This window comes from Zootermopsis nevadensis, unplaced genomic scaffold (assembly GCF_977971745.1).
Source record: "Zootermopsis nevadensis isolate Lab colony 2312 unplaced genomic scaffold, Znev_1.0 Znev_ptg000010l, whole genome shotgun sequence".
Taxonomy (NCBI): domain Eukaryota; kingdom Metazoa; phylum Arthropoda; class Insecta; order Blattodea; family Termopsidae; genus Zootermopsis; species Zootermopsis nevadensis.
Window position 1 is genome coordinate 8,376,603 of NW_028259142.1, and position 144,179 is coordinate 8,520,781.

The following is a 144,179-nucleotide window of genomic DNA, read 5'->3' on the forward strand; positions in this document are numbered from 1 at the left end:
TTGCCAGGCGATGGGATAATTTAAAGTTGTTATTTGTAGTGAGTGAATTACCCTTTCTGATTGTCACTTCAGAGCTGATTTTAAGTAATGAAATTTCTGAATGTCTGATAAAGATTAGTTATTATGAATCAAATATGTGAATATGTCCTTGAATGGCAACCGTTCATCGTAGCCCCAACTGAAGGATAGCAATTCAATCTTCGGCAGTTTAACTTCTGAACACCGATTTTGATTTATCGATGAATATTTAATGGCGTCTGTGACCTCGTTTGTTTGAATCAATGACTATGCTTCCGCCATAGCTTCAAAACATACTTCCTCAAATTGTTCTCTTTCATTCTCATGTACTTTGCTATCATCATACATTTCTATTTCTGTTTGAATTACATCATACTCTGTGTAACACTCCTCAGACTTGGAATGCCGTAACTTGAGTTGCTGGACTCCAATCTCAGCACTGAATGTGCTTAAGAATTTAGGACACATAGTCAATCGTGCCTTGACTAAGCCCCGTTTCTTTGTTAATGTTGCTAATTTGATTCCTGAGACATGATTTACCTCTTAGATGTTGGTGCTTCTTGTGAGATACCCTTCGATGTCTGCAACCCAAAATGCTGCTTCATGTATGTAGTACCTGAACCCTTGTGTGATGTCGCTGCTGTAGCGAATTTGAGCGTAGTAGATTAGTACCTCAAACTGTTGTGAGATGTCGTTGTTGTGTCGCAAGCGCCGCCCGTTAATCACGTGTCATCGTGCTTGGAATGCAACCTCCAATATTGGTTACTTGTAATTTGTTGAATATGCTTATTGAAACAGAAATTTACATGTTATGTCAGGCCCGGAGGACCAAAATCTTCCTTGATTGGTAGTATGTCTCAATACAGTGGACTATCACTTTATTAACCAAATTCGAACGTCGTACATAAATTGCAGCGACCTCTCTTGACGAAAACACAAAGCGGATGGAAGCCAAGATTACACCGAACAGTTACTAAGAAAAAAATTGTCTCAAATGGCAAAGTTCTTTAAAAAATTTACACTTTAAGGAATGACTTCCCTCATCCTTCACAACATAAATGACGACCTGGATTTTCAAACTTCGTATAATCAGCACATGAAGGGATCACAACTGGCGACGTTTTTCCGGGTCGTAACACCGTGTACACTCGTGTGTAGGTAGGTACCAACCATTCGAGAAAACAACACGCTGTCTCATCTACAGGGCTAGAGATGGATACAGCATGTTTCTCCGAAACGTCGGTAACCATCTACAAGTCTACACGGCATCACACGGCAGAAGAACGTCGTCCTCACAGCCGCCAGAACCTCAAATGCCACACAGGAACATTTATTAAAATCAGAGTCTTAAAGGAGCATAACGGTAAACATTGACATGGAACTTGATCATTTAGAAGTCAGTGGTGTCTGTGAATACCATCACTGTCGTTATGTTTGTATCGCTGCATATTGCTCTCAGAGCAAATTTTCGGGTTTCATTCAAACCTCCGAACAAAATGCCTACAACTGTAATGAGAAGATCTTTTTAGGCAAAACCAGCATTTCTAAACGCCGTTTAGCGATTCCTCTTCGTATTGGAGACGCGCAGTTTCCTTTCAAATAGATTTAAAAATTGTATTCAGACCAACTTTGGATCCACGCGTGAAAGACCTTAAGCCCAAGCGCGAGGCGTGAAACGACATAAACCGACGGCCGTACCAGCAAAAGCAAAATAATTCTTTATTTCTTGAAAATGGCTGCCGTGGGCCTCAGAATTGGAGCAGCTCTCCTCAGTCTTTTGGTCTATAATTACGAAACTGCACAATGTCATGTCTTCAACACGCACCTAATCGACGAAGTGGCCAAAAAATACAAAAGGGAATTTTAAAGCTACTGACGCGTAATACACGAGCAGAGCATGCGATAGAAACCGTGCCCATGCATTAAATCCTACAAGAATATACAACATTTTCTTGGAACAGAAATGGCTCCATTGAGACAGCGAACATCTTCTTTATCAATAAAATACGCACAATGCTGCATGAGTTACACGCTGCAATCTTTTCGCTTAAGATCAAATGAATTACTACAAGCAAGCTGTGAGGCGTACAATGACTTCAGGCAGCCTGCTCTAGAAGAACAAACACGCTGAAGACATTATCTGTTATGGAAAATCAGCAGCACCCTTGAAATAATTCGGACAAGTCAAAAACTAACATCTGAAAGTGTCGCTACGGACAGACATAATACTGAGGGGGCACAACATTCAGCCCCCCCTCTCTGAAATGTCTGCACCGTGAAAATACGGAGCCACCAGGAAAGAAAGATCTGGGAATGAGGGGTTGAATACTCGTCAAAAGTATAGCCGATATGCTAACGTACAAAGTAAAACTTACTTTGAATGCCCTTTTAAAGATACCCCTAAAACTTATATCCTAAAACGCCTCAAATACTCGTTTTTATAATGGTCAGTACACAAGAGCCAGCGAACCATAAACAGAGCAACAAACGAACAACGCAATGCGCCGAATTACGTAAACCAGGCCAGAATTTGAAGCACTTCACGGTGGTCGCAATGCAACACATTTTATCATCACGTCGTTCCCGAATCTCTACGCGACGTACTAGAAACTAACTCCATGGGGGCAGCCGCTCAGCTAGTCAAGAAATGTCACGCCTTTTATGGAGCCCGAATATTCACTACTACCGTGTTCACAAGAGTCCACCACTGGTCCCTATCATAAACAAGATGAATTCAGTCCGGCATTGCTCATCTACCCACGTGTACTACACGGCCGCCTTCATATGATGAGCAAGGTAATACACGGTGAGCAGCATAAATCATGCAGCTCCTCGTTAAGCAACTTCATCGCTCCCTGGTACAAATATTGTGATAAGCACCCTGTTCTCAAACACCCTCAATCTGTGTTCTTTTCTTTACGCGCACGCATGCAGGGCAACAAAACAAACAGCCTCTCATTCGGAAGGTCCAACCGCTGAATCACATGTGCAGCGGCACTGCGTTCAACGCCGCACCACACTTACTGCCCTGAGATTAGAGTAAGCAGCACTGTAACACTAAGAACCCACCCCCCCCCCCACACACACACACACAACTCTAACGCTGAGACTGCACACATTCATGGGACCCTTACAGGGAAGGACAGGTAAGAGCCCTAAATCGGGTGCAGAAGAGAGCGGCTAAATTTGCAAATTTCACGAACGAATCTGGTTGGGAAACATTGGCACAGCGTAGATTGATAGCCCGAATGTGCGCCCTTTTCAAAGCATACACGGGGGGCCGGGCTTGGAAAATGATAGAGGATAGATTATTAAAGCCATGCTACCTGGGCAGGGACGATCATACTCGGAAAATTAGGACTAGGAAACAAAGAACGGATGTAGGCAAATATTCCTTTGTAAATAGGACCATAAGAAGCTGGAACCAATTACCTCCAGGCGTGCTAGAGTCTTTCTCCTGTAAATTAGGCACCTTTAGAAAGAGGGTCAGAAAAGTAGTTACAAGCTAAGGGTTATTAAGTTGGGAATAAATGGTGATAAGGGAAGTGAAGTGTCTTATTCTTCAAGTGATGAAGGGCTGCAGTTCTTTGGGATAAAATTTTCATGTACTGAGAGCGGACTTTATATTCCACTCTAAGTATTGTGATTAATTAGTGGATGTGTTTTTTTTTTATTGTGTGTCAGATGTTTTATTTTGAGTGTGGTATGTTGTATTGTTGTGTGAGTGCATCAGTTCATGACGTTTGTAATACATTACAGTTGTTGTCTTATGTCTAGGTGGTATTAAGTTCTTTTTTTTAAGTTAAGTACTTGAGGTTGGATGGTTTTGTAATTTATGAGTTGGTTGATTTTGAGTGGGATGTGTTGTTTTTGTTGTGTCCTTTTTTTATTGTTTTGTTCTGTCTCTGTGTTGATGTATCTCATTGTTGTGTCTTATTGTTTTTGTTGTGTCCTTTTGTTTATTGTTTTGTTCTGTCTTATTGTGTTGATGTATCTCATTGGTTGTGTGCCATATTGTTTTTGTTGTGTCCTTTTTTATTGTTTTGTTCTGTCTCTGTGTTGATGTATCTCATTGTTTATTGTGTCTTATTGTTTTTGTTGTGTCCTTTTGTTTATTGTTTTGTTCTGTCTCATTGTGTTGATGTATCTCATTGTTTGTGTGTCATATTGTTTTTGTTGTGCCCTTTTTTTAGTGTTTTGTTCTGTCTCTGTGTTGATGTATCTCATTGTTGTGTCTTATTGTTTTTGTTGTGTCCTTTTGTTTATTGTTTTGTTCTGTCTTATTGTGTTGATGTATCTCATTGGTTGTGTGTCATATTGTTTTTGTTGTGTCATTTTTTTATTGTTTTGTTCTGTCTATGTGTTGATGTATTTCATTGTTTATTGTGTCTTATTGTTATTGTTGTGTCATTTTGTTTATTGTTTTGTTCTGTCTCATTGTGTTGATGTATCTCATTGTTCTGTTCTGTCTCATTGTTTTGTATGTTATTGTAGGACACTGCCACCGGGTATAAACCCATTTGCAGTCAATAATAAATAATAATAATAATAATAATTCAGGTTACATTGAAAGCGCGGTTAAGCTGCGACGAACATTTGGGATGGCCTTAAAATTATGAGAGGAGGATGAAAGCGCGCGCTTTACAGTTGGGTCAGCGTGCTTTATTTAGTTGTTTGTTTAACAACACCGTGCCAACTGCTCAGGTTACAAATCACTTCACGGAAGGACTGAAGGAAACGAGAAAACATCGGTCAGGACAGGCCGTGTCCCGGTCCGGATTCGAACTCGGGACTTCCTGATTTGGAAAGACTCAGCAGTGGTAGCTGGTGCACTGGGATGTTCAGTGTACACGCGGAGACTAATTATGTACTGGCATGTTAGCGTTATAGGGCGGTCAGAAACGTGGTCATAGCCTGTGAGACGAGGTTAGTAAAACAAATTTGAATGTGGCAGGTTCCTGCGACGGAGGTGAAAATGGTGACATTTATCCGAAACGTCGATATCTCTACCTAGGGGTCTGCACGGCGTCACAACCCAGAAGACGCGTTTACAGTATCTAAACTGGTGTAATAATGTGGGGACAAATCAGCAAATGGACAAAGAGGCGGAGCGACGACAATAAATAGAGCGTCTTTCGTTAGCAATTGCACTTATCCGTAGATCAAACTTTCGTGGACAACAGCGAATAATAAAATGAACCAAAAAATTGACAGACCTTCATTTATGCAGAAACAAAGCGATTTCCGATTTGTAAATTCAGTTAATGTTGTGAAAATAGATCACTTACGACACATTCGGTTCCGGTGACCGGGGGCGTGGGGGCGTGGGGGAGAGGACACTCCATTCGTCCGAAAACACATTTTATATATGCCAGAGGAACAACTATGGAAATATGCAGTCATGGGAGGGGGGAAAGAACCTCGCCTCGCTGTGCAAACACAGAAATTGGCAAATCTTCATTTCAGTTAGTACTGGGGAAATGTATGGAGATCGGGGAACTGTTTCATATTTGTCAGATTCATAACCCGCGGACTATAATAAAGCTCACGCGTTCCAGAAACGTACTAAGGACAATATGAAACTTGAAAACGATTATCGATATGTGCATCTCATTTGTTTGTGTCGGGATGCGGAACGTTAAATGGATCAAAAAACAATAATCGTACAAACAGCACGAGCTTTCTGGTGGGGCATCGGGCAACCAGCAGAACCAATTCAGGCTGTGAAATGTATCAATTAGTGCAAATGTTTTATAAACCACAAGTCATGAATGTATGACAGTATTTTATTTCTCCTAGCACAATATATTTATTCATTTCACACTTTACAAACGCACACCACATTAATATGCTAAAAATTACACCGCCCGATTACCTACTGTACTTTGTGAATCGTACACAACTGGTTATGTCAAATGACTTTTTTTACGGAGTGGACAAGAGCGGGAGCGAGGGTGCAGTGACGAGGGACGGGCAGAAGACTCGAGGATTGTAAAAGTTATGGTTAACGGGAAAATAAAATAAATCAAATTAAATCCATCTCTCCGCTCGTTAAATTAAATGCCCGGAGCCTAGAGTAAGCAATGCACGATTCCTAAAACGTTCGCCCACTTACAGTCGCGATTTTACAGTTCGAATCTAAACGAGCGCGGCTCTTTATGGCAGCTTCCGGGGGAGGGGGGTGTCTTCTAGCGACGTAACTACGACGTGGCGGTGCGGATTACAACCAATATAGAACAAGCCGCACGCTAAGTGGGCCAGAATTTACAAGTGGTTTTTAAACCCTAGTCAAAATATATTACATTAATTACTGAAAAGATTTCTCAAAATGAAACTTTTGAATTCTGTCGAAAATGAGCGCCTGCTATTTATCTTCGCCTTCTTTCATCGTGCACCGACCTACCCATATGCGCTCCCTTAGTTAAATGTATGGGGAAACCACCGTGGTACTTTCGCAAGAGAACCCCGAAAAGGGGTCACGACGGTCAAGCTTGACCATAGACGATATTAAAATAAATAAAAGTATCTGATTTTACGTCCGATTGGCCACTCCGTAAGTTTACACAGTGGCCTAACTTAATATGTTGCCATTGGATACAGCATTTAAATGTTAAGGTAAACAGAGCGAGGCCCTACACGGTGGACATGAAACAATTTCCGACACACACAAAATTCTTACAAAAGAAATGACAACCAATTTACACATGCATCCTCTACGTTTTAAGTTTATGTGCGAACAGAATTTGAAAGAACACGGCAAAATCTGACGAAACCTTTATAAAATTACAAGCTCATACAATCTTCTTCGTCCGTCGGCAGCAGAATTTTTTATACGTGTTTTGCTTTGCTTGGACGAGCTTTACATGCAATACAACAGGTGATTAAAAACATTGATAGGCAGTGTCGGACACTGAAGACAGTTATTTTCGTAAAAACGTCAATAGTGTATAGTATATTGAAATTAAACAAAATTTTTGTTTTGAAACGTTTGAATGTTTTTAAGCAGTTGTCGGCCCCGGTACAAGTCCAATTTTGGGCCCCCGTCGCCATATTGGGTGTGCCAAGTGGGTCCGATGGGTCTGGGTCGACCTCCATTGCACTCTACATCTCATCAGCAACGAAATCCACATCCATACCTGACCCAGGCTCGTCAGATGCCGCCCGAGTTGTCAAAGCGCACTTACGTTTCCTACATTCGCGGCAGTACTGCGCGTTAGTTTTGTGTACGGGCCCGGCGTTTTCGGTGTCATTCTCTTTGGAATTTTGTGCTCTACGCATTCGTGCCAGATTTTTGTAATTCTAGTTGTACTTTGCCCTCATATATCGCGACATTTTAAGAAAACCGGGAAATTTTCAAACTCTTTCAAATTCACAGCCTGGTATCTTTTGAGTTTTTGAGATACACACTTGGAGGCCAGGATGAGTGTCGAATCCGGAAAGTCGAAAATCGTGGGTTCATTTTGCGCGTGCGCAGTTCGCGACGTCCGGCCGCCACGAATGTCGGACCGGAATTGGCACAAACTTTCATCCTTCCTCTTTAAAACGAGACTAAGTTGGCGGCGCTATGTCTATTTTTAGCCGAGTTATTAAAGTTTGAAATTACTTCGACAGAAACTGTCGCTTATTTGGGCGCGATTGCCTTCCCACACCCGGCATCGATTTTAAAGACGTTTTCATTTCAAAAATAAATTAATTAATTATTTAATAAAAATCACTCTCTGCTCTCCGTAATACAAGAAAGGGCAATACAAAAGCCCAGTTCCCTTGTTGAAGGTAATTTTTAATTTGTAAAACTGAAAACAGTCATCGATGGGCCATATCTTCTACGTAAGGAGTCCATTCGATTAACACTCCTAAAAAATTTTCCCGCAATTAAACAAAATTTAAGACATGTGAAAATCTGTATATCTCATAGCGGACACTGAATGTTTAAACCGACGTGCAGCTTTCGAGTAACTCGTGACACGGATGTATATTGTTTACCATCACAGGTGTTTAGAAAGAGATAAATTATATTTTTTGTAACGTTAGTCGAGTCTTCTTAAAAAAATCCATACTTCGTCAGACCCTCATCGTTGCAGCTAAAGCAGTGCAGCCAACATCATAACATCACCTTCTTGAACAAACACGCCAAGTGCTAAACATGCCCGTTGGTAATTAATATTAAATATTTAGACTTTGACCGTAATAACATTTGAGCTGGAAAGAAATGAAATTATATTAAACTTACGCGTTGAGGTTCTAGCGTTCCATCATGCCAGAATTTTTGGTAAGCTAATAGTCAGGTATTATTACAAAGACGCTCATGTTTGAATGAGACATTCCGAACTTGGGAAGAGACGGGTGGGATGTTGTAGGTTAAAAAGGCAGATGCATTGGCAAGGCATTTTAGCAACATAACAACGCAGTAACGAGACAAATTTGTAAAAAGAAATACACAATAGCAAAATTTGAAGTATGGATTTACAACGACCAACGGCGAAAGCAAATAGCACGGTATTTTTAATTAACTTTGATTAAACGGGTTTTTTTTCAAATTACAGCAATACTGTTTGCCACCGGACGGACAGCCCTACGCAGGGGGAGACACTGTACTCAGGGGCATGGAACATTACCCTGTGCCTCTCTCTTTTCTGCAGCAACTGCCATTCACCTGCTGCTGGAAACCAGGAAAATGAAGCTCGTGACAGCATACCTCTCACCCTCACAACCCTGGATCGAGTCGGACCTTACCAAGTGCCTGAGCGATGGTATCCCGGTCCTATTGACCGTTGACCTCAACTCGAAGCACATGGAATGCAATTCTAGGCTGATCTCTGCGAGGGTTTCGCTCCTGCGGGATTTTGCTAACAGTAACTCCTGCTTCATCTACGGGCCGGATTCCACAGCTCCTTACCACAACGAAACCTTCTATTTCCTTGACATGCACTTGTCAAGGACGTCGTCCTACCGGTGTACCTGACTATCTTCCCCGCGCTCAGCTCAGATCACCTGAAAGTCCAAATCGACACCACTTGCCGATCATCCTTTCAGAAACTACCAAACCTCCCGGACTTCGCGGGAATTTGCCTGTGGTGCATACCAGACTTACCTCGAAAGCAGACTCTCTGGGAATCCCGTGGGAAAAGATGTGGAGGCAATCGAAAATTGCGTTTAGGAGCTGACCAGCGCCATCCTCCAGTCCACAAAGGCGTCTGCTCCCAAGCCGCAATGCCCGGTAGTATTCAGCATGAAATAACCTAATCAACGGCCGAAGAGGGGTGCTAGGTCACCAGGGACACTGCTCTGAAAGCTCAGGTTAAAGGACTCCAGAGTTCGTGTACCTATCGGCTTAACGAGTGAAGGAACGAACAGTGGGGCGATACGCTGGAATCCTTAGACTGTAAGGAGCAGTCGATTTGAAACATGAAAAAGCGGATTTTGCGAGTCCCCACTACGTCGCCTTCATTGCTAGTGCCGGGAGGAGTAGCTCCCTCCGACTATGAGAAGGCGAAAGCCCTGGCCGACAAACTTGATTACCAGTTTCAGCCGGTGAGAAACCCGTCGACGCGGCTGTTATTGAAGTGGATAACGAGGCAATGATAACATTCGAATGTGCACACGGAAGTGAACCGAAATTAACCAGTCACACCGACGTCCTTCAGGCCATCAACGGACTGAAGGTTGGCAAGTCTCCGGGCCCCAACGGTATACCGAACAGGGTCCCGAGACATTTTCCGGGCGTGCGATAACCCTTCTCACGAAAGTGTTCAACGCGGTCCTCCGTATACACCACTTCACCTCGGTATGTTCAAGATATTGTTAGCTCTTAGGAGCACTGTAAAATATTCTTGAGGTTCTATAAGAGGCAGACAATTTCCTGACTAGCTCAGGAACTATCATCTTCTGAAATTCAGCAGGAAACAAATGCAAACAAAACTCATGAGTCACTACATATTTTGTTGAGAAAATTTTCTTATTTGTTTCAGCTGACTGCATCAAGAAATGTTCCCTGAAGGACCCAGAATTCAATGCGTGCGCCTTGAAGAGTGCCAGAGCTGCAATTCCACACCTCATTAACGGTAAGTACGCTATAATAACTCCAGGAAAGATGGGATGTGTCCGTCTGTCTTTTACTTCAAAAGCTACTCTAATTTTAGAGAGTTATGAACAAGTTCCAATTTCTGAAGTCCCTCAGGTCCAATTATAGTTATGATACAGAAATTTAAATTACTAAAGCCACAAGCAGGTAAGCAGATAACAGGGGTCCCCTTTTGGAGGTTTGTTGATCTATTTAGACATTTGGTAGGACAAGTGACCAGCCTATCGCAAGGCCTCCAACTGTACACAGGATAGCACAACATAGAAAGACGCGGACAAATATCCACGGCTTGAGTGGGATTCGAACCCATGGTCCCAGCGACTAAGCGGCACAAGGCCCACGCCTCAGACCGCGCGGCCACTGGACACCCCGACTGAGGACATTAATTAACACTTCAAGTATAAAAACTGGCTTTCTGATTCATAATCACTGCAGCGCCATAGTGGCCAAACTGGACTATCAAGGTGATTCGGCGTACTGAGTTCAAGGACATTCGAGACATTCGAGACATCCCATTTATATTTTTGCAAAGCATCTTTTTGTTAAATTCTCCATGGTTCATTCCCTCTTAGTACATGTTAAATCCACTGCAATTACCACTAATTCACACGAGCTATTTGACAGCGTAATCGCCTTATGAAAACTAGTTTGAGTAAAAACTTTCAATCATTAGTCGGGGGCAATTATCTGTCAATCTATTGCAAAATTCGTGAGGTCTCATGTTCACGTATGAGCCCCTCGAGACAATTTCCAGGACAGTTCCTTAAAAGTAGGCCACAAACGCCTTCCTCCAAGCCCTTTCCAAGTAATCTTACATTGATAGTCTTGTCATCCATCGCTAAACAGCTAACAGAGTTTCCCAAACACTTTCTTTGACGCTATCACTGAAGCACAAATGATATTATAACACCATAACTATTTTACATTTAATTGATTATCTTGGATTAAACATAATGACAAACACTTCTGTATTTTCACAGTCATAAAGGTTTTATGTATCATCTCCATGAAGAATCCAAAGAACATTTCAGAAAGTTAAAAAAGATTTAAATATAAATTTTGAATAGATTATTTTTGTGTGTTGAGTTTGTCGAATAGAAAGTATTGAATGCAGTTTCACGACCTTTTAAGTATTTACATTTGCTCTTATTGATAACATTTCTTTAAAACAATTTGGTGTGCTTGAAATTATTTATATTTTATAATTATTATTTGCGTTAGAATTAGCGTTATTTACTACATTCAGTTTATGAAATAAAGCTAATATATAGGCTTTTGGTAGTTTAGTTTAAGAAGTATCTGGCTATTATAAATGTATGGCGTTTGCAGGAGGCATTCACACTGAAAATCACTAAAGTCTGTCCAGGAAGACCACAGTTTTTTTAAAAGAAAATAAGGAAATTGGTCTGACCTTGGTGGCAGTTTGTGAACACACAGTATGCGACAAATGTGAAAAAAAGGTTTACATTACTGAAGGCAAGGCAGTTCTCTCTCCATACAGAAACAAGTTTTGGGTTCTTCGTACTTATCGAAGGTTCAGATAAGCAGGTCAAATGCGGTCAAGTTAACGGTAATTAGGGCATTCCTCCCAAAAGTCCTGAAGTGGTTGGATGTACGAAGAGAAACCGATCATTACCAAATGAACAAGACAATTTTTATAAAAAGAGCTGTTCATATAGTTCTCTATGAACCCACGTAATTGTTATACCAACTCAACTGGACGTTTAAGAACTTTACCTTTTGATAATTATATTACAACCAAACACAACAGAGGTAAATCGTGGTGTGCTTGTATTTCCTCGCACAATAAACTAGATTTAAAGGGCGAGCTTTTACAGAGTTCACGATCTTTACGGCCTGTTTCAGCACTAATTATTTATGTAGAACATCACGTAATATTATTTTCTCTATGAAAGATGCAGGCGAGAATATTACATTTACTTCATCGTATCCAAAATAAAAACTGCTTTAAGTGCAAAGTCCCAGGTTTCACTGCTTTCAATGATTCTCGACGTTCTGTAAGAAACCACATTGTTAACAGTTAAGCCCGTAAAATATAATGAATTCTTTACTGGCTACCAGCTGCGTCAGGTGGTTGAACCAACGTTTCGAGAACCATCTTCGTCCTCGTCCCTGAGGATGAGGACGAAGATGGTTCTCCGAACACCGTGAAAGATTCAGATCAAAGCCCGTAAATGCTTGTTACCATTCGGTTCATAATCTTCCCGCTTAAAATTTAAGAAAATAACTCCACTGATCTGAGTTCTTCAGACGTCAAAAGTACCTCATCTTGTAGTAAATTTTAGGTCCATTACACTGTTCACAAGAGCAAGTCAGTGCGTCCTATCCTAAGTACACCCAGTCCACATTATAGTACCCTATTCCTCTAAATTGAATCTTTAAGTTATGCTCTAATTCACGACACAAATTAATCTGTTAAAACATCATTCAGCAATGTCAGATACAACTTTACATAAATATGAACACATGTAACATTAATATTAAAATATATAAAACTATAAATATAACCACTGAATTTTATGACTACTGTGACTGCAGGATGTGATAACTTAGACCGAGAAAAATAAAAATCATTTACTTTTAGTGCCTGGCCAGATAGCGTGGCGTGGTGGCCGAACTGGAAAAACAAGATGATTCCGCGTTCTGTATTTAAAGACGTACGGGGCACTTCTCATTTCAGTTTTAGCGGGACAGTGGAACGTGATTTACAGTCGCCATGAATACGTCCCTCTTGCTTCTCGTACTTGCCAGCGCCGCGGCTCTCAAATTACGTAAGTACTTCATACACACTCCTCTACCAAAAAGGCAATGATTCTGAACTCGTATAACAACCGGCAGATAATCCTCCATCTTGACAGTTGAGCGAGGACTACTAAATCCCCTAAAAATATTTAGAAATTTTACGCAAACAGTAATGAATTCTTTGCTCGTTCATGGGTTATTTAACGATTCTGTTTCAAACGTAGATGACATAAAGTGATAAAATTATTAACTTAGGTATTAAATAAGAAAGTAACATTTGGTAAGAATTACTAATGGCCATGGCAATGGCTGCGGGTTCTTAGTGCTGATCACATGTCACTCTATATCTAGTTGGATTTTCGTTCACCTCTGCTTAGGCATGTGAACATGAGGCCAGCAGCCAGCTACTTGGCTTTGACACTCAGAGGGATGTTACGCCACGGAATACAATTTTATCACTTCACATAGTGATTTAGAATCCTTTCCTTTTTTAAGGAAGAGCAGAGGCTTGTGATACCACCTTACTCTTGTTGTGTGTATCGTCTTTTCATGTCCTTATCCGTTCGATAGATCATATTTAAACCTGGTAAAACGTCCGCTTTTAAGATGAACAAACCTTATACTTCGTTGTTACAATCGTTAATGACCAAACGGCGGATGTATAAAATTTTTAGCGCCATGATCATAAAAGAACGAAATAAAAGTTCTTCATAAAAATTTAACTTTTAAGGTAACTCGGGATTACTAAATTTCTAGATTTTGTCCATTGTCTGGTATTCAACGGAGTAAAATAATTCGGAAACTGGATCTATTTACGTTCTCAGGTGAATACGAAAGGGGCCCTGCTCAGTTGGGCCCTTTAGAAAGAGTTAACCTCGGTCTATGACCCAAGAATTTAGTAATCTCGAGTTAAAAACTCCATAGTCTGAACCCTTAAAATTTACTTTTAAGTTAACTCTTTCGTAGGAAGTAAAATAGTAAAGTGGTGGTCGTGCCTATTCCTGATTTACCTATCAGTCTGACAGCGATAGTGCATGAAGCATTGAAGATATGTATACAATAACTCATTTTGATTAATTAAAAAGTAAATGAAAAATATTTGCCCATTTGTGTATTTATTGTTTTTCTTTCAGTTTGATACTTTGCGTATCTATGTTTAGCCTCCCGAAGGCAATCTGCCGGGTGAAAAGGCTTGCGTGCTCAAATGACCTTTAGGGCTATGTCGGCCGGAGCTTCGGCTCATGGTACGGTCACCCAAGCCAAGGCAATGCGCTAGATTAAAAGTGATACGCTGGACCTCAAGGTTGGGGATTGGGCGTAAAAAATCATTGTTACGAAAAAATCAACCAAGCCTCCGATCAGGATGGACTCTTTGGCACGACCACGGCAATTGAAAAGGGATATGAGATTTGGTACTTGGAACATTAGGAGCATCAATAGGGCTGGGGCACTGAAATCAGTGAGTAGGGAACTAGAGAATTATAAGTTAGACTTAGTGGCAGTGCAGGAAGTGCGATGGGAGGGGGAGGGCACGATCCCAGTGGATAATTTCACATTTTTCTATGGAAAGGAGAATGACAATCATCAGTTAGGGACGGGGTTTCTTTGTTCATAGCAGAATTAGGGCAGTAGTTAAGAGAGTAAAATTGTTAGTGACCGGTTATCCTACGTAAATTTGGAACGACGTTGGAGCGACATCATTTTCCTTAATGTTCAAGCCCTAACTGAGGACAAAATCGATGATATCAAGGATAGCTTTTATGAAGAATTGGAATCAGTATTGATACATTTGGCAAGTATCACATGAAAAGTCTGCTAGGAGATTTCAATGCTAAAATTGGGAGGGAGGATATCTTCAAACCCACAAAAGGTAGGGAGAGTCCCCATGCACTTAGTAAAGATAACGGTGTTAGAGCAGTAACTTTCGCTACGTTCAAAGATTTAATTGTAAAAAGTGCAAAATTTCCGCACCGTCATATTCATAAATACACTTGGACTTCCCCAGATGCTAACACACACAATCAAATAGATCATGTTTTAGAAGACAATAGAAGGCAGACAAATGTAATTGATGTGAGGTTTTTCAGAGGAGCAGATTGTGACATTGATCATTATCTGGTGGTAGCAAAAGTGATGGAGAGGCGAAGGAAAAATATCAAGTTGAAATTTCGAATAGGATTCAAATTTTAGAGACAAATGAAGATAATGAATGTGTGGACATCAACAGGGAGTGGGAGAATGTCAGAAACTGCATCAAAACTTCAGCCAAAGACAAACTAGGATACTACGGGAGAAAGCAAAATAAACCGTGGTTTGATGAAGAATGTTCAAAATTAATAGATCAAAGGAAGCAAACAAAATTTCAATGGTTGCAGGACCCAAACAAAACAAATGCGTATAATCTATGTAACGTGAGACGTGAAGCTAGTAGAAATTTTAGGAATAAAAAAGGGAATATCTGAAGGGAAGAATTGTTGTACTTGTGACAAATAATAAGGAGAAAAATATCAGAGACCCGTACAGAGGCATTAATAACTTTAAGAAAGGATATCAACCCCAGACTAATTTGGTAAAGGACGATAATGTAAATTTGCTTGCTGATCCAATAAAAATTGTGAATAGCTGAAAAAATATCTTTAGCCAGCTCTTAAATGTTCATAAAGAATGATGATGTTAGACAGAATGAAATACATACGGCTGAACTGTTAGTGCCAGAACCTAGATCATTTGAAGTTGAACTAGACATTGTGAAGTGTAGAAGTTATAAATCTCCATGTATTGATCACGTTCCATTTGAATTAATTAAAGCGGGTGGCAAAGGGTTGCATATGAGAATCCTTAAGCTTATTCAGTTAATTAGGGATAAGGAAGAGTTGCCACAACAATGGAAGGATTCCATAATTATTTCTATTCATAAGAAGGGGGACAAGACTGAGTGTGGTAATTACCGAGGAATTTCGCTGCTATCAACCTCATACAAAATTCTATCAAACATTATTTTGGCAAGATTAACTCCATATGCGAAGGAAATTATTGGGAATCATCAGTGTGGGTACAGACGAAACAGATCAAAAATTGATCAAATCCTTTGTATTCGTCAGATAATATAGAAAAAATGGGAGTTCAGTGGGACCGTAAATAAATTATATATAGATTTCAAAAAAGCTTATGACTCTGCGAAAAGAAAAGTGCTATATGATATTCTAATTGAATTTGTTATATCAAAAAATCTAGTGAGTCTAATAAAAATATGCTTAAATGAAACCTGTAGCAAAATTCGAGTATTTAAATATGTATGAGTTTGCAAATAAATGGGACAAATCAACTATTGCCATATGTTGATGTTAATTTATAGGTGGACGGTATGAATACAATAAAGAGGAACGCAGAAGTTTTGCTAGAGGCCAGTATACAGGTGGTGCTAGAAGTAAATTCAGAACAATCTAAGTACATATATTAGTATCTCGTCAGTAGCCAGGCAGGCAGAATTATCTTAAGGTGGCTAATATATCCTTTGAAAGGGTTACAAAGTTCAAATATTTGGGACAACAATAACAAATCAAAATGATATTCATGAGGAAGTTAGGAGGATACAAAATTCCGGAAAAGCTTGTTACTTCCCAGTAAAAAATATTTTGTCTTCCCGTCTGATTTAAGAACCTGTAAATTAAAGTATACAAAACAATAGTCTTGCCTGTTGTTTTTTATTGGGGCGAAACATGGTCTCTCACTCAGAGGGAGGAACACAGATTACAGGTGTTTGAGAATAGGGTGTTGAGAGGAATATTTGAGCCTAGGAGAGAATAGGACGGGGTATGGAGAAAACTGCATAATGATGACCTTAAAAATCTGTGCTCCTCCCCCAGTATTGTCAGAGTGATTAAGTCGAGAAGAATGAGATGGGCTAGACATGTAGCGCGCATGAATGGGACAAGAGTTGTGCACCGGGTACTGGTTGGGAAACCTGAAGGGAAGAGACCGCTGGGGAGACCTAGACGTAGATGGGAGGATAATGTCAAGTGGGATCTATGTGAGATAGGAGTTGAAGGAGAGTGGATATTGTTGGTCTAGGACAGGGTCCGGTGGAGGACTTTGGTTAATTCGGTGATAAACCTTTGGGTTCAGTACGCTATATAGTTAGTTAGTTATCTATGATTGAACTTGAAATTTTTTTAATATTAAAACGCATTATTTCTGTCATTGACGACATATGGATATTTTATTCTTTAGTACACCATTATGGTTGGGTGTTCTTTGTATTCGTGAGCACATCCGGAAAACCGCACACTTCTTTACCTCCTGCTCCTGTTGGGAACTTCATTACTGCAAATAACATGTTTTAACAAAACATTTTCTCCTTGAGGGCACTTTCTCTATACAAGGAAAAGTCTAGACTGATAATTAATATGTAATTAGTAACCACTTAGTAGTTCTAGGAGTAGATAGAATTGCTATTAAAGTGTATCGTAAAGGAGTAATGTTTGAACTGGATTGAAGTTGTTAATGATGTACAGGGTGATTCAAAAACGACTTTATATCTTTGAAAGTGTATAGAAATTAATTCAGAAGGCTTACAGAATCGGTTGAGGTGTCATTTTGTAACAACATAAGTCACGTTTTACCTCAAAAATTCATTTTGATTTGATGTGATTGCTATTGGTGATACTGCAGACATTCCACCTGAAAACAATTCCTTGTCAAACACGATCCAGCATATCCGGTGTCACTTCTGCAACTGCGGCGGTGATTCTAGCTTTGAGCTCAGTGAGATTGGCAGGTAAGGGTGGAACATACACACGATCTTTAATGAAACCCCATAAGAGAAAGTCGAGAGGGGTCAAATCTGGAGAACGAGGTGACCATGCCATGGGCCCTGTTCGACCAATCCACCGACCTGGGAAACTCTTATTGAGGAAATCCCGGACTTCTGTGAGGTGGTGCGCCGTCTTGCTGGAACGAATGCGTCCTTCTTGGTCACCTTCGTCTAACTGTGGTATGAAAAAATTTTCGTTCATATCCAGATACACGATACCGTTGATGGTTCTCTCATGGAAAAAGAACGGGCCGTACACTTTAACTTTGCTAAGGGCACAAAATACATTCACCTCGGGGCTGTCACGAACGTGTTCCACAACAGCACTAGAAACACGCGGGCGACCTGTAGATTTGTCATGGCGAACAGAACAACCAGTCTCAACAAAATTCTTGTGCCAAGAGTAAATTGTAGGTCTACTGGGAGGATCCTTACCATACTGGGTGCGAAAATGACTTTGAACCATTGTCGCAGATTTCGTTTCTTCAAACCACAGCACACAGCGAGCGCGCTCCGCACCTGTGAAAGTAGCCATTTTTAAATGCACTGCCGCTTGCGCTCGCGGTGACGGAATTCAGTACTACATACTACGTGTGTCAAACTTGATTTGGTTTGCTACAAAATGACACCTCAACCGATTCTCTAAACTTTCTCATTAAATTTCTATACACTTTCAAAGTTCTTTTTGAATCACCTGCTATATCAATGACGGGTTCTTACAAATACTTCAATAAAACTTTGTTTTCCAGAAATGGTTTAGGATTGACTAGCTAGTCTAATACCAGTTTATCAATATGTTTTCTTTCCAATAACTTCACGCTTTCATTAACAACTTTCCTAATTCTGCAGGGTTCCAGTTTTAATTTTAATTTGTTTAACTTTGTTTTGAATGGATGAAGTCACCAGTGTAAGTACAGATATTATTGACTCATTTCAGCTAAGTACGTAAAGAAATGCTCCATTAAGGACCAGAATTTCAACACGTGTGCCCTGGAGAGCGCCAAAGATGCTTTGCCACGTCTCATTAAAGGTTGGTGTTTCCAAGTTCCAGCAGTGTTCTCACATTAATTTCTGAAACTAGTATCAAAAATAAATGCAAGTTTCTTTTAATTACTTACATACCTGAATGCATGTCTTTAAAATAAATTATCTGATTTCGGAATGTAATTTTGTTTCACTTGCGATAATTTTAAGTTACCAAAACACATCAGACTTATTCTCACGCTTCAGTATAGAACTGGTAGTTGTGTCTGGACCAAGATTCTGAAACCGGTGTGTTGCCAGAAGGCTTCAGGTGTATCACGAAGTTCTTATAAGAAATCATATATTCGCATGTTATACTCGCAAGAAGGCAATATCTTTCGAATTGGTTTTGTTTTGGGGAAAGTTTGGCTATATAACCTGCAAATGGCATATTTTGTTTTTATCTGTATCTAAAGGACATCTAACAAATATTGATATAAAATTCAGTTACACTATATAAAATTACAAAAAATTCTTTGAAATGCAGCCCTAAACAATTTAATACATTAGTGTTTATGTGCATTAATGACACATTAAACTATGTTCTAAAAGTGATATTCACGTTGTTTCATTTGTTCACCTGATATTAAAGTTGCACCTGATATCACGTAAGACCACGAAGGTCGAAGTTCGTACTCGTTTCCCGGGTTCAAATCTGGGCCCGGAAACCATCTATCCCGGTTTTCCGTGGATTCCCTTGGTCCCTGTAGGTAATGCCATGTTAGTAGGTTAAATTAGGCCAAGAATTCTTCATTTCTATCCTATCCTATACTTTTCATCTCATGCAGTTTTAGCTACTGAAAAGTAACCTATAAATAAGCACGCTTCTCCGAGCAGTTTGGCGACTACCTGTCACACTAAACACAATGTGGTTGAAGTTTGTGATCTAAAGCTGTTGATTTCTGTTGAAAATCTGTGGAAATATGAATATATTAGCGAACCGGCCATATATCATGCATTAGCCATATTCCTTAAAAGTGTCTTATTTAGCACTTAATTGTAAACCTTTCATCCACAATTTCTGTAGCAAATTTACGAGTATTTGTTTTCAGCGGAAAAGTGGCATAATTATTTTTTTCAGAACAAAATACTTAGTAAATTATTTAGAAATAAATTAATATTATATAAGTTATATAATTATGAAAATGTATTAGACAATAATACCTATGTGGTTTGTAAAGTTCAACAACGATTGATATTACCTCATGGATCAGGGAAAGTAGCTAAGATGTGTGAAATAGATAACGCACAAGGAAATTCTGTTTACGGAACACTCTTACAACGCGGATTCGATTATAAACGTATTTGTATTAGCAGTTTATTTAACCTTACATTCAGTAGAACAGACTACATGTTTACCATCGAGTGAGAGGATGACAGTTTATAATGAATTGCAATGGGTGTGAAAGAAAGTGGTGGTGTCCTAATTTAAGTTACTGTCCTGGAATTTACCTGGAGGGAATGGTGATAATCACAGAATACCTCAGTCAAGATGGTTGGTCTCGGGACCGAGACTTGAACCTGGCATCTAAGAACGAAATAGTAGTGAATAAATTCGAACTATAATTTGCTGACCGCAAAATTATTAACTACACGCAAATAATTGTTGTAACGTCAAGACACCTGATGAGAGAAAAAGATTCTAGATACGTTGCGCTGTGGTAAGAGCAGAGCAACAGTTGACTAAACATTTCCTTAATACTTTCCTTATAGATATGAGTCGGGATAGCCCAGTCAGTATAGTGACTGGGTACGGGCTGGACGACCGGGGTTCGATCCCCGACGGGGGCAGAGGATTTTTCCTCTAGGCTCTGCGTCCAGACCGGCTCTGGGGCCCACCCAGCCTCCTATCCAATGGGTACCGGAGTCCTTTCCCGGGGGTAAAGCCGGCCGGGGCGTGTTGCTGACCACTCACCCCCATCTAGTGCCGAGGTCAAGGAAGAGAGGAGCTATACCTCCACTCACCCCAAACGCCTACATGGCGCATATTGGGACAAACTTTACTTTACTTACTGTATGATATAGTATAGCTGCATCATATTGTGATATTAATTAAAATAATTATTATATTTATTTACAGTCAAATCACAATAAAATAGTAAGTTAAGATAATTAAAATGATTAAAATATCATCTTCTGTTCCATATCGAGCATTCGATTTACATCGGAACATTCACAACATGTTTCGGTTTAACAAACCGTCATCAGGTGTAATTTATAAACTTTTTAAACTCAAATTATAATTATTTATAGTTTTTAAAATTTCATAATTTTATCATCTTTCTCGTTATATTTTATGGAAGTTGTGTCTAGATATTATTAATATAACATTATTGTTTAGGTGGTGTTATTGATGTTTATATCAATCTGTGAAGAAAAAAATTCGAAAACATTAATGGAATATGATTGGATATAGAAAACAAAATGAACTAAAATAATAGATAATAAATAATAGTAAATAAACATACCATTTATGAAATAGCAATCGGTTCCAATGTGTTCAGAGGAGAGATCCAGAAGTGTTACCATCTTGGAACAAGGTTCGTTATTGACTGCGGTGTAAGTGGGTGAAAGGCGGCTTGTTGGGGTTGGGGTCAAGGTAGTGGTGTGCATTAAAGTGGGGTTATTAAGAAAAATGTTATTGTCGTTTAGGCAGATGTTTTGTTTAATAGTTTGTTGTATGTGATATTTTTCTATTGTATTTCTGTGTCTTTTGTTTTTTACAATTTTTATAATGTCCATTGTTTCATTTATTGTATTATATGCGTGTCCTGTATTTAAAATATATTTTGCGTATGCGGAATTGTCTTTATTGTGTTTTATGGCTGCAATGTGTTCTTTGTATCTATGTGTGAAAGTGCGGCCAGTATATAATATAACTCACCGGGTATATACAAATTAAGATATAAAGATTGTCCATTAACATATATAGGTCAAACTGGCTGCACTTTCACACATAGATATAATAATATCTAGACACAACTTCCATAAAGTATAACGAGAAAGATGATAAAATTATGAAATTGTAAAAACTATAAATAATTGTAATTTGAGTGTAAAAAGTTTATAAATTACACCTGATGACGGTTTGTTAAACCGAAACATGTTGTGAATGTTCCGATGTAAATCGAATGCTCGATATGGAACATAAGATGATATTTTAATCATTTTAATTATCTTAACTTACTATTTTATTGTGATTTTACTGTAACAAATATAATAATTATTTTAATCGTTACTGTATTTTTTAATTTGACCTCCCACGGCCGCGTTACCATGTCCTCATTAATTCCATACTTTATTGAGTTCGTCCTACGCGGAATGATGGCATGCGTAGCTTTAGAGATACGTATCCACCTCGGTGCTCGAAGGTCTGCTTTACATACACGATTGAGGACACGGAACATAATATTAACGTAGTCTGATAACGGAGATTGTTCAGTGTGTCCACAAAGTCCCTTCGGGGTTTTGAAAAATTGTGGCGCGCAAACAAATTGAGCGAGCCACATGCGGTTTGCGGCAGATTACAGTGAACTCTGGAAGTTTTTTACTGACCTCAGTAGAACATCCAGATGATATTCGAGCTCTTGCCATGTTCTGTGGAACATGTCCGCTGGAATAGCCGAGATAGCATTCCTGATACGGGTCTTCAGGTCATCAAGTCCGTTAACTGGTGTTCGGAACACATTGCTCTTGACATAATCCCACAGGAACTAATCCAGTGGTGTTATGTCTGGTGAACGTGGACGCCAAGGCATTGGACCGCCTCTGCCGATCCATCTTCCTGGATATGTCCTGTCTAGGTACGCGCGTACCTGCAGACCCCAAAGAGGTGGGGCACCATCTTGTTGCAGAATGATGTGTGGCTGTAAGTGCTCAATTTGCGGTACTGCGTACAGTTCCAGCATGTCCAGGAAGGTGTTCATGTTGATCGTCTTATCTTGAAAAAAAAAGGGTCCAATAACCTGGTCATGCATTACACCACACGTTCACTTTCGGACTATCGCGAATGTGCTCCCAAACAACATGTGGGTTTTCAGTGACCCATATGCGAACATTATGCCTGTGAACTTTAGCCGAGACAAGAAATGTTGCCTCGTCTGTGAACATGATTTTTTTCAAGAAATCCATATCAAGGTCAGTGCGGTCGAGCATTTCTTCTGCGAAGTGTTGACGTGCTATGCCATCACCAGGTTTCAACTATTGCACTAACTGAACCTTGTATGCATATAACCTCAACCTCTTATGTAGCACTTTGTGTACCGTTGAACGTGGGAGTAACAATTCACGCTAAGCTCGCCGTGTGGATCTTGTACGGCTTCGTACAAACGAATCACGGATTCTTTCCACACATTAATCGCTTACACCCGGTCTGCCACTTCTCTTGCGATCATGGAAGCTACCAGTTTCTAGGAAACGCCGTTGCCAGTTTCTTATTGCAGTGTCACTCGGAGGTTGCTCATTGAACTGTGTGCGGTAATTTCGTTGAGTCTGGGTGATTGATGTTGTCTCAAAAAGCCATCCCTCACAACGCGCGCGTTCCTGCTCAGTCGCCATTTCATAAACAACTGACTGAGAATCATAAATATTGCCGCTTATGCCATCTGTTGGCGGCAAAAAAGACTTCCAGAGTTTCACTGTAATCTGCCGCAAACCGCATGTGGCTAGCTCAATTTGTTTGGGCGCCACAATTTTTCAAATCCCCGAATGGGCTTTGTGGACACACTGTATATGAGGATGGGAGATGGGTGCTTCGCGTAGCATGACGCTTTTGTTATTAACAGTGTTGAATCTTCAGAGGTCACTATTGCAATATCAATTAATGAATCTAGATCAGGGTTCGGCAAACTACGGCCCGCCGCCTCTTTTTGTACGGCTCGCGAGCTAAGAACGGATTTTACAATCTAAATTCTTTGAAATTTCAAACTGCTTTGTGAATATCCTATGCTGTCAAAAATTAAAAGAAATGAAATCTCCATTTCCTCACCAATGTGCAGCGGATATATTTTCTGAACTCAAACTACAGTTCCAGCAGCGTTTTTCGGATCTGATGCAAGTGCAGAAGACATTTCCATATTTCAAATTCCATTTGACTGTACAATTGAGAAGCTTCCACCTAACCTTCAATTGGAAGTGATTACTCTGCAGTGTGATGACATGCTAAAAAGCAAATTTCAAGAGAAGAATCTAATAGAATTCTATAAATGTCTTCCAAGCGATGAATACGGTCAATTAAGATCATATGCTCGGGGATTTTTATCTGTATTTGGCAGCACCTACCTGTGTGAAAATACATTTTCAAAGATAAAATATGTAAAATCTCAATACAGGTCACCATTTACAGTCAATTTTGATGATAGGGAGTATTGAATTTAAACCTCAGTTTGGTGAAATGTTATCTCATAAACAGGCAATTCCATTCTTCTCATTAGTAGAGCTGTATTTCAAACAATTGATGTCTACTTAATATTATGTTACATTTTGTTCAATAAATTTGTTAAAACTTGTTTTTTCTTGTTACATAAGTAGGCTTACCTATTCAAATATCCTCGAGTTTGCCTCTTGGCCCGCAGAGCCTAAAATATCTACTATTTGGTCCTTTAGAAAAATGTTTGCCGACCCCTGATCGAGATCGTGTACACAGAATGTTGATATTGAATGGAAGCGAGTGTTTCTGCTGCTGTGAAACATAGAATACAGAGTATCTCAAAAGTATGTGTACACACAAGTTTAATAATATTTCGTATTATAACGCATATACATCTTATTAGGACATTCTGTATATTGGCCTTCCGGATTATGTCACCTGGAAAGATGTGAAAGTAGTTTCTCCGGATGGCAGCAAAAAACAGTAAAAGTATCAATGCACTAGGATGAAACAAAAGGCGTCGCTCTCGCCAGAGGTCCTAATACTTTGGTATGCACTTGGAGGGTAAGGGGGACTTTTATAAAATACATTTGTTCCGTGTACACTCTCATATCGACTTACAGTTTGTTGTCTTTTATGCTGTGAATTTCAGGTGAAAGGAAATACAGCATCCCGCCACTGGAGCCACTTAAAATAAAACAAATAAGGATTGCCGATGGAAATTTGGATGTCTCAGTACGGGATGCATCTATACTTGGGGCAAGAAATACAAGTCTGACAAGCATAAGGTGACGTGCGATTTGTATAGGTATTCTCCGCATGGCCAGCAAGCCAACTGTTGGTGGTTTCATTTGGCGTTCTTTACCTTTTATCGAGCGAAAGGCACAGAATGGGACCTGAGAAGTGACGCCGCGTAGATGCGAAGGTAAATACCAACGATTCGAAAAAAGATACTGTCTCCATCTTCAAGGCTGAAGCTGGAGGCAGAATGTTTTTCCGAAACGATTAAATCTACCTACGAGTCTACATGACGTCACAACCAATAAGAATCGTCATAATTACCGCTGTGATAAATCCAAATCTGTCACAACATATGATCCATTCATAACTATCTGACGAGTCGGTTGGCTAGCCCCCATTGATTTCGCCCCCTGGGAACAATATAATCACCAGGGTGAACGAAGGAACAAAGCAATCCGACGAGCTTCCTCTCTAAAAATGTTAATGAATCCCCCCCAGATTTCGCAGCAGTGGGACACTTTTTCCTAGTCCTTTTCTCACTTCGTTTTCCACTACCCGGACTTGCCGCCGACTAAATACCAGTTGCTGTCTATATCTGTCGCGTCAGCCGAGGTCGTGTTGCAATCTGTCTGTGGTCAGAGTAACTAAAACTTTCTGCCATAACTTTACTCCAGAACAGACGAAAGGTTTCCGATAAACTTTGGAATGAAGCTCTGGTCATCAAAGGCTGGTCCAAATTCGTACCACAAAACGTCCTATAATAGATGATACAGACGTTATTGATGCTCAAATTCATGACATGGGAGGACGATGCTCAGCCACGACGCTGTTACCCATGCTCATTTAAAGTATACGTGCTACCATCTATAGATAGTCACATGAACTATTTGATATTAGTGTTTATGACATGCTCGTACTGGCATTTGATCACACTCACTCCACGGTGCAGCGTAGCCTTTGAAAAGTCGATTTTATACTCGCCCTTCAAAGAATAGCCCACGTTCTTTATGAGACGGAAAGTTTCAAAATCGCGTTCATAAAAGCCCTCCTTCTCTCTCTACCCTGAGCTAGCTGCATCTTTCTCTCCATGATATCTGTCTCCCTATAATCCATCTAACGTTAAACTTCCCAGCGGTCTCCTCCCAAATAATACCTTATAAACCACTCTCCCCTTACCCATGCATGCCGCATGTCCTGCCCATTTTATCCTCCTCGATTCTTTCACCGTATCACTATCAGGTGAGGAGTACAGGCCGTGAAGCTCATCGTTATGCACTTTTCCACGTGATCCGTCTGCCTCCATTTTGGGTCCAAATATCTTTCTCAACACTCCGTTCTCAAAGACTCTCAATCTATGTTCCTCTCTCAGAGATTTCACAACAACACAACACAAATGTCAAATTTTCAATTATGTGTATTTTGACATTTTTCATTATCATGTAAGACTTGAGTACAAATTATTTCTTACTGAATGATAGCATGCCTTTTCTGAAATTAATGTGCTTTTAATTTGGTCATGAATATTTTTCTGACTTTTGAGTGTCGTCTCCAAGTACTTAAATTTTGTCACACTTTCGAACAATTCATTAGCAATCCTCACACTCTGGTTCTGTCCCGAATTCTGATACCGAAATATAATTATATACTTGTCATTTCAGTCTCGCGCCGTAGCCGTGCTGTCTGAGGCATCATGCTCCGGACCGGTGATACGGAATGCGCGCTGGTTCGAGTCTCGGGGAAAGAAATTTCTCATGAGATTTTCGATTTGTGTATGGGACCGGTGCCAACCCAGCATTGTGAGGAAATTGGGGAGCTACAATAAGTAGCGTAATCCGGTCATGGAAACTAGCAATGGCTGGGGGTTCGTAGTGCTCACCACACGTCACCCTGTATCTGGTTGGATGATCGTTCACCTCTGATTAGGCGTGTGAACGTGAGGCCAGCAGTCAAGCTAGTCGGCTTTGGCCCTCTGGAGATGTTACGACACGGATTTAATTTAAACTTTTACTTGTCATTTCTGCATTTATTTCTAGACCAATTTTTCTACTAGACCTTAGGGATGTTTCATTGCTTGCTTTTATAGTATTTATATCATTGATCAGCAATTTAACATCATCAGCATAAACTAAATGCAATTCCAAACAGCCCTGATTTTCTAGGACTTCACTGATAACAAATTCTAGGGCAAAATTTAAAAGCAGTGACGAAAGAGCATCTCCCTATTTCAAGTCATTCTAAACAGGAAATTCATTGGACAATTTTTTACCTACACGAATTTTGCTGTATGTTTCACGTAAACACAATTAGCCAAAATGGGTTTTTAGGTACACTGAATTCAACAGAAATGTTGTAACAAGCTTCTCTTTTAACTGAGTCATTTACTTATTTGAAGTCTATAAAGAGATTTAAAACTTTTCAACTTCTTAAAAGAGTCTCCACTGCGATAAGGCTAGGTTCTGGTAATAATGGCTTAACCGTATGTGTATCTATGTGCGTCATAATGTGAACTACGTAAACCAGTGGTCCCAACGCGGTGCCCGCGGGCGCCATGGCCCCCGCCAAGGCTTCTTTTGGGTGCTCGCTTTGTTACGGAAAGAGGTTATACTGAATAATGAAGGCCGTTCAACCATGAACATTATAAAATCAAAGCACAGATCTCGACTTACTGACGCCCATCTTGACGATTGTTTGCGAGCAGCAACATCATCCTACACTCCCAAATTTGAAATTTTGCCGATGAAATGCAGCGCCAAAAATCACACTAACTTCCCACTTGAGTAATAATAATTGTACTTATAAAGTATAAGGTATTGTAGATGCGTCATATTGTGAATTAATAGTATTAAAATATTTAAATATTTAAAAATAACCGTCAATCACAATAAAATTAAAAGATTAAAAGATTAAAATATCATATTATGTTCCTTATCCTTATAAAAGTACGTATTTTTGATTGCGTGGTTTCTTGTATCATTAAACTTCGTGTTGTTTTGTGTATTATTTGGTGTCCATATCTCATTTGTCCAGAGAAAAGAGAATTTGGCTTTGTTAATTGGTTGGTGTCCGCCACGATCTCATAAACTCTCAAATGTGCCCGTAGGTACAAAAAGGTTGGGGACCACTGACGTAAACATTTAACACATGGTAAAAGAAATTTTTCCAACTACTCAAAAAATGTGGGAATCTGAGAGCTCATAACCGTTCTTTTATCTGATAATAATAACTCAAGTTTAAAAATATTTCTTAATTTAATTTATGCCTTTGTATAAATCTCTAATATTTTTGTTTCTCTAATTCGTTTCAAGTTCATTAAGTTTGTCTTTCAGGTATTCACATTTCTTCTCCCTAAATGTTCTACTTGTTTCAAGCCTTAAATTTTGCAGATTAGCTCCACTGATTTCGCATGATTTTGCAATAATTGTAATTTAGCCTGCTTCAGTTTGTCTATTAGTTTTGAACAATCGTAATCAAACCTTGGTTTGCTATGTTTTAGTTTGTAATATCCTAGATTTTCCTTGGCTAAGGTCTTGATATTGCCCCTAATAATCTCTCACGCGCCCTTATTATCCAAACTGTCATCTAAGTTCTCTATACCAGCAAACCTATTGGAGACTTCTATCTGGTACTTTCCCTTAACTTCTACATCACTGTGTTTCTTCACATCAAATCCTTAAAAATCAATTTTTGCCTTGTTTGTTTCCTTACTGCAAGTCATTTGCCACTATCAGGTAATGGTTGGTATCACAGTCAGCTCCTAGTAAGTGTGTGAAACCTAGTGCACTGGAGTATATTCTGTATATAGTATATGTGTGTAACACCATCACGAGAAGTCCAAGTAAGTTTATAAATATCACGGTGAGGGAATATTGTGCTTTGGACAGTTAAATTTTTTAAGTTGCAAAATTTACTACTCTGATCACATTATTATTGTAAACATCATGTAACTTTCCTTACGAATAATCGGTTTAGATTTGTTCTTCCACCCAAACTTTGCATTCAAGTTTCCGAGCAAAATTTTCGTATGATATCTAGGGAACAAGTCAAATTCATCTTCTATTTCTTCTGAAAAGTCATTCATTGTTTCATCGTATTTATCCTCAGTTGGGGCCTGCTGATTCAGCATAAAGATATCACACTAATGACTTTTTAGAATTACATACGACATCATGAACAACTCCTAATCCTTAAACTACTGAAACAATTCTATTATGTACGGAGAATCCTGATCCTAATTGGTGATTAATGTTCCCTTTTCCATAAACAAATTTATAATTTCTTGCTGTTTGATATCCCTCCTCTTCCCACCTAAATTCTTTTACTCGTACTAAATCTATCTAGTACTTCTCTACCTCACTTGCTGCTGGCTCGATTGAACATCATCTGTAGAGACTCCTAATATTCCACGTGCGAAATCGCATGTCTTTTTTACATTGCTTAGGTCGTGCCAAAGAATCAGTTCAGGCCCGTAGCTTTTAGACGTTTCGTAACAAAATAAGTTTTTAAGGTGAGGGGTTGTTAGTCCTACACCAAACATCCAAACTTTATTATCACCCATTGTCGGTTGCCCGAGACTGCATATTCAACACATTTGCAGCTGTCATCCATATATGAACGCCTTCTCCTCAATGCGCAATCTGAGGACGGGCTATACTATGATGACAAGGGACACACCTAACAAAAAATGGCATCCGATCAGGAGGCCTATTCTTTTAAGGAAGTGAATTGTTTAATTCTCTAAAATTAATTACTGCACTTGCATCGATGAACGTGTATAAGCTCATAAATGTACCACTTCTACAAATTAAGACGATATATTTTTTTAATATTTATTTCTTTGTAATTATGAGTTATATATTGGAGAAGACAATGTGTGGAGCAAAGAACACCTTTGGAAATTTGTTGTATTCCAAGGAAATCAACTTTTCGATCTCAAGCTGCCTGTCTCCTGGGTTGTAACGCCGTGTAGTCTCGTAGAAGTTTACCAGTGCGTCAGGGGTCCTTGTTGCTTCCACATCACACTGATGATGGAGGTAGCAAGGACCTCGAAAACGTTGGTAAACTTCTACGAGACTACACGGCGCTACAACCCAGGAGACAGCCATCTTCGGACTCACCGCCGTTAATATCTCAAATCCCACCTTTAAACCTTTTCGGTGGAATTTGGAATTAGCAGAATGTCTACTTGAAACCAATTAGCAGGAATGCTAATTAATAATTCATTACTTATGTACTGCATTGTGTTGAGATTAAACCCTCTTGTTGTCCGGGCATAACTACATTGTATTTAAATACGAGGGAAAAATATGAGCAGATTCAGTTCTATTCAAGATCCACAGTAATTGTTATTTTGTTTTCCCTCTGTCCACAGTTTTGATTTCAACAAGAAAGAAATCGTTATCGGAGCCCAAGTGCCAAATTTAACTTGGGTTGGCAGGTATAATGTGAGTGGTAAGCTGCTGTCACTCCCGATAAGCGGCGAGGGGCCTATGAAGATTTCTTTTTGTAAGTGGTCATTCCGTAACGTAGACAAGGCAAAAATAAGTATATTTATCATTATTATTATTCCATTTATTTACCACTTTATAGGGTATTTGTTTCTATGTACCGGAGACAAAGTTACGGTAGATACACTCGCACTGGTGATTTCAGTTGGTTATATATGTAGTACGCACAGGAAAGCTCAGAAGTGCAAAATGTTGGTTGTAAATCTTGAGGAGAAGAGTCAACTCGTGAGACCTAGAAGTGCTTGGAAAGATAGTATTAACATAGATCTTAAAGTGGCGGCATTCATGTTGTTACAAGGACCGGTGATGTATTTCTGTGGACACGGTAATATACATTCGGTTTCCATATAGGCAGGACACTTATTGACTAGCGGACTGAAGGTTCACATCTCAATGTCTCTGTACCTATTATTTAGAAGTAATGTTTAAATTTATAAGAACATTTTTTCTCATTAACTAGACGTAATGAAACACTTAGCCAAAAACACTTACTTCAACCATAAATCAAACTGGTTTTGTTCGAATTAATGCTTTCAGAACCATGTAGTAAATTTATCATACATGCATCAGTTCATCAGTGCAGCCACCTATTGCATAAGAACTTCAATTCGGTTGTCAGACCTCGTACATAATAAACAAGTTTGAAACAAAAGAATTTTAAAAATATTTGTACCTCAGAGATAAAAGTTAAGGAAGGTTTTCTTTCTCACTTAGAATTATTGTCAGTTTGTTGTGGCATAACGGCGTAAACATAGTCTTTAACAAACGCCGATATCAGAAGAAAATCTCATGGATACCCGAATGAATTTTAGAGATATTTGGTTACGATCTTCAGAGGTAAACATAAGAATCCAGGATAAATTTCAATGGAGCGAATTTATTCTTCATTCATTCATTTCCACTCGAAGGATTGGATCATTGGCCCATTCCAGGACAGTTGCTCAAGGCAACTTGTCCTATTAGTCTTGAAGTGCATTTTGAGTAGTGATTAAAAAGCCCACTGCCTCAGCACAATTTCTGCTCAATCCTGATTTGTCTGCGAGGGCCATCTAGTAGAGAATCTATGACATGGGACCGACGACTGTACTTCCCCTAAGAAGAAAGTTGTGCTACGGGTTTTCATCACCCGTAAAAACTCGGGAACCTTGGGTCCAGTGGCTAACACATTAACCACTAGTCCACAGAGGGCGACAGAATTCATTTTTAAAAACAAATTCATTATGATGAGCAAAATATTTGGTACGTGTTTAAGAAAATCTTATGTCACTGAGATAACATTGTAGTTGCCTTCATTTTCTTCCAGATGACTGCGATATGAAGTATACGACCAGTTACAATTTAACTAAGCTCGGTAAAGGAGATGTGTACCTAGTGCTCAAGGACTTCAAGTTGTTGATGGTACCTCAGGGTTTAAAAATTCAACTAGATAACTTGTTCAACGGAAACAAGATACTTGGTGAGTGAGGAAATTTTTAGTTCTATATGTGAGCTGAGAATTTTTGTAGTTGTAAACAAAATAAAAGATTAACTCTAATGTAATTTCGAAAAAAGTAATGTTAATTGTGCTAAAAATTGTGTAGTTGGAACAAAGATCTAGGGCAGCTAGAAACTTGTGGAGTTTCAAACCTATTTAAAGGTGAGCCGAGTATTTATAAAATTCTTAACAAACTACTAAACGAGTTGAGTACTTACGCAGAGCAAAGCAAATTGCCACGTAGTTTTGGAACCTTACCAATCCCAGACGAACTACTGCGTGAGCTGAAGACTTGTGCAATTTAGTTACATACTGTTTGAGCTGAGAAATGCACTTCTAAGAAACTGCTGGGAGTTTTGAAAAATTCTGTAGTTCCAAACAAATTATTACATGAGTTGAGAAGTTGTGTAAAATCCTCAGAAACTAATGGTATGTCTCCCTCTTTCAGGGGAAAACATGAACAACTTCATTAACGAAAACTGGAAGCTCGTCCTGAAGGAAACTGGGCCGCTCATGTATGACGCCATAGGGAAAATACTATACGCGATTTTTTCGGAAGCCGCCAAGAAGGTGCCATACAAGGATATGTTCGATGACACTGATTAAATATCTTAAGTTTTGTTAAATAAATAAATACGGTGAATGGTCGATGGACAATAACAAGACAACTAGATATTTCATCTGCTATTATCATCTCTTTCTCTGCTCCTTTCACTAATATGGTAATCCGGAATCTTCCGAATGGATGTAGGTTTTGAGATTGTGAATAAATTTTGCACGCTGTGTTTTCCAATTACTTGAATTCAACCCATTACAAGGTGTTCAATATCAGAAGACCAAAGAAGCCGAAAATCAAGTATCCCAGTAAGTTTCTAAATTATGATCTTAGACAGCACGCACCTTAATCAGCGTTGCCTTAATATTTCACTGCCTCAATTCAATTTGCAATATTAACAAAATTATTAACACTTTAAAATGTTGTTAAATATGTACAAAGCAATACTTCTAATTTTATATTAATGAGACACTTACTTGTTGTCTCGCCCTAATGGCGAACATAAAATGAAGCTACTTAAAAACAGAGAACCGAGAACACTTGCCTTTGCTAATAAGTTTATAGACAACTGTTGTGTTTGGAATTTATGATTCTCTGACTCTTTCCAGTGAAACACCATTCCCCATACAATTTGCACAAAAAGCATGCTATTCAACAGTATATACAGTAAAACCCCTCTAGTTGGACACCCCTATATCCTGGACACCCCTCTATATTGGACACTTTTAATTGGAACCGGCGAATATCCCATAATTTTACATGTCCACAACATCCTATATCTTGGACACTCCTTTATCTTGGAACTTGGTCACCGCTTTTGTTTTAAGTTGGACAGGTGCAAGCATGCACTTAGCTTCAACGCTCTTATGGGAAACGTTTACAGTTAGTATTTTGTTCTTTTGAATTTCTGACTGATGAATGCCTTCTACCTTAGGATTAGCTTATGGTTGAGGGTGTGAGACATTGAACACATCATCGGAATGCAGTGGAAGTGTATAGTTATTCCTTTGTTAAACTCCTCACTGGAGTTTTAACTTTGTCAGTACAATGCTTGCAACTGAATTAAACAGTGTTAACATAAATTGGAACGGTATGCTTTCGCTCATAACCAACAAGGAATGGTTGAAAATTTATTCCAATTAATTACGGCAAAAATTAGTAAGAGGATGGCAAATTCCAAGATAAAAGCTAAAAAGTAGTGTCTTGTAACGGTTTTTTTTACAACAAATAAGTGACATCTTATGTTGAGCTTAAAAAAATACATTCTGAACATTTAAAATTTCATTGAGTCTGGGATGTAATGTGCAACCATGAGAGTGGGTTTCAAAACATTATTATTATTGTCATTAATTCTTCATTCAAGCAAGCCTACAGTGGTTAGATTATGTAAGTAAATAGATTACATTGTCGGTAAACGTAAAGTATTGGTGTCCTTCCCTTTGAGCTTATCCATGCAAGTTTAATTTACTCAAAACAAAATTTGTAAAAAAATAATTTAACTTTTTGATTTTTCTTATCAATAATTTCCTTTTTGGGAAGGGCTCCATAATACTCTACAATTACCACATGTCATTACACCACAATTTGAAAGGATGATTTTTCCATTTCCCTCTATCTTGGACACCTCTGTAAGTTGGACACATTATCGTGGAACCGCAAGTGTCCAAGTTAGAGAGGTTTTACTGTACATACATATCCTCACACATAAGAATTACCATTACTTAGCATAATGTAAAACACAGATATACAGTTGTGTGTGAATAATTTCAGTAGCAGTTACCATTTGTGCCTGGTGGTGAGTCATGTAGTTCTGGTCAGGAGCTGGGAAGTGACAGTTGTGTTTCAATCCATCAATGATATACTGTAGACTGGCAAGTGATAAAAAAGTTTCAAATTCTCTCTTAATTTTAAAGACTGTATTTCTAGATTCAAAATGGGACACAAACGGAAAATAGCAAATACATAATTTTTGTAATTAATAGCTCATTTGAAAGTGGAAAACGTTTTAAACTTGCAGTGAAATATATTACTTGGTTCTGCTTCACAATGACATATCTTTAATTACATGACCAACAACTTGTGATGACTTGGCAGATACAATTTCTGAAAAACAAATTGTAATTTCTTATGGATGCAACTAACTGGGTAGAAGTCTGGTATACAACAAATACAATCACACCTTGCCAGGTTGATTCTTGCTCTTTTTGCTCACCACTCAGAGTGATACCCCTCTCCCCGACAATGGTCATGTTACCATGGGGCAACAGCTCCAAGTCTCGTTCAAGAGCCTAGATCCTCACCATTTGTCTGTACCGGTTCCTATCCATGTGCTGCCCAAACAGGATGTTCTGCCACACAGAGGCTGTGAACAGCCATGGTTCTTGCGACGCATATGATACTGATTCTCCCACTAATATGGAGCCACTGATGAGAGGCAGTTCTTTCAGAAAGGCATGGACCAGTGATGCCTGCAACAGTAGTAACAACACATGTACAGTATGGTGCATTTTGGTGTATCTCAATGACTCCCCAATGAACTACAATTTAAGATAAACATTTTATTGGCACAGTTCCACAAGAAATGTACGAAATTTATTCTACAACACAAGACAGATATTGAAGTAATAAAATCTGATAGTAACATAAAAATATCTCACTCTTTATTTTCCGAATATCGTGTCATGGAGAAAAGGAAGGAAACGCAATAATGATACATTGAGTTCGATGCAGTTGTTGGTTGATGTATGTGTGTGTGTGTGTGCAATCCCCTGAAAGCGACCCTGAAGTCCCCTGAGCTACCTGAGCAAATTGAGAAAAAGTTGACGGCTAAAGCATATAAAGGTTAAACTTCTCCACAAACTGTAGAATTGCTTCATAAATTACTTACTGTTGAATTAAACCACACAAAACCAAAAACACTGTTCTTACAAGACAAAGATGAATAAATCTAATAGATATTGTATGTGAGAGGTATAGGTTATCTCCAACTGGTCGAAGTTTTGTTGTCCACATAAAAATAAAATTATTAAAATAAATTAATGATATGCCAAGGAAACTCCAGTGTCATGAATGTGACAGACCTTCACTGATCCAACAGGTCCAATGACAGCAACCAGTCCTCCAGGTCTTACTTCCAGACTCACATCAGTAATCGTGTTCTCAGGCAAGTCCTCAGTCCATCTGGTCATCACATTAGTAACTTTGAGACTATTCTTGTCTGGAGTGTCACCACTATCTGTACTGTTTTCTTCTGCATATACGCTAAATTCCAGAGTACCAGTCTTTGCCATCTCCATTTTGCATTCATTTCCAAGAGGTCTGCTTTTGTCACAGATTAAGTCTGTGGTCTTCATATCATTTGCAACGCACCTAGTTACAGTAGTCACTTCACCATAAAGAAGGAATCTCTGTGGAAATAAAATAACTTTGTTGAAATTAAAATACACATTCTTATCCATCTAATACTACATAATAATTTTAATAAAAAAACAAAAGTGTTATTTATGTTTACCTTGAAGGCAATTTTATTTACTTGTTAAAACTTTAACTCTTCTTAGCATTCATTTTAATATGAATGAAACTATGAAAGTTAATCTAATCCTGTGAAGAAGTTTCAGCCTGAGCATTTGCATTACCACTTTGCTATAATGACACAGATCTCAATAAGATTGAAACATTTTCAAACGATTCATTAATCTCATTTTGCTGTACCTGCTGATGATAATGAGTTTGTGGTATGATCATCCATTTCATCATTATACCTTGCTCCTGGTGCAATACAACCTCTGGAATTTAAAAAGTTGTCTGTTAAGGGAAATAAGCTTAGAATAAAACAACAAAGCATGAAAATAAAAATATTGTAGCAATTCTATAAATTAAACCTGACATTTTTGTCAATGTGCAACATAAAAACAATTAGTTATTTACTTCACAGAATTATGGATTTTAATTGTTACGTATATATCAAGGAAAAAAACCTGAATTCTCTTAACAGAGACATGTGCTATTGATCGAGGAAACTGACCAGTCAATGCCTTGTTAATAATATTCATAAATCCGGTTATCACAAACTTATGGGAAAAAGAAACAAAACAAATTATAAATACATTTGGTGTGACTAATTTAAACAAACAAATTATAAATAAAACTGTAGAGTTTGTTAGTACAGGATGTCATATGTAACACTCTAGAGTTGTCAGTTAAAAGAGAAGCTCTTTACAATATTTTGCTTGAATTTCGTTTACCTAAGAAGCAAGTCAGACTAATTAAAACGTGTTTAAGTGAAACCTCTAGCAAAATTCAGAATGGCCTGAAAGAGGCAGATGCTCTATCACCACTGCTTTTCAATTTTTCCTTAGAATATACCAGCAGCAAAGTTTAAGAAAACCAGGGCAGCTTGGAACTGAATGGGACACATCAGCTGTAGGTCTATGCTGATAATATTAATCTGTTGGGTGACAATACAAATGCTATAAAAGTGAACACATAAACACTCTTAAGGGCCAGTAGGAATGTTGGTCTAGAAATAAATGCAGAAAAGACAGAGTACACGATCAAGTCTTATCATCAGCATTCAGAAGTAAACCAAACTATAAGGACAGCTAATGAGTCGGTAAAAATGTGACAAATTCAAGTACTTTGGGATGACAGTAACAAGTCAGAATGACATTCAAGAGCAGATTAAATTCAGGGAATCCTTGCTATCATTCAGTCCAAAATCTTTTATCCTCCTGTCTAATATATAAAAATGTAATTTTGCTGCTTGTGCTTATGGGTGCAATTCTTGGTCTCTCACCTTGAAAGGGGAACATAGACTGAGGGTCTTTGACAACAGTGTTGAGGAGGATAGTTAGACCTGGAAGGGTGGAAGATGAATCATGAAGAAATTTGCATAATGATGAGCTGTGCTCCTCACCTGATATTTTTAGGGATTAAATCCAGGATGAGGTGGGTGGGATATGCGGCATGCATGGGGGAGGGGAGGAGTGTTCATAAGGTATTGGTTGAGAGGCCTGAAGGGTGGAGACTGCTGAGAAGACCTAGGTGTAGGTGGGAGGACATTGTTAAGATTATCAAAAAATTAAAAAAAAAAAGCTATATATTTTGTCAATACATATATCTAATGAAAGACTCAACCTTTATCTTGATGGTTAAGAAAGTATAATTCATGTAGTTCAAAGACAATTTATGAGATGGCCGCACAAAGCTGGAGCTGTATGAATCCAACACACATTAGAATTTGCAGCAGTAAATGGTAGCAGTGTAACTTCCATAATGTTGATGGGTTAAAACAGACATCTTCATAGAGGCTTGGGTCATGTTATTAAAGGGCCCATGCATGTACTTATACACAATAATTTGTAGTTTCATGATTAGAATTTCCTACAAATACACACCTTGTAATGGAATAACAAGCACAATGGTTGCAACTCCAATAACTGCAGCAAAGCCAATTTCACACCACATCAGATATGATGTAACAAGTGTTTGCAATTGACCAAACCAGAGGTACACAAAGAAATTGACACTATGGTCAAACCGGTTCACATCGTTGGACATAAGATTTACTGCTTGGCCTATAGTTGCTTCCCTCAGAGCTGTCTTTGTCAACCTCAATGCCTAAAATAGAGTTCAGAATTACAAAAGAGTTCAAAATGTACAAGACATGAATTTGAAAGTGCAATGTCAGATATCCCAAACAATTGGCATAAAGAGTACAGAATTTTGAATCACCTCATAAAAGCTGTTTTTCTTCATGTCAACTATCCTGCAATTGCTCAGGCTATAACTAAGGTAAATTGATCCTAATATTTTGTAAACACTTTGAAAGCAATGGAAGTTAAGTTTTACCACATTTTAAAAATCTGCAGGCTAAATAATCAATTAAAGCAGGTTACTTCAAAACTCCAAGTTTTAGTAATCCAGTGTCTGAAAACATACACTCAAAAGATTTTCGAAGCCTCAATAAATGTTACTTTTTAACAAACAAAGAAGTTAACAGACATTAATACTGATAAATTTAAATTTCCTAGCTACACTGGTTATCAGCCAATACATTGGAAATATTTTGGACAGCCACCATAGTGTTCTTTCTTTTATAAAATAAGTGATTTAATAATAATTTCAACTTTATAAAAAATCCTGCATTGTACAAAACCTTACAGACCATCCTACACTGAGTGGTACTAGCAGTCTGCTTTCATAAAGTGATCTTATAACACAATACTAAAGCAGACAGACAATCTTGCTTCAGATTTGTTGCGCTGGTATGTGTGAAGAGGACTATTTCTGATGAAGCAACATTCTGCTGGTCAAGGATGTAAATATGCATGACTCCTAAACTGGGGTTCAGATTCATCCAGTTGATTACATAAAACATGAAGGAGATTATCCTAAGATGAATGAATTCAGTGCACTCTAAACACTCAGAAAAAAATAAATTATATTTGGACATGCTAGCTAATTATATTCTTCCATTCCTTGAGGTATCTGTCATCATCGTTCAGCAATACAGAACAACGCCCACTTACCACTAATATTGTGCAGCAATCACCGAATACCCAATTATGATAAATAACTGGTGGAGCAGAGAGATTGCTTTTAGCTTCATGATTCACTCAGTTGTATTTCCTTGGGGTTACATAAAGAACGAAATGCACTCCTCAAAACTTTTGTATATGCGTGGCAGTTAATATGATATTGTTATATCAGGTAGTATAATTTGTTCTTGGTTGCTAGTTGCAGCACATGAATATTAAGTCATGTAATGAACACTCTTGCCCAATTCTTTAACTCGGACTTTCACCGATGTTATCCCCTTTCGATAATTAAGTTGTTTTTAAAGAAAACGGTGACACTGTGACATTTTGACACTGGCACCCCACAAATGTACTATTCCAAAATAATTAATATGCATCAGCCAAAGTCTGGGAGTGAGGCAAGTGCCAGAGGACACATTCATAAAAACTTTAAAACATTCTAGAACTTTCTTATCAATACAGAGTACGGAGTACACATATTGTACCCGGGCTACGCCCTTGCTGGCCAATATATATAGCAGCAAGACCATTACAAAACGTGTTTTTGATCTATAACAAGTTTAGTCTTGACGACGGTACTTCGTTCTGTCAGAGTCGGCCACTGCTAAAGCCTTAAGAAGCAACCTGTTGTACTTACTACTATTTATTAATAATAAAGCCTTTGTATAAGTCTATTCTCAGCAGCTATTACTCCATTCAGCGACCGATAACCAATCACCAAATCCGATCGACCAACTTATCGAAACCACAGAGTACTTTGCATGGTTTTCCCATATCTGGTACACAACAAACCTGATATCACTACAAAAGTTACAAAGAAGAATATCAGCTGCTACAGCTAAGTTACCTAAGATATGTTGGTGTACACATGGCAACAGTTCAATTACAGGTTGTATGTATGCTAATATTAAAAAAAATATTCAAAAAAGTTTTATCTTATCATATTCAGAAAGCATTTAAATCTAAATATAGTCACTATTTTATAGAACTCCTGTACACTACCTAGAGATAATAGTAGTTGGTATGGATGCTGTTGCATTAGCATTATAATGCACATATAATCTGGGCCCTGATGAAATGCTACATGTTTATTTTCTATTATTCTACTTAAAATACTGGATAATATAGCGGTGTATGATTTTAGGTTTTCACAGCGGTGAGTATGAAGATTTCTGTTTTCTGGGTTGTTGCGCTGTGTAGTCTGGTGGATGTTTACCAACGTTTCAGAGGTCATACTGACTCAGCAGGGCGATGAATATGCCAATTGCCAACCAACCTAAATGCTAACTAAGGCCGGATTCCTGCGCAAGCGCAAGACATCGTCCCTTGCTAGGTACCGCCATTCCTTGGTACGAAACCCAAGGGTGGAAATGGCTTACGCAAATGGGGATCTTGTCGCGGCGGGAGCCTAGACTGTTCACATTAGGGACTGTTGCTGCTGATGGGATGTTATCCCGTCAGGCAACTTGCCTGGAGAAATCTTGTTGGTTGGTTCCCTGGGGTTTCAACCCAGAGGGGTGGGGTCACTTCGGCTGAAGGCCTCTGGTTCTTGGGGGCGAAAACTTCAGCTGAGAGCCACCGTGATTTGGGTAGTTGGCCGTGCCCCTCTAGAATTATACCTTGGCATTTGACTTACAACTGAGGAAAAGCACGGAAGAGTACAACAACTATAATGATGAACTACATCATCTGATCCTTCCTCAGGATTCTCGTAAATTTTACTAATATTTAAAGTGTCGGTGAATCACGCCCAACTATCTTCAACATTTACGTCTTCACGGCGAACTCCAAGCAACAAAGGGTTTATCTCCTCGTGCTCATCATACGATTTATTATAAACTCCACTACTACTTAGCCTCTGGTCGCCTCGGCTGTCAGGAATATCAGGATCCCGAAGGTCAGTGCTTTTAACACTCACGCATGGTTGATATCTAACGTTTGCAGCGACTGAGGAAAATCTGCCAAATTGTTCGGGTTCGATAGAGACCTACATTCTCGTACTCCCCCTGCCATCGCATCGCATCGAAAAAGAATTTGTGTTTGGTTACAATAAGCTCGTTTCTCGTTGAAAAACTTGTATTATTAAAATGCATTATTACCTGGTATTCAACCAAAAAATTATCTCCCAATATGGCATTTGTCATCAACTGTGGCGCAATCATGAAGTTAAGCTTAAATAGGTCACGCCCTAATCCGAATTGAATCCAAACTTGTTTTCTGATTCCTTTTGACTTTGATTGCCATGCGGATGATAACACACAATTAGCCTCAGGAGCTTTAAGCCACTCTCCATCAAAGAGTTAAACAGGTATCCAGACATTACGCTAACTTCTACTCCGTTGTTAATAACAACAACTATTTCTCTACTTCCTATCTCTATCTTCACTGAGGACAACCCTGAAGATTTCCTTCATAAATGTAATACACAGTGACGTTAACTGCGTCTTCTTCAAACTCCAAAGTAAGATTTTCATTTACGTGATTCACGTTAGGCACTCCCAAATTTTCATATCCCAGCCTCAGACTTAGTGTCGGACGCGAGTTCCTACCCTCATAATTGGATAATATTTGGCCCTTTACATCATCCTGCGATAGTTTTCCGAATGACTTCGACTGTTGTTTTGATTATTGTCCTGCGTCTATCCTGCGCCGGGGTCGAGTGAGGAAGCTCGTGGTTTTAGTTAGTTCGGGTTTGGTTCATTTCGACTGATTGTGGGCGAACTCAGGCCAGCTCCTCTGTCTGATATATACGGTCCCCGAAGCGCATAATTACGCTGGTACTACCTGTTTTTTCGCGATGTGGATTTCCCTGGCAGCGCACGTTCCTTAATTAATGGTTATTGCGTTGTAATTTTTTATAATTGTTTTGGCGGTATTTCGGTGACTGGTTCTGGTTAGGCGCCTGCGGCGACAAGCCCGTGTTTGACCATTCTCTGTGTGTATCCGCTTGCACCGTTGTGTCCTGCTTTTTTTGGAAAGTCAATGCGTCTTGAACTGTCAAAAGTGTCCTCTGAACATATGGCGGGAAATGCCCTGCTATCGCATTGACCAAATCCATTTCTGAGAACCTTGGTGACAGATTAGTCGCTAAAAGGGAATATTTCAGGACATTAGATCACATTCTCTCCTTTGAGTTTTTGTTAAAACTTTCTTGATGATATTGGATTGGATCTGAGGGCTCCACAGCAACTCCCTTGTAAACTGCGGTGAACCACTGCATAGAGTACGGATCAATAATCCCCTTTACAGCGGTTGGTAACTTCAATGATTTTGGGACTGAATTTAAACGATGGTAATCATCCAGCTCCAGCAAGAATAGCAACATGTTCTGTTTATAACTAACTAACTAACTAGATGGCTTACCGAACATAAAGATTCATCACAGAATTAACTAAAGCCCTCTACCGGACCCTGTCCTTGGCCAACAAAATCCAGTCTCCTTCAACTCTTATCTCCCATAGATCCCGCTTGAGATTATTCTCCCATCTACGTCTAAATCTCCCTAGCGGTCTCTTCCCTTCAGGTTTCCCAACCAGTAACCGGAGCACACCTCTTGTCCCATCCATGCGCGCTACATGCCCCGCTCATCTCATTCTTCTCCACTTAATCACCCTGTCAAAACTGGGGGAGGAATACAGATTCTTAAGCTCATCATTATGCAGCTTACTTCCTGCTCCATCGTCTTCTCTCTTAGGCCCAAATATCCTCTTCAACACCCTATTCTCAAACACCTGCAATCTGTGTTCCTCCCTCTGAGTGAGAGATCATGTTTCACACCCATGCAAAACAACAGGCAAGATTATTGTTTTGTACACTTTAATTTTCAGGTTCTTAGAAATCAGACGGGAAGACAAAATATTTTGACTGAGAAGTAGCAAGCATTTCCAGAATTTAATCCCCTCCTAACTTCCTCATGAGTGTCATTTTGACTTGTTATTGTTGTTCCCGGATATTTGAACTTTTAACCCTTTCAAAGGACTTATTAGCTACCCTAAGATAATTTTGCCCGCCTGTCTGCTGACGACGAGATACTAACATGTACTTAGTTTATTTCTGAATTTACTTCTAGCCCCAACTGTCTACCAGCCTCTAGTAAAACTTCTGCATTCCTCTTTATTGTATTCATATCGTCCCCCAATAAATTAACATCATCAGCATATGCCAATAGCTGATGTTTCCCATTCAATTACAAACCCTCTTGCCTATCTTGGACATTCTTGATAGCATATTTTAGAGCAAAGTTAAAGAGCAAGGGAGACAAATCATCTCCTTGTTTTAGACCGTTCTTGGTGAAGAATGTTTCAGATACATATTTAGCTACTCGAATTTTGCTACAGGTTTCATTTAAGCACCTTTTTATTAGATTCACTAGCGTCTTTGGTATACCAAATTCAATGAGAATGTTATATAGAACTTCTCTCTTCACAGAGTCATAGGTTTTCTTTAAATCTATAAATAATTGATGCACAGTCCCACTGAACTCCCATTTTTCTCTAGTAACTGACGAATGCAAAAGTATTGTTCAATTGTCGATCTATTTCATCTGAACCTACACTGATGAACCCCAATAATTTCATTCGCATATGGAGTTAATCTTGCCAAAAGAATGTTGGATAGAATTTTGTATGAGGTTGATAGCAGAGAAATTCCTCGGTAATTACCACATTCAGTCATGTCCCTCTTCTTATTAATAGGAATAATTATGGATTCCTTCCACTGTTGTGGCATCTCTTCCTTATCCCAATTTAACTGAATAAGCTTATGGATACTCATATGCAACACTTTACCACCTGCTTTAATTAATTCGGCTGAAATCTGATAAATACCTGGAGATTTATAACTTTTCAACTTTCCAATGGCTATTCAACGTCATCTAAACTAGGTTCTGGCACCAACATTTCAGCTGTATGTATTTCATTCTGTCTAATATCACCAGTCTCATGAACATTTAAGAGCTCGCTAAAGAAATGTTTCCACCTATTCACAATTTTTATTGGATCTGCAAGCAAATTGCCATTATCATCCTTTACCAAATTGGTCCGGGGTTGATATCCTTTCTTAAAGTTATTAATGCCTCTGTACAGGTCTCTGATAATTTTTTCTTTATTATTGGTCTCAAGTTCAGCAATTTTGCCCTTCAGGTATTCCCTTTTCTTATTCCTAAAGGTGCTACTAGCCTCACGTCTCACGTTACATAGATTATCCGCATTTGTTTTGTTTGCTTCCTTCGATCTATTAATTCTGAACATTCTTTATCACACCACGGTTCATTTTGCCTTCACCTGTAGTATCCTAGTTTCTTTTTGGCTGAAGTTTTGATGCAGTTTCTGACATTTTCCCACAGTCCTGGTGATGTCCACACTTTCATTACCTTCATTTTTCTCTAAAATTTGAAACCTATTCCAAATTTCAACTTGATATTTTTCCTTTGCGTCTCTCTCACTTAATTTTTTCAAATCAAATCTTTCTGTGTCAAAATTTTGTTTAGTTCGTCTACTTACTGAAAGCCGCTCCCTCACTTTTGCTACCAGCAGATAAAGATGAGTGTCGCAATCTGCTCCTCTGAATGATCTCACATCAATTACATTTGTCTGCCTTCTCTTATCTACTAAAACATGATCTATTTGATTGTGTGTTCTGCCATCTGGGGAAGTCCAAGTGTATTTATGAACATCACGGTGTGGAAATTTTGTACTTTTTACAATTAAATCTTTTGACGTAGCGAAGGTTACTGCTCTAACACCGTTATCATTACTAAGTGCATGGAGATTCTCGCTGCCTATTGTGGGTTTGAAGATATCCTCCCTCCCAATTTTTGCATTGAAATCTCCTAACAGAATTTTCATGTGATACTTGCCAAATGTATCAAATATTGATTCCAATTCTTCATAAAAGCTATTCTTGATATCATCGATTTTGTCTTCAGTTGGGGCATGAACATTAAGGACAATGATGTCGCACCAACGTCCTTCCAAAATTACGTAAGATAACCTGTCACTAACAAATTCTACTCTCTTAACTGCTGCCCTAATTCTGCTATGAACAAAGAAACCCCGTCCCTAACTGATGATTGTCATTCCCCTTTCCATAGAAAAATGTGAAATTATCCACTGGGATCGTGCCCTCCCCCTCCCATCGCACTTCCTGCACTGCCACTAAATCTAACTTATAATTCTCTAATTCCCTACTCACTGATTTCAGTGCCCCAGCCCTATTAAGGCTCCTAATGTTCCAAGTAAAAAATCTCATATCCCTTTTCAATTGCCGAGGTCGTGCCAAAGAGTCCATTCTTATCCGAGGCTTGGTTCATTTTTTCGTAACAATGCTTTTTTTACGCCCAACCCCCAACCTGGAGGACCAGGATATCACTCTTAGTCTAGCGCATAGCCTTAGACCTGTCCGGCTTGGGTGACTCTACGATGAGCCGAAGCTCCGGCCGACATAGCCCTAAAGGTCATTTGAGCACGCAAGCCTCCTCACCCGGAAGATTGCTTTCGACAAGGTGTTGATACCTTCTGTTTATGGCAATCGAATAATTTTGTTAACACAATGTCGTTCAAAATGTGGCAGGGGCATTGAGGATGGGTTAGCTCAGCAAGTTCATGCGAGTTGTGTTTCTAATCGTCAGCGTTATCAATAGTGACTGACACAATAGACACATGGACTCTACCGCTACAAAGGTTGCTTAACATACTCTCGCATTCGTCCAATATCCTTTCACTCACTTGTCGGGATTTGAAATTTACTACAGGGGCATAAGTTGATCTCTGAACTAATCTCCTGCTCGAATCACTTTGTTCCATAGTCTCTCTAACAGCTGACTGACCAACATTTTTATTACAACCAGCTGTATCTTTTCTTTTTAGTTGCTTCTTAAGTCGGGATGACATTTCACCTAATTTAGTATCGTTGATTTTATTAACTACGTCTTCACTCTCTTGCATGAAATTTATGTTCTCCTCAGTAACTTTTTGTTTTAAACTTGAAAGTTCTCTAACCACTATGAGGTGCGATCGGAAAGTTTCAAGACTGCGCGTATAAAAACCCGTACACTTATCTCAGGTATTAAATTCATCCTTCACCCTCGAAGTAGTTCCCCTGGGAGCGAACACAACGATCTCAGCGCCGCTGCCAAGCCTGGAAGCATCCCTGGAAATGTTTCTTTGTCAGCCTGTCAAGCACCATCTGCGATTCTGCCTGAATCTCTTCTATCGTCTCAAATCTCCTTCCCTTTAGCTGAATTTTCATCTTTGGGAAGAGGAAGAAATCACACGGAGCTAAGGAGGGTGCGGGATGACGGCCATGGTGTTTCAGTCCAAAAACTGCCGAACTTTGAGGGCGGTGTGCGCTGGCGCGTTGTCATGATGCAGCAGCCAGTTGTGGTTGCGCCACTTTGCCGGCCGCTTCCGTCTCACATCTTCACGCAACTATGTCGTACAAGTCCTTGATGGTACGACGTCGATCTTCGTGAATGGCCTGCCGAATCTTCGTAACATTTTCGGGCGTTGTGCTCGAAGACGGTCGTCCAGAACGCTCGTCATCATCGACAGAGGTTCGGCCATTTTTAAAACGTGAATGCCACACAAAAGTTTGTGCATGACCCATTGCGGACTCCGCAAATGCTTGCTTTAGCATTTCATAGGTTTCCATAGCCGTTTTGGCGAGTCTTTGGCAAAATTTGATGCACACGCCATTCCGAAATCGCAGGAGGGTCGGTGTAATGCACTACCAAAACGCCCGTAACTAAGAAACAAATGCTAATTCGATGAAGCCGGCTGGCACACTGATTCACTATGAATGTAGGCCGCTCCCCCTAGCGGCAGAAGCTCGTACTACATCCGGTTCGCCCGCTATTGACACAGTCTAGAAACTTTCCAATCGCACCTCGTATGTCCCTAGTATTCTTTTTTTCCCTCCGACTTGTGTGATGTTAACCTCTCACTTACATTCTCATTCATGCTCTCGGTTATGTGAACCAACCTTCCATTCACATTCTTCATTACAATTGATAATACGGAGTAAGTCAAAAGTAGCTGCACACTTTTGGAGAATTGTAACCGTGTTACCTGCAGCCAAAATGTGCTGATATCAGCAGATATCTGTAGAGGGTAACCTCAAGTTTCGTGTGTTTGTTGTAGTTCTTCACATTGCATCTGAGAGCGCTTGTGAATTATGGAAAACAAAATAGATACTTATAGTGGCGAGGAAAGAGCACAATGTGTGTCGTACCTCGTGAAAACCATCTCATTCTACCTCGCTGGCCGGACATTCCAAATGTCCTTCCAGTGGGCCACGTTAACACGTCGTGCTCTGTGAGCCGGAGTTGTACAGGGCGAACTCATCTCACCTGTGTTCTTCAGTCTGTATGTCAACGACATACCAACACTGTGCCGCCACATCGAGTACGCGGATGACACGGCTCTCGTAGACACATCCCTTAGTCCAACGCTTCTCGGTGGGTGTCTGGACGAGTAATTCGAATAGACTGGATCTCTGGCTCAATGCCTGGAGGATTGCTATCACCATCTCAAAGAACACCGCATTTCTCCTCGTTACGGCGTGGAGATGCATCCGACAGCCCTGATCAATGCTGTTTCCTCGTACAGCACATTCTATGGGTCAAAACAGCGCTGAGTCCTGGTTTCAACCTTGACGCCGGGCATACCTTGTCGGCGCACGTCAACCAGGTGGGAAAGTAGGCGGCGTGACGTTTGTGTGTGCTAGGCCCGCTCCTTTATAGGAGAAGTGGCCTGTCCATCAGGAACGGTGTGCTGTGCTATATGCAACTCATCAAGTCCCATGATGTATTACGCATGAACGATCTGGAGGTCAGCTGACAGCAGCCGTGTCAGGAAGCTGCAAGTGTTGCAAACCAAGTGTCTTCGCATTGCTACTAACGCACTTTGGTACGTTAGTAACAGGCAAATACACGAACATTTGGGGATACCGCTTATAGCCGACCAAATCAGAGCACTGAGTGGGAGATTTGAAACAAGACTTGCTGGTGTGGGGGAACCCGTTATTCCTTCAAATCGGGAGGCACTTGTGCAGAACGAGGGCTCACAGAGGTCACCCAAGAGCAACCGAGGGGGACTGATGTTCAGCATGACAGTCGGAGCTGTCCTTGAAAAGACGGCCAAGTCGGCACAATGAAAGGTCTCTCCACTCGGCTACCCTGACTGAGGTTTAACGTGCTTCTCTTCTGTTGTAAGGTGATTGCCAGGGTATAATTTAATAGGGGCACGGCCCGCCACCCACGGTCACAGAGGCCTTCAGCTGAAGTGATTCCCCCAAACCGCAGAGGCCTTCAAGCGAAACGGCCCCTCTATCTCTGGGTTCAAACCCCAGAGAACGATCCACATTTTTTGGACATGTGACCTGACGGGATAACCTCCCATCAGCAGCAACAGACACTAGTTTGAATGGTCGAGGCACCCGCCACGACGGAACCCCGTTAGCGTAAGCAAATTCCCTGTTTACCATATCCAGGAATGCGTTTCGTACGCAAAAATGGTGTTATCTGGCAAGGGATGATGTATTGCGCTTGCACAGGACTCCGCCCTCAGTTAGGATTTAGTTGGTTGCTTGGTGAAGATGGAGCATTAGATTACATTAGAAAGAAATGAGGTGATTGAGTAGTTAGCAGGTGGAAAATGTGACCGAGATTGTAGCTGCAGTGAGTGGTACATGTGTGCAGAGGTGGCTGTGCAGTCGTCCCACAGACCTACCTCCATGTCTAAGTCACCCAGAGGGGAGAAGTGCGCCAGGTTTACTGACACTACTGGCGCAAACCTGGAAGCCCAGCCCGCAGGGCCGATTCAGTCAAGTGGGACCCTGAAACCCATAACCAAGGACACCGGCTTCCAGCTTGGACCCGACTAATCAGCAGAAGTGAAAGAAAAACACGCAAATGTAACACATACGTAAGTTTACATATAGACATACACTACTCAATTGTTTTTAAGGATTTACATAAATTATATTATGCGTAATGTAATAGAGCAACCGTTCTTCTCCCGCGTCTAGGGTATGTAACGATGCTTTAGCACCTCGGACCAGGTGCCATACTTGTCGTCGTTCTTCTGCGGGTCGGTGGTTTTGTAGCTGGATGTTATCTGGTGGTGCCTCAGGTAATGGGAGAATCTCAGAGTTTATTGGTTCAGTCAGTAAGGTGGGACTCGTCTCATGGAAAGTGTTCTCGGCCTGGATCAACTACAGTCGATGGTCCACCGTACAGTGATTTAAAAGAAGTTGTCACTTTTTTACGTCCTTTCAGTATGAATTTAGATAAATTCTAATCTGATGTGCCAAAATGAGCTGCTCGTAAACACAAGCTGCTTCGACGCACTAAAACAAGGTCAGGACTCCGAATGAATCCACAGCTTGCAGATTCTTGAACGTAGATGCATTCACGATTGTAATTCTTTTCTGATTTCACTACAAAGTTACAAATTCAACCAAGGAATAAATAACAGATGTGTAGGATTTAAGGTTTTCACGTCGGTGAGTCTAAAGACAGCAAACTTCAGGTCAGGTCAGGTGTTTAATCCAAGAAAGGGCCTCTTTCCCACGCAGCAGAGTGAAGCGTTCAACACGGGGGCAACATACGAGGCGCGTCCCAAAAGTAAGTTTCCCACTCGTCCCACAGCTAGCAAACCTTATATTAAGCGAAGCGACTGTGCGTACGTGATAGAGCAATGACGTAGCATGGCGCATGCACTAACGGCACTTCCCGCGTTCTCACAGTAGCATCGTTGCAGCTGTTGAAGATGGAGGTTCTTATTCCAGCTCCCGCCGACTGTGAAGTGCGGTCAGTGATAACGCTAGGCCGCACACGGCTCGACGGACAGCAAGTCTCCAGCAGGAGTTCAGCTGGGAGGTGTTTAATCATTCACCCTACAGCCCGGACCTCGCTCCCAGTGATTTCCATCTTTTCCTACACCTCAAGAAATTCCTGTCCGGTCAGCGTCAGCGTTTTGAGAATGACAGAGAGGCGGAGATGGTTGTCACACAGTGGTTCCAATCCCAGGCGGCAGACTTGTACGACACAGGTATTCAAAAGTTGGTCCCACGGTATGACAACTGTCTCAATTCCGGTGGCGAATATGTTGAAAAATAGCTGGACATTTGCTGTATCTGTTGCAATAAATATTTCCATGAAATTGTGTTTTGTTTCTGTAAACGGCCCCAGGGAAACTTACTTTAAGGACGAGCCTCGTACCTTTGAAACAAAGCAATTGTCTCAAATCAATAAATCCAAAGCAGTTAAAACAAGGTAATTTAAAAGTACAATGGGAAGTCCGTTTGTAGCGCACGCACTAAAAAAGGTCCCAATCGCTCTAGCTTTTTCTGTTGAGACCATGCCTCTGGATTTTTACTTAGCCGAAGACAGTGGCCGCTCCGACACTGTTGGCTTCGGTTCGAATCCTACTGGAGACATGATTGAATCGCAACGGAATAAAACGATCGATCGGAGATATTCTCCACGGATATCCAAGGCTCAGAGAGACTTATAACGCCTAAAACAAGCGCACACTAACAGAAGAATAGGTTAGGTGAAGGAAACTCGATTTATAGTGATTCTGGCACGAAGCGGCCACGGAAATAATGACGAAGGTTGCAAGAAGGAAAGCCACAGTCATGACGTATGATCTCATTAACTGGTTTTCAAAACTCTTTTCTACTAACACTGTTATAAGAATGATAAACAAGTAGAAGGAGAAGGAAGATTCTCGCTTCTCACAGATCATCCCTAACAAAAGTGCGGGGCTTCTACAGGGACTAAAGACAGCTGCAACATATTCATATCTTCTTTGCCTCTGTCTGCATGGTTAACGTAAACCCTGAAAATGGAGGAGAATTTTACTTCGAAACATTGACTTACAATGTTAGTAGATGGTTTGAAATCTACCTCCGTTAAAGTCTGGAATGTTGTGTGTATGTATCATCGTTTAATAAACATCACGAAATATAATATTGTTTAATAAAAAGAAGGCGCAGTGAAACAGTTATAGTAAACAACTTGAAATAAGACGACTCCTGTGAAAGTAATCCTGGAAATGTCTGAGAATTCGTAGTTTCAGAATTAGTTCTAAATCTGAAAAACTCAATTGACATACTTAGTCTAGCTGAAACGTTACTACACCAAATCGCTTATTTCAGAATAAGAAACTATGGTGTACAATTATCGTTAGTCAGAATTAGAATTTATCAATAAGGAGAGACCATAACCCTCTTTCATCGATATGCGTTCTCGTGCACGTGCTGCTTCGTCCGTGTATTTATTCTATTATCTGCGATGTTTTACCCCTTCATTCCACCCACAGCCGACCTGCGAAATACTATGGCGGCATCGTTCATCCATGTATTTGCTTACCATTAACGTATTAAAGTCTTTAAGGAAGCTGCAGTGTGGCGATAGATTACTCCAGTAAACTGTCACACATAATAGAACCTGTATGATTTGAGGTTTTCACTGTGGTCAATATGAAGATTTCTGTCTTCTGGGCTGTTGCGCCGCGTAGTATGGTAGATGTATACCAACGTTACAGAGGTCATACTGTCTCTGTCAAGAAGGCGATTCGCCCTGATGATGAAGGCATCAAGGACCTCTGAAACTTCGTTAAAATTCTATCAGACTACACGTCGCAACAACTCAGAAGACAGCCATCTTCAGACTTTCCGCCGTGAAGACCTCAAGTCCTTTAAATTCTAAGACTGCCTTATCTTAAGACATCCGGACTGCATAATTATTGCTAACTGAACTAATTCACAGATTTTATGAGGTATGTAAGAAAGAAAAAAAGATAATTTAATCAGTTGGTAATTAAATATAAGTCTGAGATCTTCTTTGAACACCCTTCACGATTTCGTATATTCAAACATCGTTGGCACAACTGATTTCGTTGGGTATCAGTTCACGTGTAGGTTTCCAACAACAGGCTAAAGAAGATACTATAGTGACTGAAACGAAGTCAAATTCAGGGCACTTATTGTTGCAACTAACAAATGTAAGTCGAGAGCTCCTGAAATCGTACACGTAAAGTATCACAATCTCTAGATAACGAAGTCAATGGAAACGGAAATTACTAAGAAATTTCGAAAAAAAGAAACCGGGTTACAGCAAAAATGAGGACACTACTGAAAAGTAAATTGAAGCATTTAATTGAGAAGGAGACAGCAGTGATAGAGCCGGTTATACAGAAGTACGCCCGCGTATATTTTGAAGAGGGACACCGTGAGTTTGATAGCACTAAAGTGGTAACTCATACCATAGATACAGGAAATGCAGAGCCGATAGGGAAACCTCCATACAGGGTAGCGTACGTTTTAAGAGATGTCATGAAAGAACAAATACAAGATTTGTTGAAAAAAGGCATTATTCGTGAAGGTGATAGTCCGTGGTCAAGAACCGCCATATTTGTCCGAAAAAGGAGTATGGATGGCACACGGAAATGGAGAATGCGTAATAGATTTTAGGGGCTTAAATGCACTACGTTTCAGGCATATCCATTGCCGCATGTAGAAGACACTGTGGCGTCTTTGGATGGAAGCCGTTATTTCACGTTGCTGGATTGTTTCAGTGGATTTTTGCAAGTGGAGATAGCGGAGAAAGACCAAAAAAGACTGCATTTGCGTAAGCTTTGGGCATTACGAATATAATCGGTTATATTTTGTGTTATGCAAATCACCTCCGACATTTCAGTCTCTGATTTATAAAGTATTGGGAGATTTAGTAGGCACGGAGGTCTATTGTTGCATAGATGACTTGATAATTTTCAGTTCTACTCCTGAAAAGCATACGAAAATGCTAGAACGTGTGTTAGAGAGGCTGGAGAGAGCTAATCTAAAGCTACAGCCAAATCAATGTTTTATAGCACAGCCACAAGTCGAATATTTGGGTTAAATTGTAAGTAGAGAGGGAATAAAAGCCAACTCAGTTCCAAAAACGGTATGTGAAGTTAGATCTTTTCTTGGATTGACAGGATTTTATCATCAAATTATACCAAATTATGCAGAACGAGCAAAACCATTAACCCAACTGATTAGAAAGAATGAAAATTTTGTCTGGACCCAAGATCAACAAGATGCTTTTTAGCATTTAAAAATGGCGTTAACAACAACCCCAATTTTGGCATACCCTGAATTTTCGCAGACATTCTATGTTACAACCAGTAGTGGTAGCATGTGTACTGTCTCGGTATCAAGAGGGCGAAGAAAGACCCATAGCCTGTGCTTCTAGACAATTAAACAAACACGAAGAGAGATATAGTTCTAGTGAATTGGAACTCTTAGCTCTAGTATGGGCCACAGAGCCCTTGTGAAGCTATTTCAACGGTCGTCAGTTCGTAGCCCGAATTGACCATCGAGCCATGTGTCGCATGTTGACTCGCCTTTTTGATTTGAAAGACGAAGTAAAGTGTCTCCTCTCAAAATTGAAACCCGGTTTGGTTACTTATTTTGAAGGTGAAGGCTGTTTTTGTCAATTAGCTTATTTGGCAGATATTTTCAACAAATTTAATGACCTCAATTTTCAGCTCCAAGGCTTTGACAAGAATATTTTTAAAGCGCGTGAGAAGGTGAAAGGATTTCATAAGAAGATTCTGTTTTGTATTAATTGTGTTAATAATGGGAATGTTGTAGTTTTCCCAACAAAATGAAGTTAGCGTTATTGATCGCGTTTTCGAAATAATCAAATTCGACTTGGAAAATCTCAGGATACAATTTTTGAAATACTTCCAGAAATTGAGAGAGAAGACAATATCGAAGATTGTTTACACCACTGCAATCAATTCCTCTGATCTTCCCTTAAAATTAAAAGAAAGCCTGCTGGAAATGTCCGTTGTTGGTTCACTGAAAATAAAATTCGAAAATATATCAGTCTGGGACTTTTGACTTGCTGCCCACAAAGAGTTCAAGGAGCTTAGTGACGCTGCCATTCCCATCAACGTATTTGTGTGAGCAAAGCTTTCCCGCACTGACGTCAATCAAAACGAAACGCAGGAACCGCTTGAACCCAGAACCATCTCTGATCTTCACTTTCTCGAATATTCGTCCCCTAATTGAGGTGCTGGTGTGCCAGAAACAAGTTCAATCATCTCATTAATAGGCCTGAACCACATTAATTAATAATTGTTAAAATATTTAAACATATAATTTTGCTTTGCTAAAATACCTCTGTTCCTTTATTAATTTCTATATGATAGGTAATAACATATTTTACAGATTCTCCTATTTCTTATTTCAAACTTATTATTAATGCATTTTTGTATGTAATTTATTTAATTTATTTTAAATGTAGATTATATACTATGTATAACTTGAATCATACACCAACAACTTTGGGGGTACAAAGTTGAAGAGAAATTATAACTGGGGGTATGCGAACAAAGGTTGAATACCACTGCTCTAGAGAATAAGGACAGGGCTAGCGAGGTCACATTTTCAGTACACGACCATTTAGAACATCAAATGAAAGGACTTAGAGATGCGTATGAGATCGCTCAGAAAAAGTCCATGCAATCCCATGCAAAAAAACAACAAAATTTATGACCAAAAGGCCAAAATCAGAGTTTTCGAGGAAGGCAATCTGGTTTACCTATTTTCGCCCGCTAGAAAACAAGGTGTCTCCTAGAAGTTCACAAAACGTTGGTTACCAGCCCATGAAGTTATTGGAAAAATATCTGATCTCACTTACAAGGTCAGGAGCCCTGAAGGAAGAGAATTTTTTGTAAATGTAAACAGAATGAAGTTGTGTAGCAACTCTAAAGTTTGGAATCCAAAACTGGCAATAACATCACAAATAGCACAGCAACAAATCACACCTCCACGCCCCATCGGCACCGGAGTAAGGTGGAGACCAATAGCCATAGATCCCATAGATCTTATTTGTCCACAGCCTCCACCACAGCAGAACCCTCGCCCTGAGGACGTTACCCCGCGCAGCGACAATACACCGTTGTCAGTTGGAGAGGACGTAGCAGGCGATCCGAGCTGGACCCCACCAAGAAGCAGACAAGCCGCTCGACCGACAGGGCCGCCGATGCTAACAAGGCAGCGTGCCCGAGAGCTGGAGCAGTGACTTCAGCATGAAGTAATCAGGGAAGAAGACGAAGGAGAATTGACAATAAATGCACCTGGAGACGCTAATTTATCGGAGAATAATCCTCCCACCAATTCGCGACCAACCCCTAACGTTCAACCTCCCCGCGTAGTTCCACGTCTCTTAAAAGTGATCAAAAATAATTTGTGTGTTCTTTCACTTTAGCCACACGAAAGATGTCTTTACTTAATACAAGTCTGGGGAAAGCGAGTGTAATTAAAGGATTGCAGAGAGACGCATGACTGAAGTAATGGCAAAAGCTGTACACAAACGCATCTTTCGTCTTGGGATCTCGAGAAGTTCTCACGCGCTCCACTTTTTTTGACTCAGTGAACCTCCTGAGTCCGACGAGAAACGAGCACCTTCTTGACCTTCTTGCTGGCTATAATAAATTATACTCCTCTTGTGCATGATTTATTTTTGGTGTTGTATCCACAAGTAAATATACTACACATATTCCCATAGGTACCAATACATTGCATGAATGCAGAAAGAGATAGAATATATATATATATATATTTTTTATATCTTAATTGCGTCATGTTTGTGTTTTATTGATACAATATTTTTATTTTCCGTCTATACACAAACTTAAAATAATGTTGTTTAAAATTACTTAAAATTATAACATTCTCAGTAGATACTGCATCTTGTTACATTTTTTGTATTCGACGACATGTTTCAATGTGTATTACATCATCAGGTCTGTCAATTTTAATATATTTTAAAAACTGTTGCACATTTTGCGTTGCGTTTATTGATTATTTTAATTGGTTTAATTTTAAGTTTTTTCTCATCGACCCAACCCCCTGAACAACTTTCACTCAATATATATAGCCACACGCGACACACACATCTCAGTTGCAGTTTACCGTCTCTTAACATCGGACACACAACACATCAATTACAACCCGGTATGTTTTACTACCTTTTACTACATTTTATTATGATTCATTTACATTTTATTACGATATATTACGTATTAACTCTTAAATTATTATATTTCCTATGTCAATATCCAAAATCACGACTTGAAAATTAATTTTACAGATATAAAACATCCAAGTACAACATCCAAATCAAAAAGAAGAGACAAAACTTAAAATTAAACCAATTAAAATAATCAATAAACGCAACGCAAAATGTACAACAGTTTTTAAAATATATTAAAATTGATAGACCTGATGATGATGATGTAATACACATTGAAACATGTCGTCGAATACAAAAAATGTAACAAGATGCAGTATCTACTGAGAATGTTATAATTTTAAGTAATTTTAAACAACATTATTTTAAGTTTGTGTATAGACGGAAAATAAAAATATTGTAAGAATATATTATGTAAGACTTGAGGTTCTCACAGCGGTGAGTATGAAGATATCCGTCTTCTGGGTTGTTGCGCTGTGTAGTCTGGTCGATGTTAACCAACGTTTCAGAGGTCATACTGCCTCCGTTATCAGGGCGATGAAGCAGTATGACCTCTGAAACGTTGGTTAACATCGACCAGACTACACAGCGCAACAACCCAGAAGACGGATATCTTCACAGATGTAAAATTTTACTGTGAGATAATTGTGACTCAGGGATAGTGGAACAGTAAGACCAATGCTTAAACTTTGTCACTTGAACTCCACCGATTCTTTATTAAATCAGCTGCCTTTTCGGCAATCATGTAGACAGGGGTAGTCAAGTGACCAGACGGAATTAGTGGAATGATGGAAGCATCCACAACACGGAGATTATTAATACCTCGCACTTTTAAATGTGTATCCACAACAGCATCTTGGTCAGAATCATTGCCCATTTTACAGGTTCCGCATAGGTGGTAGAAGGTAAAAGTCGTGTAGCGAATTGAACAATTCCAGTATTTATCGGAAGCGAATTCATACTCCTCGCACGGTGGAAGAGGAACTGGGTAGAGTTCTGCGGCGTACTTCTGAAAGGCTGAGGTGTTAACCAGTTGAAGCGAACTATGGATTCCACTTATAATAATATCCGCATCATATGGATCAGTCAGATAGTTGTGGTACAGCAGCGGCTTGTCCGTAGGGTCAGCACTTCTGAGAGCAACACGACCCCGACTTCTTGGGTGCATGATCATGGGAAATATCATGAAAGAATCCTTATGAGCTAACGGCTCGTAGGCAGCATATATGTCAGAATTGCCACCCCAGGCATCCCAAACAGGTTTCAGTGACGGAAGAGTGCTGGACGCAAAGAGTATTTCTATATCTGGAACACCGTCGGTGCTGTTACTGCTACTAGTATTTAGTTCCTGAAAAACAAGTGCTTCGGTGCCACCTGCTACAGCAAAGGGCCCGGTGCGACTTAGTAAGTACTCTGCAGCGTTAAACAAATTTTCAAGAACGTTGTCAAAACGAATACCAATCGACGAGTTTACAGTGAAATAAAGGGTTCCAAAACTGATATGATCCTGCAGGTTGAAACCCACTTTTGCATCCTGTAATACATTGATTCCCAAGCTCTGGAGCTCTTCGCGGGGCCCAATTCCTGATAACATTAACAGCTGAGGAGAGTTTATGGCACCCGCAGAAAGAATCACTTCCTTTCTAGCAAAAGCTTTTAGTGTAAGGCCATTGAACAATTTATACTGTACGCCGGAAGCTGTGCGACTATTTGAGTCAATAAGGATTTTGGTAACGAGGCTTTTCTTCAGGACGTGCAAGTTTGGCCTCGTCCTCGCAAACTTTAAAAACGCACGATTCCCACTGAATCTCAACCCATCCTTCATGGTGCACTGGTGAAATGAATATCCTATTTGATTTCCTGCATTATAGTCAGTTTTATTGAATCCTAGTTCTTTGGCGGCCTCGGTAAAGCTCCTCGCAGCCTCGGTGCGATATGGAGGGTAAGTAATGGCCAGCTGTCCAGACGCGTTATGGTATACCGTGTCTTCAGCCAAACGCGGAATAAGCATGCCCTCAAACCGGAGGAAATACGGTAAGACATCGTCGTATCCCCAGCCTTCACATCCTTCCTCCTCCCAGCCGTCATAATCCTTGCGATTGCCTCTCGTGCTCACCATGTAATTGAGAACACTGCTGCCACCTAAGACTTTGCCACGTGGCCACTTGCACTGGCCGCCAACCAGGCCGAGGCAGGCTGTTGATGACGGCTCTGTCTCATAACCCCAGTTTATCGACGTCAACTGTGAGAATGCTGCAAACAGAGGAATGTCCTGCAGAACGTTCTCTTCTCCGCCAGCTTCGATCAGTAACACTGACCACTCGGAAACCTCCGACAGCCGTGAAGCCAGCAAGGATCCAGCCGCACCGCCGCCCACAATGACGAAGTCGTATTCGACAAACTGAGCCGCGCATCCGCTCAGGATGAACGCAATCAGCATAAACACATACGCAGACTTCCTCGGCCAAAGGGAAATCTGAAAATACTGTCAAACATTTTTATTGCTTAACAAATATGCACATATTGCATGCCTTCCAATGCCTGGGAAGATGTTCATATCCACATTTCACATAGAGAGCTAAGTGCATCAGTCGGAGAAGTTAACTGAAACAGTGTTTTGCTTCAACGTCTGTCAATGAAATTTTAATGAAGTTCTCATCCTGTCGTATCTCCGTCCGCATTAATCCCTAAAAAACTATACTTTGGTGTCGAAAATTATTTGAATAATGTAAAATAGCATCATGGCGGCTGCTTTAGAAAAAAATTGTAACAATCCTTCACACGCCAGGACAGACCTATTACACGGTAGATCGGCAAATCAGAAGGTAACACACCACCGAAAACAATCGGCATATATAAGATCCAGATCACAGCAGGAGAACAATAAGAATGCAGTGTTTGCGTCTCAATCAGTGATATAAGGATACTCAATGCTAGGGTTCTGACCAGCCCCTCAACTGCAGCAACACAGTGAATAAGGCTACATGAAATTGTGTCTTTTGCTTCTTCTGCTTCTCCGGCCTGTTCTGTCTTCAACCAACCATCCAACCAACCTAAAAGCTAACTCAGGTCGGAGTCCTGCGCAAGCGCAAGACATCGTCCCTTCCTAGTAACATCATTCCTGCGTACGAAATGAATTGCTGGAAATGGTAAACAGAGCCTTAACATGGACACGGGAATTTTACTAAAGCTAACGGGGTTCTGTCGTGACGGGAGCCTCGACAGTTCAAACTAGGTTCTGTCGCTGCTGATGGGAGGGATGGACTGACCACTCGTTGCGCCAAATTGGCAGTATTTTGAGGACTGCTTCGGCTGGCCTGCTGACCATCAGTCCACCTCTGTTGCCCTTGGGTGACCTCTGAGAGCCCTTATTCGGCACGAGTGCCTCCCGAGTTGCCGGACTAAGGGGTTCTCCACACCAGTTAACCTAGAGTCAAATCTCTCAGTCAGTGCTCTGATGTGGTCGGCAAAGAGCGGGGTCCCCAAATCATCGTGGATTTGCCCGTTACTTACGTACCAAGGCAAGATAGTAGCAATGCGAAAACACTTGGATTGCAACACTTGCAGCTTCCTGACGTGGCTGCTGGCTCTGTCTCCAAAACTATTCCGAATTCGTACATATACAGGCAACTGGTATCACTCAGCGTAGGCGCTAACGGTTCATCGCGTGGCTTCTCATCCAATGAAGATGACATAACATTTACTGCCATGTCTCGAGCAGGATTCGAAAGTGGAAGACAAGTTTTCCTTAGCGAAGTAAAGATTATTCTGAAATTCGATGTAACGGAGAAGCCTGAACAGAATTACAAATGCTGATGGAAAGTCATGCAGCTTATGTCTAAATAAAGAGCCCAAGCTACTACGACAAAATGGAGCCGAAACAGTGGGCACTGTGGCCCGATCCACGAGCACACGGTAGTTTCATGTGGAAATGAAATGTTGACTCCATGTGCTTTGATACGTTGCTTTTACAAGTGTTTTGGTTCACTATTTTAATAGAACTGCGCAGGTAATACACCCGAAAGCATACTTTTCAGTCAACAATTCTCTTCTGGCGCACGTAATAAGCGACAAGTCATAATATTCTTTTAACGTAAGTAATTGAGTCCTACAGTAGATATATATACCGAGTTTGTTTGAAAGTTTTTTATATGATGAAAATTATAGAAGCCTGGCATGGCCATATTCCCTTCAAGAACAATGTAATGTTTTATAATTTTATAGCCCACAAAATTACCTCACTAGGAAATTTTCTCAACAGCATTCCGAGATCTCTTCGTGAACCACACAATCAAAAGTACTGTGACGTAGATACGCCCTTTATTTGTCAACCCTGTGTAACCGCTCATCTGGAATTAGTTTGGTTTTATTAATTGATTCTGTGTGTTTCCAGTATGTCAAAACATTTCTTTAAGATTTTAGCACCACTTGCCGAGAACAAGGATAGACTTTAGCCCTAAGAGCTAGAAGTCGTGTTTATGCCATCTGGGCAGAAAGGAATGTTTGGGGATTTGGTTAATATCCGATCTCGACTCAGCCTACGACAGACAGAGAAGTGCTTTTAGGAGCAAGTGTGGAGGATCGTGTTGTGCGGTCCGTGAGAGGTCTCTCTCTATCAAGATAGCGGGGCGGAGGGGGGTGCTTCGCACCAAGCCCAGGACCCTGGCGCCGAGGAGAATTAGGTAGGGACAGTCTTGTTTTAACTCGCGATAGCGAAGGTGCTAGAGACACATAGGAAGCTGTAAATTGTATACTAATAAATAATAGTGACTTTAAACTTCAATCTGAATTATTATTGGCTGGTGTGATCGGGCCGTTAACACGACCTGAGTTAAGAGCTACCTACCGACTGGCTAGGCCCTAAAAATCCTACACCCTGAGATATCCACATAGCCCTCGGGAGGAGAAGCAGTCAAACACCAACCCTGATACGGCAGCTGTCACGAGGCCACGAGTAGTGGACCTTTTACACCTGGGTTATGCTTCGCTTACACGGCGGGGGTTTACACAATACCGTTAGGAGTTATGGTCAGGTACATGCTTGTAAACGGTTTGGAGGGCAGGTATTTTCCTTAGTCTAAAGTCTAAGAAAATAAAAGGTTGGGAGCTACATGAGGTCAGCTGTCGACATGTAAACCATACAGCGATTGAACCCATGACCATACTAAACTCTGAATAGTGGTGCTCCACGAAGTTCAACACAGCTGAACTTTTATTTACTCTCGCGAGAGCAGAAATGGAGGACGTAAGGAGAAAGAAGAAGATGAGGACTGCCAAAGTGTGGAGTGTTTTTGAAAAATCATACAGGTTCAAGGGTTTAGAAAATAAAGTGCATCAGGGAATGGCAGCCAGGTTTCAAACGACAGTAAATGAGGTACAAAGGAAACTGTACAACCTCCGGTAAGTATGACAAATTACTGCGGAAGCCAATATTCATGTAATTTCACTTTTATTAATGTAATAATGGAATGTGCAATGTAATCATGGAGTTTGCATGCGTTGCTATAGGTGTCAGTACACCAGGGAGTTGCGGAAAGTACGGACCAGAAAGTCGGGTTAAGGTACCGCAGACACATTCAGATCGCAATGGCCGTACATCGAAAATATGAAGTTTCTTGAGGGAAATATGTTAATATTTCTTCTATCTGTTGACGACATTCTAAGTAAATTTCGTAACTGGATGAAATCTTCCACCCACAACTCCCTGAGAAGGCAGGGCTTTACTCAAATTGTTCTCTGTCTTCTCCTCTTCAAGAGAATTAAAATTACCGCAGCTGCCGTAACACGTTGTTGTTCATCTGCCATTCCAAACACACTGACCTATGGCGGCTCCAGTTCATTGTCAATTCCATGTAGAGTTCTGTTTTGTCTCATTATAGCCACTCTCACTGCCTCACTGTGTAAACGGTACTGAGAGAAGCGCGACATGTAGAGATATGTTTCGCTCTGTTGGAAGAACCTCTCAGGCCGACAGTAGTAACATTCTCTCAACGTCTAAACACCCTCCGATACCTCTCTCCATATACCTGACTTAAGACCGACTGCCGCTCTGAACTCTCGCCATATAAACGTAGCATTATGTTACGTTTAAACAGCGAGAGATGAATGCGAATGATTTCTTTACAAAAAATTTCCGGCACACCTGAAACCTTCAGGCGACACACAGGTTGCGGAACGCTGGTCTAGACCTAACTACCAGTTTTATGCTGAAAGGAGAAAACAAGGCTGAAGTGTTTTGGTAACTTAAATTATCACAAACGAAACTAAATTACATTCCCAAATCAGATACATTATTTGAAAGGCATGCATTCAGATAGGCCAGTAACTAAAAAAAATTGTTCTTAGTTCAGATGCTATTTTAAGAAATTAAAATGAGAACACACCTGGAAATTGGAAAAACTAACCTTTGATGAGATGTGGAAGAGCATCCTTGGCGCTCTTCAGTGCGCAAATATTGAATTCGCGGTCCTTAATGGAGGATTTATTTATGTAGTTAGCTGAAATGAACCAATACTATCTGTACTGTCATAAGATATACGGAGTGAATTCATCAAGCCAAAACAAAGAAAAACAAAATAACATTAAAATTGAAACCGTGCAGGAATTAGAAAGTTGTTAATGAAAGATCTCCCAATTGGTAACTAATTACAAATTACAAGTCTAGACACTGCCTTGTATAGAGAAAGTGCCCTCAAGGGAGCAAATGTTTTTGTTAAAATATGTTATAAACAGTAACGAAATGCACAGCTGAAGCTGGAGGTAAAATGTCTACGATATACCGTATGTGCTCACAAATAGAAACAGCGTCCATCCATAATGGTATGACTAGAAATAAAACATCGATATGTCATCATTGACAGAAATAAGTCATTTTAATATTAAAAAATTCAAAGTCGAATCATGGATACGTAAAATATCAAACTGAGAGAGAAACGATAAATACACAAATGTGCAAACATTCCTTATTTGCTTTTTAATTAATCAGAGTGGGTTAATGTATACATACAAATAGCTTCAATGCCTCATGAACAATGGCTGTCAAACTGAAGGTAAATCAAGACATCGCACGGCCACCAAGTTACTATTTTACTTTCTACGAAACAGTTGCCGTAAAAGTATATTTTAATGGGTCCTAACGATGGCGTGTTATTCTAGAGATTACTAAATAAACTGGTTTTGTGCATCGTCTACTTACTTACACCAGTAGGCCAGTGTCCAGTGACCGAGTTTATCTGTTTCTAACGGACGCAACTGAGCAGGACCCCGTTCCTTTTCACCTGTGTACGAAAATAGATCCAGTATCCGAAACGTTGTGCTCCGTTGAATACCAGATAATAGACAAAGTCCAGCAATTTAGTAATCTCGAGTTACCGTAAAAGTTTAATTTTTATGAAGACCTATTAATTCGTTCTTTTATGATCATGGCGCTGGTATCGGTAATACCTCACAATTTTATGCGTCCGCCGTTTGGCAATTAACGACAGTAACAGCGAAGTATAAGGTTCGGCCATCTTAAAACCAGATCAGGACAAGAAAGGAGAATACACACAACGAGAGTAAGTTGGTATCACAAGCTTCCGTTTTTCCTTAAGAGAGGAACGGAAGCTAAAACGCTGTGTGAAGTGATAAAATGTTGTTCTTAAAAAAACTCTTTGATTTTTGAGTGCCATGACTTTCATAACGATTCATGGTGTTGATTAGAGTAGCGTGGACAATCTAGCCTTTTGTTTGTGATGTACATTGTTGTTATGTTCTGTTTCCTGTCGTATTTAATCGCAGGAATTTGAAAAAAAAATCAGAAAATATTAAGGTAAAGTAGGCCATTATTACCTTCTACTGAAATCTTACTTTCTTAATTAATACCTGACTTAATCCCATCACAATAGATGCTTCGTGTCATCTACGTTTGAAACAGAATCGTTAAATAACCCATGGACGAACAAAGAATTCATTGCTGTTTGCGTAAAATTTCTAAATATTTTGAGAGAATTTGGTAGTCCTCGCTCAACTGTCAAGATGGAGGATTATTTTCCCGAAGCTATATGAGTTCAGAATCTTTGTTTTTTTCGTAGAGGACTAAATGCGAATGACTTACGTAATTGGAGAGCCGTTTCGCTAGGAAGTACTAGAAGCAAGATGGGCGTATTCAATGCGACGAACGCACGTACCACTGACAAGCTATAAGTAAGTTGAGAACTGCCCCGTACGTCTTTAAATACAGAACGTGGAGTCACTTTCATCATCCAGTTTCGTCAAAACGCCACGCCATCTTGGCAGGCACGAAAATTATAGGTAGTCACATCGCGCAGTCAGAGTGGCAATGAAAAGCCGTAATTAAATTTATAGTTTTATATATCATAATTTTTGTTTTACGTGTTCATATTTATGTAAAGTCGTTGGTTCGTGAATTAGATGGTAAATTAGAGATTGGATTTAGAGAAATAGGTTATGAGAATGTGGAATGAGCGGAGTTAGGATATGAAGCATGTACGTGCTCTTATTAGCAGTGTGATGGACCTAGAATTTATGGCAAGATAAGGGACTTTTGGTGTCTTAAAAACTCAGATCAGTGGAGTTATGTTCTTATACTCTAAACGGGAGAGCCGGATTAGCTCAGTCAGTATAGTGACTAGCTACAGACTTGACCACCCGGAATTCGATCCCCGACTGGGGCAGAGGATTTTTCCTCTAGCCTCTGCGTCCAGACAGGCTCTGGGGTCCACCCAGCCTCCTCTATAATGGATACCGGGGGTCCTTTTCCGGGGGTAAAGTCGGCCGGGGCGTAATGCTGACCACTCACCCCCCCCCCTCTAGTGCCGAGGTCAAGAAAGGGAGGAGCTATACCACCTCTCACCCCAAGCGCCTACATAGCGCATAGCGGGACAATACTTCACTTTTACTCTAAACGGGAAGATTATGAGCCGAATGGCAACAAACATTATACGGGGTTTGATATGAATCTTTCACGGTGTTTGCAAAACCATCTTCGTCCTCGTCCTCATGGACGAGGACGAAGATGGTTCTAGAAACGTTAGTGTTTTCTCTATTCAACCACCTGACACGGCAGGTAGCCCGAGAAGAATATACGACTTCTGCCACAAAAAAACAAACGAGACTGTGCCTGTAACTCTTTTTATTTAACAAATTCAGAAAATCAACCAAGATCGCCTTCAAAATAGTTCCCTTCTGAGTTCACACACTGCTGCATACGATGCTGCCAACGTTCAAAGCAATTCCGCAGGTCATTTTCTGTAAGGCTGTTGAGGATCTCCGCCATTTTTTTTTCGCATCTTCTAGCGTCAAAATATGGGTTCCTTTGAGCACCGACTTCATCTTTGGGAAGAGGTAGAAGTCGCAGGGAGCGAGGTCTGGCGAATAGGGTGGGTGATCAAGCACAGTGATGTTTTATTAGCTAAAATCTGCTTCACAGAGGAGGCATTTGACAGAATTTTTGTAACCATTTTTTGCGCAAACCTTTGTCATATTCAAACCTTCCCTTAGAATTTGTCGAACAATTTCCTTGTCCAAATTGACTTTCTCAGCTACTGCTTGCACACTCAACCTTCGGTCTTCTCGAATCACATCTCGAACTTTTTGAATGTTGTGATCGGTAACAGCTATGAGTGGACGTCCTGGACGATCATCATCTTTCATGCATTCTCTGCCTTCCGAAAATCTTTTGTGCCATTCAAAAACGAGTGCACGAAACATGCAATCTTCACCGTAAGCCTCAGTCAATAATTGAAAATTTTCCGTCGCGGATTTCTTCAGTTTAACAAGAAACTTGATATATATTGTTTAAATCTTGTCCGATTAATCACAATAAATTTTTATTAAATATGAAAATATTACATTAATTAACATTTAAAATATTAAATGATGTTCTTTATCGAAATATTCGATTTACATTAGACCATCATTTTTCACGACATGTTTCATTTCCGAAAAGAACTATCTTCAGGTGTATATAATTATATAAAGATTCAAATCAATAATAACTTAAATACAATTTCTATATATTATTTTAGCGTACATTTTTATCAGATGTTTATCGGATATCAAACGATGTTCTTTTCCAGATTTTATTCCATTTTAATAACATATTCGATGTTGTTCTGTACATGTACATCATGCTCAATATGACTTTAGTTTGGGTGAACGTTTTTTTGTTGTTTTTGTATCAGCCTGTAATGTAAATAATATAAAGAATAAATGAATATTAATAAAATAGAAAATAAAATACTATATTGAGATAATGAAATATAATTTTGAAACATACCAGAAATGAAAGTTGTGGAGGAGTTACATCTGTCTGGAAGTATTGCCGTGTTTGAACTGAACTGTGTTCATTGTGGATTGTGGTTGTTTTGTAGGGAGGGTAAGTGAAAGGAGGTTGTTGGAGGTGGAGTTAAGTATTTGAAGGGAATTAAAGATAGGGTTATTAAGTTAAATATAATTGTCATTCAAGCAAATATTTTGTTTGAATGCTTGTTGCATATGTAATTTTTCAATTGTGTCTCTGTGTTTCTTATTGTGTACTATTTTTAAGATGTCCATTGTGTCTGTTATCGTGCTATATGCATGTCCAGTGTTTAGAATATGTTTGGCATATGCTGAATTATCTTTATTATGTTTTATTGCCGCAATGTGTTCTTTATACCTATTTGTGAATGTACGTCCAGTTTGACCAATATAAGTTAATGGGCATTTTTTACATTTTAGTCTGTATATTCCTGGTAAATTGTATTTGTTGTTTATGTCTATTGGTGGTTTTTGTTTAAGGAAGTTTTTTATTGTGTTATTTGTTTTGAAAGCTATTTTTAATTTGTTTTCTTTGAATAGTTTTATTATGAATTACAGAATAATAATAATGATAATTCTCAACCAGAAGTAATACCGTATCCTTTTTCTTGCCGGATTAAAAATCTTACAAATACCCAATTCACACAACATGAATACACATTACTGAGCAAAGGATTAAAATACAACCCACACCACAAACAAAAAACATGGATCGAAAACCTGTCATTGCGAGCCGAAACTGCTGTGAATCTAATACCTATACCTAATACTTATACCTAATATATAATATATAATATATAATATACCTAATACCTATACATACGTCACTTAATTGCAAACAACATTGAACACTTAATAAAACAAAATAAAATCAATACACAATATAATAAGATACACGTAAACGAATGGAAAATAATAAAAAGTATAAAACAAAAATTACAACAAAACGAATAGACAATTACACAATCAGATGAAGGAAAAATTATCGTTATTCTTTCTATAGAACAATATCAACAGTACATTTCACAATTTATCAACCAAAATTCATTTACAACTTTAACACATAATCCTACACCAAATTATCAAAAAGAAATCCAGAAAGTAACCCAAAAATGTATAAACATTTTCAATCCACCAAAAACCCAATACTACAACCACAGCGCAACTTCACCTACAATTACAGTACTTCTTAAGTTGCATAAAAATCCCTATTCCATCAGACCATTGATAAACTGGACATCAGCACCAGCTTACAAAATCTCATCAAAAATAGCCAATTTCTTAAAAGATTACTGCAACCTACCAAACACATTCAATATAACAAATTCTGTAAATTTAATCAATGAACTTACTGAACTCAACCTTAATAAAGACTTACGAATTTGTTCATTTGATATTATTAATATGTACACTAATATCCCCACAAATAATTTACAAGACGTCATATAATATACTAAACAAACAAAAGATCACTATACAAATAATAAATGAAATTAAAATAGTAACGAACATAATTATTAATCAAAATTATTTTCAATTCAATATTCAGCATTGGCAACAAAATACAGGACTACCCATGGGTGCTCCCACTTCAAGTATATTATCAGAAATATTCCTTCAATATTTAGAACACAACAACATAGTAAACACATTAAACAAAAACCACATACAATATTATAGCAGATACGTGGATGATATATTAATAATTTACAATAGAAGAAAAACAAATATCCAACTAGTCCTTGATGAATTCAACAACATAAATCAAAACATCCAATTTACAATAGAACTTGAACAAAATAATACACTAAACTATTTAGATTTAACTATAATAAGAAAAACTAAAAACTTTGAATTCAAAATTCACAGAAAACCCACTACCACGAGTACCATAATTCATGCCTCATCTTGCCACCCTATTGAACAAAAAGAATGTCCATCAATTTTTTAATGAACAGAAAAAATCTATACCCAATATCCACAACAAACAAACAAATGGAATTAAATATAATGCAACAAATCCTCAAAGAAAATGGGTATAACAACAACAACTTTCTAAATAAAAAACAACAAAACTTAACGACAATAATAAAAATAAAAATGAAGATACACAAAAAGATGGACCACTTTTACATATATAGGAAAAGAAACTAAATTTATAACAAAACTATTCAAAGAAAACAAATTAAAAATAGCTTTCAAAACAAATAACACAATAAAAAGCTTCCTTAAACAAAAACCACCAATAAACATAAATAACAAATACAATTTACCAGGAATATACAGACTAAAATGTAAAGAATAGCCATTAACTTATATTGGTCAAACTGGACGTACATTCACAAATAGGTATAAAGAACACATTGCGGCAATAAAACATAATAAAGATAATTCAGCATATGCCAAACACATTCTAAACACTGGACATGCATATAGCACGATAACAGACACAATGGACATCTTAAAAATAGTACACAATAAGAAACACAGAGACACAATTGAAAAATTACATATACAACAAGCATTCAAACAAAATATTTGTTTGAATGACAATTATATTTAACTTAATAACCCTATCTTTAATTCCCTTCAAATACTTAACTCCACCTCCAACAACCTCCTTTCACTTACCCTCCCTACAAAACAACCACAATCCACAATGAACACAGTTCAGTTCAAACACGGCAATACTTCCAGACAGATGTAACTCCTCCACAACTTTCATTTCTGGTATGTTTCAAAATTATATTTCATTATCTCAATATAGTATTTTATTTTCTATTTTATTAATATTCATTTATTCTTTATATTATTTACATTACAGGCTGATACAAAAACAACAAAAATACGTTCACCCACACTAAAGTCATATTGAGCATGATGTACATATACAGAACAACATCGAATATGTTATTAAAATGGAATAAAATCTGGAAAAGAACATCGTTTGATATCTGATAAACATCTGATAAAAATATACGCTAAAAAAATATATGGAAATTGTATTTAAGATATTGTATTTAAGTTATTATTGATTTGAATCTTTATATAATTATATACACCTGAAGATAGTTCTTTTAGATACTGAAACATGTCGTGAAAAATGATGGTCTAGTGTAAATCGAATATTTCGATAAAGAACATCATTTAATATTTTAAATATTTTAAATGTTAATTAATGTAATATTTTCATATTTAATAAAAATTTATTGTGATTAGTCGGACAAGATTTAAACAATATATATTTATTATATAACAATATAACGCAACTTCACCATCTCAAGAAACTTGATGTTAACACGTTGTTCACTTTTGCATTTTCCGGCCGATGGTAAAAACACGTCTGTACAAAAACAGTCGTCCACTGCTACTGAGTGAAGCAAACAAGTTGAAACTTGCGTCACTTGTAGAGGACAGATCAAGGTCAAATATGGTCTGCTTATTACGCTCTCACCATAATTGTTTGCCTACTTACAGCATCAGTCTCATTATTTTTGTTGCAGACATCGTAATATGTTTTACGGGCTTAGCTGTTGACAGTGTAATTTCTTACAGAACGTTGAGAATCATTTATAGCAGCGTTTATCAACCAATGGTGCGCGTACTACTGACGATAAAGGAGCCAGTATTGAGTAGTCAGCGAACTAAGTAAGATAATAAAAATATAATATTATAATAAACAAGATTTCCCTTAACGCATTTTGTTAGTGGTATATCCAATATGTTAAATTAGAATTAGTGGTACGCCAGCGAACATAGGAGTGAATCCCTGATTTAAAGAATTTTCAGTTTCATATGCAGGTACATAATTCAAGTAAGTATTCTCCAGTGACTGCATAGCCGGTGCAATCTTTAGTTGTTTCTTATATTGTCATTCATATCGTAGATAAATGTAGAATAGCAAAGTGACTGTATCAGATATATAGATTGTGAACATTGGACAAATATACTGTTCTGTTAGGAGTCAGTGTGGTACAATAAAACTTCTTCTTACAGACCACTACACTTATTCGTTTCCAAGTTTTATGTTTTACATACACTTGTAATATGACTTGTTCAAGGTGTGGAATAAATACTTAGGTTGGTTAAACACACTATATATTATAAAGCTTTATTATGAATAATTTATCAGTGTGGACACAAATTACTCGGGCAGAAATTATGTCAGAAACAACCATGTCCTTTATAATACACCGACTGCCAAATCATGTCCCTTCTGAATATTCAGTGATTTGTTGACTTTGAAAATTGATCTCACATAACCCCACTATAATGTAACTCTTGCTCGATGCTAGGATGACCTGTACTTCGCAGAACATACACTGGAGAGACAAAGTTAGTGCCAAGATGACTTTTCCGAGACGAAACTCTATGTTAAAGGCGAGATATGAGCTCTCTTTGTGTTTCGCAAGCTGAAGTATAACAATAATGGCTGTGCAGTGAGTTTCATTCTAATTTGTTGAATATTATTCGTTGGTGAAAGTCGTAAAAATATCCTGTGCTGAGATACAATAATTCTGGTGATATTTAGTTGTCGGAAATTTGCGACCTGAAGCCAAAGTGTTTCGTTTAACTGTTATTTGTTTCTCCACTCTTTCACTTAGCTTTTGCAAATCGATCTCAATTTGGGTATTTGCACATCGTAATTGGTGTTGCAGGTTAGCGTCCGTTATGTTTGAGCGTGTTTTGTGTTTGGTCAATTTCATAATTTTTGAATATATGGATGCACTAATAATGTTTTTTTTAATACATTGGTTTTCACTACTTTGGCCATTATAAAATAAATATATTTTGTAAAAGTGTGATGAATCTCGCGGGCCGGAAAAATGTTCAAGGCGGGCCACAAGCGGCCCGCGGGCCGCGGGTTGGCCACCCCTGGTTTAACACTTGCTCTTTACATGTTAATTATGAACAAGCAATTGTTGACTTTTTATGTAGAGATCTAACACGTGTTTCCCGAAGATACGTAATCTGTTTTGTAATACGAGTTGAATTCTTCGTGTTGCATGCATTATTTGTATTTCGTTATTCAATTTTATGCTTTGTTACTTCGGCGCGTGACGCTGAGCACTCACCTCCACCTAGTGCCGAGGTTAAGCATGAGTAGGAGCTCTACCCTCCCAAGCGCCAACATGGCGTATAGTCGGACAGCTCTATCTACTTTTACAGTATTACTTCTGTTTTAACCAAACTTGGGCCTCTTAATTCTGTCTTCAATATAGCTTTGTGGGGTGTCGAATGAAGCCCTGTGGTAAAGATGTTTTGCATATACAGGCTGTCCGATTTCATTCAGCACGGAATGCCAGTTAACGTTGAAGAAATTGGTCATGTTATCCCTTTAAGCTGATAGATACGTTAACGTATGCGTTTTGAGGTTTATACGGCAATGAAGTTGTCGGTTTGTAACGCTATGCGGACTTGTGGAAGACGGAGAAAGTATGTATCTCCGAAACTTTGGTATCTGCCTACAAGTCCACACGGCTTTACAACCGAGAAGACCAACGTCGAGGGATACATAATCTGTGTGCGCTCTTCTGAGGTCAAGTTTGTAACTGCAGAGATTCTGAGGATCTTGCCTATTACTTAATTTGAATTGAATAAGTTCCGAAGTTTAACATTATATTTGAGATTTATGTTGTGCACGTAGTATCAAAGGTAATGTGTGACTCTACGCAACAAGAGGTTCAACAATTTCATGATATGAACAGTACTGGCCAAAATGTTTCGGACATAGACGGTCCCCTGTTTTTTAACTTGGTGCATAATCGACAAAATTACGTTGGAGAATGTGTTATAAAACGATGAAATGCGTTTAAAATATGAACAAAACTTCGTTCCGTACAATCTTGAATCATATTTCAATATCTTAGTTTTGTTGACGTATATTACATATGCAGTTGGTGAACATCTTTGTTCTATGGCAGTTTTTCCCATTTAAGTATTTGGAATATGACCGTGATGGAATTGACATTATAGTTGTGTCTGGTAGGTTTTAAGTGGACATAACGATCAAGCATATTTTGGCAGATTATTTTCCTCATTTTGAAGCGATGTGTTATTCAAAAAGAAATGTGTGCGCAGTAAAACTGCTGTCACCGCAGACGAGGCACAATCGACTTTATCCACAGGTGTAATATTGCAGCTTTTGTAGCAAGCTAAGAATCAGAAGATGGATCAATGAGACCGACACATGTCATCCCGTAGTGTCAAATGAAACGAGTATATGAACTTGTAAATCGTACAATTTCTTGAGTGGACAAGAATGTATAATAATGGAGCGTATTTCAGAACTTATAAGAATCGTTTTGTATACTTTATGAACGTCTATTGGTTAGAACAAAACTATTATAAAACATTCTCGTTGAACTCATTATTTGTTTTAGAAAACGCTATTAGGAAGAACCAAGAAAGCAAGTACGGATCTCATAGATGGCTGCCTTCTGGGTTGTTGTGCTGTGTAGTCTGGTAGAAGTTTACAGACGTTTCTGAGGTCCAACCCAGAAGACGGCCGTTTTCGGACTCACCGCCGTGAAAACCTTAAGGACATACGCTTCTCTGTCTTCGTCTTTGCATGTGATGCTTATTTATAGGTGGACAAACGAAACAAACACAATTTCTGTTAAATACAAAGAAGCAAGATTTCCATTAGAAGTAAACGTCGAGACAACACACATGCATATCTATGTCTCGGACTCTCAAGTGGTATCTCACCTTTACTCTCGTCACTCTGAAATCTTTTATGTATTTCTCATTTTTCCTCATTCGTGGTGTATGTCCCATCTTCCTTTTTTATTTAATTTTCGTAATAATATTTGCTGGCGAGTTTAAATTGTGAAAGTCTCCATTATTGGTTCCATAAAAACCTTAACAACAAATTTTCTCATGTTCGTTATATTAGGACATTTGAAGTGTTATTCGGTATTCCACAAGGATCTGTGTTAGGGTCATTGTTATTTAATGTTTTTATAATGATTTTGTAATGATTCTTCATTTATATACAGGATGTGTGCCTGCTCTATTTTCAAAAATAAGAAAAAATGTTCCTACGAACATGGGGTCGCAAATGTTTCATTTTCGAAATAATAACAAAAAATAAGTTTCAATATATGCCTTTATTGCCAAGTATAAGATCTGGAATGTTTCTTTATAAGAGATGCTCAAAGTTGTTCCCCCATTCTCCACACATGCACGAGCACGAGACTGGCGGATTCGTTCGTACACACCAGGGTTTCCTCGAACCATGTGGCATGCATTCTGCACACGTTCCATAGGTCGTCTTCATTGTTTATAGGTGTTGCATGAACGACGGACTTCAAGTGACTCCACATATAAAAGTCCAATGGAGTCAGATCTGGTCACCTCGGTGGCCATGCTATGGGCTACCGCGTCAAATCCGTCGCTGAAGTTACTTCTCACTGAGATGATCTCTGACGCTATGGGAGAAGTGTGCTGGGGATCTGTCGTGCATAAACCACATTTGTTTCCTTTTATTCAGTGATAGATCTTCAAGGAGACGTGGCAAGTGTCTTCTTAAGAATCGCCGATATGAAGGTTCTCTTAGACGTGATGGAAGCATGTGTGGACCAATAAGCATGTCGCCAACAATTCCTGCGCAAACGTTTACTGAAAATCTTTGCTGGAAGTTGAATTCACTTTGATATAACATCAGTTCATTGAATCTTATTTTTGTCTATTATTTAGATAAAGAAACATTTGCGACCACATGTTCAAAGGAACACTTTTTCTTATTTTTGATCCTGGAACACGCACACGAAGTTTGTAAAAATACTTTTGACTCATCCTCTATATTTATTTGATTCTATCTTTTCCATATATTTGAAGTCTTAAATTTATAAAGGTTTTATTGCCCATTTAATAAGATTTGCCTCTTTGATTACAAGACATAAACAACTGTTTAATTCCATCTGAGCTAATTTCTGTACCAACCTCTTTATTTGTGTGCAATAATGATTTGAAACTTTATTTATAAGTTTAAGGAGTAGTATTCGAAGCAGGCGATAATATAATATTTGCCTGTGTCGCATTCTGAAGCTTTCTGCTGCCATGTTGTATATTTTTTGCTGTCTGGTTTTTAAGCGACGATGATCAGATGATCTTGAGAGATGCTTTGAGAATAATTATTAATTAACCAATTGTTATTACTAGATTTAAAACACCTCACAGTGGAAGCATCGACGTAGGCTTGTTCCCATCCACCTTTACTTTTATCGAGGTTTTTATTATTAGCTTCCTAAAAAGAGAAAATTGAACGTTCCAAGGCTTTGCTACTAACTATTTACAGATTTTATCATCATTCGAAATCTTAAAAACCTGTTTCTTTGTTGTTGTCAGTAGACGGGGCTAGAGATGTAACGAACTTCAATATTAAACTCGAAATGGCGACATAACAAAATACGTGCACGTAGGCCTAAACATGCATCAGATTGACCACTGATTCGAAGACGTAACTATTTAGATAGAATAAAGAAGACTGAATAATAACAACTTACAACTGTTTAAAAATACAAACAGCCAAGCCGGGGAAGGGAAACTGCGCCATAAATAATTTATGTTATTGTCCGTGTTAGGTACGCCGTATTTCCACTTCTATAAAGCTCTCAGTTGATGATTAATGTGGATTCATAATTTTTGCCACCTAATAGTTCCTGGAGTGATTGTTTTGATATGGATATTTTTGTTCTGTGCCTTCCTGCCTAGTCTTGTTTGATTTCTCAAATTGAATTATATTACTGTATTTTGTAAGAGTGGAGTTCCATTGAAAATCACATAAAAAATTCTATAAATTTAATTAACGAACTTAATGAACTCAACCTCAATAGAAATTTACATATGTGTTCATTCGATATTACAAACATGTACACTAATATCCCTACAGATCTATTACAAGATATCATCCATAATATACTAAATAAACAAAACCTCGAAACACAAATAATAAACCAAATTAAAATAATAACAAATCTTATTATTAATCAAAATTAATTTCAATTTAATGACAACTACTGGCAACAAAATACTGGACTACCTATGGGTGCCCCCACGTCAAGTATACTATCTGAAATATTCCTCCAATATTTAGAACATAAAAACATAATAAACATTTTAAATAAAAACCGTATCCAATACTATAGCAGATACGTAGATGATATATTAATAATATACAATATGAAAAAGACAAATATTCAACAAGTACTTAACGAATTTAACAACACAAATCAAAACATCCAATTTACAATAGAACTTGAACAAAACAATACAATAAACTACTTAGATTTAAATATAATAAGAAAAACAAAAAGCTTTGAATTCAAAATTTATAGAAAACCAACTACAACAAGCACCATAATTCATGCCTCTTCTTGCCACCCCTTTGAACATAAACAAATGTCCATCAATTACTTACTAAACAGAAAAAATCTATATCCAATATCTACAATAAACAAACAAATAGAAGTAAACATCATCCAACAAATTCTTAGTGAAAACGGATATAATAATCACAAAATAAATATAAAACCTAATAAAACAACAAAACCTAACAAAAATGAAAACATACAAGATAAATGGGCCACTTTTACATACATAGGTAAAGAAACCAAATTCATAACAAACCTATTTAAAGAAAACAAAATAAAAATCGCTTTCAAAACAAAAAACACAATAAAAAACCTCCTCAAACAAAAACCACCAATAAACATAAACAATCAATATAAGTTACCGGGTATACACAAATTAAAATGTAAAGATTGTCCATTAACATATACACATTGCAGCCATAAAACACAATAAAGACAGTTCTGCATACGCAAAAAATATTCTAAATACAGGACATGCATATAATACAATAAACGAAACAATTTACATATTAAAAATAGTACAAAACAAAAAACATAGGAATACAATAGAAAAATATTACATACAACAAACATATAAACAAAACATTTGTCTAAATGACAATAACATACACCTTAATAACCCCATCTTCAATACACTACAGATCATTAACCCTAACCCCGACAGCCACCTTTCACTTACTCCTTCCACAAGCAACCACACTCAGTATTGACCCACACCTATACGAAGACAGTAGTACTTCTGGACATATCGGAACAATCACTCCTACATCTTTGGTATGTTTTATTTTAGATTTACTTTTATTTTTATATTATTTTTATTTTTATTTATATTTTATTGCTACTTTCTAACTACAATTTATATATTTTGCATTTTATTCTCTAAAGTCTTCTATAAATACTTTCAAATTCTTTAGTGTTTCTTTCAATCTTCTACTTACAGACCGATATGTACATCTAATAAAATTTAAGAAAAAGCAACATCTCCGCCCAAAAATGAAAAACAAACGCAATGAAAACATCACCAAATGGAATCATATTTGAGTTTTAAGTTCGTAGATATTTTACACCTGATGATGGTTTTATAAAAACTGAAACATGTTGTGTAAATATTCCAAAATGTAAATCGATCAATCGATATGGAACATCAATGATATTTTATTATCTTAATTATAAGAAATTTTAAATATTGTGATAAGACGGATTAAAATAAATAATTGTTATAGGAAGCCTAGTCGATACATACGGACAGATAGACTATAACGAAGCTAATAGGTTGTTATGCAACTTATACCGGTCCAAATTACATCTTCTGCTGATGTAATTTAATTATACCATTTAATTTCTTATTATTTTATTAATCTAAAATTCTTTTAAGTTCCTTTACAAAATTTTAACTTTTTGTAACTTCTATATGTCGAAAGTCAGTTTGGGCTTTATGGTTCATTGTCACTCAGCAGATGAATGTTACTGGACCATACACATTAAGGAGTGTGAGGGAGAAAATTTGGAAGAGCCAATTAGACGCAAGAGCTGTATGAAAATAAATACGTCACTGGGTTTGAATATTTCGAACCAGGGACATGACGCTTATAGCAGCAAGACAATTTGGTATTCTACAACAAACTTTGAACATAGTCGCACGCAAGTCTACTACAATTCCAGAATTTAACTGAAATCATCTCCTTGCGGCTAGAGCCAAGTAATATCTCTATCATTCTCAACAAAATAATTAGTGTTACTTATTCAGCAATAGCGGCAGCCTCTAGTTGTCTGAAGTTACATGCCGTAAACACCGCGCAGAGTGTCGAGTGTCTACTGAGGAGCCAAGCTCCTATCACTGAGCGGCAATAAACTTTTGTTACGATCTGACCTAAAGAAACTTGTTAACACACATCGTATATATAATATGGTTTGTTTTCATGGAAAATGCTCACCGCGAATCAGACCATCGACTAAATACGAGATGACATTGGGGAGATTTTGTTCCATTCTTCTTCTGCGATAAGAATAATTACATATATAAGTATATTACGTGTTATAAATCAATTGATTGTAGATCCCTATGTACCTACACGGAAAGGTATGATTGTTGGTCAAAATCTAACCCAAAATAAATTGTTCAAATACACTAGTAGGGTATAGTTCACATTTTATGTTTAACAATGCTACAGCACCCAAAGATTGCAGTTCATGAGCTCCCTTCCCTGTTTAATTGCTCTCGACCTGTGACACTACACTTCCTCAGTTTGTGTAGATTTTCACGTTTCGTGTTTATGGTCTTGACTGCAGGTTAGAGAATTTCTTTCCTTGGATTTTCCTACTAATTATTATCTAGAAAAAATATTTCATCTTGATACCCTACATTGCTGCTGGAGCGCCACTGATTGAAAGAGCAGAAAAACTTCACCAATTCCTAAGCACCGAGGCGCTTACAGTCATGCAGATAAAGTTCATAATATTTGAGCAATGTGATGTCTGAAGTCCTTGTTCATGGAAGACCAGATAAAAACGACGTTCCAGACACATACGTAAGTACAGTGAGTGTCAAATGCCAGGTACGCACACGGCAAAGAAGACAAATACATCAAAACCACGCAGAACATCGCTGTTGATAATTGCTGGCGCCTTGGGCTACGGCCCTACTCTCGCATCCCCAAGATAGATACTACAGACGAGTACCGCTAATACAACGTTGTTTCAAACCGAGTAGGGAAGAATCACTGCACCACACCCCTTTAGTTCATTACAGTACTCCGTGCTTCTCTTCGCTGTATCTCTTCTTTGTCTTGCCATCATAGCGAGTTACCTAAATAGTACTCAATCTTTGCTGTGCTTGCCAGCACCCTGTACCGATTAGTCACTTGCACTGGTTCTAGCAACGTTTGAGCAAATATTATAGGCGGGCAATTTCAATACAGAACATTTTATTTGCGCATTTTTAAAGGGTACTGATGGTGTGTTACAATCGGAGTTGCTAAATTCTTGGAATTTTCTAGAAGAAACAGTGCATTTATTAAGCTAGAACTCCTTCCGTCCTCAGGTTATAAAGTGGGGAAAAAGACACCTACTCATTTGGTAGATGGAAATCAGCTCCTTTGTCGGACCCAACTGAGTACTTGCCCTTCTACCACCTTAGTAACCTGAACATGGAAGCAAATCCAGCTTCCGAAACAGAGTGTTTTTTTAAAAAACGCAGACAGTGAACAAAGTCCTAGAATTTAGAAATCCCGGCTAAATACGCCCATATTCGTGGACCAAATATTATCAAGGCCTCACGCGCAATAAAACTGGCTGAGCCCTCAATCGACATTTGGTAACATTTGACGAAAGCTTTCTTAAAAATCACGGAAGTACATTTCGTATGAAAATGTGTTGATACAGTTCCTTGTGAAACGATGAAGAGAAGTTCCAAGGTGCCAAGACATTTAACAACTCCACTAAATATCCGGTCGACCTTCAGTGTAATATATACGGAAACAGAAGTACAAAGGAAGGTAAGGCGTTACATGAAATACGACGAGATTAGACTTATGAGTGTTGTATAAAAAGTATACAGCTGTAAATAGTGAAAGGTCTGTGTCTTGCTGGAGACACCAATGTACAAAATAAAATAAAATAAATGCTCTCTGAAGAATGTGCAATCTGATTGCACCCTACGATCAAAATTGAGGCTGTGGTAACTACCCGATTGTTTAAATGTCGTTTACGTACTCTCTTACGAAACTCTTGTACCAAATCTATCATTTTATTTGCTTTCTTCTCATATTGATTTTCAGAAACTTTAATTTTTTGATGTCGAAAACGCATAACATTACAATTTTGTTTTTGTGACATCCAAAATCTTATCTGTGTATGAAGACTTTCATAAATGAGACGATGCCTTTGAGTTTTTCTGTCTTGAGGTTTCAGACTTAGATCGCTCGTGTGTACAACGATACGCACTAGAAGTCAAAAATCATACTTCCGTTCATCGTCTTCGAACTCCAGAAATTTATTGCATTCACTTCTCTAAATGAACGTCTTATTTTAACATCTTTACTAAGCCGACGAACGTCACAGAAGTAAGAATAATTTACACCGCCACGCCAGAATTTAGTTCCTGTAAACAGATTCAAGGAACTCAACTTCATTAAATTTATTTCTGAACTCACAGTTACCGTTAGTTTTGAATAATCAAGGGCGTATTGCATGTTTAACTTCTTGACAAACGACGCAGTGGGACAAGTGACTGTTTCAGACATTATTGTCTCTTTTGTTAAGCTACCAGGCAATTTCTTATGCAGATTTGGAGGGCGCATCACCAGTCACGAAACTGACATGCCTGAAGGCTTCATGCCGTGTTCATCTAGGACTCATCAGTCTTCTCGCGAAATCATCAGTAACATTCTGCGGCACACAGTGAACAGACAGAGGCTTATGTAACAGTCTGCCTTCTCCTTTTTTGGAACATTATTAGTTCTAAAACCGCTGCCATGCAGTATTTATAAGATGCCCATCTATAAAAGGTTTCATTATCCTGGCCATTATGTGATATCATGTAAGTGCTTTCAGGTGTCCACCCGAATCTACTGCAGTAATTTTAAAGACGATTTATGCAGCGAAATTTGTTACTCTGTCTCTTTATCAATTTATAAACGCCTATTAAGTTCACTTTGTCATCCATCAATGTTCATACATGAAATAAACCGAGAACTTCTCCAAATATTTTCACTAAATTTGGCTTGATTATTGTGGCATTAGAATTGTTCTTACGTTTCTATAACAAATTATACCAATGTGACAGGCACTCAGACTTGTGCGGTGGAGAGTAATCTTCAGCGATGACGTCATTCTACATGATAATCCTTGATGACGTGACAAGGTCTCTGAGATTTTTAAGAATGTTACGCCATGGAGGGTGTTCTAAACTCTTCATCGACCTCATTATTGCTTTTGGGTATTGATTGGCGATTCCTTTCTTAAATTATGACACACATTACATTGTCGTAAAACGGTGGGCGTTAAGCTACATGGGTTCAACATTAACCCCCAAAAAAATCCTACCCGAATTTCATCTCGCTGGAACCCAGACTCTCGCCATATCCCCACCCAATACGCTGTCCTCTGTAATAGGGGCAGCCGAACTCACAACTCGTTATAAAGACCAATTTGCGGTAAGTGCTGTTAAGGGAAAAATATCGCTTATTCTTAAAATTATAAGAATATATAATGTATTCTCTTTTCAAAATTAAGAGTAGGGGCAAATAACTTTTATCTGCCTCCAGAACGGATCTGTAGCCCATCCATAATCCTATCGATTGAGATGTGATTCTGAACACTCAAAGTTTGTCTGTGGCCTTTAGCCGGCCGGTGTTACTATACTGCTGTACCGAATGAATATCAGCTTGAAGAGATTTAAAATGTTATGCCTCGATATACTTTTAAATAATCAGCAAGCAATAGAAATTTGAAATAATTAATTTTAGCTTGAAGGTAGTTAATACTGGTCTAATCTAGATACGTCCCAAGATACAGGACTATGATAAGACATGAACATGTAAAAGAGATAATACAGTTACCTAGAATAAGAAGGAAGGAGGATATAATATAATTCTTAAGTAGCTATGAAACCATTTAATTTAACGTGAATGTAATCCAAAATTATTAGGCGTATCTAGTAGAAGAGTATGGTAAACTTATCAAAGCCTCAGCTAAGTTGAAATATTATGTCCCTGCGAACAAGATGGAATAACACCATTATTTGATTAAATAAGTTACCGTATATTTCAGTTGAACAAAGTAATGCTGAACTAATTCTTCTAGGATTTCAAACCGTATAAGGTGGCTTAATGAAGGAACCACCAACATTTCGAGAACCATCTTAGTCCTCGTCCAAAGGGCAGTGTAGTTTAAGTAATGGTGTCTTGCGTGTAACTTGGATTTAAAGTGGAAGAAATTTTGAACATTAATAATATTTTAAACATTTGTGAAACTTTATTTGAAATGGAAATAGATCTGTAATTAAAAACAAATGCGCTGTTGTCTTTCTTAGAAGTACGCAAAATAACCGATTGCTGGGACAACGAAGAGGCGCTTTCAGTTAATAAATCAAATATTAAAGTTTGGTAACATATTTCTTGATCAGAAGTGTTCCGGTAGATCTGTTTCTATTAATGAGTTCATGGATAGATGTTGTGTTTGGAACTGTGACGCCGGGAAATTTACGATAACATGTTCTCCAACACTTAACAACACTACCACATTACATATATAGGCCATACAGTTAACATAATTTTAAAGAGTACATAGGACCTTACACATACATACGCACTCATGCACACAGTGACAGCTACTTTAAGTTATATGAGACACAGCTGCACTCTTGTGAGAATTATTTTAGTAGGAGTTGCAGTAAGCTCTTGGCGATGAGTCGTTGAGCTCTTCCAGTAGTCGGAAAACGACACTTGCGTTCCGGTGTATCATTAAACGCTCTGTATGTAAAATATCTGGTAACCAAGTGAGGAAAGATAGACATTTTGGGCACAAGAGAAGAAATGGCTACATTAGCACCTTACGGCACAGTAGCAGTGAGACTGCAACTTCTGCTTGAAGGAAAGTGAATGGTTGGTTTCTATAGCTGTGATACTGGATACTGGGAACGACCCGTTCTTCAAGTGCCTGAACACTGCGGGTCCGAACTTTTCGTTGGATTAATCTATAGACATTCGGTAGGACTCTTTGGACGAGGAATCGGCCAGAGGCAAGGCCTCTACCTGTACACAGGACAACACAACACAGAAAAACGCGGACAAACATCCATGGGTTTGGGATTCGAACCCACCGTCACAGAGACCAATCGACACAAGGCCAGTTCCTCAGACCGCGCGGCCACTGTGAACCCAGGTGTTTATTGCACGATTGGTAAATGGAGATCGCATATTTGTTTATATTACAAGCCAGTTAATTATGATCTATTGCACATATTACTGTTGTTGATTCTATTCGTTTCAAAAAAGCTTTTGTTATCGTGTTACACAATTTCGTTATTTATGAAATTTACAGCACTTGAAACATCATATGAATACCGAATTTCTGTCAATCACGCAACAACGTAATGTGTAATTACAGCTCTGGCACTTTTCAAGGCTCACACATTGAATTCTGGGTCCTTCACGGAACATTTCTCAACGTATTTAGCTGAAACCAATAAGAGAAATATTTCAAGTAATAAAGTGATTGAGGAGTTTTGTTTGCATCTATTTCTTGCTGAAATTCAGAAGATGATAGTTCCTGAGCTAGTCAAGAAATTCTCCGCCTCTTATGAAACACCTAGGTTATTTTACATTTCTCCTAAGAGCTAACAATATCTAGAATATGCGATGAGCCAAATTAGTCCAATTCATTATTTACTGTAGGATATATTTTAAGATTATCGTTACATTAACGAAAGTCTTCAAAGAGTTTAATCACGCGGTTCTGCCAATGACTGAACCAGTTTCGTGAATCTAAATGATATTTGGTGATTTTTCATGTCATTACGGCTTTGAGTAAGAATATTCTTCGACATTTCATTTATTCCGTTCTTGAGAAAATGTACACATATCATGGAAACAAATTTCGTTTCAAAAATATTTCCATTTAGAATCACTGGGTTAGTAACATTCTTAGATCGTCTAGTATTCCTGAAAAGAGCTTTTTCAGAAACTGAATCCTCGGGATGAAAGCATGAGCAGTTTTAATCAGTCTCTTCCGCTAAAAACAGAAAAAGAGAAGGGAATCACCGAACACACCCTAGTCAGTCAACCAAAGTCGCTCAAGGCAAATGTTCAGTGCCTTCGAATATTTTCTTGTGCAGTACCGCACTCCATTGCACGCTCTTTCTTGAAAACGTAAGTACCGTCGCACGTTCGGTCGGCCAACCGCGACGTCACTTCGAGAAACTGGCTGGCTGTGTACCACGCCACCCGTGAATGATGATTGAAAGACGGGAGACGTTTAGGACGCCACATTCTCATCTTGAACATTCCCGGGTGACCTGGAACGGCGTCGGAAGGCTCTTAAAGTGCTCGTAGTCCGGGCCGTGTTCTCATATCGAGGCCGGACAATGCGTGAATTGATCGGTCTCTGAGTACTCTGCTACCCCTGACTGAGCTTTTCCCGTGCTATTCCTCAGTTTGTGAGGCAAATACGAGAGTAGGTATAATAGAGAACCCCAGTCATTAAGGCCGTCAGACAAAATGATTCTCCTGAAGTCCTAAAAGCCATAACCGAAATCAATCTCCACGCTTGTGGGTTAAACTCAGAGAAATCAATCAAGCAAGGTTCTTTTCGCGAAGAACCAATCGTCTGGTCGGATCATCCTCCCACCAGTAACAACAGCCAATAGTCTCATTACTCCACGGCCATCCGCCATGATAACAGTCCCGTTTGCGTAAGGATATTAGAGGTTGCATGTCTTAAGGCTCATAAAAAATGAGTGGTATATTACAAGGAGACTTTGCTGAACGTAATTGGTTTGCCTTTGTTCCCACTGACGCCAGTCGCAAGTCAGGGCTTCCCCTCGGGCGAATAACGCCAAGATTCTATACCCTTTAACGCGTTCTTAATTTTGCGAAATTCGCGTAATGCCCGCACCACCGAAAATCACTAGGACAGCTGTTAATTAGCCATAAATCCAACAATAATAATCATATTGTACCATTGTCAGAAACTTTCCCTCGGTGGACTAGTGGTTAGTGCTCGCCATTGGACCCAAGGTTATCGGATTCAATCCTGGTAAGGGGCGATAGATTTTTAAGGGCGATAAATATCCGTAGCACAACTTCCTTCACGTGTCGTAGATTACGGCATGTAAAGAACCTTACGAGCATGATTACGTAAGCAAAATTCAGAGGCCATTTCTCATCCAAGTCTCCTGATTTACTGCTGGAAGGCTCTGGCAGTCAAAATCAGGATTGAGTAGAAATTGTGTAGAGGCTTGTCACTCACTACTCATAAATGCACACATCAAAGACTAGGGAACCTCCGAATAGGAGGCGGCGAAAACCCACAACTGGGTTGTAGAGCCGAGAAAGAACAATAACCATTGCCATAATCTTTTGTGATCTATATATTTGGAGGTAGGCAATATTTGTTCGAATGTGGAAACTCATATAAAATATAGGTCTGTTTACTGTACAAACAAATAAACAAACAAATAAAAATAAATATTATTCCATGTTATATAATTCAGACCAAAGTTTCGAATTTCAATTCAATTCAAATATTTAAATGTTTGGCAATAACAAGAATCCAATAAGAGGCAAACACTGGTAATACGTACAATAATAATGACGTAATAATATATTACACAAACAGGTTAACTTAACATATACAAGTACAGTATTAAATATAATAGCCAAATACGAGGTGCGATCGGAAAGTTTCTAGACTGTGTCAATAGAGAGCGAACCGGATGTAGTACGAGCTTCTGCCGCTAGGGGCTGCGATCTACATTCAAAGTGAATCAGAGTGCCAGCCGGCACCATCGAATTAGCATTTGTTTCTTAGTTACGGGCGTTTTGGTAGTGCATTACACCGACCCTCCTGCGATTTCGGAATGGCGGATTTTCATGAACAAAGAGTGTGTATCAAATTTTGCCAAAGACTCGCCAAAACGGCTACGGAAACCTATGAAATGCTAAAGCAAGCATTTGGGGAGTCCGCAATGGGTCGTGCACAAACGTTTGTGTGGCATTCACGTTTTAAAAATGGCCGAACCTCTGTCGATGATGACGAGCGTTCTGGACGACCATCTTCGAGCACAACGCCCGAAAATGTTACGAAGATTCGGCAGGCCATTCACGAAGATCGACGTCGTACCATCAGCGACTTGTGCGACATTTTTGGGATAGGCTATGGGACCTGTCAGCTGATTCTAAAGGAAGAACTCCACATGCGACGCATCGCAGCCAAGTTTGTACCAAGGCTCCTGTCTGAGGACCAGAAGCAGAATCGACTTCTCGTTTGTCAGGAGCTCAAAGATCTTGCAAGAACCGACCCCAACTTCCTTTCTAAGGTTATCACAGGTGATGAAAGCTGGGTTTACGGGTAAGATCCGGAAACGAAGCAGCAATCTTCACAATGGAAGACCCCATTGTCACCACGACCGAAGAAGGCAAGACAGGTCAAGAGCAATTTGAAGTCAATGCTGATCTGTTTTTCCGACCAGGAGGGGATCGTCCATAGGGCGTTTCTTCCTGCAGGTCAGACGGTCAATGCTGAATTTTATTGTGGGGTCCTGAGGCGGTTACGTGAAGATGTGAGACGGAAGCGGCCGGCAAAGTGGTGCAACCACAACTGGCTGCGGCATCATGACAACGCGCCAGCGCACACCGCCCTCAAGGTTCGGCAGTTTTTGGCCTCAAACACCATGGCCGTCATCCCACACCCTCCTTATCCGCCGGATTTAGCTCCGTGTGACTTCTTCCTCTTCCCAAAGATGAAAATTCAGCTAAAGGGAAGGAGATTTGAGACGATAGAAGAGATTCAGGCAGAATCGCAGATGGTGCTTGACAGGCTGACAAAGAAAGATTTCCAGGGATGCTTCCAGGCTTGGCAGCGGCGCTGGGTTCGTTGTGTTCACTCCCAGGGGAACTACTTTGAGGGTGATGGATGCATTTAATACGGGTTTTTATAGGCGCAGTCCTGAAACTTTCCGATCGCACCTCGTAAGGTAAGGTAATGTTATTTATTATTTATTTAGTGTTCTGTCTGATGACAGGTCCATATGAACAGGATCCTTCCATCCTTTTCTCGGACTGGGACCTGTTCATATACGTTCTTGGCAAATGATCCAGAAGTGGTTTGCCATTACCTTCTTCTGTGGAGTATGGAGTAATTGTTGGAATGCCACGGAGAAACCGGGAAAGCCCCCGGAGGAAAACTCCGTGTTGCCTAGTCCACGGCCTTGCCCAACACAAGTTATAAATTCGGGCAACGCCGGGAATCGAACCCGAGAACCCAGGATTACAAGGCCAGCGTTCTAACCGCTAGACCACCCTGGCCTTAATGTACTGTAAGGTAAGGTAATGTAATGTAAGGTAAGGTAATGTAAGGTAAGGTAACTATGTAGGTAAACATTGTTGTTTATTTGTTGATAAACAGATCACGTTTCCAAGGTAACATAATAATAAAGTTTGACGTTTCCTAGGTAACATAACAATGAAGTTACACTTTTTGTTTCCCTTTTTCGTAACACTTTTTCGTTACATTTTTGCCGAATGACACTGACCCTAAAATATAGACTTATTTACGTCAAAAAATGGTTTAAGAATTTGTTTATCATAAGTTTTGCCATGTCATTAGATTGTATGCATGTTATTAAACTACTGAATTAAATGATCAGTATATTACAAACTGAATTTACAAACAAGGAATTCCTCTAAAAACACAACAGAAAAATACACAGAAAATGACACATGCTTGACGAAAGCTCCAAAACATTGCTAGCTCCATTAGGAATATCAAAGAATTCATTTACCGAACGTACAGTCATGATGCAGGGTGTAATACACTGTTCCAGGTCATTAAAGAACGTAAGGAACTCCATATCCAAACACAGAAAGAATCCGAGACATCACCTGCGACAGAGGAGGCCACTCTAGGTTAGTTGATTATTATTATTTTAGAGTGTTGTATGAACTGCTAAAGGTAAAGAGTCAACTATGATATTGCAGATAGACTGTGAATGATAAATCTGAAGAAATGAGTAAGGACGTGGTCTTGGCTTATTTTATGATTACTGTGAAAAGCTGGGAAGACAACAACTTGCATTCACAGGTCTACATTCAATCTGAGTATATCCTGCTATGCAGCCAGGATAGTGTAACAGCCCACTCTGAGTTCGATTCTCGAGCAGGCGGACCTGAGATAGACTTAGATTGGGCTTTTGGCGATTACTCCAGTTTATATGCAAGGAAAGGGGCCTAAGTTAGTTTTGTTTCGTTAGCGCCTTCCTTAATCGGAATTTATAATAAATTGTATTAAATTTTCCCGAGTTGACGGTTAGTATCGCTAGTTCGGGCCACATCTTGGGAGACTTGTTTGTTCCACCGGGCGACTGCCTGGCGCCAGCTACGTGACAGAATGAATGGGTGATTTTATGATCGGTGGCTCGACTTGGTGGGATGGGTAAGCTCTTCCAGATGTGTTTTAGCCGTTAGAAGACTTAGGATAAATCACGTCACTAAGCACCAATGGGTTTAAAATAAGCTATCGGCGGCAAATTTGTAAGGTTAGGGTGATGACCCACTCAGCCAATGAGAACACTCTCTTGAGATTCAAAAGTCTTGGGTGAGTCTTGCTGATCGCGGTGTGCGTCCAGCAAGGGGCTTCCAAAAACTCACTTACGCTTTAGTCTCGGCGGCGAGTAGTCCTGCACTCGGCGAGGGAAAGTACGAAATTAATAAACGTGCTTGATGAAAGTGAACGAATACACAATTTGTAACTGAACGACATCCCTTCTTATTACACTGCCTCGCAAGTTGATCCCGAAACCCCTCTTCACCTTGAAGGCAAGAATCTATGCCCTGAGCTACCAAAACGAAGCCCAACACAAAACCCCTTGTAACCAGCCGGGCGTCCTGATGGAGAGTTTGGAGTGAAAGGACGGTTACAATAGCTCATCTGGTATAGTGTCTAATTCCAGATTGAATGACCATGATTTGATCCTCAGCAGGAGCAAAGGATTTTTCTACTAACCTTTGGATCCAGATTGCCTCTAAAGCCCACTCAGCCTATCTGATGGGTACTGGAGAACTTTTCCCTGGGAGTAAAGCATGGTTGAGGCATGATGCTGACCACTCATTCCCATCTACTACCAAGGTCAAGAATGACAAGAAGCTGTACCTTCTCTCCTCCCAAGCCCCTACATGGCATGTAATGAGACAACCTTACTTGCTCATTGCTCAATGTTATTTCTTAGAGTAAACTGAATTTGACAATGGAAACAAATTGTAACATCATTTAATATCCAGTACTATTGGGATTATCAAAGTCAGACTTGTAGAAAAATTAAGACAACAAATTTAATACAGCTAAAATTTCTATCGAGAATCAGTTGAAATTATCTGTACTGTATAATGCCCAGTTTGATATTTGCTTACTTCTATTGAGGCACACGTGGTTGGCCTGAAAATTCTCAGTAACTATACTAGACCTCAGAAAGTTGTTTTACAAGTGCTGTTATGACGAGGCCAATTTTGGAAATTAATTTGAATACAGATGTCACAAGAAAGTGCAAATAACTTGGCACATAGTATTTTTTAATGGATTACAGGCACAAAGCGAAGGCTGGCATTCTTGGATTTTTTGCTGGATGCATCACACAATGGTGTCAAGTTGACAGATGAAGAGCTTAGGGAGGAAGTGGACACTTCCATGTTTGATATAGGGGAAAGTTTAAATCCAAATATGAAATTGTGTTAAAGAATTTTAATTTCTTCCTTTAAAGATTTTCAAAATGTCATCATCACATTCAAGTGTCATCTGTTTTCCTTGCACATTTGTTAGTACCATGATTCAATTATGGACCTTGGTACTATAATATAAACACAAAAATCTTATTGAACTAGCACAGTACAATAGAGCCCTACTTGAAAAGCTGATACCTGCTCAGGTGGCCAAGAAATTCCATATCCTTTATGGAAACTCAATCTTCACTACCATGTTCACAATTGCTTATCACTGAAACCTATCCTGAGGCGGTCCAATGTCACCTTACTTCCTATTTCTTTAACACTGTCCCATTTATACCTAGGTCTTCTAAGCACACTGCCTTATTGTAGTTGGTAATTCTATAAAATTCTTGAGTTTATATTATTATTATTATTATTATTATTATTATTTATTTGACTGCAAATGGGTTTTTACCCGGTGGCAGTGGTCCTACAATAAGACACAACAAAACATAAGACAACAAAAACAATAAGAAACAACAGAACAATGAGACAGAACAAAACAATAAGACACAAAAATCATAAGACAACAAAAACAATAAGAAACAAGAGAACAATGAAACAGAACAAAACAATAACACAAAAAACATAAGACAACACAAACAATAACAATAAGAAACAACAGAACAATGAGACACAACAAAACAGTAAGACAAAAAGACATAAGACACAACAAAACAATAAGACAACAAAACAATGAGACACAAAAAACATAAGGCACAACAAGAACAATAAGACACAACAAAGCAATGAGACACAACAATACAGTAAGACAAAAAGACATGACACAACAAAAACAATGAGACACAAAAAGCATAAGGCACAACAAGAACAATAAGACACAACAAAACAACACACCACACTCAAAATAAAACAGCTCATAATATTACAAAACCGTATAACCTAAAGTACATAACTTAAAAATTAATACCAACACCAATTTGTTCTCCTGCTTTATTCTTTCAGGGTCATAATACTACAAGTACTGGTATTTGCTGGGCAATCTATCTGTTAGGTCTGCACACCGACATATAGGTAAGAAATTAAATATGGGCTACCATGACACACTGAGGACCCTGAACGAACTTGAGCAAGGTTTGCGCCAGATATTGGACAGGAAGCCTGACTGGAAGAGACTGCTGAGGAGACATAAATGTAGAAGGGAGGATGATATCAAATGAAATCTCTGGGAGAGAGGAGTTGAAGGCCACTGGATTTTGTTGGCCCAGGACAAGGACCAGTGGAGTGCTTTGGTTAATTCGGTGATGAACCTTCAGTATCCCTAATCCATCTACTTTGTTAGTTAGTTTCAATTTAGTCTCTTGACTGAAATACATGGAGCTATATTTTAGGTGTAACTAATATTTTATAACAGTGTCCATTTTATGTTTACTCAAGCAGGTATTATATATTTGTTTGAAATTCCATATGGATTGAGGGTATAGTTATGGATTTTGCAACATTGGGAGATAAATTGAATTTGAGCCATTTTAATTTTATTAATGTTAAGATCAGTAGCAACTCCTCCAATTTGAAAAAAATGCAGCTAGTTCAGTGGGGTGAGATAAGGCCTTGAGTTGTGCAGTACCCACTTAAGCAGAGAATAGCCCATGTCCTACCAGACTAGCAGTAATGTGCGAAGTTGAATGACATCAGAAATGTTCTGAATTTCGAAGGTTAGGATCCAGAATGAAATCAGGATTATTTGTATGGAGAAACCTTCTCCTTGCCTTTGTTTCTGATATCTACGGTCAATAAGAATGATATTTATTAACAAATTTTAAAATAATATTAATTATTTCCAAACATGTTTAACCCTTTAGAGCAATGTGGTAAGATTGTTTATAACTCATTTCTCCCACATGTGTTTATGTTTGCAATTCTAACTGTTTTTTGTGGATTTCCATTCAAATAGTGAGGATGATTGTTGACAACAGGATAGTTAAAAGATAATGAACATGTAGTTAATAAACATAAAATGGACACTGTCATGAAATATCTGTTATACTTAAAATATAGCTTCATGTATTTCAGTCAAGAGACTAAATTAAAGCTAACTAACAAAGTAGATGGATTAGGGATACTGAAGGTTCATCACCGAATTAACCAAAGCACTCCACCAGTCCCTGTCATGGGCCAGCAATATCCAGTGGCCTTCAACTCCTCTCTCCCAGAGATTTTATTTGATATCATCCTCTCTTCTACATGTATGTCTCCCCAGCAGTCTCTTCCCATCAGGCTTCCTGACCAATATCTGGCGCAATCCTTGCTCAGGTGCAGCAAACTGGAAGGCAGCCATCTTATACTTGTCACGTTGGTAACCTAAAATCGCATTCTCTATGTACTCTGTTATTTCTCTTGCAATGAAGGATACACTGGGTACAATCTTAGAGACTCCTTGATGACCCTCTCAAAATATTTCATCTCACTTAGGAACTTCATCTTGGCAGGGCGGTCAGATCCTTGGAAGATCTGTTTCAGCTCCTCATATACGTTGTTCTGGAACATATCAGTCCATCTGCAGGTGGCGGTTTTTTTTTTTACAATTCTCTGAGAAAATTTCTGTTTCCTTTTTCATTATATTGATTGACTAAGGAGCATACTGTTCCCATGAAGAAGTGTATGAATGACTGCCTGGCTGTCTCTCAATGTCTCTGACTAACCAAATCAATATATAACTTTTTAATTGAATTGCAAATTCACTGACAAATCTGGCGTCCTAACCCTTCCAGTCTTACAAATGAAGCATTTCTGTAAAGGCACAGCATTCTGTCAGTCATTATGATAGTGTATTTTAGGCTGATAATTATAGAGGGAAGTTGTGTCTTTCTGCCTCAGAAGTGTGTATGGCAGTCATGTTAGTATTATTGATTTTTAGTATGGAAATTGTAACTAAATCAGGGATCATGTAACACCTGACTGATGAATGAAGAATGGCTGCGTTGTCAACATTCATCTTTGGGTTGTTACGCCGTGTGGACTTGTAGGTACCGCATTTTGGAGAAGCCATGAAGATGGAAACAGTGTGTTTCTCAGAAACATTGGTACCTTCTTCACAAGTCCACATGGTGTTACAGACCAGAAAACTATCAACACTTTTACCGCTATGAGAACTTTTCTCATATAATGACTGTGTTCATTCAGGGTCCTCAGAGTGTCATGGTAGCCCATATTTAATTTCTTACCTGTATGTCGGTGTGCAGACCTAACAGATAGATTGCCCAGCAAATACTAGTACTTGTAGTATCAAGACCCTGAAAGAATAAAGCAAAAGAACACTATACCAGATGAGCTATCCTGACTGCATAGCAGGAGATACTCAGATTGAATGTAGACCTGTGAATGCAAGTTGTTGTCTTCCCAGATTTTTACAGTAATCATAAAATAAGCCAAGACCACGTCCTTACTCATTTCTTCAGATTTATCATTCACAGTCTATTTGCAATGTCATAGCTGATTCTTTACCTTTAGCAGTTCATACAACACTCTAAAATAATAATAATCAACTAACCTAGAGTGGCCTCCTCTGTCGCAGGTGATGTCTCGAATTATTTCTGTGTTTGGTTATGGAGTTCCTAACGTTCTTGAATGACCTGGAACAGTGTATTACACCCTGATTCATGATTTTACGGTCGGTAAATGAAATCTGTGGTGTTGGTACAACATCCTATTGTAATCTGACTGTCTTATGGATCCATGGACTGAAATAAAATATTATTATTATTAATAGTGCATTCTCTGCAATGATATGGGCTAGTTTTATTAAGTGGTCCCAATATAGTAGAAACCCTTACTTCCTATTTGAACACTGAGACAGACAGACAGAAATACAGATAGAGGGACAGAGCCAGCCTCTGATGTGTCATCTCCCGTTTTCCCCAGACTCTGTGCAGTGTCCAAAGAAAATTCTTCCACGATGATATTATACCATTTTCACAGACCTTAAGAATCACAGTTGGTGTGTGTTGCACAGTCAATTTTGTAGAAGGTGAACATATAATTTGCAATTCAATCATATTTGGAATAAGGCACTTCTTACTATTTGAAGGTCACAGGTTTTTTGAAAGCAAACATTTTTTACATTTGTAACATCATTTTAAGATTATCATGATGTTTCTAGACTTGATGGTTGTGGAGAAATGAAGTTATTGGTATGGCCATGGAACTATGCTTTATAGAACTTCTGGCATGAAGAAGCGCACATTTTATTACCGGAAAGTTGAGAGATTGTGTTTGTGTATTAATTCTTTTCTGTTTAAATATATACAGTATTTCCAGATGCATCAACTTTTTCACACGTGATGAATGAGCTGTACTTAAATTTTTCATAGTTTTAAGAATTACTTTGTATTCTTCTTTATTGATAAATAAGTCAGATATTATTTGGGAGTTGGTTTATATTAAGGGGTTTATTAGTGTATTTACCTTAATTGTGGCAGTGCAAAATGTTGGCAGCCATGATTCCTCTATCTGGACAAATTTTTTATTATTTTTTTTTATTATTATTTATTTGACTGCAAATGGGTTTTTACCCGGTGGCAGTGGTCCTACAATAAGACACAACAAAACATAAGACAACAAAAACAATAAGAAACAACAGAACAATGAGACAGAACAAAACAATAAGACACAAAAATCATAAGACAACAAAAAAATAAGAAACAAGAGAACAATGAAACAGAACAAAACAATAACACAAAAAACATAAGACAACACAAACAATAACAATAAGAAACAACAGAACAATGAGACACAACAAAACAGTAAGACAAAAAGACATAAGACACAACAAAACAATAAGACAACAAAACAATGAGACACAAAAAACATAAGGCACAACAAGAACAATAAGACACAACAAAGCAATGAGACACAACAATACAGTAAGACAAAAAGACATGACACAACAAAAACAATGAGACACAAAAAGCATAAGGCACAACAAGAACAATAAGACACAACAAAACAACACACCACACTCAAAATAAAACAGCTCATAATATTACAAAACCGTATAACCTAAAGTACATAACTTAAAAATTAATACCAACTAGACATAAGTCAGTAACAGTAATGAATCACACGTTTCATCAGGACCTTCTCTTCACTTCACTACACTTATGAAGCCTTCCCATCCTCACCCCAATTTACCCCCCTTCACTGCACCCACCCATCTATTCCCTTTACTTCACCTCATTTATCACTTTCCTAACCTTCTTCCTAAACGTACTTGGTTTACAGGAGAGAGTCCCTAAAACCTCAGCAGGTAGCTGGTTCCAGAGTTGGAAGGTCCTATTTACAAAGGAATATTTTCCGATATCTGTTCTTTGTTTTCTGCTCCTAACTTTCCGAATATGATCGACTCTGCTCAGGTAGTATGGCCTTTGCAATCTGTCACCTATAGCTTTCCATGCCCGATCTCCCGTGTACGCCTTGAAGAGAGCACATATTCGTGCTATCTTTCTACGCTGTGCCAGGGTTTCCCAGTTCGAATCGCTCCTGTGATATGCAAATTTACATGCTTTCCTTTGCACCCGTTCTAACGCATTTATCTGCCCCTCCCTGTAAGGATCCCAGCACGCCGCCCCATATTCCAGAATCGGACGCACTAGTGATGTGTAGGCTAGACTTTTAGTGTTACTATTCCCCTTTTTGAGAACACGCATTGTAAAATGAAGTGCCTTCCAGGCTTTTTTCACAAACAAAAGATGGCTGTCTTCTGGGTTGTTGCGCCATGTAGTCTGGTAGAAGTTTACCAACGTTTCAGAGACCCTATTGGTGGAGGCAACAAGGACCTCAAAAACGTTGGTAAACTTCTACCAGACTACATGACGCATGGGTTAGAAGACAAACATCTTGAGACTCACTGCCGTGAAAACTTCAAATCCTACAGAGTACGACCTGAATTAGTTTGGCGAAGCCAAAATTTGTTTGTTTTATTTGACAGTGCCTCACACAATACAGTACTTTTCATGACAACATGTCTAGGTCATTCTTTTTGTAGAGCTTAAGTTACACCTGACGTGCAATTTCTAGAGATTGCTGTTGCAGAAAATTATTTACAACTCTTTATTCTGTCAGATTGCTTTTAAAACACTGTAAATACTAGCAAATTGATCTGCGATTTATCTAGCACCTAATGCAATTGAATAGGCTGTGTGTTAAGGGATTTTAGGTTCTCACAGTGGTGAGTATGATCTGGATTTTGATGTCATGTAGACTCTTAGCTAGATACCAGCATTTCAGAGAAACATACTGTCTCCACATTCAGAGGAATCTTGCAGCAAGCCAGTTTCCTTTTTGACATTGCCATGGAAACATATTTTACTCAATAGAATATATTGAATTTATAAATGTAATAAGTTGAAATATGTTGTTTTTTGTTTTCATATTTTGACCCACTATTCTTATCCCTTTTTCTTATGCATAACAATTTTATATTATTACTTTTAAATTTACTGTTACCCTCTTTTATACTTTGTACAAGAATTTTATCATTGTTCCAAGTGAATTATTTAATCTGAAATAAAAAGTGTTGTCGTGTAGAGATAATGGAGCTACATTTATATAAACATAAAACAACTCTCCTTCAAGCAGTAATTTCCATACCTTGTTAAATGTAAAGTTAAGCAAGTATCTTCATACTCACTGCTGTGAAAACCTCAAATCTTACAAAAGAAACTTTCATCTTCAAAATGATGCAGATAGCAAATGCAGTGTACTTAGAACTTTATACCCAAACCGGTCGAAGGAAAACTGAACGTCTTCTCGGGTAAATATTTTTACATGCCTCAGGTAGTTGCCACTAGTTTTGAAAATGATTTCCCCACAACAGAGGAGTTGGTGTGTCCTGCAGTTACGGAAGGAGTTCGTTACAACTGTGCAATGCGCATTTTGTACACAATTCCACGTGGAACCACACATTCAAGTATCAATTTACGTCTATTATAACATATTCGAATCACAACTTCCCGTCGTACCTGGTGAAAACCTTCTCGTCCTACCTTGCTGGCCGGACATTAAAAACGTCCTTCTAGTCGGCCACGTCCACACGTCTTGTCATGTGCTCCATTGATAACTAAACCTGCTCTGTCCCATTCATGCAACCTGCAGGCAGTTATTCGGGTACTGATTGACAGTTTTGATTCTTTCAAAGAAAACGCAGGGACAGGCCACACGAATCCATTCATTCATCCATCGCTTTACATTTCGAGTTGAAGCGTTACGTGAAAACAACACTCTTAGACAAATGATTGTTCTGTAAATATATTTGTTTCTAAAATGCAGTGTTTACCGATTCCAAGTCGAAACCGTGAGTGTGGCACCTCGAAAATATTTTCGTATGCGTTTAAGAAGGAAGCTGGAGTGAATTTTGTGAAAGGGTCCTCGCTTTGCTGATGCCAGAGACACTTTGTTTATTCTGACAAAAGGAACAAAGACGTTCAGGCCAAATTTGTACAGTTGACATAATTCTGCCTGCCTTTGTTAACAAAAGACCAATTTATCGACAAGGCTGATAAGATTATGAAGATTGTTGGCTTGAAATCAATTTTACGTTAATTACATGAATAATGCTTCTGAGAACGATGAATTGTAAAACTGCTGCAGTTGCGATGGAAATATCTGGAACTGATAGGTACATATACGATAATATCCATTTATCTGTCGCACTGCTCTGAGGACCACCAAGTGACGCAGACCAAACAGTCAATCTGAAGATGCAAGTCGTGAAATTATGTTGCCACCTACATGTAGATATTTTTGGTTAGTAAACAAGAATCCTATCCGGTGGGTACCGGGTTCCTTTCCCGGGGGTAAAAAGCGGCCAGTGCGTGATGCTGACTCTCCTTCTCTTGCCGAGGTCAAGAATGAGTAGGAGCTATACCGCCTCCCCCCAAGCGCCTACATGGCGTATATGTGCATATTGCCTGTGTAATATAACGATATTATTGTCCTGCAAATGCAACGACTGTCGAAACGTAATATTCGACGCAGCTTATCGGAAGCCAAAGTACAATAACTCGAAATTCCTTGTAGTGTTCCGAACAAGTATTTTTACTACACAGTGGATGGTAGATTGTAATGAGTGTTTTGGTAATGCGTCGAATCATTGGCGTTGTACTAACCGTTTTATGAAATTCATTCGTTATTTACTTTTCAATGTACCGCAAAACATGGCGGATTTTTTTGCCACCCATAAATGATTCCAATACTAGGTTTAATTAATGCATTATAAACGGATTTCTTAATGATTTAAAAGCAGAAATTAAACACCATATAAATATTTCTTATTTTATATAGAACATTATTTCCACACATTCAGTGATATTCTAATATTGACCTAACTCGACTTTCTTTGCTACCTAATATGGCACAGTTTTGTTTGGTAATTATATGTTAGTGTCTAAAGTATGAACGCTAATGACAATTCATATTTAGAAATTTGTTTCGCTGGAAATTTAATGTTAATACTAGAAATAGCCTGCTGCAAGAGAAAGGTATATCGATTTATTTGCATGGTTTATGCAAAGGACGTGGCACCACTGTACATTTCTGCTTTGAATCGAATGCCATCGTCGGGAAATTTCCCACGAGAGCAGTCTAAGGTTGTGCTTACGTGTAGTCATTTGTAGGCCATCTGTATGTTAAAATTGTGAAAGGTGAGTAGCAAAATACAGAATACATAGCTGTAATTATATGTCTTATTTCGGAATTATGTGTGAAATGTTTATGGGGTCAAGAAGTATCATGTACAATAATAAAGTAGGTAATGACAGAATACAATTGAGGCGATGTATGGATTAATTATTTGAATGAGTTTTGTACAGTTTAGTATGAGGTATATTTTTGTTCAGGAAATTTCTAGACAAGGTGTTGGTGTCAAGGGGCGACGATTTTTTTTTTAACTGTGTTTCCATGTAACGTCATCAGACGCGACGTTGCCTCATCTATATACATAGTTAAATATATGTAATGAAACAAAAGTCTTTATTGTTCATTTCAGAGCTCGTGGCCGATTGTTTTTTCGCAACTGAAGAAATTTAGAGAAAAAACAAACAAATTAACAAATCTAAAACTTCTTGACGATGGTGAAGAGTCAATTGAATAAAAATTTACTTGGATATTATCCATCGTCTAGTAATAAAACGTAAAAAACGTAAAAACGACGTTTCGGAGATGGGGCTCTATCTCCGTCTTCAGGTTCCTACTCAGTTGGGCCCACTAGATAGAGCTAATCCCTATCTCCGGACAAATTAAAAAGTTGAAAGTCCCAGAATAAAAAGGCATAACCACACCATCCATCTGTGGGACGTAAAAAAATAGTATGTAGAAAATAAATTTCATAAACACGAATAATGCCAAAAGCCAAAAAAACACACAAAAATTTGGGAATAAATACACAAGAATATTAACTTGAAACTCAATGCCCAACTTGGATTTCTTGAGAGATGACAGGTATCCAAATAGGAGATAAATCCAAACTAGGCTGGCTGATAGGATTGGCGAGTAGTGCCATGTGTGCCGCCTCCTTGTATTTTCTGTAGATGGTATTGGGTTCAGTTAATAATACTCTGGCCCCATCCCAACAGACATGATGATCTTCTTCGTACGCATGTTGGGCCAATCTGGATTTCTCCAGCAGGCCCTGTCTGAAATTATATTTGTGTTCTTTTAAGCGTACCTCCAGAGGTCTGCTGGTTTCGCCGATATACTATCTACCGCAATCACATGGTATTCCATACTGACTGGGTACGGGCTGGACGACCGGGGTTCGATCCCCGACGGGGGCAGAGGATTTTTCCTCTAGCCTCTGCGTCCAGACCGGCTCTGGAGCCCACCCAGCCTCCTCTACAATGGGTACCGGGGTCCTTTCCCGGGGGTAAAGCCGGCCGGGGCGTGATGCTGACCACTCACCCCATCTAGTGGCGAGGTCAAGGAAGAGAGGAGCTATACCTCCACTCCCCCCAAACGCCTACATGGCGTATAGCGGGACAATTTTACTTTACTTTACCTTACATTACATCCCTTACCTTACCTTACATTACATTACATTACATTAACTTACATTACCTTACCTTACCTTACCTTACATTACATTACATTACCTTACCTTACCTTACATTACCTTACATTACATTATATTATCTTACATTACATTACATTACATTACCTTACCTTACCTTACATTACATTATCTTATAAACTTCCTTTCCGTATAGACGTATTTAAGTCAAATTCTCCGAAACGGTTGTCCCACTGACAACTTTTTCATGTGTGAAGAATAAGACTTAGTTTTTACTAAGAACATTATGATCGCACACATACGCATCTAGTACCACGTTTTACTGAATTCTCTGTTTTAATGTTCACATTAGTGGTACATGCTGATGTTCCGGGTTGTGGGTAGCATCTCTTTGTGAGATAAGAGTTGAAACCAGTCATAACATAAGCAGAAGTATGTTTCTGTGGCTATAACATTTCTCACTGTGATGAGTTCTCTGGCCTTAGGGTAAGACACCAGACACTATTCAGAAGGTCCTGGGTTTGATCATATTTCTGTGCTCACTGTGTCACTGAATCCTACCTTTCTGCCACATAAATTTTGGGGAAGTGGGGTTTACCAGGTCAAGATGTGTTTCAAAGCCAGTGTTAAACCTTCTGCCAGTACCATCTGTATAAATCACTATTATTGGAGATAAGAGAATCCATTGATTTTGGAAATTAATTTTAAGACTTGCGTGAGTTTGGCAGTGGAAAGTTACCATAAAAATCCCTGTGGACATTCGGTGTCAGCCAACATTTCTCAGCTATATTCAGTATTTTGCTTGCACATAAGTTTTCTTGTTCTTCAGTTCATTCAACCCAGAAAATTATCATGTATGTACAAGTTCATTATCTTGAAATGTTCTGTCTCTGGATGTAGAAACCGCTATGAAGTTTTATGTCTGCCTGTGTTATAGTCGTTTGAGATGGTATCACATTTTCGTGTGCTCGTAATTCAGTGGAGCCTTGATTTTGGTGAGTCCTGAACATACTCATGAGAACTGCTTCATTTTCTAGGATTTGAATAATCTGCTGGGAGACATGCAGAAGACAGAGGCATCAGCATCATCATCAAGATGTATTCAGAGAAGTGCACTTTTACCCAGATGATTGATAGGGTATTCCCTGCTTTACTTTTAACGGTAAATGGGGAAAATAGATGGACACAGACAGTTTTCCTTTCTGGCTTCCTTTAAAAATTAAATAAGTTGTGTTGGGACAGTCAGACAGATGTAGAAATGGAATGCTATAGGACCTACCGCTGTGCCAAGGAACAACTGGGATGTATGTAGTGCTTATCGTCTAGATCAGTGGTATTCAACCTTTTTCGTTCTCGTACCCCCAGATGTAATTTCTCTTCAACTTTGTACCCCCAAAGCTGTTGGTGTATAATTCAAGTTATACATAGTATATAATCTACATCTAAAATAAATTAAATAAATTATATTACTGATTATTCAGTATTTATCATAAAATAATATATATTTGTTTTTAAATTTCACGTACCCCCTAAGATGTCTTTGCGTACCCCAGGTTGAATACCACTGGTCTGGATCACAAGATGTCTAGTTGGGAACTGTCTGTGCACACGTACTGACATATATGCATAACCCACTAACAGTAATGTCTGGGCATGTGCTGCTTAGCGAGTACAGGTAAAGTGTAAAGGATGTGACATTGGCATGTGTTTCGTCAACATGGAAGGATGTACAACAGGTTCGTAACAAGGAAATTAAACTTATTTAGTCCTGTGTTTTGCAGAGTGCAATGCATCAGTACTGAATTCCAGTGCATTCAACTGTGTAGGCCAGGAGAGGTTAAGACTGTGATATTTGAGGTTTTTACAGTCAACGTTTGTAGTTTAGTCTTCTGGGTTATGATATGGTGTAGTCTTGTAAGTCCATTTCAATTTTTTATAAGTATAGGAACATATCACTTCTGTATTTATTCACTTTTACATTGAAGATGGATGTTTGTCAAAACTGTGGTATCCGCCCACAAACAACACTAATTAGTGTTATGATCCAAATAAGGAAAATGGGCTAAATGGTTGGTGGTATGTCATATGCACGTTAAATGGATGATTGGCTCTATCCTGAGTTAATGAGTTTTACCACTGATCAACTGATGTGTCCATGGGGGTGTATAGTCATATGAAACAATTAAAATTTTCAGGCAGTGAGGTTTGAATGTGGGATGATTTTTGTTGCAGTAAGGAGCCCAGGCTGAAAGAATCCACTGTGCAAGCAAACGGTCCACATGAGAAGGTAATTGATGATGCATGAATCTGCCAGATTCGTTACGTGGAAGAACGGAGAGTTTTATTCTTACCTTGTGGTCACCTTGTAGCATGTGTGAAATGTGCACCATCACTTTCAACATGCGCTGTGTGCAGACAACCATTCACTGGCAGTGTAAGAGCATTCCTTTCATGAAAAATTGTATCAGCATTGGGATACCAAATTCACAATTGGGAGCCGTAGGTCCGCGGGATGTAGTTGGCCTGGAGTGTTGCCAACATGACTTGGCCCTGCTTTCTAAACTGTGTTGATGTCCGCTAGCATTTCCCCTTAAAGAGTATTCGCAACGGTGCAGGCACACGGCTCCCGTGGACATTCAGAACAAACTGGCACCAAATTTGTGTTGGTGTAAAGGAATGAGATGTTGTATTTTGTATTGAGACATGTCAGAATGAATGGTTTGTAATGACATTTAAATCTACCAAAGAAAGTTTGTATGGTACAGTTTACAGATTGAATTGATGGCTCTGTCCATGACAGGTAGGTGTCTGTGTGTCTTTGAAAGCTGGTAGTTGTGATATGCACGCTGTCTCATGCGCGGAGGCATGGGCATGTTGGCATGGCAAGAGACACCTTGCCACATAGTACAGTGTATTCCGCCATGGGCATTTCTTCCAACTTATGAAAACAGAATTCTGCCCTCTGATACTGGATGACTTATGCATTGATGACTGAAATTAGGAAATTTGATTTATAAATTGATAATTAATTACAGGTTATGTTGTTTTAAACCTTGTAGTATTATTTTGAAATTATGATTTCACTTGTTTGTATGCAAATACATATTGCAGGAAGGAAGAAAATTAAATGTACAATAACAATATATTATAATCATCATTAGATTAGAAATTCACAGCCATGAAAATTATCAAAAATTAATAACAAATGTGTGTAGGTAGAATGTTTATCTAGCAAATACCATATTTATGAATGTACAATGTGTTTTCCCTTTCCAAATTATTTATTCTTATAATTTGTAAATACACAAAACATATTTGGTGGGGGGCCTAACTCTCTTTTTTGTGCAAAGTACAATTTTATTAACAAATTCAATTTCAAATCTAATATTTTTTTGCCGGTAATATGCAGTCTGGTTTAAATTGTGTTATCAACTGTCTCTACTCATATTGTTGTCATCATCATAATCATTAATCTTTCATTGTGAATTCATTGACCATGAAATCCTCACCCCTGCCCATTTAATTGGAAATTCTAGTAACTTTGAAAATGTTGTCTACAATTTCTGGAGAAATTGAGCACCATGCTGCAAAAATTCATTTACACACACAGTCAGCAGTGGTGTGCAATTCACTCCAGTGCTAGGCCTTAGATTATTATAGCATCATCTGACTGATTTAAAATATGAGCACATTTGGATCAGTTTCACTATAAAATACCAGGACCAACAGAGAATGCAAACTATGTCATTGTAATATTCATACATCTCATACTACATAATATTTAAAATTTGTTTTCACTGCATAATTTTATTTCTTTTTAAGCGTGTTGTACACGAATAATTGATTTTTTTCATTTTGTGACCAAAAAATAAGGACGCATGCTATCTTCATTTTCTAATGATTACATTGTTGTTGCAACAGAAATTTAAAATGTAAGTTGTGTAATTATGTAGTGTGTCATATATTAAATGTGAAGAATTCAAAATTTGGAGAGTAATAAATGTTGACAGTGAATATAATTTGTGAGAATGACAGTGTTAAGAATGTTCCATTCCCACAGTCATCTTTACTCTCAAATTATGTAGTTTTTCTTACGTTTGTAATTCAAGTGCAGCTGAGCTGTGGAATTTTAACAAAACTAACTCTTAGTTCACTATAGCTGATGGGCGAGACTGTGTGATGGTTTTTTGAAACAGACCTACCTAGATTAAATCAATTGTTCATCTGAAGCATTTATTTTGACGTGGTCATTTACGAATGTTACATTGCTATTTGAAAGCATAACATGTATATTGAACTACATAGTTGTGTCACAAAACTAGTATTAGGTACAACATTAATAATACTGAATTTAATTGGGGTACTGGAGCAGTTTAAAGAGTCACGAACTGATAAAAACAAAATTAATTACGATTAATATAAAGATGTCTGGATATTGCTATCGAAATCTGTGTTGAATGATGCCCCTATCTGAAATTGTCAGTTTGCTCATGATGATTTCTTCCCTGTAATTTGATGTAAAACAACGTTTGTCCCTATATTTTAGCCAGTGATGTTAGTAGCTCAGAGAAACTCTGTTCTGCAGCTCAATAAAAGTATAATGGTGTGACTGCATGTTCTGTTTTTTACATGGATGTAGATGTGCTATGCCAGCAAGCCTGACTGGTGTTACACTGTATCCAGTTGCATTGCACTCTGCCTTTTGTACCAGACCAAGATGTCATACATTCACATTGTATATTAACAAGACGAGGTTAAGAAAAGTTAGTGTGATTTCTGTCATTTATTGACTTGAATATGAAGTATGTCCCTGTGCAGTGATTGGAGTTTGTGTGATCCTGACATCCATCGTTAATGTAGGTACAGTTTTTGAATTGAGTGACCATTTTGCCTTCAAAAATTAAATACCAACATACTTTATCATAAAGAATATTAACTGATTTGTGATTGAATGATAAATAATAAGTTCACTACAGTCCTGGTTGAACTGATGGTATGATAGGTAAATTTAGGAGAACATTAAGTAATTAATTAAAGTAAATAATCCTATGCAGAATTAATCATCTGCTTGTTTGTGTCACTTTAGAAAATACATTTTATTGACAGTTCTTTGGGTTTCTAAAGCATCTACTTTCCATGTTCTGTTGTGCTTCATACACCATGTGCTGATGGTGTTTTTGCATATGGGAATGTCCTGTTTTGCATACAGCAGTTCTGTCTGAATAATTATTTGGTTTTCTTATGCAGTGCAAATTACAGTGACTTAATTGGCTGACCTTAATGACAGTGACATTTCACATTGAGGTACCTGTTGATTGCCAGTTATTTTGTGAACTTCAGAAAGCTCCTTCATGGCAAAGTAATAAAAATGCAGGCTTGCAACTTGCTTCTAGTAATATAAACATCTGGAACTGCTGTGTCATCACATTCAGGGCAGCTCATTCTATGTTAGGTAGTCTATTAAGGTGAATTTATATTATGCTTATTTCCAGACTTTCATATTAATTTTACATGCATATTTTAATTGTGGATCCCAATGAAGCAAATTTTGCTATAACAGTTTCATGTTACTATGCTGTTTGGTATAACAGAATTTGTAGTCACATTTTCTCCAAACCCAGTTGTCAGAAGAAAATAAATTTGTTGGTACAGCCAAAATCACTGATTTGTGGGCTACCATGTGCAGCCCCCAGTGGTCCTGGGAGACTGTTTGTACTGTTGTTGCAGACAATTGAATTCTGGACCTCGCAGCCTAAACTGGTCTGATGATAGAATGTGCAGGAAAGGCTGTAATGGTGCCAGCACGTGTGTGTATTCTGATATGTAACATTGAGATAGGGCATTCTGTTTTCCACTATTATTCTGAACATGAAACGATGAAAAAGAGGGGGCATAATTGTGATCATAATTTAAAGTTTCTTGTAATTGCAAGAGGATAAGTACGGTTTTAATTATTGCATTTCCATATATAATGGAAGGAGTTACATAGTTCTGTGTGCATTTAGTGTACATGAAGATAAAAGTTATGACCCCTTTTTGGAACACAACACAAGAAGAACAGACTAGTGTCAGGGAGTGCTCTTGCAACTTCAGTATGAGGCAGTTTCTTAGGCAGGTTTTTTTTAACAACACTTAATGCTTGTTGTCGGTATAATATGCCCATTGGTGCCACCAGAAGTGTAAAGAAAGTTTGGTGTTACAGAAACTTAGGCTGCCATGATAATAGATGACACTGTACCTGGACAGAAGGTATGTGATATGACAGTATCATAATTTTAAAATTACCATGAAGGCTGCATCTAGCATGCTAATCCCTCAAAATTAATTGACCTGGAACTGAAAGAAAAAGACTTATGGCAATTTCATGGTGTCACCCCAAGGTTGAAAATCATCTTTTGATATGGTATCTTACAGTCACTAATAATTACTGACTAATGCAAAGTATCGAAAGGGTAAAATATTGTGCACCCTCTCCTTTGTTGTAAGAATGGCGGGCAACATAATGTAAATGTGTAGTTACAACACCGCTTTGCTTCTCAGCACTAGCCTTTGTGCAATTTCTGTGGAATGGTTGAGGTATTTTATTTACTTCTGACTCTCAAATGCATTGCCACAGTTGGTATAGGAACATGGAATCATTGCGGTTTATTGGAATTTTGGCAATGCATAGTAAAGGCTTATTAGTTTTGCTATTGAGTGAGGAGTGTCAGTGTTCAAGATTTGATTCTATAAATTTGCATTTCATGTTTAAGAGCAATAACAAATAGTGTGGTAGTCACGCTACTAAACTACATAGTACAACACACTTGAAGATGGATGTCCTCATTCTTCCTTCAAGAAATCTCTGGTCATGATATATGTTTTTTTGTTTTGTTTTTTGACAGGAACCTAAATTCTAAATCTTATAAAAGTTTGTTGTAAAAGTAAGGTTGTAAGGTGTTGTTAGAGATTATTGTCAGTTGGACATGTAGTTTAGATTGGGAGAATGGATTCAAAATATTACAAGGAACTGTTTATCAGAAAATTAATCTTTTAAAATACTGTTCCAATGTATTATGATGGATATATTTTGAAATACAAGTGTGTATAATTGATTGATAAAGTGATCATTATTTATGTACATATTATGGTAATACCATTGCTTCTAAAAGAGTACAGGTCGCATATGTTGTCTCAGACTGTACAAAATCTATAATCATATATATTGTGGTTGCCATCTTGATTAGCAACACCAGTTTACTTCATTAAAATTACGGATTTATAAATATTAAGGACAGCAGTTAGGAAACAAAATGCAAAATATACAGTTTATAAAACTGAGGTTAGAAATTTGTTAAAGAAGTAATTCAAATCTCCTGAGGCCACATCGTTAGAGATTACAAAGGTAATGTGTCATACCACCACATTTTAAATTGAACCGGTAGTATCAATACCCCTATAAAGGCATTACATAGCTGTTTTCTTCTTTCACATTTTGATGTGAAATAATTCATTAAGATCAATATTTTCAAAGATGAGATTTTCAGTGTACAAGTCTTGTGTATATGCACTAATTTTGTAGAATTATTATATTACAAAGTCTGTGGTTTTGGGGTAAATGCAGATGATTCATAAACAACAAAAAATAAATGAGAAAGTTTATGTATATGCTGTGTTTGTTTATAATTTCATTCCAAGTGTAGAATCTAAATTTTTGTGGCATTCATGGTAACTTCTATTCAGTTTATTTAATATCCAGACAAGCAACCTGTTTTGTGCTTTGTTTTTCATTTCATGAGTTTGAACACAGGACTTTTTCATTGAAGATTACCCAACCTTAACCGTTCAATATGCATTTCAGCAAGGGAATGCTGGATCGATTTGTTTAGACGAAATGTTTGTACTTTTGAATGGAACTGCTTAGAAACATTCCCCTCAAGTGTAGGTTTGATGTGACATTGGTTTTAACCACTTTATATTCATACACCTTCAAAAGTGGAGATGTTTCTTTACATTATCATTTGTGTAGTTTGTAAATCTGAGCTTTCAGTGGCGACAAGAAGGTAATAGTCTTCTGACATATTGCAATGTTTAGTCCGGTAGAAATTAACTGACATTTCAGAAGTGCAACTCCTAAACATCTGTGAGTTTCTACCAGACCGCAGTATCCTAAAAGATTGCCATTTTCAGGTTTCTTAAATTGATTTTAGCTAATGTACTGTCTTTGGAAAGGGGACGGGAGAAGAAGGATAGATAAAGGAACTTGGATGGTAACTTCGTAATTGTAGTACACACCATGTATTGGGATCAAATGGAGGAGGATGAGGTAGCTGTGGTATGCATAATGCTACATCTGAAGGGATGACTTGGAAGTTTACTCTGTCTGCCCTTCCATAGCAGAAGGAACTGTTCCTGCTATGATTCCAGGGAATAAAATTTTCCTGTGGTAATTAGTAATGTGTAATGTATGATCAGGCATATGATAGGCCTTGGGGAAACGAAGATCGATAAGAAATGTAAGCATTTGTTGGATTTTCCCACATTTAACTGTGCACAATAATAGTTTTGGATAAAACAATTACAAGTCTGATAAATCCTTTATCAGGGTGCTCTCCTGGTTTTAAAACCAGAAAGTTTCGCTGAACGCCTTCCTTCATTGTGTAGTTTTTCTGAAGGATTCTTTTATCAGTTGCTATTAAGTTCCATTTAGATGTGCATCCGTATGTGCAGTTTCACTTTTCACATTTGTATTAATAGTTGGTGCTGAAGTCTTATTCATTACAAGTTTATTTCGCTTAACTGGTGTACTAAATTCAGGTTATATTGAGTTATTCCTGTTGTGTTCCCACTTACTGATTTGTTTGCCTTATCTGCTTATTGTTCATCGTTTCTCTTGGACTTTGTCAGAAAGTCAGTTCTCAGGAGATGGTGGTCAGCTGCAAGCAGTTTGCTCCAAAAGCTGAAGTCTTTTGTGTAATTAATTTTTACTTTTGATGGAGTGAATAATCTTCCAATTGTATCTGTGAATATTTTATGTTTAAAAATGTGTTTTGGTCTTTTAGAAGGCATTGTTACACACAGTTTAAACAGTTTTCAAGTACAACTTTGATAAGTGTGGAATCAAGTACAGTAAATCCCCTCTGGTTGGACACCCCTATATCCTGGACACCCCTCTATATTGGACACTTTTAATTGGAACCGGCGAATATCCCATAATTTTACATGTCCACAACACCCTATATCTTGGACACTCCTTTATCCTGGAACTTGGTCACCGCTTTTGTTTTAAGTTGGACAGGTGCAAGCATGCACTTAGCTTCAATGCCTTTATGGGAAACGTTTACAGTTAGTATTTTGTTCTTTTGAATTTCTGACTGATGAATGCCTTCTACCTTAGGATTAGCTTATGGTTGAGGGTGTGAGACATTGAACACATCATCGGAATGCAGTGGAAGTGTATAGTTATTCCTTTGTTAAACCCCTCACTGGAGTTTTAACTTTGTCAGTACAATGCTTGCAACTGAATAAAACAGTGTTAACATAAATTGGAACGGTATTCTTTTGCTCATAACCAACAAGGAATGGTTGAAACTTTATTCCAATTAATTACGGCAAAAATTAGTAAGAGGATGGCAAATTCCAAGATAAAAGCAAAAAAGTAGTGTCTTGTAAAGGTTTTTTTTAAAACAAATAAGTGACATCTTATGTTGAGCTTAAAAAAATACATTCTGAACATTTAAAATTTTATTGAGTCTGGGATGTAATGTGCAACCATGAGAGTGGGTTTCAAAACATTATTATTATTGTCATTAATTCTTCATTCAAGCAAGCCTACAGTGGTTAGATTATGTAAGTAAATAGATTACATTGTCGGTAAACGTAAAGTATTGGTTTCCTTCCCTTTCAGCTTATTCATGCAAGTTTAATTTACTCAAAACATAATTTGTAAAAAAAATAATTTAACTTTTTAATTTTTCTTATCAATAATTTCCTTTTTGGGAAGGGCTCCATAATACTCTACAATTACCACATTGTCATTACACCACAATTTGAAAGGATGATTTTTCCATTTCCCTCTATCTTGGACACCTCTGTAAGTTGGACACATTATCGTGGAACCGCAAGTGCCCAAGTTAGAGAGGTTTTACTGTACATGAAAGCTGTGGTGCAAAATAACCATCCATAATATGCCTCCTGTCTGTCATAGTGCAAATTGATGCATTATGGGGACCTAGAGGAAAGCTAACAATTATATTAACTGCAAAAGTACAAATGATCTAAAATTCCTTGGTGTGAATTATGTAAACAACTTACACAACCTCTCTGATTTTATGCAGCAAATATATTGAAATCGGAGTGTATGTTATTCATTTTTCTAAATCAGTTGGAGAATAACAATTTTTTTACAGACCTTAAATCTTTCCACCTCCATAATTTTCCTTTCCTCTTTCAAGAACTGTGTTCAAAAATATAACATGTATTATTTTGTGATTATGAAAAATGAAATTGTATGTATTGTTTGTGTTAATAAAGTGAAAGACACCTTTATTGATGAATCCGGAAGTTGTACTTCTACATCAGTAATAGAAATTGCAGGCTCAAAGTCAGACATTTCTCTGGACATAAAAGCTTTGCAAAGTGCGGAAGTAAAAAATTCAGGTCTAGCATACAGCACAAAATATCTAAGGAGAACGTGAAATAACTTAAGATAATGCAGAAGGTTTTCCTTTATTATAAAATGAATTTTGAAAAAAATTTCTTGCCTACATGTTCGTACATCACAGAACTTAATTAAATACAGGATACCATACCATTGAAAACGCTATCCAGTATCAAGTACCATGGTACAAAAATGGAATCAGAAGCATTTTCATCCCAGTGTAATGAACTCTCCCAACCTTCGCCATGACATTCCAGTGAAGTTTTTCCTGGTTACTAGGCCCTAGCCCTTTTTAACTGTTAAAGGGAAGGCAAATGTGTCCCCGATGCTTAAATAAGCACGTAAAAGTTGTGATGGCGCACTGAATGGTGCTGCTTCCACCTCACAATTTCTCAAAGAATCCATGGCCTTTAATTCTAAACGTTCCGACAACAATCTGATGGAGTTTAATGAAAGCGCTGTTTCTTTGAAATTGTCTTTGTCTGGGGTTGAGTTGTATCAACGAAGCTTCTTCAATACGGCCGGTTAAATAAAGCTGTTATTTGTTTGTGACCACGTAACAGGAATGAAACGAATCCCCGAAATAAAGATGGCCGTCGTCTGTGTTGTTGCACTTCTGTTGCAGTCCTTGTCTTGTAATGACGATGATAGTAACATACCAATAAGTTTCGTGAAGTAGGCAAAACGCTTATCCCTTATCTGTGGTTGTCCTTGAAATAAGTCTTACTGAAATGTTAGAAACACTTAGGCGATTTGCTTCTAGCAGAGTGCCCGCAGAGTTAGTGCAGGAGCATTAGACAAATATTTCCATTTCTTATCAATGTTCGTTCTCCCAAGGCTTATAAACATGATCATTAAACGTGTGTCGTTGAGTACAGTAGTACAAATTATCTCTAGAACCAGCAGCAACCCAAAAACTCGAAACCAGGGCAGTTTTGGGGGTCTGCGACATTATGTTCTATAATTTCTGAAACCAAAAGAACAAATTTTACTTGGTGTCGTCCATTTCGTCTTGCTTATGTTCGACGCTAGAGAGACCAGCCCTGTCAGGTCTCGAACCAAAGACGGTTCGTCGGTGTTGTGCAATCTCTTCTTCAGAGCAAACAACTTCGACCTTGGCGCCGTTCTTCCATTTTGTTTACATTCGGAGCTAAAGGAACCGCCCCTACCGGAAATCGAATTCCAGCAAACTTCCCCATTGTTCCGACGTTCGCGTATTTTCTCACTGGTCTCAGAGAATAAGCATCTGCACGATTAGGAACAAATCGTGTATATTTATTCTCATACTCTTTGCGAACAACCCCCAGTATCAATCTTATGTAAGACTAGCCGAGTGTCGGCCTCGATAGGTTATTACAATATTGGCAAAGTTTATCGCCCGAAAACTCTTCACAGGCCAGATAATTCGATACGCGTCGCCGTGTGTTAGGAAGAGGCCTGCTTTAACAACCAATAAAAAGTGAAGTAAAGAAGTCCTGCTACACAGCTTGTAGGTCGCTTGAGAGGAAGAGGTCATATAGCTCTTACACATTCATTACCCCGGCACTAGATGGGGAGAGTACTCAGTATCACGCCCCGGCCGCACTTTACCCCTGGGAAAGCAACGCGTTACCCAGTGGACAAGAGGCTGCGTGGGCCCAAGAGCCGGTCTGGATGCAGAGGCTAGAGGAAAAATCATTTTCCCCCATCGGGCGTCGAACAAAAGTCGTCCAGCCCGTATCTAGTCATTATACTGACTGAGCTATCTCGGCTCTCTTCAACAACCAATAATTATGAATTTTGTTTTTGTTGTTTAAGATACAGTGTAAACAGGGATTATTTCCTCAAACAAAGTTACACAATTGATCTATGAAACTGTATAGATTTGTGTTTTCTTTGCGGTATTGACTATTACTTAAGCAACCTTTGTCTCAAACATTACCTTATAATTAAATCTGTCAAGTTCTTTGAAGTTTATTTTCAAAGCAGAGAAAAAGTTTTTTCAAAATAAATAACTTCATTGCTCTCTGTACTGACTGTAAGACCAAAGTTCACAGATAAAAACTGTCACCTTGTAGGAAGTTTTGAGAAATAAATATTCTTGGAACATGGCTGTCTTCTGGGTTGTTGCACCGTGTAATCTGGTAGAAGTTTACCAAAGATTCAGAGGTCATTGCAGCATCCATCATGAGATGGGGCGGTAAACTTCTATCAGAAAAAACGTTGCAACAACCCAGAAGACAGCGAGCTTAAAACTCGCTGTCGTGAAGAACTGAAAACCTAGGAAGATTTTCTGCTTCAAGAAAGTTGTACATTTTAGGAGTATGAAAGCACGACATCCCAGCCTTGGACCCACTAATTGTGAAAGAAGTTCGGGCTGTCGAAAGACACCTGAGTATGGCGGCACTGGACGTGAAAGTGCAAGGGATGAGAAAAGCGGTATTGCAAAACATAAGGTAACATTTCTTTTACAATGGTAGGACAGGCAAGGTGTGGCTTACTGTCGGTATTGTAATTGTTGACGGAAATTGAGCAAAGATGTGGACACGCTAACCGGTCCTGGCGGTGGCAGCTAGACAGCTTGACCTCCCCAACTCCAAAACCCAAACATGTAAAGTAATTACATGGAATTAAGTTTTTCTTTCAATATCTTCTACGAATAAGGGAATGATATATGATCCGATTGCCCGGCAATGCAGAGTACTAATGTCGAAAACACGTGGTCAGAATGTTACAATAAATTCCATTCCGCAAAATCAAATTCTTCATAATTGAGAGATCCGAGGTTTCCACATAGATGAATATTAGGATAGCGATTTTCTGAGTTCTTACACCACACAGATTTGTCAGTGTTTATTCATAAGTGGATTCATGGTTGTGGCCTACTTCAAGTCACTTAACTGGAGACACCAAGGAAAACCTCTGAAAATAAACACAGGAGAGTCATTAGTAGTGTTCAGTTCATGCAGCCAATTGTGGATATTTGCAAGAGTACAAACTATAAAACTGCAACACAATCTCATACAATAATAATAACAAATGTATTTATAACACTTATGTTACAATATTAATCTGTTGATGTCGTGTAGGACTATAACATGATTTCGTTACTTGAACTTTCTTGCGTAGTTGTTAGATGTGTCGTCCGTGAACGAATGAGTTGATCCGCATGAAGTTTAACAATAGGTCCGTCGTTTCTTTGCAAAGCGGACATGAACATCCACTAGGCGTTTCGGTCTGTCTACTAGGCCGGTAAAATGTCATTCCGATTGTATCTGATCCAGACAAAACAGGTTCGTTTCTCCAATAATTTTCAGTTACAAACTAATCGTCTTACCATCTACATATCTTTAACTTGTTTGCGAGTGGCTTGGGCTGTATGGGCCAATTTCGCTTTGGATGTTAACCGTTACACCCGTGTGTGAAAGATCGGATTGAGGGTGTTCATGAAATTACCCTGATGAGAATATCTCGATAAAGGAAAGGCAGTTCCATGTCTCAGGCGAATAATAGCTTGTTTCTGATATGGGATACTAGGGTTTTCTCCCATTGCATTCCGTACGGGATTTATGGCGGAATAAGTGGTAATGGGACATTTCCGTATTCGAGTCTTTCCGTTTCCACCTGTCACCATTTCTCCATGTTCACTTATGTATCATCTGGCGAATAGACATTTTATCCGCTAGCAGTCCAGATCCACACAGATACTTTTACCTAATTCGCTGTCTTCTGGATTGTAACGCAGCGTAAACTTCTGCCAGAGTACACGGTGCTACAACCCTGAAATCCGCAAGGGGTGGAAATGTGACAACATAATTTATGGCGGCCATAGAATTCAGTTGGAGCACATTAAAATTTATCTTACAGAAATGAATTCCAAAGGTGAAACTGCATTGAACGTGCTCATAGCAAAATAATTTTGTGATGGTAATGGACAATGTTAGGTTTCGTAACAAATTATTTGTTTTTAAACACAAAGCTCTCGATCACAGTTGTATCGAGGCCTCATGAATAAAGGCTGATAAAGTTATAAATTTAAACGTTTGGCGATACGATGTTTGCTGAAGTCACTTCTATAGTAAATAACCCAATCTGTTGTCTTCCAGATGACCTCTACGTCAAGTATACAACTGGTTATAGCTTTACGAAGATGGATGGCGGCGAAGTGTATCTTGTTCCTACTGACTATTATATATAGCCAACCCAAAAATTTGAAAGCTAAATTGGGAAATCTGTTTAACGGAAACAAATTACTAGGTAAGCTCACAACCACCGCAGATCCAAACCTGGCCGCACAGACGCGCAGGCTGATAACATGTCTGTTTCCGGAGACAGCATGAACGCGTTAATCAACGAAAACTGGCAAACCGTGCTGAAAGAAGTTGGGCAGCCTACCTACGACGCCCTAGGTCTCATCGTGCACACCATACTCAGTGCAGCCGCAGAAACGGTGCCTTACAAGGATATATTCGACGACACAGAATGAAGACATCCACGTCTGGTTAAAAAGAAATGATATAGTGTACGGCAGCAAGACGAAACGGGCGAAGTACCCTTCGACGTGAATTAAGATAACACAAAAATATTTAATTCGATTTACAGCAGCTGCACTTTATCCATTATGTACTATCGATAGGGACTTAATAGTTAGGATGTAGGGTTATACTACTGGTCGTGCCACTAACATAAACGCAGTAAAAATGTAAAATAAAACAAAAAATAACAAAGAAACATAAGATTAATAACAACTTTGTAAAAAATCGAAATTTGAAAAAATAATCATCACTCGCACGTTGATTCAAACGCAAAAGATCCGCCTCACTAACATTCCTTCAGGCAACACGAAGAGCATTTTTCGTTTTACAAATTTTTACTGCGCGACTATGCTTGCATTACTGAACCTTCAAGAAACACATGTTACATCTCTACAAAGAAATTCAGTAATTACTGACCCATGATTGACGTTAAAAGATCAAGTGTCGTAAGGAATATTTTTGTTTCGGGTCTTACATTTTCCACAACTAAATATCACCAGAGTTTTGTAACATTAAATTTTATCACAGAACACATTCACGGCTTCCATTACTGAATAATTAACATCAAATAAGAACCGATAGGTCATGACTATTAGCCTGTGGCTTGCTAGACGCATCAAGGGCTCTTGTCTGGCTTCGAACGTTCAGTTTAAGCCAACAACCTTATCTTCCCCGTTTGTCTTCCGCGAAGTACCACTGAGTATATGTCACAAGATAGTAGAGTTAAGCGGCAACAGTTTTCAACAAACCACAAAGAATTCAGAACGGACATTATATAGAAGTTGGCGTGTTATAACCGGCGCAATTATTTCTCTCCAATTAATTTATATGCACATTGTTGAACTAGTTAGTCTAAGGCTTCATATTATGTTTTGTGTTTTACCAACATGACTAATTATACCACACTATGAACTCGGACTGGTCTTGCGTTCTTAATGAAAATTCTTTTGATGCTGCAGTTAATAATCTCACGGCTTTTGTGTCGAAGGCTATCAACCTAGCTATTTCCTTTGTTAAACCCACAAATTGTACCCATCCTCATTGGTTTTACAAAACTCTTGCCTATTACATTACAAAGAAGAAAGCAATTCTTAAGAAATTTAAAAAATGTGCCAGGACTTATTATCATTATAGCGTTTTTTCATATTATCTTACACTTGTTAAAATGACTATTAAATGAGATAGACTGGTTTGGTTAAAAACAATTGAAGAAAATTTGAAAACCCAACCAAAATACTTTTGGAAATGTATTTCTAAATTTAAAAAGAAAGACCTGGCTATTACATAAATTAAAGTTGGAGATAGATTTGTCACGGAACAGCATTCTATCGCAGAGGCCTTTGCAGACCGCTTTCGTTCTGTTTTTAACTGCTCTTACGACAGGTTCTGACTTTTCTTATTCTGATATTTTGGATATTTCACGTAACCCTGATGATGATGTTACGCGGGCAATTAGTCGTCTCCGTTCGTCGAAATGCGTCGGATCCGATGAAATCCCGACTTTCATTATAAAAGATTGCAAGGAGATATTAACTCCTATTTTACGCCTCATTTTCAACCTTAGATTACATAGTGGGAATTTTCCTCTGTTATGGAAGCAATAGGCGGTTGTGCCGATTTTGAAGAAATGCAAGAGCGCCTTAGTTTCTAACAATCGGCCTATTTCGATCTTAAATGACCTCTCCAAAATTTTTGAAAGTATTGTTTATGATCACTTTTCCTTTTATTTGAAAGTCAAATTAAACCCCAGTCAGCATGGTTTTCGTAAATCAAAATCTACGGTAACTAATTTAGTTACCTACCAAAATAATGTTCAGCTGTCTGTTTGTTCACAGGGATAGGTCGACTTTGTGTATTTTGATCTTAGGCAGGCCTTTGATTCAGTCCCTGATTCAATTCTTTTGAAAAAGCTTAATAATTTTGGACTATCTTCTCCTTACGTCAAGTGGTTCCAAAATTATTTTTGAACTGGATCTGCCTTTGTTCGCATTTTAGGAGAGTCTTTTTCCTTTTACTCGGTGTTATCTGGAGTGCCGCAAGGCTCTACCTTGGGACCTCTTTTATTTAATGTTCTTATTAACGACCTTTGCGACAAAATTAAGTATTCTAAATATCGCTTATTTACTCATGACTTGAAACTATATTGTGATATAAAATCGGTAAATGACTGTAAATTTCTTCAAGCAGATATTGATTCTGTACATCAGTGGTGCGATGTTATCAATATGGAACTCAACATTGAGAAAACCAAAATTACATATTTCACACGGAAAACAAACAGTATTCATTTTAACTGCTTTGTCAGTGATATCTTAATTTTCCGTACTGACTGTATAAAAGATCTTGGTTTCTTGTTAGACATTAAGCTATATTTCCATTGTCATGTAAATTTTGTTCATACTAGAGCAGGGCGCTCGTTTCGGAGCTCCTAGGGGGGGGGGGGTCAAGTTTGTAAAACGCAACCAACCATGGTTAGTCCCGAAGGGGAGTTAGTTTAGTGTCTTATTCAAATGTTTTAACCCCTGAGTAAAGAACTAAACTAACCTCCCCGAATGGGGGGTTTAAACCAACCCCCCGAAGGGGGTTGGTTGCGTTTTAAAATCTTGAGTAAGACGCTAAACTAACCCTCGTGTATAAACAAATATAAGGTGATATTGTTGATGACGTCATTTTTTGACGACAACGATGGCTAATCCTTTCGGATCGCTTCCTGTAATCTGATATTTTACTTCTTTACGTCGCTGATCAGAGGCCAACAGTTCTTGGTTAGTCAACTATCTACGTCTAACCCCACCCTTGCAAATATTTTTTTTCTTTTCTGTTTTTTGTCGAGTAGTTCTGATGTTTTAGTTCTTTACGTCGCTATTCAGAGGCCATCTGTTCTTGATCAGTCAACTTTCTACGTCCAGCAACACCATTGCTAATCTTCGTCTGTTTTTTCTTTTTTTCTCTTCTGTTCTTGTTGTATACGTTTTTCTATATTTATCAATGTAATTCTCTTTTCGTTTTTCTTTATTTGTTAAATAGGTCTGATGGATTAGTTCTTTACGTCGCTTTTCAGAGGACAACTGTTTTTGGTCAGACAACTTTTTACGTCCAACCCCACCCTTGCAAATCTTCGTCTGTTTTTCTGCGTGTGTTGTTAATATGGTCTCGTTTAACAATGTTAGTCTTCTTTCGCTTATCCTTATTTGTTAAATAGATCTGATGTCTTAGTTCTTTACATCGATATTCAGAGGCCAACTGTTTTTGGTCAGACAAAATTTTACGTCCAACCCCACCCTTGCAAGTCTTCGTTTGTTTTCTTCTGCTCTTCTGTTCTTGTTCAATAAGTTTATCGCTTTTCTTCATTTGTTAAGTATGTCTGATGTTTTAGTTCTTTACGTCGCTGTTCAGAGGCCAACTGTTTTTGGTCAGAAAACTTTCTACGTCCAATCCCACCCTTTCAAGTCTTTGTTTGTTTTATTCTGATCATCTGTTCTTGTTGAATAAGTTTTTCTGCGTTTATCAAAGTAAGTCTTCTTTCGCTTATCCTTATTTGTTAAATAGGTTTGATGTTTTAATTCTTTACGTCGCTGTTCAGAGGCCAACTGTTCTTGGTTAGTCAACTTTCTACGTCCAATCCCACCCTTTCATGTCTTTGTTTGTTTTATTCTGATCCGTTTATCAATGTAAGTCTCCCTTCGCTTTTCTCTATTTGTTAAATATGTCTGATGTATGAGTTTTTACGTCGTTATTCAGAGGCCAATTGTTCTCGGTCACTCAACTTTCTACGTCCAACCCCACCCTTACAAATCTTCGTCTGCTTTTTTTTTCTTCTGTTCTTATTGAATACGTTTTTCTACGTTTATCAATGTAATTCTCCCTTCGTTTTTCTTTATTTGTGAAATAGGTCTGATAGATTAGTTCTTTACGTCGCTTTTCAGAGGACAACTATTCTTGGTTAGTCAGCTATCTACTTCCAACCCCACCCTTGCAAATCTTCGTCTGTTTTTCTACGTGTGTCGTTAATATGGTCTCGTTTATCAATGTAAGTCTTCCTTCGCTTTTCTTTATTTGTTACATAGGTCTGATGTTTTAGTTCTTTACTTCGCTGTTCAGAGGTCAACAGTTATGGTTCAGTCAACGTTTTACGTCCAGCCCCACCCCTGCAAATCTTCGTCTTAAAATCTATCATAAAGTCAGTTTTCATAATGGTTTTCGTAATCGTAATATATCGAATGAGTATCAGTTTACCTTGTTGGAGTTGGTACTTCAAATACTTGATAACGTCTTCTTTCACTTTTCTGATGCTTTAGGAAAAACTGTCAGTAAATATTCAAGAATGCGATGTGCTGCTTCTGGGGCAGTGATCATGCGACTGGCTTGATATTCTTTGATTTCTTTTGTTGTGAAGCGTTATTTGTTTACTCGGCATTGTTGTGTCAACTTCAACAATGCCAACAGATATTTGTTTGGAACACAACAATGCCGAGTAAACAAATATCTGTTGGCATTGTTGATGACTTCTTCGTTTGTTTTCATCTGCTCTTCTGTTCTTGTTGTATAAGTTTCTCTTCCTTTATCAATGTAAGTGTCCCTTCCCTTTATTTTACTTGTTAAGCATGTCTGATGTTTTAGTTCTTTACGTCGCTTTTCAAGGCCAAGTGTTCTTGGTTAGTCAACTATCTACTTCCAACTCCACCCTTGCAAGACATCGTTTGTTTTCTTCTGCTCTTCTGTTCTTGTTGTATAAGTTTCTCTTCCTTTATCAATGTAAGTGTCCCTTCCCTTTATTTTACTTGTTAAGCATGTCTGATGTTTTAGTTCTTTACGTCGCTTTTTAAGGTCAAGTGTTCTTGGTTAGTCAACTATCTACTTCCAACTCCACCCTTGCAAGACATCGTTTGTTTTCTTCTGCTCTTCTGTTCTTGTTGAATATGTTTTACTGCGTTTATTAATATAAATCTCCCTTCGCTTTTCTTTATTTGTTAAATTGATCTGATGTTTTAGTTCTTTACGTCGCTGATCAGAGGCTAACTGTTCTTGAACAGTTAACTTTCATCGTCCGACCCTACATTGCAAATCTTCGTTTGTTTGTTTTTTGCTCTTCTGTTTATTTTTTGAATAAGTTTTTCTACATGTGTTCTTAATATGGTTTCGTTTATAAATGTAAGTCTTCTTTCGCTTTTCTTTTTTTCTGAAATAGGTCTGATGTTGTAGTTCTTTACGTCGCTGTTTAGTTGCCAACAGTTTTTGTTCAGTCAACTTTTTACGTCCAGCCTCACCCTAGCAAATCTTCGTCTTAATATCGATCAAATGTCAGTTTTCATAATACTTTCTTAATTGTAATATATCGAATGAGTATCAGTTTACCTTGTTGAAGTTGTTAGAGTTGATAATTGAAATAGTTGATAACGTCTTCTTTCACTTTCCTGATGTTTTAGGCCAACTGTCAGTCAATATTCAAGAATGCGACGTGCTGCTTCTGATGCAGAGATAATGAGACTGGATTGATAGTTTTGTTGTGAATCATTATTTGTTTTCTAGGCATTGTTGTGTTGTACTCGGCATTGTTGTGTTCCATAACAATGCCGAGTATAAAAAAACATAAGTTGACATTGTTAATGACGTAATTTATTGATGACAACGACTAATCACAAATTTTTATAAGGAGAAGACTAGAGCAGGGCGCTCCTTTCGGAGCTCCTAGGGGGGGGTTGGTCAAGTTTGTAAAACGCAACCAACCATGGTTAGTCCCGAAGGGGAGTTAGTTTAGTGTCTTATTCAAATGTTTTAACCCCTGAGTAAGAAACTAATCTAACCTCCCCGAATGGGGGGTTTAAACCAACCCCCCGAAGGGGGTTGGTTGCGTTTTAAAATCTTGAGGAAGACGCTAAACTAACCCCCGTGTATAAACAAATATAAAGTGATATTGTTGATGACGTTATTTTTTGACGACAACGATGGCTAATCCTTTCGGATCGCTTCCTGTAATCTGATATTTTACTTCTTTACGTCGCTGATCAGAGGCCAACAGTCCTTGGTTAGTCAACTATCTACGTCCTACCCCACCCTTGCAAATCTTTTTTTTCTCTTCTGTTTTTGGCGAGTAGTTCTGATGTTTTAGTTCTTTACGTCGCTATTCAGAGGCCAACTGTTTTTGGTCAGACAACTTTTTACGTCCAACCCCACCCTTGCAAGTCTTCGTTTGTTTTCTTCTGCTCTTCTGTTCTTGTTCAATAAGTTTATCGCTTTTCTTCATTTGTTAAGTATGTCTGATGTTTTAGTTCTTTACGTCGCTGTTCAGAGGCCAACTGTTCTTGGTCAGTCAACTATCTACTTGCAACCCCACCCTTGCATATCTTCGTATGTTTTTCTACGTGTGTCGTTAATATGGTCTCGTTTATCAATGTAAGTCTTCTTTCGCTTTTCTTTATTTCTTAAATATGTCTGATGTTTTAGTTCTTTACGTCTCTGTTCAGAGGCCAATTGTTCTTGGTCACTCAACTTTCTACGTCCAACCCCACCCTTACAAATCTTCATCTGCTTTTTTCCTTTCTGTTCATATTGAATACGTTTTTCTACGTTTGTCAATGTAAGTCTTCCTTCGCTTTTCTTTATTTGTTACATAGGTCTGATGTTTCAGTTCTTTACTTCGCTGTTCAGAGGTCAACATTTATGGTTCAGTCAACTTTTTACGTCCAGCCCCACCCCTGCAAATCTTCGTCTTAAAATCGATCATAAAGTCAGTTTTCATAATAGTTTTCGTAATCGTAATATATCGAATGAGTATCAGTTTACCTTGTTGGAGTTGGTACCTCAAATACTTGATAACGTCTTCTTTCACTTTTCTGATGCTTTAGGAAAAACTGTCAGTAAATATTCAAGAATGCGATGTGCTGCTTCTGGAGCAGTGATCATGCGACTGGCTTGATATTCTTTGATTTCTTTTGTTGTGAAGCGTTATTTGTTTACTCGGCATTGTTGTGTCAACTTCAACAATGCCAACAGATATTTGTTTGGAACACAACAATGCCGAGTAAACAAATATCTGTTGGCATTGTTGATGACGTCTTCGTTTGTTTTCATCTGCTCTTCTGTTCCTGTTGAATAAGTTTTATTCGTTAATCAATGTAAATATCCCTTCGCTTTTCTTTACTTGTTAAGTATGGATGATGTTTTAGTTAATTACGTCGCTGTTCAAGGCCAACTGTTCTTGGTTAGTCAACTATCTACTTCCAACTCCACCCTTGCAAGACATCGTTTGTTTTCTTCTGCTCTTCTGTTCTTGTTGAATATGTTTTACTGCGTTTATTAATATAAATCTCCCTTCGCTTTTCTTTATTTGTTAAATTGATCTGATGTTTTAGTTCTTTACGTCGCTGATCAGAGGCTAACTGTTCTTGAACAGTTAACTTTCATCGTCCGACCCTACATTGCAAATCTTCGTTTGTTTGTTTTTTGCTCTTCTGTTTATTTTTTGAATAAGTTTTTCTACATGTGTTCTTAATATGGTTTCGTTTATAAATGTAAGTCTTCTTTCGCTTTTCTTTTTTTCTGAAATAGGTCTGATGTTGTAGTTCTTTACGTCGCTGTTTAGTTGCCAACAGTTTTTGTTCAGTCAACTTTTTACGTCCAGCCTCACCCTAGCAAATCTTCGTCTTAATATCGATCAAATGTCAGTTTTCATAATACTTTCTTAATTGTAATATATCGAATGAGTATCAGTTTACCTTGTTGAAGTTGTTAGAGTTGATAATTGAAATAGTTGATAACGTCTTCTTTCACTTTCCTGATGTTTTAGGCCAACTGTCAGTCAATATTCAAGAATGCGACGTGCTGCTTCTGATGCAGAGATAATGAGACTGGATTGATAGTTTTGTTGTGAATCATTATTTGTTTTCTAGGCATTGTTGTGTTGTACTCGGCATTGTTGTGTTCCATAACAATGCCGAGTATAAAAAAACATAAGTTGACATTGTTAATGACGTAATTTATTGATGACAACGACTAATCACAAATTTTTATAAGGAGAAGACTAGAGCAGGGCGCTCCTTTCGGAGCTCCTAGGGGGGGGTTGGTCAAGTTTGTAAAACGCAACCAACCATGGTTAGTCCCGAAGGGGAGTTAGTTTAGTGTCTTATTCAAATGTTTTAACCCCTGAGTAAGAAACTAATCTAACCTCCCCGAATGGGGGGTTTAAACCAACCCCCCGAAGGGGGTTGGTTGCGTTTTAAAATCTTGAGGAAGACGCTAAACTAACCCCCGTGTATAAACAAATATAAAGTGATATTGTTGATGACGTTATTTTTTGACGACAACGATGGCTAATCCTTTCGGATCGCTTCCTGTAATCTGATATTTTACTTCTTTACGTCGCTGATCAGAGGCCAACAGTCCTTGGTTAGTCAACTATCTACGTCCTACCCCACCCTTGCAAATCTTTTTTTTCTCTTCTGTTTTTGGCGAGTAGTTCTGATGTTTTAGTTCTTTACGTCGCTATTCAGAGGCCAACTGTTTTTGGTCAGACAACTTTTTACGTCCAACCCCACCCTTGCAAGTCTTCGTTTGTTTTCTTCTGCTCTTCTGTTCTTGTTCAATAAGTTTATCGCTTTTCTTCATTTGTTAAGTATGTCTGATGTTTTAGTTCTTTACGTCGCTGTTCAGAGGCCAACTGTTCTTGGTCAGTCAACTATCTACTTGCAACCCCACCCTTGCATATCTTCGTATGTTTTTCTACGTGTGTCGTTAATATGGTCTCGTTTATCAATGTAAGTCTTCTTTCGCTTTTCTTTATTTCTTAAATATGTCTGATGTTTTAGTTCTTTACGTCTCTGTTCAGAGGCCAATTGTTCTTGGTCACTCAACTTTCTACGTCCAACCCCACCCTTACAAATCTTCATCTGCTTTTTTCCTTTCTGTTCATATTGAATACGTTTTTCTACGTTTGTCAATGTAAGTCTTCCTTCGCTTTTCTTTATTTGTTACATAGGTCTGATGTTTCAGTTCTTTACTTCGCTGTTCAGAGGTCAACATTTATGGTTCAGTCAACTTTTTACGTCCAGCCCCACCCCTGCAAATCTTCGTCTTAAAATCGATCATAAAGTCAGTTTTCATAATAGTTTTCGTAATCGTAATATATCGAATGAGTATCAGTTTACCTTGTTGGAGTTGGTACCTCAAATACTTGATAACGTCTTCTTTCACTTTTCTGATGCTTTAGGAAAAACTGTCAGTAAATATTCAAGAATGCGATGTGCTGCTTCTGGAGCAGTGATCATGCGACTGGCTTGATATTCTTTGATTTCTTTTGTTGTGAAGCGTTATTTGTTTACTCGGCATTGTTGTGTCAACTTCAACAATGCCAACAGATATTTGTTTGGAACACAACAATGCCGAGTAAACAAATATCTGTTGGCATTGTTGATGACGTCTTCGTTTGTTTTCATCTGCTCTTCTGTTCCTGTTGAATAAGTTTTATTCGTTAATCAATGTAAATATCCCTTCGCTTTTCTTTACTTGTTAAGTATGGATGATGTTTTAGTTAATTACGTCGCTGTTCAAGGCCAACTGTTCTTAGTTAGTCAACTATCTACTTCCAACCCCACCCTTGCAAGACATCGTTTGTTTTCTTCTGCTTTTCTGTTCTTGTTGTATAAGTTTCTCTTCCTTTATCAATGTAAATGTACCCTTCCCTTTATTTTACTTGTTAAGCATGTCTGATGTTTTAGTTCTTTACGTCGCTTTTTAAGGTCAAGTGTTCTTGGTTAGTCAACTATCTACTTCCAACTCCACCCTTGCAAGACATCGTTTGTTTTCTTCTGCTCTTCTGTTCTTGTTGAATATGTTTTACTGCGTTTATTAATATAAATCTCCCTTCGCTTTTCTTTATTTGTTAAATTGATCTGATGTTTTAGTTCTTTACGTCGCTGATCAGAGGCTAACTGTTCTTGAACAGTTAACTTTCTTCGTCCGACCCTACATTGCAAATCTTCGTTTGTTTGTTTTTTGCTCTTCTGTTTATTTTTTGAATAAGTTTTTCTACATGTGTTCTTAATATGGTTTCGTTTATAAATGTAAGTTTTCTTTCGCTTTTTTTTTTTGAAGTAGGTCTGATGTTGTAGTTCTTTACGTCTCTGTTTAGTTGCTAACAGTTTTTGTTCAGTCAGCTTTTTACGTCCAGCCTCACCCTAGCAAATCTTCGTCTTAATATCGATCATATGTCAGATTTCATAATACTTTCTTAATTGTAATATATCGAATGAGTATCAGTTTACCTTGTTGAAGTTGTTAGAGTTGATAATTGAAATAGTTGATAACGTCTTCTTTCACTTTCCTGATGTTTTAGGCCAACTGTCAGACAATATTCAAGAATGCGACGTGCTGCTTCTGACGCAGAGATAATGAGACTGGATTGATAGATTTTGTTGTGAATCATTATTTGTTTTCTAGGCATTGTTGTGTTGTACTCGGCATTGTTGTGTTCCATAACAATGCCGAGTATAAAAAACATAAGTTGACATTGTTGATGACGTCATTTTTTGATGACAACGAGGAATCACAAATTTTTATAGTACTATAACAGCGACGTCATTGCTCCATTTCGGATTGTACCTGTTTTTGTCGTCTCCAGGAAGCATCGACATAACCAAGTTTAGCTCCGGTTCAGACTCGTTGTTACGCTCAGCGTTTTCTTTTTCAAGCTTGTATTGGTAGTTCATCATGCGATAGGATTCTGCGTGGACGTTAATGCGCGAAATTATATTAGTTAATTTCGTGACAATTTCTTCTTTGATGTCATCTTTGGTGTCGCCTTTCGAATTCTGACGTGCATTTTCCATTTTTTGTTTGACGGCTTCTTCTTCGTCGATCATAAACAGTTGACCAAAAGTTGCATTCTCATTATCTTTCGGAAAAGATGCCGCATTCATGTTATAATAAATTTGGCCATGCAATTTAAAACAATATGGCCCTGGTCAATTAATTCCGAAGTCCATGAGATTCGCTTGAAATGATGCGAATGCAAGCATGTTGTTGTAAACACGACATTTGTTGCGAAAATGTCGAAGAGAAAAGAGTTTTCTAAGTTCATCAGGATATTCAGGCAACGAATCAAGCACAACCTTTCCATGTGCACAACAATCATAAAACGATTTACTGGAACGTTGAGTCGATTCATCGAGCCAGTGAAGCGCTTTGCAATGAATACATTCATAGTTCATAGGTCCGAGATAATGTTGTTGATGTTCGTCGTTCATAAAATGTGCTGCTATTAGCAGTCTTCCTCGGTTCTTCATTACTAATTTACTTTAATATCTAATAATTTTCTTTTCAGCGTCTTGTTTTATTTTCTCCTCTGTTCTTACCGAATAAGTCTTTCTACGTGTGTCGTTAATATGGTCTCGTCTATCAATGTAAGTTTTACTTCGCTCTTCTTTATTTCTTAAATAGGTCTGATGTAGTACTTCTTTACGTCGCTGTTCAGAGGCCAACTGTTCTTGTTCAGTCAACTTTTTACGTCCAGCCCCACCCTTGCAAATCTTCGTCTCAAAATCGATCATAATCATAATATATCGAATGAGTATCACTTTACCTTGTTGGAGTAGGTACTTCAAATACTTGATAACGTCTTCTTTCACTTTCCTGATGTTTTAGGACAACTGTCAGAAAATTATCAATAATGCGATTCCACGTGCTTTTTCTGGAGCAGTGATAATGCGACTGGCTCGGTAGTGAAGCGTTATTTGTTTACTCGGCATTGTTGTGTTGTACTCGGCATTGTTGTGTTCCACAACAATGCCGAGTTTGTTTATAGTTGACATTGTTGATGACGTAATTTATTGATGACAACGACTAATCACAAATTTTTATAAGGAGATAGTACTAGAGCAACGCGCTCACTTCGGAGCGCATTCTCTAATATGATATTTACTTCCTTACTTCGCTGTTCTTAGTCAGTTAAATTTCTACGATCTAGTATTCGATGAAGACGTATTGTTGCTGTTAAAATACTATGAGAAATAACGGAAGGAAATTTTTGAAGGCAATATACCAACACAACAAAGAGAGTAAAGAAATGACGTAACATATTTTATTCTATGATTTTTTCGAATAATAAGAGTGTTACACTTTTACATTTATCGATAAATTTTTTAGATTTTGTAATGCGATTATCGTCGAAGATAATCCATTCATCGTTATAACGTCGCCACGCCTTGAAATGTCCGTCGTTTCCAGTACCGTTAATGTCCACAAATTCTACCGCACTTTGCAATTTCCAATGTTTTCCATACATTAATTGGTTGTTTTGTCTCATTCTCATTATTTCAAATGTGCGTAGTCCATTTAGAGTCAATCTATTTATTTCCAAAATCATGTACTTTTGACGGTCACCAACAACAATTTCTGTCGTTCCACGTATGTAGTGTTGTTGACATTCCGTACACGTTCCGTTCACATCTGTTTTGGTTTGATACTCCAATAAGTCTTTGAAGTTTATCACGTTCGTTTGTGGTAAGTTCATGAACAATATTTGGTTTTTATAACGTTCCTCAAGTTGATGACCATTTCTACATGTTTTTGTATTCACCGTCTCATACTCAAACATGTTTTGCATATCAATTGGTAACTCCTCGAATATGTTGTAAATTGTTTCGGACACACTTTGAAAATCTCTTCTTAAATGTTCTTTAAGGTTTTGTCGTATTGAAATGACAATATGTAAGTTTTGAGGATGACTGTATGCGTTTGCAATCTCGTAGATCAGTTGTGCGCCATTGTTGTCGCCCTCGTAGTCATTTAATATCATTTCTTTCAGACTTTCAACGAACGCAGTAGCTGAATGCAACATGTTTATTGAGGAAATCAAGAATCAGTCTGATCCATTGGCATTCTCGAGTTTCAAGTATTCGATAGTTGGTACAATTTCACGTGTAATCGTCGTTTCATTCTGCTTCACTCTCCGTATAGGCTGTTCATCCTCTGTATGACTTATTGTTCTGATATTCCCTTCAACTTTTACACGTTTAAATGCATGTTCAACTGTTTCACTTTTAATTAATAAACTAAATCCCCTTCGGGGGGTTAGTTTAGTTTCTCACTTTAGTGTTTTAACCCCTGAGTAAGAAACTAAACTAACCCCCCGATGGGGGGGTTTAAACACTTGACCAAACCCCCCACTTTGGGGGGGGGGGTTGGTTGCGTTTTAAAATCTTGAGTAAGACACTAAACTAACCTCCTTCGGAAGGGTTTGTTTAGTGTCTCATTCAAGTGTTTTAACCCTTGAGTAAGAAACTAAACAACACCCCGAATGGTGGTTAAAATACTTGGCGAACCCCACCTCCGGGGTGGTTTGTTGCGTTTTAAAGTCTTGAGTAAGACACTAAACTAACCCCCCATCGGAAGGGTTACTTTATGTCTCATTCAAGTTTTTTAACCCTTGAGTAAGAAACTAAACTAACTCTCACCCCCCAATGGGCGGGTTAAAACACTTTACTAACTCCCCCTTCGGGGGGTTGAATGCGTTTTAAAATCTTGAGTAAGACACTAAACTATCCATCTTCGGTTTGTTAATTTAGTGTCTTATTCGGAGAACTTTCTCTATTCTGATTTTTTACTTATTTATGTCGCTGTTCAGAGGCCAACTCCTCTTGGTCAGTCAGCTTTCTACGTCCAGCCCCTCCCCTGCAAATTTTCGTCAGATTTTTTTCCCCTTCTATTTTTGTTGAATACGTTTTTCAACTTTTATCAATGTAAGTATTACTTCGCTATCCTTCATTTGTTAAATAGTTCTGATGTTTTAGTTCTTTACCTCGCTGTTCACAGGCCAACTGATCTTGGTCAGCCAACTTTTTACGTCTAACCCAATGCGTATATATCTTCGTTTTTTCTCTTCTACTCTTGGTGAATAAGTTTTTCTACGTTTATCAATGTATGTCTTCCTTAGATTTTCTTTATTTGTTAAATAGTTCCGATGTTTTAGTTCTTTTCGTCGCTGTTCAGAGGTCAACAGTTCTTGGTCAGTCAACTATCTACGTCCAACCCCACCCTTTCAAATCTTCGTCTGATTTTTTGTTCTTGTGTTCTTGTTAAATACGTTTTCCTGCTTTTATCAATATAGGTCTCCCTTCGCTTTCTTTATTCGTTAAGTACGTCTGATGTTTTAGTTCTTTACATCGCTGTTCAGAGGCCAATTTTCTTGGCCAGTCATCTATCTACGTCCAACCCCACCCTTACAAATCTTCGTCTGTTTTTTCCCCTTCGCTTCTTATTGAATAAGTTTTTCTACGTTTATCAATGTAAGTCTTACTTCGCTTTTCTTTATTTCTTAAATATGTCTGATGTTGTAGTTCTTTACGTCGCTGTTCAGAGACCAACAGTTCTTGTTCAGTCAACTATATACTTCCAAACCCACCCTTGCAAGTCTTCGTTTGTTTTCTTCTGCTCTTCTGTTCTTGTTGAATAAGTTTTTCTTCTTTTATCAATGTAACTCTCCCTTCGCTTTTCTTTACTTGTTAAGGATGTCTGATGTTTTAGTTCTTTACGTCGATGTTCAGAGGCCAACTGTTCTTGTTCAGTCAACTATATACTTCCAAACCCACCCTTGCAAGTCTTCGTTTGTTTTCTTCTGCTCTTCTGTTCTTGTTGAATAAGTTTTTCTTCTTTTATCAATGTAACTCTCCTTTCGCTTTTCTTTATTTGTTACATAGTTCTGTTGTTTAAGTTTTTACGTCGCTGTTCAGAGGCCAACTGTTCTTGGTCAGTCAACTTTCTACGTCCAATCCCACCCTTGCAAATCTTCGTCTGTTTCTTTACATGTGTCGTTAATATGGTCTCGTTTATCAATGTAAGTCTTCTTTCGCTTTTATTTAGTTATTAAATAGGTCTGATGTTTTAGTTCTTTACGTCGCTGTTCAGAGGTCAACAGTTCTTGGTCAGTCAACTTTCTACGTCCAATCCCACCCTTGCAAATCTTCGTCTATTTCTCTACATGTGTCGTTAATATGGTCTCGTTTATCAATGTAAGTCTTCTTTCGCTTTTATTTAGTTATTAAATAGGTCTGATGTTTTAGTTCTTTACGTCGCTGTTCAGAGGTCAACAGTTCTTGGTCAGTCAACTTTCTACGTTCAACCCCACCCTTGCAAGTCTTCGTTTGTTTCCTTCTGCTCTTCTGCTCTTGTTGAATAAGTTTTTATACGTTTATCAATGTAAATCTCCCTTCGCCTTTCTTTATTTGTTAAATATGTCTGATGTTTTAGTTCTTTACGTCGCTGTTCAGAGGTCAACAGTTCTTGTTCAGTCCACTTTCTACGTCTAACCCCACCCTTGCAAGTCTTCGTTTGTTTTCTTCTGCTCCTCTGCTCTTGTTGAATAAGTTTTTATTGCGTTTATCAATGTAAATCTCCCTTCGCCTTTCTTTTTTTGTTAAATATGTCTGATGTTTTAGTTCTTTACGTCGATGTTCAGAGGCCAACTGTTCTTGGTTAGTCAACTATCTACTTCCAATCACACCCTTGCAAGTCTTCGTTTGTTTTCTTCTGCTCTTCTGTTCTTGTTGAATAAGTTTTTCTGCGTTTATCAATGTAAATCTCCTTTCGCTTTTCTATATTTGTTAAATAGGTCTGTTGTTTAAGTTTTTACGTCGCTGTTCAGAGGTCAACTCTTCTTGGTCAGTCAACTTTCTACGTCCAATCCCACCCTTGCAAATCTTCGTCTGTGTTTCTACGTGTGTCGTTAATATGGTCTCGTTTATCAATGTAAGTCTTCTTTCGCTTCTCTTTATTTCTTAAATGTCTGATGTTGTAGTTCTTTACGTCGCTGTTCAGAGGTCAAAAGTTCTTGTTTAGTCAACTTTTTACGTCCAGCCCCACCCCTGCAAATCTTCGTCTTAAAATCGATCATAAGGCCAGTTTTCATAAGTTTTCGTAATCGTAATATATCGAATGAGTATCAGTTTACCTTCGGGGGGGTTAGTTTCAAGTGTTCTAAAAGTTCGCTGCGTTTTAAAATCTTAAGTAACACACTAAACCAACCCCACCTTTGGGGGGATTAGTTTAGTGTCTCATTCAAGTGTTTTAACCCTTGAGTAAGAAACTAAGCTACCCCCCCAATGGGGGTTAAAACACTTGACCAGTCTTGTTTTCTTTTCTCCTCTGTTCTTACCGAATAAGTTTTTCTACGTGTGTCGTTAATATGGTCTCGTCTATCATTGTAAGTATTCTTTCTTAAATTGGTCTGATGTAGTAGTTCTTTACGTCGCTGTTCAGAGGCCAACTGTTCTTGGTCAGTAAACTTTCTACGTCCAGCCCCACCCTTGCAAATCTTCGTCTTAAAATCGATCATAATAGTTTTCGTAATCGTAATATATAGAGTATATGAGTAGTATTATTAGTATCACTTTACCTTGTTGCAGTTGTTGGATTTGGTACTTAAAATAGTTGATAACTTCTTTTTTCACTTTTCTGATGTTTTAGGCCAACTGTCAGTCAATTTTTAATAATGCAACGTGCTGCTTCTGGAGCAGTGATAATGCGACTGGCTTGGTAGTGAAGCGTTATTTGTTTACTCGGCATTGTTGTGTTGTAATCGGCATTGTTGTGGTCCACAACAATGCCGAGTAAACAAATATTTGTTGACATTGTTGATGACGTAATTTATTGAAGACAACGACTAATCACAAATTTTTATAGTAAAGAAGAAGATAATAAGACACAGGCACCAAGGACCTTAGGGCTCATTCGTTTTATTACATACAATTTTCCTCTTTAGACAGTCTTGTTGTTTTATACAATGCTGTCAAAGCTTGAGTATGGTTTAGTTGTATGGAATAATTTTACACAGACAGATTCTAATACACTAGAAAATATAAAAAGGAAATTTGCCAGTTTGTGCAATTACCGGTTTTTTCGGTTTAATATTACACGTGAATACGAATTGATTTTAACTGCTTTAAATTTCAGAACACTTTATACCAGACGATGGCATCTTGATGCTATATTTCTTATTAATGTATTTAAGGGCAAAATAAATTGCAATTCCATCATGGACACTGTTGGTATTCGTGTGCCGTCAAGGCAAATAAGAGAATTTTCTACGTTTAGTGTGATCAGTGCGCTTAGACATAGTCCTTCAGACAGGTGTGTCATTGCTGCAAATGACGTATGTAAATTTTTGGGCGTGTTTGGTATAAACATTGTTTTTTAAGGGCACTTTCTCATTAAGAGAAATAATTTAGAGAGTGGCCTAGTTTAGATATACGAGGCTGGTCTACAAAGTAAGTTTCCCTGGGGCCGTTTACAGAAACAAAACACAATTTCATGGAAATATTTATTGCAACAGATACAGAAAGTGTCCAGCTATTTTTCAAAATATTCGCCACCGGAATTGAGACATTTGTCATACCGTGGGACCAACTTTTGAATACCTGTGTCGTAGAAGTCTTCCGCCTGGGATTGGAACCACTGTGTGACAACCATCTCCGCCTCTCTTACATTCTCAAAACGCTGACGCTGACCGGACAGGAATTTTGAGGTGTAGGAAAAGTTGAAAATCACTGGGAGCGAGGTCCGGGCTGTAGGGTGAATGATTAAACACCTCCCAGCTGAACTCCTGCAGGAGACTTGCTGTCCGTCGAGCCGTGTGCGGCCTAGCGTTATCACTGACCGCACTTCTCAGTCGGCGGGAGCTGGAATAAGAATCTCCATCTTCAACAGCTGCAACGATGCTACTGTGAGAACGCGGGAAGTGCCGTTAGTGCATGCGCCATGCTACGTCATTGCTCTATCACGTACGCACAGTCGCTTCGCGCAATATAAGGTTTTATAGCTGTGGGACGAGTGGGAAACTTACTTTTGGGACGCGCCTCGTAACTTAGTTATTTGTTTTAATTTGATTTTTGCATTTATTTTGTTCCTTCTATATTATTATTTTTTTTACGTATATACTAGTGTTTACCTAGGTAAATTATTTTCTTTTTATCTAATTTGTATCTTTGTATTAATGTTTGCCTGTGAATGGCTCTTTACCGTTGGCAAACACTCAATAAAGGAATTGAATTATTATTATTATTATTAGTAGTAGTAGTAGTAGTAGTATTTAGACCTCATTTCTTATATTTGCTTGCTGTGATGACTACATCTTATTTTGTGCTATTTAATTTTGATGTGAATACGTCTTTAAAATCAGACCGACATATGGGTTACCAGGACGGAAACGGCGATATAACATTTGCAGAGTGATGCATTCCGACACTATAACTTCGTGACTAATAACACGATTGAAATAAATGTCTCGTTCGATCGGGCATACAACTACGATGCGAGCATGACCTTGAGTTGGCGCCGCGCATGTGCGAGGCGCGGGTGGTGTGCCTGCGGCGACTGGCGGCCATTTTGGGCGTGGGCGAAAATTACGGGCAGTATATCTAGCGATTCCGATGTGCTATCGCGCTGTATTTGGTGCCAAACGAAAGATCACGTCTAGATCTGTCGATTTAAGCCATGAACTTTGTAAAATATTTGTTGTTGACAAATCAAAAATAAGTCGTGAAAAATTTAAACTGTCTGATGTCGGCCCATACTCACCGAAAAGCCCAGAGGAAATACAAGCAACGCATCTCATCTTAAAGGTCGTCTAATCAGCCATCGATCAGTACCGCCATGTCCGTGGCGGAACGAGTGAAACGGCTTCGGGTACGTCGGAATGTCTGAAGACTCTGTATATTTGTTATGCTAAATAAAAGCCATGTATCCATTTCGTTACTTTCATTTCATTCCTATATCTCAAAGAAAATATTACCCTCTAACGCAGACGTATTCACGTAAAACCCACGGCCGTTTCCCCGACACAGCCACACCTCGAGATTTTGTAACATTTTTCTGTTTTTTATTGTTTAATGTTTTTATTTGGTATTATTGAATTGAATTATATTACTTAGTTATCGTATTTTTCCCATTTACTTGTAAAATATTATTCAATAAATGAATTGAATTGTTATTATTATTAATAAAAATAAATAATAAAAATTATTGAATTGAATAGAATACGGTATATTTATATATCTAGTTTCATTCAATTGCTTGTTTTTGTATTTGTAATATTTTACTTTTATTATTATTGAAATTAATTTAATTATATAAGTATTTTATTCTGGACTTTGGTTTAGTACTTGGCTGTTATTGACCTTTTTGGCTGTTGTCAAGCACTTAAATAAATGAATTCAATTAAATTGAATTATTATTATTATTTAGACCTCATTTATTATATTTACTTGCTGTGCTGACTGCATGTTATTTTGTGGTATTTAAATTTGTAAGTTTTTTCTGTTTTTTTATTTTTTTAATGTGTTTTTAGTATTATTGAATTGGATTATATTACTTAGGTATCGTATTTAACCCATTTACTTGTGAAAAATCATTCAATAAATGAATTTAATTATTATTATTATTAATATGGTATATTTATATATTTTGTTTCATTTGTTTGTTTTTGTATTTAAATGTAATATTTTACTTTTATTATTATTGAAATGAATTTAATTATTTATTACATATATCCTGTACTCTGGTTTAGTGCTTGGCTGTTATTGGCCTTATTTAGCTGTTGTCAAGCAGTATTTATACTACCTACACTCGTGGTAAACAATTCAATGTAGCTTTCTTACTTGAGACACCATTTTAATAACCGTGAGTGTTGTTCTTCAGGTGGAAAGATGTGGAAACTCATTATTAACTAATTATTAACTTGATCATGTTACTTGCACAAATGCGTTTATCTTTCATTATTGAGCTCTTGGTTCAAGAGCAATGTTAAAGTGGCATACATTTAATGTATACACGCTGTATATGGGTCAGATTAAGATAAATAGGTGAAAGCAAAATCGATAATTAAATAGATTTAGAATTTTAAGGGAAGTCAATCATAGACTAAACAAGCCTGCAGTGTGGTCCTATATTAACAATTACGGGCTACTTAATAACACAAAAAAATTAAATGAACTAATTTCAAAATAAGAATAACGTGGCAAGGTCTTCCAGTTTAAAATTTGATCTAATTGGTATGATAGATTCCAACGGTCGTAAAATGTATCTGACAAGCTCTTTTTAAAGCTGATAAATGTAAATCAGATTGTTCAACATTATAAAATTTAGCACATGTAAAGTAATTATGGCATTTCAATACGCAAGGACATAAACAATTTAATTTATTCAAATTTCCAACCAATTAGTAATGATACAAAATTATGACATTTTCAAGGCGTGAAATGTCGACATGAATACGACAAGGAAGACTGATCACTGCCTTAATGGAATGGCACTGTGAAAATAACGCCTCGTTACATAAGAAGGGCTTGGTACAACTTCTCGAACTTTTCGAAATTTAGGAGACTTTTAATACGGCAAACGGATGACAAGAATTACAGTTCATCAATTTGGAGCTCGAGATGACTTTGTTTACTTAACGACGTTTATAAATTCATCCAGTGTTATGGAGAGCAGGGAATAATGAATGGCAAAGGATGCGGAAGGAAGATGTGGCTAAGGTGTTATCCTGTCAATGTCCTGGAAGGACTGAAGAAAACCAAGAATGACTTCAGCCCGGGTAGATGGTCAGGAAATGTAGATTTTAATACGGGGCATATGAAATACGAAGTAGGAGTTCTAATTACTGGACTGCGACGTTTGTTCGCTCAGAAAATCAAAAATCTAAATTGAGCTGTCCACCGATTTTGTGGGGATTTTTTGATAACGGTGATACACCTTTAGATTCCAACGAAATAGGATAAATGTCGGATAATTTCACGTCGGTCAGAAAACAACGCATATAACAAGCCATGCATTATGAGATCGTCTGTCTGTCGTGTTTTCCCAAAGGCGGCAGGCAACCTGCACAAAATCTCTTTTGGTTCTTTTTTTATTTAATATCCAAAAAATGCATAAATTTTCTTCTGGGTCAAACAGTCATCGCCATACAGAACTATTGTTCTTTCGTTAAGCATAAAATCGGATTTGAAATCGGTTTTCTTCATTTATGAATTCTGCAGTGGAGCAGCATGGTTAAAGGCGTTACAGTTAGTATTCATCAGTACCCAAAAAGACAATGAATATCAACTACGTTCAAATAATTGAAGTTTCATACTGTATATACCCGTCATCTTTAACATCACTTTCAAGATACACCACGAATAAAACTGCCCTTACTATTTTACGTTCTTCCCAAAACCTTCAGTGCCGTATTATGTATATAGAACCCTGAATCTTTCTATCTGATTCGTCTCCTCCAACTTAATTCTCCAAGCGAATGTTCAGAGACAAATTTCCAAGCAGATGCAATCAACTTGCACTGCGTCGTGTTAATCGTACTTTTAGAAGGAGAGGGAGTACGACCAGTCTATTTCTTAGCAAGGTCAACATGACTACATTTCAGTGCGATTCAATTCTCAGTGCGATCGGAAAGTTTCAAGACTGCGCCTATAAAAACCTGTACACTTATCTCAGGTATTAAATTCATCCATCACCCTCGAAGTAGTTCCCCTGGGAGTGAACACAACGATCCCTGCGCCGCTGCCAAGCCTGGAAGCATCCCTGGAAATCTTTCTTTGTCAGCCTGTCAAGCACAATCTGCGATTCTGCCTGAATCTCTTCTATCGTCTCAAATCTCCTTCCCTTTAGCTGAATTTTCATCTTTGGGAAGAGGAAGAAGTCACACGGCGAATAAGGAGGGTGCTGGATGACGGCCATGGTGTTTGAGACCAAAAACTGCCGAACTTTGAGGGCGGTGTGCGCTGGCGCGTTGTCATGATGCAGCAGCCAGTTGTGGTTGCACCACTTTGCCGGCCGCTTCCGTCTCACATCTTCACGCAACAGCCTCAGGACCCCACAGGAAAATTCAGCATTGACCGTCTGACCTGCAGGAAGAAACTCCCTATGGACGATCCCCTCCTGGTCGAAGAAACAGATCCGCATTGACTTCACATTGCTCTTGACCTGCCTTGCCTTCTTCGGTCGTGGTGACGATGGGCTCTTCCATTGTGAAGATTGCTGCTTCGTTTCCGGATATTACCCGTAAACCCAGCTTTCATCACCTGTGATAACCTTAGAAAGGAAGTTGGGGTCGGTTCTTGCAAGATCTTTGAGCTCCTGACAAACGAGAAGTCGATTCTGCTTCTGGTCCTCAGACAGGATGCGTCGCGTGTGGAGTTCTTCCTTTAGAATCAGCTGACAGGTCTCATAGCCTATCCCAACAATGTCGCACAAGTCGTTGATGGTACGACGTCGATCTTCGTGAATGGCCTGCCGTATCTTCGTAACATTTTCGGGCGTTGTGCTCGAAGATGGTCGTCCAGAACGCTCGTCATCATCGACAGAGGTTCGGCCAATTTTAAAACGTGAATGTCACACGAAAGTTTGTGCACGACCAATTGCGGACTCCCCAAATGCTTCCTTTAGCATTTCATAGGTTTCCGTAGCCGTTTTGGCGAGTCTTTGGCAAAATTTGATGCACACGCCATTCCGAAATCGCAGGAGGGTCGGTGTAATGCACTACCAAAACGCCCGTAACTAAGAAACAAAAGCTAATTCGATGATGCCGGCAGGCACACTTATTCACTATGAATGTAGGCCGCACCTCCTATAGGCAGAAGCTCGTACTACATCCAGTTCGCCGTCTATTGACACAGTCTGAAAACTTTCCTATCGCACCTCGTATATGATAATGAATGACAGTTATGACTAAAATTTGATTTAAGAAAATAGCGTTTCAGCTGGTAATTATTTATGGATCATATTACACCACTCAAATGTGAATAAGTATGATAGTACTGTTCATTATGTTTCATATTTCAATTTTCTCCAAAAGATTTCCTATCACTGACTGCACTGAATTTCTGAAGTCATGAAGTTATTTCTACTTTTATGGTACAATCTTATGGATGTACCAAAATAAACATAAGATGGTAACCATAAAAACTAAGGCAACCTTGGCAACTAAGATAACAATTGTAACTATGGTAACCAAAGTAAACAAAGTGATCACTAAGACGGGTTAACCAATTGAAATTTAATAGCCAATGTGACCAATGTCCAAGGCTGGAAGCAAACCCCATGTGGAAATCCCTTTTGTGGTGTCACGTACCTAACAGAGACGGCGATGCCCTTATAGAGCGGAGTTTAACCAGTGTAAGAGATCCCCAAGAGAGGCAATATGTCTCATAGGGTCCAGACGAATCTGGGTCAGATTAGGTTGGATTGAATTTTAAATAAAATGTGAACGTAAGTGGGAACTCTGTAAATTTAATAAGTATTTCCAGTTACGTTCTTCTTAACTTTTAGAAAACTGTCAAGCTTTGCAATCATTGTCAACAAACCAGTGTATGCGCCGTAATTCTGTCAGCAGGTATGCATGTAATATTCTTACTATCTCCAGCATATCTGAAGGAACAATGATGCATTCTTATGAGCTCAGATCGTGGCGAATTGTCGGGTCATTTAACTACGCTGTTTCAATTCTACACGCTGTGTAGTGTCGACCTGTAGAAATGTATTAGAGGGGTGGTATAATGGCAATTTGGAAGCGGTCGTGAATGTATTAAAGAACTACCGCAACATTTTCTGTGGGTAGCAAACCTCCTTGCTTAAATTGGAAACAGATTCGTCAAAAAACATTAATTACAAGGCTTTATCAACACGTTCCCATGTAACTTAAATGCACCATCTCTACAAAGTTATGATATCTACTCAAAACGTTTCTGTAAAATTCAACGTTATATAATAATTCTGAAACAATAAACTGTCATTCACACATGCAGTTCAGAGTAATCATCATTTTGTGGACGGTTATGTAGAAAAATAAGTTACGTTAATAATACCTACTGTGTGCTTACTTTGTTAAAACTTATAAATCAACTACCTTCATATTTTTACTGCATTTCAGCCAACTACTATATTAAACCCTGCTCCAAACTGACCCAAAGTTCAGCGACTGCCCGCTGAAGCACGGCAGAGAGGCTATTCCTAGACTTCTCAAAGGTAACTGTCTCATTCTCTCCATTGTACTATCGAAGCCACTGTAGCCTTTTGTATTTTTTTCCAAAATAATGTTTGATACTAACAGGCTATACATTAAAGATGTGAGAAATGTTTCAATAAGCAGCCTGCCGACCTGAAAATATAAGGAGGAGACTGTGATTTTGGACACCTAGAGAATAACGATCAGTATGCAAAGACAAAACGCAACTCGACATTTTGTGATTTTATTAGAGGACCGTAATAGGAGGTTCATTCAGCCAATTAAAGGATGTTTAAAGGAAAATCAAGAGAATCATGTTCTGGTAAATTGAGAAACTGTTTATGTGGCTAGTTTCACATTAATCATAAATGCTCATTTTAAATAAGACACTGATTTTTAGGCCTATCCTAGATCCTGTCCTTGTCGAAGAGGTAGTAGTCCGGGATTCAGGAATTACAATCGCTGCTCGGAACTTCACCATCGAAGAAGCCAAGGACGCTGTTTTGCAAGACGTGACGTATTTAGGCTAAATGACTTACACATTTATCCAGCCATTAATCCGAGCGGCTTATTACAATTGGACCCCAATAACAGAGAGTTAACAGAAAAGTAGGCTTCCAGTTTACAAATAACTCTTTCGTAAAAGACTCGATGAAACAATACCGCTAATACAAAAACATGACTTTATGTAGTGATTTTGATTTTATTCCATTCACCACCCGCCCTCACAACATATCTCACTACCATTCATTTTACAATTATCCTATCATTTCCACATTCTTACACGGATTAACTTATACCACATTCAAAAATTAAATTTAGATTATTAAGTGGCCATCTAACTGTTAATTTTATAGTGCCCTGCTCAAGCAAGGAGTTGCATTTCTTTTCTTTACGTGATATAAGCAATTAAAATGCAACTTGTTTTATATATATATATATATATATATATATATATATATATCGGAATTTTTTAAAATACTCACACAGGCGTATTTGAGTTGCCTTTTCATCGGTTACGTACACACGGAAGTATAGTAAAACAAGACAGGCATAACTGTTCAAGTGGGAAATAAATTGGCAAGTAAAAACAGAGAATATGTCACCGGACTACACTACCTATTCACGGTATAAAGGTTGCTAATACATTCTTAGAAAATATTGCGTATTTCGAACATCTGGAAAGAAGTTGACAAATTAAAATTGCATTCATGAATAAATTTAAAGCGGGCAAAATTCTACGTAAAATCGTAAAGATTAAAACCATAATTTAATTTTTTGTTTTGAGTGAGTGTAAAACTTAGCCTCACACTTCAAATGGCGTACAAAGATTTAACGTGTGCGAGAAGAGAGTTCTTAGGAGAATATCTGTATCTAAAATAGATTAAGAGAAGAAGAAGAAAAATAGAGTATGTACTGTTCCGTAGTTTGTAATATTTTCAAAAAAATATTAGTGATATGAAATACGACAGATGGAGGGGTATGGAATGCGAATGTAGGATATAAAAAATGCATAAAAAGCTTTCGTTTGGAAGCCTGAAGAAAATATATCACACAGGAAACACAGGCAGAGATTAGAAGATAACATTAAAATTTATCTTAGGGAGTGTGTGAGGGTATAAATTAGCGCGTGGGCTCTTATGAACACAGTCACGAAAATCCGTTTTCCTTAAAGGGCAGACATTTGTTCACCAGCTGAGCGCACAAGGACTCCTAGCCACGGAATAAGTTGGTTCTGTAGAGGGCTTAAATATTTTTGTTATTAGTGTTTATTCAAAGCGCATTGATTTTGTTTTTCACATATTCTATTCTTTCCTTCCTAAAAACTCTATTAGTTCCATAATGTCTTCATTTATTCGGTTTGGTTTCTGCAAACATTCCAATTTAGTCTGCTACTCTTAATCTCATAACTGTCAATATTCTTTCTCAAATTGTCTTTGTACTCGTTTAAGTCAATGCAGCCTACATTTGCGTTAACTAAATTTATATATTCTCTTTAACCTTTTCATAAATGCTACGGATGTCCACATTATCATCCAAGTATTCCAAAGATGCGCCATATTTTGAAATGTCGATCGAATATTGTTCTTTAGATTCTGCATCATTTACTTTCTTGAGAATATATCTGTCCATATCAAATTTTGAGTGGTTTATTTACCTTATGATAATTTGCTCCGTACTTTTGAATCACCAAACAGTGATCAGGATGTCATTCAGCTCCAATAAATAATCGGACGTCAAGCAAACGTCAATTTTATCATCTTCCTATTGTACGTTATCAATTTGATAATGTGTAAATAAATTAGAGGGATGTTAAGTGTATTTATGAAGTTTATGTACGAAATAACTAATTTAAGAGTTGCAACTGTAACCGTCCAGACATTAGAGTCCTGTGGAGTAACGCTGCAAGGGCAAGCTGGCTGAAATTCTTTAAAAACAAAGAGTCGGCTGTGTTAAGTGAGAAAGTAGGGGGAGGACTCACATTTGGTATTTTTTGGGGGAGTAAGCTAAGAGCAGCATTCGGGAAGTGTGTCTGGGCAGTCGTGGAAAGTTTCTTGACGGTAGAGGTTAAGATTTTTATAAATTTGTGTAATGAAGAAAATCCATAATAAAAGTATAAGTAGATCAACAGTTAATTATTATCTCTTCGTTATTCACTCGATCCCCGTGAACGACCCTGAGTCCCTGGCTAGATGGAGCTAACAACTAACCAAGGACGGTTATAGAAATTGGCGCATCAACCTGGGGCACTATATTGATCGGAATAAACCCAGAACAAGAGGGACGGAGCGAGGAATAGCATCATTTATACAGCATTCCACCCGGAACTAGTTCGACGGAGCGGGGAGAGACTTCCTTTCCACCCGGAACGATAACATTGCTCCGAAAAGGGCTCTCCGAAGTGGTAAGATAGATAGCGATATAGACGTAGAAACAAGTGGATTAGATTTAGACGTGCCATGTGGTCAGCTTATAGACACAGAAGAAAACCAGGTAGATAATAGTGTGGTGAACACGGATAATGATCAGTTAACCACGATCCTCAATGTGTTGACCGAAATGAAGAAAGAATTCCAGGAATTTAAGAAAGAAAATCAAGAAACTAGGAAAGAATTCCAGGAATTTAAGAAAGAAATTAAGGCGGATTTTGCTAAGATAGATGAGAAATTAGAAAATAAACTAAAAGAAACTAAGGAGGAAATGATGAATGTTAGGAGAGAAATGTTAACATCATTAGGTAAAACTTCTGAAGAAGTAGAACAAAGATTAAATGAACGAGTTAGTCGTGTAAGCAACGATTCAGATTCTTTGTCAAAGAAGACTGACAACCAAATTAAAACGTTAGCTGAGGCAATTCAATTAAACAGAGACAGTTGCGATTCTGGTCTCAACGTCATAAGTCAAGAGGTTATGGTTGTCCAAAACCAAGTTGTGGAGAGTAACAACAAAGTTCAACAATTGAAACGCAAAATGAGTCAACTTGAAGGGCGCATGGAAGATTTGGGGCAAAGAAACAACGAAGCTACTAACATGAATGACTCTGTTGACGTTGATGTTGCTGGATCAAGTCGTCATGTAAATTTTAATGTCCAGGATGGCGATAATGCAAGTGCTTTACCAAGTGCTAATCGGTCCTGTGCCTGCTGCAAGAGTTGTGATTACTTTTCTGTTGAATTAGCGTTACCGACTTTTGAAAATTTGCCGGGTCAGAACGCGAAGGCTCATTTAGAATCTTTAATTGATTATATGAGATTCAAGAATATTCCCCCGCATTTACAATCTTTGAAAGGAAATTCTGTGACGACGTGGGCGTCTGGAATGTCGAGAAATATAAGCAGTTTCAAAGAATTTGAAGGAGCATTCTTATCACAATATTGGAATGTGTCGTGTCAATCCAAGGTCCGCGTTTCTCTTTATCAGGACCGGTATCTTAAGGGAAACCGAATGAGTTATGCCGACCATTTAATGAAATACGTGGTCAAAGCTAAATATTTGGATCGCCCCATGACTGACACTGAAATATTAGAAGCGCTTAGACACCACTTTGCAACTCAAGTACAAAGATCGTGGGTCATTGCGCAACCAAAAGGTATACCAGATGCGGTAACGTTTGTCAATGAAGTAGAGGCGTTGGATTATAATCAGTCATCGTCAAACTACGCTTCAACCCCAACAAACCCAGGATCTCGTTTCAACGACAGAAACCACCGCTCTTATCAGGGTCAAGATAATGGACGAATGAGGAGTCCGCCACGCGTACAACAAGTTCGGTACCACGAACGTGATTATCAACGTGGGTGGGAACCTTATCGACAATATGATCGGGAAGCCTTCCGTGATTGTAGCTCTCGAGGTCCAGAGCCTATGGATAGAAATGGAAGAAGCAACTCAGGACCAAATCAAAGACCTCAAATGGATCCGCAAGCTTCACCGTTTTTTCACAGGCAAACAAATGCTCGTGACGTGCGTTCCAACAACGAATGTTCGGAAAACCAGTAAGTGAAGAGGAGGATGATGATGAGGTACTGGCAGAAGAAGAAGAACAAGAGGTCCTACAGGAAGAATGTGATGAAGGTGGTGATGAGTAAAGGACAGTTTATGTATGAAAACAGATTGTGAGGACTACATTTGGGTGTTAGTAATGATTAAATGGGTGTAAATTAGGAAAGAATACAAATCAAGATGGTTCTGTATCAAGTTTTAGTGGTCCTTATCACTCACTTAATTGGTTGCTTCAGGAAAAATATAACTTGTAGATGTGAGACTGGGCTGTTGAATTGCCGGTCAATGTGTACAATAGAAGACTATTGTTTATTCATGTTTTGTTTTATGTAATAATAAGGATAATAACTTTTGAGATGTGATTTGTGATTGAAAGTTCTGTTTGGTATTTGAATTGTCACTCGTTTTAATTGTTTATCTTTGTAATGGGCAATTCATGATTTTGTAATGCCTGATATATTTCAATTTTATTTGGATGCAAGAGACCTGTCTTGATAGCACTTTTGTTTTACAGTTGTCAATTGACGTAATATACTTGTATTGGTCCTTAACAGATTTTAGATCATCTGTTATAAAACTGAAAATTGCATTTCTTTAGGTCTTAAGTGGTTCTCAGTAGTAACGCACGTATTGTTCTTTGAAACTTATGTTTATGTTTATGATGTTGCTCTGTGCTAAATGCTGGTATACTGAATCAATAATGGTCCATGATAATGCTTCGAATAAGATTTGAGGGAAATAACATAATGGTCAACGAAAATAAGTAAAGAATGTTCGAATGTGTAGCAAGGAAGTTAAGCGACGAATATGATGAATCTCCGAGTATGAAATAAGTAAATAAAGCGACGAAAATAAGGGAATTGAGAAAGATAAACGACGAACATAATGAATATTCGAATGTAGTGCAAATAAACAAAGCGACGAAAATAACTAATGAATATGTTGACCAATGTTATGAAGTAAAGAAATGGATCGCAATAAGATGACGTAAACAAAATCATCAACCATCGCACCACAAAGAACCACTAATTAATTAAAAGGAAAAGAATGTTCCCTTAGAAGATTAAATTAAAAGTATCTTAATAATTGTAAGACAAGCTATTAAAATAGGAGGTCAAATATAAGATTAGAAAAGTACATGTTTAAGATTTTTTGTTGTATTAAATAGTCCCCGTGTATTCCTGTATTTGGGACAAGTGTTTATTAACCAGTCTACTGTGTTCTAAGAAGCTCTCAGTATAAGGAGTTATTACGTTTATTATGAATTGTTTATGTATTTTGTTCTATTTTACCTACTGTCTGGTAAAACACAATATTGATTGTATAACATTGTATTTTCTAAAATGTTATAAGACTGTCACGAAATCCGGAGGCAAAATTAAGTGAGTTGAGTGTCACTTATCTTAAGTTTCGACCCTCACCACACTGGATTGGGGAGGTTGTAACC

At 38.2% G+C, this 144,179-nt stretch overlaps 2 protein-coding genes and 4 long non-coding RNA genes across 21 annotated transcripts; 4 read left to right on the top strand and 2 right to left on the bottom strand.

Moving 5' to 3' along the window:
- Positions 1-9,637: 9,637 nt before the first annotated feature.
- Positions 9,638-32,433, top strand: LOC110840175 (protein takeout-like). Its single transcript, XM_087346454.1, has 8 exons — positions 9,638-9,802; positions 9,987-10,079; positions 12,801-12,891; positions 18,613-18,705; positions 24,719-24,854; positions 30,176-30,309; positions 31,615-31,767; positions 32,234-32,433. The coding sequence occupies exons 3-8, from the start codon at positions 12,837-12,839 to the stop codon at positions 32,389-32,391; spliced, it is 729 nt and encodes a 242-aa protein (XP_087202580.1). The 5' UTR covers positions 9,638-9,802; positions 9,987-10,079; positions 12,801-12,836; the 3' UTR covers positions 32,392-32,433.
- Positions 32,434-34,238: 1,805 nt separating this feature from the next.
- On the bottom strand, positions 34,239-68,344 carry LOC147874206 (glucose dehydrogenase [FAD, quinone]-like). Of its 12 annotated transcripts, XM_087346451.1 has the most exons (6): positions 64,008-68,344; positions 62,317-62,409; positions 37,738-37,960; positions 36,053-36,126; positions 35,422-35,748; positions 34,239-34,809 (listed from the first exon to the last, which is right to left on the bottom strand). In XM_087346451.1, the coding sequence occupies exons 2-6, from the start codon at positions 62,338-62,340 to the stop codon at positions 34,630-34,632; spliced, it is 828 nt and encodes a 275-aa protein (XP_087202577.1). In that variant the 5' UTR covers positions 62,341-62,409; positions 64,008-68,344; the 3' UTR covers positions 34,239-34,629. The 12 variants fall into 12 exon arrangements, with proteins under 12 accessions (XP_087202577.1, XP_087202569.1, XP_087202575.1 ...); XM_087346443.1 differs by lacking the exons at positions 34,239-34,809; positions 35,422-35,748; positions 36,053-36,126; positions 37,738-37,960 and adding exons at positions 55,384-58,397; positions 63,108-63,189; XM_087346449.1 differs by lacking the exons at positions 34,239-34,809; positions 35,422-35,748; positions 36,053-36,126; positions 37,738-37,960 and adding an exon at positions 55,384-58,388 and having other exon boundaries at positions 65,387-68,344.
- Positions 68,345-87,101: 18,757 nt separating this feature from the next.
- On the top strand, positions 87,102-92,793 carry LOC147874207 (uncharacterized). Its single transcript, XR_015534501.1, has 2 exons — positions 87,102-87,215; positions 90,033-92,793. It is a non-coding gene; the product is annotated as an uncharacterized LOC147874207 (long non-coding RNA).
- Positions 92,794-99,242: 6,449 nt separating this feature from the next.
- On the top strand, positions 99,243-106,192 carry LOC147874208 (uncharacterized). Of its 2 annotated transcripts, none has more exons than XR_015534506.1 (2): positions 99,243-101,004; positions 101,323-106,192. It is a non-coding gene; the product is annotated as an uncharacterized LOC147874208 (long non-coding RNA). The 2 variants fall into 2 exon arrangements; XR_015534507.1 differs by having other exon boundaries at positions 99,243-100,252.
- A 3,586-nt stretch (positions 106,193-109,778) lies between these two features.
- LOC147874209 (uncharacterized) lies at positions 109,779-127,004 on the bottom strand. Of its 4 annotated transcripts, none has more exons than XR_015534504.1 (3): positions 124,503-126,955; positions 118,480-123,688; positions 109,779-112,630 (listed from the first exon to the last, which is right to left on the bottom strand). It is a non-coding gene; the product is annotated as an uncharacterized LOC147874209 (long non-coding RNA). The 4 variants fall into 4 exon arrangements; XR_015534505.1 differs by having other exon boundaries at positions 118,480-121,328; positions 121,959-126,955; XR_015534503.1 differs by having other exon boundaries at positions 119,599-127,004.
- A 10,300-nt stretch (positions 127,005-137,304) lies between these two features.
- Positions 137,305-139,102, top strand: LOC147874210 (uncharacterized). The gene is made up of 3 exons (XR_015534428.1): positions 137,305-137,493; positions 138,155-138,249; positions 138,630-139,102. It is a non-coding gene; the product is annotated as an uncharacterized LOC147874210 (long non-coding RNA).
- The last annotated feature ends 5,077 nt before the right edge of the window (positions 139,103-144,179 follow it).

Bases quoted from the DNA above. Each gene is read 5' to 3' on its own strand.
- LOC110840175 (XM_087346454.1), top strand. From the start codon at position 12,837: ATGAATACGTCCCTCTTGCTTCTCGTACTTGCCAGCGCCGCGGCTCTC. The intron at 12,892-18,612 runs GTAAGTACTTCA...GACTCATTTCAG, and splicing joins CGCCGCGGCTCTCAAATTAC to CTAAGTACGTAAAGAAATGC. The intron at 24,855-30,175 runs GTGACGTGCGAT...CTCTGTCCACAG, and splicing joins ACAAGTCTGACAAGCATAAG to TTTTGATTTCAACAAGAAAG.
- LOC147874206 (XM_087346446.1), bottom strand. From the start codon at position 62,340: ATGCTCTTCCACATCTCATCAAAG. The intron at 58,398-62,316 runs GTTAGTTTTTCC...AATGTTTGACAG, and splicing joins TCTTCCACATCTCATCAAAG to TATTTTCAGATTTCCCTTTG.